Source organism: Rutidosis leptorrhynchoides, chromosome 5 (assembly GCF_046630445.1).
Source record: "Rutidosis leptorrhynchoides isolate AG116_Rl617_1_P2 chromosome 5, CSIRO_AGI_Rlap_v1, whole genome shotgun sequence".
NCBI lineage: Eukaryota > Viridiplantae > Streptophyta > Magnoliopsida > Asterales > Asteraceae > Rutidosis > Rutidosis leptorrhynchoides.
The window spans coordinates 216,112,933-216,257,111 of NC_092337.1; the positions used below are offsets into that span (position 1 = coordinate 216,112,933).

The following is a 144,179-nucleotide window of genomic DNA, read 5'->3' on the forward strand; positions in this document are numbered from 1 at the left end:
CAAGACTAGTTTAGCCACGAAAATAATTGGGAAAAATTAAATAAATTACATCTTTCTAAGATAACATGATATTTTATATATATGTACTTATAATTCAATTTTATATGATTCAGGATCACCCGTAAACAATACGAGAAGATTAATCATAAGATCCCATGATTGTACGCAACACGTCATTTGACAACACCGGTACTTTATGTACGCAACACGTCATTTGACAACACCGGTACCGTGGGTCAAGATTAATCTCGACCAATACATATACGATGGGGTTTTATTTATTTCGTTGGGGGTTTATTAAACACCTAAAAATGAACCATTAAAATTGAATTACTAACAACAAACTGCTAACTACGGACTAAGGAATTATTAAAAGTATTAAAAGTATAACAAGTATATATATGTGACGTTTGTTTAAAAAGAAAAGGTATTGATATATTATATATGGATAGGTTTGTGATATCAACCGGAGACCAAGTCAAAATATATATATCTTCAAGACGAATGTGAGTATATAGTCCCACTTTTAAACTCTAAATATTTCGGGATGAGAATACATGTATTTTATGTTTTACGATATGGACACAAGTAACTGAAAAATATATTCTACGTTGAGTTGTACCACTGGCATACTTCCCTGTAGCTTGGTAACTAATATTTACAGCGGTATTGTAAACGCGAATCCTGTTGATAGATCTATCGGGCCTGACAACCCCAACCGGACTGGACGACCAGTATTCAACGGTTGCACAGTACTTCGTTTCGTGACTACACTTGGTACAGTGTAGTAAGATTTCATATTAAAGGGAATATGCGACGTGATTAATTGTTAAGTATGGTTACCAAGTGCTCAACCACTTAGAATATTTTTATTAAAATGTTTATATATGAAATCTTGTGGTCTATATTTATATCGCTGTCGACATTAAACCTATATCTCACCAACTTTATGTTGACATTTTAAAGCATGTTATTCTCAGGTATGAATTAAGTCTTCCGCTGTGCATTATCTCGTACTAAGGATACTACTTGAGGCCATTAAGGACTTATATCATAAGGCGTTGCATTCGAGTCATTGAAGTTCATAGAGACTATTATTAAGTAAATGGCTGTTTAGGTCATTTGAATATTATGAAATGTCAGGCGAATATGTCAATTATGGATGTAACTATAGATTGCCCTTTAAGAATAAATGCAACGTTTGTAAGATGTATCATATAGAGGGCAAGTACCTCGCAATGTTATCAACTATTGTAATTCGTTTGTAATCAATATGGACAACGTCCGGATGATTAGTTTCGGATCCTTTCAGTTGGTATCAGAGCGTTGGTCTTAGCGAACCAGGCCTTGCATTAGTGTGTCTAACTAGTAGTTGTTAGGATACATTAAGTGAGTCTGGACTTTGACCGTGTCTGCCTGTCAAAAGTTTTGCTTATCAATCCTAGTCGGAAATCATCTGCTTATCATCCTTAGGGAACTGCCTGCTTATCATTCTTAAGTCTAGACACGTCTTACTGCATTTAGTGCATCGATAGTGTATAGACAAAATTCATATCCTAGCGTATCTGTTACTATAGACATTGCCTGACGTATTTCAAAGATTCTCCGTAATTCATGGGATTTTGATATTATATATACATATGTAAATTATGTATTGAAGAGTACCAAACCCAACTCCTATAATCTATTCCAAACCAAAAATTCATTTCTCCGACCATACAAGATGGATTCTTCATCCAGCTCAAATTCCTCCGACTTCGATAGCTTCGCCGATATGGATTTCCATTCGAGCTCCGAGAACAGCGTTACCGGAATGGATCAACCAATTTCCCATCATCTATTCTGGATGAATTGGGGATGGGTTCGTAATATACTAAATTTCTGGAGGCAAGAAGAAGGTGATCCATTCCATCCACCAAATTGTCCTCTTAACGATGAACCTGAAGCACTTACCGGCGAACCTATTCGAAACACCATTTTCTCGCTCATTTCTAGAGTATCTCGTCATGATTACATACTATCCCATATTTCAAATCTTGTTCATTCGCTCGTTCCAACCGTCAATCATCCCGGTATAATAGAAGAAGTCAACGAACTCCGTGCTCGGGTAGCGGTTTTGGAGAATATGGTGCGAAGGTTACAAACACCAACAGCAGCACCAGCAGCATAATCCGTACTACCATCGTCAACGCCGACAGTACCTTTATCACCCCAATCACAACCGCGCCTTAAATCTCAACATCACAATCTGTATCTCGAATATCAACATCACACGACTCAATATCTGTACTTCGAGTATGATCTTCGTTCTATATATCGTTCTACATCGATTATCTTCACTTTACGTATCGTATGACGATTATGTAATTTCTAAAGTCTTAGAGATTATGTAATCTAGAATTAACGATAAATCAAATGAGTTTAATATCTTATTGACTCATTAAATCTATGATTATCTCTGAAGAAAATATATATACAAGTATATTTTCATAAAGATAGTAATTAAAAATTACTTCGTACAAACTATTAATGATGAAAATATTTTAACGGGTGGGTAGTACCCGAGGAATATTTAGAATTCACATTAATAAGTTATATTGTACATTCTTGAATCTGATTCAACGGTTATCTATTATCTTACTTACAACCACCGATATTCGTATCCGCTCACCCCAGAATAACCATTTTCAATCAAATTTCATATTCGGATTTTGACCTACCAGAATCCAACAAGTGGCATAAAGAAGAAAACATTGGACAAAATAAAAAATTGTTAGAAACACGCGATTTAACTAATTAAAAATCTATTAAGGATTCCACGCTAACTGTTCCGGCTAACTCTGGACAATTAAAATGAATTAAAATGTTGATTGTAACATATGAAACTAAACAATTCTTCAAGCTTGCCACTTGATTTTATCTTAAACCTCATTCGTAACTTGACGATTACAATTCACATTCAAATCCTTTCATGATTCCTGAAAACACCTCGACCGAGAAGTTGAACCCGCCGCACCTCGCCTACGGAATGAAGATTTATACATACAGTTATACACCTGAAGAACTCTCGAACCCAAATTCATAATTTAACACATAACGTATTGAATCCTTTGCCATTTATTAGCAAGAACAACCCTACAATTCCTTTTCAAGAAGCTAATTTTGTCACAGCTCCACTTCGACTTTTCAGTGAGATTATTTCTATTATAATCATGATATTTATACCTTGTCCTTTCGCCGTCATTACCGGAAAACCTTTTATATCCCTCGACAACATCAACAGGTGCACCAGCAGATCGTTATCCTTTTGGCGAAATCAACAATCAGTATTTTGAAAATCTCGCGGAACTTCTTCCATCATATCTATAATGTCTATCCCTAAGAATTTCATAATCTGAACGTGAAGTTTCTGAAAAACACCCGGGACTATGAAATAGTTCTTGAAATGCTAACGAAGCAGCACAAACTGTAAACGACTTTAACGGTCAAAAGTTTGATGACAAAGAATAGTAAGGTGGTAAAGCTGAGAAAAAAAAAAAGTTTGGAACTAGAAAACGGATGAAGCAAAGTATGAAAGAGGCTGTGGATAAATCACAGGGACTGAACCTGCTCTCAAAGAATACAAACGATTCCGTACCTGCTGAAACCGTCAGTAAGAACCCTACTCTTTATTCAAAACCTTGCCCGGATGATATTTTTCATCATCATCTTATCTTAGATATTATAAGATATCTTCATATCATTCGTTATACATATTTTTCATATTTCTGGAGATATTTTTACAACTATTCCTATCTGCGATCATTTATCTCTCCGTAACATCTGCGTTACAATATAAAAGAAACTGTGTTAATTTCTAAATTCTGAAACCTCCGAGATTAAAATATAAATGATTTGAAGTAGTGTTGGGAACTGATGCATGAATTAGTATAATATAATGAAACTTGATCAACTTCATTATATTACAGTAAGTCATGTTAAGTTTCTAATGGAATGTGATGATTCACAGTACCGTCATCATGTGCCATGTTACACAGCTCTTACATTCTATCAAGTCTCCAAACATATTAGAACGTATCACCTTGATAGTTCTATTTTTCAGGAATATTCGAGTAATTTAACGAATCAAGATCGTGCCATTACAATTTTATTCTAAAACCAATAGCTAGGTTCATTCCAAATTTCCTACCTACGAATTTCGGACCATTGTTCGCTTGGCTCGAGGACGGGAAGAAGAAACGAAGGGACAAAACCTCAGAATAGAAATAGGAACATAAACCACAGCAAATAAGAGAGAGCATTAACTGTGGATGACAATGATTTTAAGGGACGGGAGTAGGAACATCGAAATATAAGGGAAGGTATAAAACCTAACAACAACCCCGAAACTACAAACCGTGCATATCAATACGTATTGCAACGTAAAGGCACGGGAGAATTAAAAACATTATAATTCCAAGGAAAGGATAAAAGAGAATAGATTCTTCTGGTGATAGATGAAAAAGAAGAATGAAAGATATGAAAGTTAGAAATATAACAAGGATTAGAATGGGATGGAGCATATTAGCGAATGTCTTAAAGTAGGAACTAAAGAGAAAGAATAGAAGATGTGGGAAGAAAGAAAGGGAAGGAGGTAAATTTATAGTGAAATATTCGACAAAGAAATCAAAACAGATTGCCGCGTTAAATCAAAGAAGATCCTGATCGCCGCAAAACTAAATCTTATTACAAAAGATTTTCTTTAAAACCCTTAAATCCCGGAAATCGATCATAATCACGTCATCGGTTACAACAATTCTATATTTACTCATTTCACTCTTTTGTGATAGCTTCGCTCGTGCGTCTCACATAACCGAATCGTTTTATCTAAATCTTTCAATAATGATAAAATTTCATTATTACCTCATATTCGTCATGAAAACATTCCTATTGTTATTTATGACAACCTCTACCAAATTTCGAGGACGAAATTTCTTTAACGGGTGGGTACTGTAACGACCCGGAAATTTCCGACCAAATTTAAACTCTAATCTCTATATGGTTCCGACACGATAAGCAAAAACCCTAAAGTTGACCCGCACTTTTTCGATCGTTCTATACTTATAAGATTAATATTTACATAAATTAAACCTTACCAACTTGATAAGCAATCCAAATTGTTGAGACTTATGTTTTCGAAAAGAGTTTTACACAACGTTTGACCGTCTAGTTTGACCGATGATATCACGAACTATACAATATATGATAATTATACGTTTGTGTATATATATGTATATATACATATTTAACATGATCTAAGAATGTTTTAATATCTCATTTTGTATTAATAACAATAAGTTATAAGTATATTTTGAAACTACTAACTTAAGTTTTCAAAACGATAACCATACGTAACGTTATTTGACTTAAATACTTATGACCTATAATGTTTATACATATATCGTATAAGTAATGTATTTAATCACTTTTAAAGACTTAAATACATAAAACAATATAAGTATATTTACAAAAGATAGCTATATTTGAATCCTCGTTCCGTTTTCTCAAAGATTTCTATACGTATACCTAGGGTATATGTACCCGTATCATACGCAGCTTCTAGATGTATTTACTATTGGTATATACCAATAAAAATCTGCTCCTTAGCAGCCTTAAATGATTAAGAAACATGTGGAACCAACCATTTGTCAAGTAGCATGAATTATTTAGCAAGAAAACAAAGTTAGGTATCTTTTTTTTTTCCTTTATAACCTAAAAACGTTTTTATGCATGCACACCATTTCTTCACCCCATTTTCTCATACTTACACTTCCATTTCTCTCTCAAAATACTCTTAACTTCATACTTGATCATCTCCAAGCATTTTCCCCATCATTTAGCTTCAAAAACAACACTTAAACCTCATAAGAAAACCTTACAAAAACACTTCAAGAAATCCTTCCAAGAACACAAACTTACTTCCAATCTTTCATTCAATTCCATCACCCTTTTGGTTCTAGCTTTTTACTCCTCTTTTACAGCAACCTTGTCCAAGGAACTTGAGGTAGTAACTATGTTCATAACTTTATTCGATTCATATATATATAGCTATCATATTTTGTGGTATACAATTTTAACAACAAGAACATAGTTTGAAAGTTTTCAAACTTGTTTGCAAACTAAATAGATCCTTCTAACTTAACTTTTAAAATACTTCAAGACCTGTAATATAACTTAAATATATGCTAATTTAACAAAGTATAACTTGGTTTTTCAAAGAATACCTTAAAAACTGTTTTTACGACGTCGGAGTGCAACCGGGGACTGTTTTGGGTTGGATAATTAAAAACCATTTTAAACTTTGAATTGGAGGTTTATTTTCTGGAAAAATGATTTTTACTATGAATATGATAACACATAAAAATTTCATGATTTAATTCAAAGTATAAGTATCTTTAGAAAAATAATCATTTAAGTTTGTTTACATAAAGGGAAATGTTTAACTTCATAAGTTTCACTAAAGTTTCACCTATTCCGTGTGATTTTGAATACAAACTAAGGTATTTACAGTTCATAGTCTTAAAGAGGGACTCGATCCAAGGAGATGGCAAGTTGAATCAACGAAAACGGAGTTGTAACGAAGAAACTATGACCGAAACAAAATCGGATATCCAAGACTAGTTTAGCCACGAAAATAATTGGGAAAAATTAAATAAATTACATCTTTCTAAGATAACATGATATTTTATATATATGTACTTATAATTCAATTTTATATGATTCAGGATCACCCGTAAACAATACGAGAAGATTAATCATAAGATCCCATGATTGTACGCAACACGTCATTTGACAACACCGGTACTTTATGTACGCAACACGTCATTTGACAACACCGGTACCGTGGGTCAAGATTAATCTCGACCAATACATATACGATGGGGTTTTATTTATTTCGTTGGGGGTTTATTAAACACCTAAAAATGAACCATTAAAATTGAATTACTAACAACAAACTGCTAACTACGGACTAAGGAATTATTAAAAGTATTAAAAGTATAACAAGTATATATATGTGACGTTTGTTTAAAAAGAAAAGGTATTGATATATTATATATGGATAGGTTTGTGATATCAACCGGAGACCAAGTCAAAATATATATATCTTCAAGACGAATGTGAGTATATAGTCCCACTTTTAAACTCTAAATATTTCGGGATGAGAATACATGTATTTTATGTTTTACGATATGGACACAAGTAACTGAAAAATATATTCTACGTTGAGTTGTACCACTGGCATACTTCCCTGTAGCTTGGTAACTAATATTTACAGCGGTATTGTAAACGCGAATCCTGTTGATAGATCTATCGGGCCTGACAACCCCAACCGGACTGGACGACCAGTATTCAACGGTTGCACAGTACTTCGTTTCGTGACTACACTTGGTACAGTGTAGTAAGATTTCATATTAAAGGGAATATGCGACGTGATTAATTGTTAAGTATGGTTACCAAGTGCTCAACCACTTAGAATATTTTTATTAAAATGTTTATATATGAAATCTTGTGGTCTATATTTATATCGCTGTCGACATTAAACCTATATCTCACCAACTTTATGTTGACATTTTAAAGCATGTTATTCTCAGGTATGAATTAAGTCTTCCGCTGTGCATTATCTCGTACTAAGGATACTACTTGAGGCCATTAAGGACTTATATCATAAGGCGTTGCATTCGAGTCATTGAAGTTCATAGAGACTATTATTAAGTAAATGGCTGTTTAGGTCATTTGAATATTATGAAATGTCAGGCGAATATGTCAATTATGGATGTAACTATAGATTGCCCTTTAAGAATAAATGCAACGTTTGTAAGATGTATCATATAGAGGGCAAGTACCTCGCAATGTTATCAACTATTGTAATTCGTTTGTAATCAATATGGACAACGTCCGGATGATTAGTTTCGGATCCTTTCAGTTCCACTCATCTCCTTTGATTCCATACATGTTTGCCCTTCCTGTGCTATGGGAAAGATTCATAAATCCTCTCACAAATCAAAAACCAAATTCGACACCACAAGTCAATTACATATGCTACATATGGATCTTTGTGGACCAATGCGTGTTTCCAGTCTAGGCGGTCGAAAATACATTCTGGTGATTGTTGATGACTATTCTCGTTACACTTGGGTTAGATTTCTAAAAAGCAAGTCTGAAACTCCCAAAACAATCATTGAATTCCTAAAAAGAATTCAACTCTCCATCAATAAACTGGTTCGAACCCTCAGAACTGATAACAGCATAGAATTTCAAAACTCGGTTCTTAATTCTTTTCTTGACCAGGCCGGTATCACCCATCAATCCTCTGCCACTCGCACTCCGCAACAAAATGGCGTAGTTGAAAGACGAAATCGTACTCTTGTTGAAGCCGCAAGAACAATGCTTGTTTATTCCAAATTACCTCCGTCCCTCTGGGCTGAGGCTATTAACACTGCATGCTTCACCCAAAATCGGTCCATCATTAATCGTCGGTTCGACAAAACTCCATATGAACTTCTTTTCAATCGTCGACCCAACGTGAAGTACTTTCACATATTTGGATGTGTGTTCTATGTTCTAAAAGGACAACCTTGGAGAGTTTGATGTCCGCGGTGATGAAGCAATATTTATTGGCTACTCTCAAGATCGTGTGGCATATCGTGTTTATAATCGTCGAACTCGAATCATTAAAGAAAGCACCAATGTCAAGTTTGATGAGATGTCTGGAATGGTGCTTGGTCATAATGGCTCTCGCCCTGGACTCAATTCTGATCCTCACTTCCGACATGTTCCACTGGCCACCTCTGATGATTTGGATGTGTTGTTTGAACCCATCATCCCTCCAATGTCATCAAACCCCACGGTACCCTCTGAACCGGCTCCCCCCGAATCAATCACAATCGGTTCTTCTACTCCAGCGGTCGTCGGCGAATCACCATCCGACGAAAGTAATTCCTCCGAATTTCTTCTTCCAGATGAACTTGACACTGGAGTGTCTTCCTCAAACAACGCTCCCATTACCAGCTCTCATCCTCCAGCTGTTGAATCGTCTCCTCTCAAATCTAGTGAAGATACTCCTTTAAATGAAACAGATACTAGGTATTTAGACGCTGCAACTGTAGTGACCCGAACTTTTCCGAACCTTTCTATGATTATATGTTTAATGAAAACTATATTTACATGATTAAATGTTTCCAACATGTTAAGCAATCAAACTTGTTAAGACTTGGTTAATTGAAACGGAAATTTTGTAAACGTCTGATTACCCAGTTTGACCAATGATTCACGAACGCTATAAGTTGTATATGACATGATGATACATAAATGAATAAATATATATGTTTAACATGATATAATGATCATCAAGTATCTCATTAAAAATAGTAACAATAAGTTATATACTTAAAAAGGAGACTATTGACGTATGAAACTCGAAACGATACATATAACGATTATCGTTATAACCACGTCTTACTAAATATATATGAAGCATATTAATACATTGTTATATTATATATAACATGATAATATGATAATTAAATATATCATTAAGTGTATTAACAATGAACTACATAAGTAAAAACAAGACTACTAACTTAAGGATTTCGAAACGAGACATATATGTAACGATTATCGTTGTAACGACATTTAAATGTATATATCATATTAATATATAATAATATATCATAATATCATGATAATATAATAATTTAAAATCTCATTTGATATTATAAACATTGGGTTAACAACATTTAACAAGATCGTTAACCTAAAGGTTTCAAAACAACACTTACATGTAACGACTAACGATGACTTAACGACTCAGTTAAAATGTATATACATGCAGTGTTTTAATATGTATTCATACACTTTTGAAATACTTCAAGACACTTATCAAAATACTTCTACTTAACAAAAATGCTTACAATTACATCCTCATTAAGTTTCATCAAAAATTCTACTCGTATGCACCCGTATTCGTACTCGTACAATACACAGCTTTTAGATGTATGTACTATTGGTATATACACTACAATGATCAGCTCTTAGCAGCCCATGTGAGTCACCTAACACATGTGGGAACCATCATTTGGTAACTAGCATGAAATATATCATAAAATTACAAAAATATGAGTAATCATTCATGACTTATTTACATGAAAACAAAATTACATATCCTTTATATCTAATCCATACACCAACAACCAAAAACACCTACAAACACTTTAATTCTTCAATTTTCTTCATCTAATTGATCTCTCTCAAGTTCTATCTTCAAGTTCTAAGTGTTCTTCATAAATTCTACAAGTTCTAGTTTCATAAAATCAAGAATACTTTCAAGTTTGCTAGCTCACTTCCAATCTTGTAAGGTGATCATCCAACCTCAAGAAATCTTTGTTTCTTACAGTAGGTTATCATTCTAATACAAGGTAATAATCATATTGAAACTTTGGTTCAATTTCTATAACTATAATAATCTTATTTCAAGTGATGATCTTACTTGAACTTGTTTTCGTGTCATGATTCTGCTTCAAGAACTTCGAGCCATCCAAGGATCCATTGAAGCTAGATCCATTTTTCTCTTTTCTAGTAGGTTTATCCAAGGAACTTAAGGTAGTAATGATGTTCATAACATCATTCAATTCATACATAAAAAGCTATCATATTCGAAGTGGTAAACTAGTAATCACTAGAACATAGTTTAGTTAATTCTAAACTTGTTTGCAAATAAAGTTAATACTTCTAACTACACTTTTAAAATCAACTATACACATGATCTATATCTATATTATATGCTAACTTAATGATTTAAAAACCAAAAACACGATAAACACCATAAAACTGGATTTACGCCGTCGTAGTTACAACCGGGGGCTGTTTTGGTTTGGATAATTAAAAACTATGAAAAACTTTGATTTAAAAGCTATACTTCTGGGAAAATGATTTTTCTTATGAACATGAAACCATATCCAAAAATCATGGTTAAACTCAAAGTGAAAGTATGTTTTTCAAAACAGTCATCAAGATGTCGTTCTTTCGACGGAAATGACTACCTCTTTAAAAAACAACTTGTAACTTGTATTTTCGACTATAAACCTATATCTTTTCTGTTTAGTTTCATAAAGTCAAGTTCAATATGAAACCGTGGCCGCTTAAATCACTCAAAACGGATTAGAAACGAAGAAATGGCGAGCAAAACAAAATTGGTAAAAACTACTCATTTTAGCTACTTGAAAATTGGTAACAAATCTATTCCAACCATAACTTAATCAACTTGTATTGTATATTATGTAATCTTGAGATATCATAGACACGTATACAATGTTTCGACCTATCATGTCGACACATCTATATATATTTCGGAACAACCATAGACACTCTATATGTGAATGTTGGAGTTAGCTATACAGGGTTGAGGTTGATTCCAAAATATATATAGTTTGAGTTGTGATCAATACTGAGATATGTATACACTGGGTCGTGGATTGATTCAAGATAATATATATCAATTTTTTTTCTGTACATCTAACTTTGGACAACTAGTTGTAGGTTACTAACGAGGACAGCTGACTTAATGAACTTAAAACATCAAAATGTATTAAAAGTGTTGTAAATATATTTTGAACATACTTTGATATATATGTACATATTTGTTATAGGTTTGTGAATCGATCAGTGACCAAGTCTTACTTTCCGACGAAGTAAAAATCTGTGAAAGTGAGTTATAGTCCCACTTTTAAAATCTAATATTTTTGGGATGAGAATACATGCAGGTTTTATAAATGATTTACAAAATAGACACAAGTACGTGAAACTACATTCTATGGTTGAATTATCAAAATCGAATATGCCCCTTTTTATTAAGTCTGGTAATCTAAGAATTAGGGAACAGACACCCTAATTGACGCGAATCCTAAAGATAGATCTATTGGGCCTAACAAACCCCATCCAAAGTACCGGATGCTTTAGTACTTCGAAATTTATATCATATCCGAAGGGTGTCCCGGAATGATGGGGATATTCTTATATATGCATCTTGTTAATGTCGATTACCAGGTGTTCACCATATGAATGAATTTTATCTCTATGTATGGGATGTATATTGAAATATGAAATCTTGTGGTCTATTATTATGATTTGATAATATATAGGTTAAACGTATAACTCACCAACATTTTTGTTGACGTTTTAACCATGTTTATTCTCAGGTGATTATTAAGAGCTTCCGCTGTTGCATACTAAAATAAGGACAAGATTTGGAGTCCATGCTTGTATGATATTATGTAAAAACTGCATTCAAGAAACTTATTTTTGATGTAATATATTCTTATTGTAAACCATTATGTAATGGTCGTGTGTAAACGGTATATTTTAGATTATCATTATTTGATAATCTACGTAATAATTTTTAAACCTTTATAGATAAAATAAAGGTTATGGTTGTTTTAAAAATGAATGCAGTCTTTGAAAAACGTCTCATATAGAGGTCAAAACCTCGCGACGAAATCAATTAATATGGAACGTTTATAATCAATATGAACGGGACATTTCAGTTGGTATCCGAGCGTTGGTCTTAGAGAACCAGAATTTTGCATTAGTGTGTCTTATCGAGTTTGTTAGGATGCATTAGTGAGTCTGGACTTCGACCGTGTTTACTTGAATAATGATTGCTTAACAAATTTTGTTGGAAACTATATATTTTTAACATGTGAATATTATGTGATATATTAATCTCTTAACTCGTTTGATATTATGTGATAGATGTCTACCTCTAGAACAAGTCCTATTGACTCACCTAATAATAATGAAGAGTCAAATGTAAATTGGAATAATTCGTGGACTGATTCACAAGTTCCCGAAGAGGAACCGGAAGAAGAGTCAGAACCGGAAGAAGAATCGAAACCGAAAGAAGAATCGAAACCGGAAGAAGAAATAGAACCAGTGGGGGAAATAATAAAACGGTAAAGTAGAATAAAATCCTCAACCAACCGACCAAAGTTAATTATGGTCAATGGTGTTTCCGCCAAGGAAGCAAAGTATTGGGAGAATTACCAATTCTCCGATGAATCGGATCCCGACAAGGATTCCGATGATGTTATAGAAATTACCCCAACACAATTTAATAAGGCAAAAGAGAACAATAAGGGAAAGGGCAAAAAAATAGAGAAATTCGATTCCAAACCCGATGAACTTTATATGTATCGTCAACACCCGTATTTCTTAAGTTGTGACAATAACCCGAGAACCTCTAAACCACCAGGTTTTTCTAAACCAATGTGGAAAATGACGGCTCGTATTAGGGGAACATCATATATCCCTAGAAACTTGGCAAAACGAACCAAAACCGAAGAAGAAGAAACGAGCGAGTCGGAATAAGATAGTTGTATTCGTGTGGTGTAATATATGTAATATAGTGTGCTTATGCTTTATGATATATGTAAAAATTGCTTGTATTAATAAGTATTTTTTTATGAATCTAACTCTTGTCTATTTTACAGTTTAAAAACACAAAATGGATAGACAACCCAATATTTTAAGAGACCTACCCGGAGACATGATTGATGAATTCTTGTCTAGAGTCGGTCAGAATTCCTCGGCACAACTATTTAAGGCGAGATCAGTTTGTAAGATATTCGAAGAACGTTCCAAGAATGCCTTGGTTTATAAAAGGCTTTCGTTCGAAAGATGGGAGATATCACATTGGGAAATCCATAAGTTACGATGTGTTTACTTTGATGCATATATTGCGGGGAACCCAAATGCTATTTTACGCAACGGGTTAAGAAATTATTTTGACTCAATATATCCGAATATAGGACTTCGTGATTTCGAAAAAGCGGCTAACATGCAACATAAAGAAGCATGTTATGCTTACGGGTTAGTAATGTTCGCTTCTCAACAAAGTGAGAACAAGAACATCAGGCTACAACTATTAAACAAAACGTTTCCACAAGTGACGGAGTCGGTAATTGGGGTAAGAAATGAGGTTTTTAGATTATTACGGGACTGTTGGACATTACGTAACCCTCGTCCATTTGACGACGTTACAACATGCTATCTTATCAACGGCCATAACGGTTATGTTCCACAAGACCAAGGATGGGAAGTAGTCCTAGTAAAACCAGAATGCATGACTTGTTTCTGGACGTATGAATTACGTGTCTTTATTGCCTTTGCTGAACGACTTGTGTACTAGCTAGAATTATCTTCACAACTATCTTGTATCAAAGTTATTGTGTGCTATATTTCATGTTATATGTAAAATAAGCGGTATTATAAGTTTGTAAAATATTGTGAAAAAGTTTGAACGCGAAATATTATTATAATCAGTTTTTCATATAGAATTGTAGTAGTTGAATTGTATATTAGCTACTAAGTATTAACTTAACGGGTAGGTACTACCCGAATTTAAACTTATAAAAAACTAATATGAAGAAAAAGCCTTTATAAATGAGTTCATATTATGCTACGAGATACTATTGACTACTCTTAATATTCTGTATGATTAACTTGTTTCATTTGACTATTTGAAGGAAATGGCACCGACTACTCGACAAACCATGAATATGAGCGAAGAGGAATTTCGTACCTTTCTTGCTGCAAACATAGCCACAGTACAGGCTGCGCTACATACTAACAATAACCTTGGATCTAGCAGTACAGGAAATCGTGTAGGATGCACCTACAAAGAATTCACTGCCTGCAAACCTTTGAAATTTATTGAACCGAAGGACCGATCGGATTGAAACGGTGGACCGAGAAGGTCGAATCGGTGTTTGCCATAAGTAAGTGTACTGAAGAGGACAAAGTGAAGTACACTACGCATACCTTCACAGGTACTGCGTTAACATGGTGGAATACCTATCTAGAGCAAGTGGGACAAGATGATGCTTACGCACTACCGTGGTCAGCATTCAAGCACTTGATGAACGAGAAGTACCATCCCAGAACCGAGGTCAATAAGCTCAAGACAGAACTTAGAGGGTTACGAACCCAAGGATTTGATATTACCACGTATGAAAGACGATTCACAGAATTGTGCATATTGTATCCGGGAGCGTTCGAAGATGAGGAAGAGAAGATCGACGCGTTTGTGAAAGGATTACCGGAAAGAATCCAAGAAGATATAAGTTCACACGAGCCCGCCTCCATATAACAGGCATGTAGAATGGCTCACAAACTAGTGAACCAGATTGAGGAAAGAATTAAAGAACAGGCGGCTGAAGAGGCCAATGTGAAGCAAGTCAAAAGAAAGTGGGAGGAAAACAGTGATAAGAATCACCAATACAACAACAACAGCAATTACAACAATAATCGCAACAACTATCCCAACAATCGCAACATCAATCGCAACTACAACAAACGGCCCAATAACAACAACAACAACAACAACATCAACTATAACAATCATCCAAACAACAATAACAACCGCAACAACAACAATAATTAGAAGCAGCTATGCCAAAGGTGTGAAAAGTATCACTCGGGGTTCTGCACTAAATTTTGCAACAAGTGTAAAAGAAATTGTCATAGTGTGGCAAAGTGTGAGGTCTACGGACCAGGGGTTAACAGAACGAAAGGAACAAATGGTGTCAGAAGGAGTAATGGTGGAGCAAGTAGTGTCGGAGCAAGTTATGCCAATGTAGTTTGTTATAAATGTGGAAAACCGGGCCACATTATTAGAAATTGCCCGAACCAGGAGAACACTAATGGACAAGGCCGCGGAAGAGTTTTCAATATTAATGCGGCAGAGGCACAGGAAGACCCGGAGCTTGTTACGGGTACGTTTCTTATTGACGATAAATCTGCTTATGTTTTATTTGATTCGGGTACGGATAGAAGCTATATGAGTAGAGAATTTTGTGCTAAATTAAGTTGCCCATTGGCGCCTTTGGATAGTAAATTTTTACTCGAATTAGCAAATGGTAAATTAATTGCAGCAGATAATATATGTCGGAATCGAGAAATTAAACTGGTTAGCGAAACATTTAAGGTTGACTTGATACCAGTAGAGTTAGGGAGTTTTGATGTGATAATCGGTATGGACTGGTTGAGAGAAGTGAAAGTAGAGATCGTTTGTTACAAAAATGCAATTCGCATTATACGAGAAAAAGAAAAACCCTTAATGGTGTACGGAGAACGCGAAGTTAAATCTTATTAGTAACCTGAAGGCACAAAAACTAATTAGAAAAGGTTGCTATGCTGTACTAGCGCACGTCGAGAAAGTGAATTCCGAAGAAAAGAACATCAATGATATTCCCGTCGTAAAAGAATTTCTCGATGTATTTCCGAAAGAATTACCGGGACTACCTCCACACCGATCCGTTGAATTTCAAATAAACCTTGTACCGGGAGCTGCACCAATAGCGCGTGCTCCATACAGACTCGCACCTAGCGAAATGAAAGAACTTCAAAGCCAACTGCAAGAACTATTATAACGTGGTTTCATTCGACCAAGCACATCACCATGAGGAGCTCCTGTTCTGTTTGTGAAGAAGAAAGATGGTACATTCAGGTTGTGTATCGACTACCGAGAGTTGAACAAACTTACCATTAAGAACCGCTACCCACTACCGAGAATCGACGACTTATTTGATCAACTACAAGGCTCGTCTGTTTATTCGAAGATCGATTTACGTTCTGGATATCATCAAATGCGGGTGAAGGAGGATGATATTCCAAAGACTGCTTTTAGGAAGCGTTACGGTCATTACGAGTTTATGGTTATGCCGTTTGGATTGACTAACACACCAGCTGTGTTCATGGACCTTATGAACCGAGTGTGTGGGCCATATCTTGACAAGTTTGTCATTGTTTTCATCGATGACATACTTATTTACTCGAAGAATGATCAAGAGCACGAAGAACATTTGAGAAAAGTGCTAGAGTTGCTGAGAAAAGAAAAACTGTACGCTAAGTTTTCAAAGTGTGCATTTTAGTTGGAAGAAGTTCAATTCCTCGGTCACATAGTGAACAAAGAAGGTATTCAGGTGGATCCAGCAAAGATCGAAACCGTTGAAAAGTGGGAAACCTCGAAAACTCCGAAACACATACGCCAATTTTTAGGACTAGCGGGTTACTACAGAAGGTTCATCCAAGACTTTTCCAGAATAGCAAAACCCTTGACTGCATTAACGCATAAAAGGAAGAAATTTGAATGGAAAGATGAACAAGAGAAAGCGTTTCAATTGTTAAAGAAAAAGTTAACTACGCATTACCTGAAGGGAATGATGATTTTGTGATATATTGTGACGCCTCAAAGCAAGGTCTCGGTTGTGTATTAATGCAACGAATGAAAGTAATTGCTTATGCGTCTAGACAATTGAAGATTCACAAACAGAATTATACGACGCATGATTTGGAATTAGGCGCGGTTGTTTTTGCATTAAAGACTTGGAGGCACTACTTATATGGGGTCAAAAGTATTATATATACCGACCACAAAAGTCTTTAACACATATTTAATCAGAAACAACTGAATATGAGGCAGCGTAGGTGGATTGAATTGTTGAATGATTACGACTTTGAGATTCGTTACCACCCGGGGAAGGTAAATGTGGTAGCCGACGCCTTGAGCAGGAAGGACAGAGAACCCATTCGAGTAAAATAGATGAATATTATGATTCACAATAACCTTACTACTCAAATAAAGGAGGCACAACAAGGAGTTTTAAAAGAGGGAAATTTAAAGGATGAAATACCCAAAGGATCGGAGAAGCATCTTAATATTCGGGAAGACGGAACCCGGTATAGGGCTGAAAGGATTTGGTAGCAAAATTTGGAAATATGAGAGAAATGGTAATTAGAGAAGCTCATAAAACCAGATACTCAATACATCCTAGAATGGGGAAGATGTACAAGGATCTTAAGAAACATTTTTGGTGGCCAGGTATGAAAGCCGATATTGCTAAATACGTAGGAGAATGTTTGACGTGTTCTAAGGTCAAAGCTGAGCATCAAAAACCATCAGGTCTACTTCAACAACCCGAAATCCCGGAATGGAAATGGGAAAACATTACCATGGATTTCATCACTAAATTGCCAAGGACTGCAAGTGGTTTTGATACTATTTGGGTAATAGTTGATCATCTCACCAAATCAGCACATTTCCTGCGAATAAGAGAAGATGACAAGATGGAGAAGTTAGCACGACTGTATTTGAAGGAAGTCGTCTCCAAACATGGAATACCAATCTCTATTATCTCTGATAGGGATGGCAGATTTATTTCAAGATTCTGGCAGACATTACAGCAAGCATTAGGAACTCGTCTAGACATGAGTACTGCTTATCATCCACAAACTGATGGGCAGAGTGAAAGGACGATACAAACGCTTGAAGACATGCTACGAGCATGTGTTATTGATTTCGGAAACAGTTGGGATCAACATCTACCGTTAGCAGAATTTTCCTACAACAACAGCTACCATTCAAGCATTGAGACGGCGCCATTTGAAGCACTTTATGGTAGAAAGTGCAGGTCTCCAATTTGTTGGAGTGAAGTGGGGGATAGACAGATTACGGGTCCGGAGATAATACAAGAAACTACTGAGAAGATCATCCAAATTCAACAACGGTTGAAAACCGCCCAAAGTCGACAAAAGAGCTTCGCCGACATTAAAAGAAAAGATATAGAATTTGAAATTGGAGAGATGGTCATGCTTAAGGTTGCACCTTGAAAAGGTTTTGTTCGATTTGGTAAACGAGAGAAATTAAATCCAAGGTATATTGGACCATTCAAGATTATTGATCGTGTCGGACCAGTAGCTTACCGACTTGAGTTACCTCAACAACTCGCGGCTGTACATAACACTTTCTACGTCTCAAATTTGAAGAAATGTTTTGCTAAAGAAGATCTCACTATTCCGTTAGATGAAATCCAAATCAACGAAAAACTTCAATTCATCGAAGAACCCGTCGAAATAATGGATCGTGAGGTTAAAAGACTTAAGCAAAACAAGATACCAATTGTTAAGGTTCGATGGAATGCTCGTAGAGGACCCGAGTTCACCTGGGAACGAGAAGATCAGATGAAGAAGAAATACCCGCATTTATTTCCAGAAGATACGTCAACACCTCCAACTGCTTAAAATTTCGGGACGAAATTTATTTAACGGGTAGGTACTGTAGTGACCCGAACTTTTCTGAACCTTTCTATGATTATATGTTTAATGAAAACTATATTTACATGATTAAATGTTTCCAACATGTTAAGCAATCAAACTTGTTAAGACTTGGTTAATTGAAACGGAAATTTTGTAAACGTCTGATTACCCAGTTTGATCAATGATTCACGAACGCTATAAGTTGTATATGACATGATGATACATAAATGAATAAATATATATGTTTAACATGATATAATGATCATCAAGTATCTCATTAAAAATAGTAACAATAAGTTATATACTTAAAAAGGAGACTATTGACGTATGAAACTCGAAACGATACATATAACGATTATCGTTATAACCACGTCTTACTAAATATATATGAAGCATATTAATACATTGTTATATTATATATAACATGATAATATGATAATTAAATATATCATTAAGTGTATTAACAATGAACTACATAAGTAAAAACAAGACTACTAACTTAAGGATTTCGAAACGAGACATATATGTAACGATTATCGTTGTAACGACATTTAAATGTATATATCATATTAAGATATATTAATATATCATAATATCATGATAATATAATAATTTAAAATCTCATTTAATATTACAAACATTGGGTTAACAACATTTAACAAGATCGTTAACCTAAAGGTTTCAAAACAACACTTACATGTAACGACTAACGATGACTTAACGACTCAGTTAAAATGTATATACATGTAGTGTTTTAATATGTATTTATACACTTTTTAAAGACTTCAATACACTTATCAAAATACTTCTACTTAACAAAAATTCTTACAATTACATCCTCGTTCAGTTTCATCAACAATTCTACTCGTATGCACCCGTATTCGTACTCGTACAATACACAGCTTTTAGATGTATGTACTATTGGTATATACACTCCAATGATCAGCTCTTAGCAGCCCATGTGAGTCACCTAACACATGTGGGAACCATCATTTGGCAACTAGCATGAAATATCTCATAAAATTACAAAAATATGAGTAATCATTCATGACTTATTTACATGAAAACAAAATTACATATCCTTTATATCTAATCCATACACCAACGACCAAAAACACCTAAAAACACTTTCATTCTTCAATTTTATTCATCTAATTGATCTCTCTCAAGTTCTATCTTCAAGTCCTAAGTGTTCTTCATAAATTCTACAAGTTCTAGTTTCATAAAATCAAGAATACTTTCAAGTTTGCTAGCTCACTTCCAATCTTGTAAGGTGATCATCCAACCTCAAGAAATCTTTGTTTCTTACAGTAGGTTATCATTCTAATACAAGGTAATAATCATATTCAAACTTTGGTTCAATTTCTATAACTATAACAATCTTGTTTCAAGTGATGATCTTACTTGAACTTGTTTTCGTGTCATGATTCTGCTTCAAGAACTTCGAGCCATCCAAGGATCCGTTGAAGCTAGATCTATTTTTATCTTTTCCAGTAGGTTTATCCAAGGAACTTAAGGTAGTAATGATATTCATAACATCATTCGATTCATACATAAAAAGCTATCATATTCGAAGTGGTAAACTAGTAATCACTAGAACATAGTTTAGTTAATTCTAAACTTGTTCGCAAATAAAGTTAATCCTTCTAACTACACTTTTAAAATCAACTATACACATGATCTATATCTATATTATATGCTAACTTAATGATTTAAAACCCGGAAACACGATAAACACCATAAAACCGGATTTACGCCGTCGTAGTTACAACCGGGGGCTGTTATGGTTTGGATAATTAAAAACTATGAAAAACTTTGATTTAAAAGCTATACTTCTGGGAAAATGATTTTTCTTATGAACATGAAACCATATCCAAAAATCATGGTAAACTCAAAGTGAAAGTATGTTTTCAAAACAGTCATCAAGATGTCGTTCTTTCGACGGAAATGACTACCTCTTTCAAAAACGACTTGTAACTTGTATTTCCGACTATAAATCTATACCTTTTCTGTTTAGTTTCATAAAGTCAAGTTCAATATGAAACCGTGGTTGCTTAAATCACTCAAAACGGATTAGAAACGAAGAAATGGCGAGCAAAACAAAATTGGTAAAAACTACTCATTTTAGCTACGTGAAAATTGGTAACAAATCTATTCCAACCATAACTTAATCAACTTGTATTGTATATTATGTAATCTTGAGATACCATAGACACGTATACAATGTTTCGACCTATCATGTTGACACATCTATATATATTTCGGAACAATCATAGACACTCTATATGTGAATGTTGGAGTTAGCTATACAGGGTTGAGGTTGATTCCAAAATATATATAGTTTGAGTTATGATCAATACTGAGATATGTATACACTGGGTTGTGGATTGATTCAAGATAATATATATCAATTTTTTTCTGTACATCTAACTTTGGACAACTAGTTGTAGGTTACTAACGAGGACAGCTGACTTAATGAACTTAAAACATCAAAATGTATTAAAAGTGTTGTAAATATATTTTGAACATACTTTGATATATATGTACATATTTGTTATAGGTTCGTGAATCTACCAGTGGCCAAGTCTTACTTTCCGACGAAGTAAAAATCTGTGAAAGTGAGTTATAGTCCCACTTTTAAAATCTAATATTTTTGGGATGAGAATACATGCAGGTTTTATAAATGATTTACAAAATAGACACAAGTACGTGAAACTACATTCTATGGTTGAATTATCAAAATCGAATATGCCCCTTTTTATTAAGTCTGGTAATCTAAGAATTAGGGAACAGACACCCTAATTGACGCGAATCCTAAAGATAGATCTATTGGGCCTAACAAACCCCATCCAAAGTACCGGATGCTTTAGTACTTCGAAATTTATATCATATCCGAAGGGTGTCCCGGTATGATGGGGATATTCTTATATATGCATCTTGTTAATGTCGGTTACCAGGTGTTCACCATATGAATGAATTTTATCTCTATGTATGGGATGTATATTAAAATATGAAATCTTGTGGTCTATTATTATGATTTGATAATATATAGGTTAAACCTATAACTCACCAACATTTTTGTTGACGTTTTAAGCATGTTTATTCTCAGGTGATTATTAAGAGCTTCCGCTGTTGCATACTAAAATAAGGACAAGATTTGGAGTCCATGCTGGTATGATATTATGTAAAAACTGCATTCAAGAAACTTATTTTTGATGTAATATATTCTTATTGTAAACCATTATGTAATGGTCGTGTGTAAACGGTATATTTTAGATTATCATTATTTGATAATCTACGTAATGCTTTTTAAACCTTTATAGATAAAATAAAGGTTATGGTTGTTTTAAAAATGAATGCAGTCTTTGAAAAACGTCTCATATAGAGGTCAAAACCTCGCGACGAAATCAATTAATATGGAACGTTTATAATCAATATGAACGGGACATTTCATCAACTCCCCCCATACTTTCCACTGAACAAATTGCAGATACTCTTGTTCCTCTGTGGGAAGAAAATGCCACCTACCCTACTGACAACACTAAACTTTCTAGATCCTCATCTTCTTCGCATGTCGACACCTCTCTTAATGATGGATCTACTTCACCTCTTCCAAATTCCACAAAATGGACTGCGAATCATCCAATTCATCAAATCATTGGTGATCCAGACTCGCAAGGCTTCCAACAATGAATGCCTCTTTGCTGCCTTTCTGAGCACGATCGAACCTAAAACTGCCTTTGAGGCCCTCCAAGATCCCGACTGGTCTATTGCCATGCAAGAAGAAATTTATCAATTTGATCGGCTTGAAGTATGGGAACTTGTTCCTCGTCCATCTGGAAAAACCATTATTGATACCAAGTGGATCTTCAAAAATAAGAAGGATCCTCACGGCATCATCATTCGTAACAAAGCACGTCTTGTAGCCAAAGGATACAGACAACAAGAGGGAATTGACTACGACGAAGCATTTGCTCCTGTGGCTCGATTAGAAGCCATCCGTTTATTTCTTTCATATGCTGCTCACATGCGATTCACCGTTTATCAAATGGACGTAAAAACTGCTTTTCTGAACGGCATTCTTCAAGAAGAGGTCTATGTCAGTCAACCTGAAGGTTTCATAGACTCCAAATGCCCCAACCACGTGTATCTCCTTTCAAGGATCTTTATGGTCTAAAACAGGCACCCGGGGCGAGGTATGAAACCCTGACCGCATTTCTTCTCAAGAACGGCTTTTCACGTGGAACCATAGACACGACTCTATTCATCCGAAAACAGAAAGAACACATCTTGTTAATTCAAATCTATGTTGATGACATCATCTTTGGCTCCACTTCCCCCGCTCTCTGCTATGAGTTTTCTGAACTCATGAAGAATAAGTTCGAAATGAGCATGCTCGAAGAACTCCATTTCTTTCTAGGATTAGAAGTTAAACAACTTCTAAAGGGAATTTTCATCAGTCAATCAAAATACATTTCTGATATGTTCAAAAAGTTTAACTTTCATGAGATGAAAATCAGCCCCACTCCAATGTCAATCAACATATCTTTACATGCCGATCTGGATTGTCAACCTTTCGATCAAACTCTCTATAGGAGCCTCATTGGCTCATTGATGTATCTCACTGCTAGTAGACCCGACATCATGTTTGCTATATGTCTGTGTGCCCGTTTTCAGGCCAACCCTAGGTATTCTCACTACAAGGCTGTAATGAGAATCTTTAGCTATCACAAAGGCACGCCCAATCTCAGACTCTGGTATCCCTTCGGGACTGGCTTCAACCGTACAGCATTTACGGATGCTGATCATGGTGGTGACCAAGTAAACCGGAAAAGAACCTCTGGTGGTCTCCAATTCCTAGGTCACAAGTTAGTCAGCTGGTCATCTCGCAAGCAAAACTGTATCTCTCTTTCCACTGCTGAATCTGAGTACATTACGGCTGCAATCTATTGCTCCCAAGTACTGTGGATGCAGTCCCAACTACTTGACTATGGATTCAGATTCCACAAAATCCCGATCTACTGCGACTCTCAGAGTGCCATTGCTATCTCTAGCAATCCTATTCACTACTCTCGAACCAAACACATTGACATTCGCTATCACTTTATTAAAGATCATGTTGAAAAAGGGAATGTTGAATTGTATGTTGTATCCACCAAAAGTCAACTTGCTGACTTACTTACCAAGGCCCTAGATGAACCCACATTTAAAAATCTGGTTTGTAAAATTGGCATGGTTGATTTCTTTTCCATTTAGGAACCTGGCAAGTGCCTAGGGGGAGTGATGCACTTGCCTAGGGGGAGTATTGTGTTTTTCAAAATCTGATTCTTCACATTTTAAAGGGGAGATGAGAACGATGGCTTTCACATACATTACAGTGTGAGACCCGGTGTCAATGTGATTTTTAAAATCTAAACTGACTTTTACACAAATAACAATGTAAAACTCGTTCTTTCTAAATTAATTCTCCTAAATCCTGCAACTGTCTAGGGGGAGTTAACATTAAAATGTCAGCAATGACGAAGGATGTGTCCTGGTGACTGCCTCAAGAGGATGTGTCTAAATGACTGGCTCAAAACCACAGTCAACAAATGACGGAGGATGTGTCCTGGTGACTGCCTCAAGAGGATGTGTCTAAATGACTGCCTCAAAACTCACAGTCAATAAATGACGAAGGATGTATCCTTGTGACTGCCTTAAGAGGATGTGTCTATATGACTACCTCATGGTTCCTGGTCTCACTAATTGTTAAAACCTAAGAAAATTAAATTTTGAAAAATAATTAAAGTTTAAACACTAACTTGATTATTTCACAGAATTTCTTAAAATTCTTAAAGGTTATCATGCTGTACCAAAACCCCCTTAAATCCAAATCTGCCTAAAGTTTTCGAGCAAATTCTTATGCTGAAGGTTTTCGAGCAAATTCTTATGCTGAAGGTTTTCAAGCAACTGTGCATAAAGTGTAATTTTTCGTACAAAGCATCAGAACTTATTGTTTCTCGATTAAAACTGATTGAAAATTAATTTTTCAGTCATCATATGTCTATATAAGGATAAAAGTTCACTTTTTAACCCATCACTTTCAAAGCTCACTTTAAAACTACTTTATTCAAGGCCCACTTGCTCTCTAGGAACACCCTCGTCATCATCACTGTTCACCTTCTTCACACTTAAACTAAATCGGTATTTTTTCTTTAAATTCATGTGTTTGTGGTTAAATTTGTTGTCTCGTAGAAGAGTTATAGTCTCTATAATCACTTAAATACACAAAAATGCCATGATTTGCATGCTTATTTGATGAATCTCTGTTTTTGTGTGTACAGGGGTGTCGAACCCTAAGAACTTGAACTGATCAATTGTACCTTTAAAGCAAATCTGTTATGATATATTGACTTAGGGTTCTTGTCTGTGATAAATAGAACATGATTACTTCCTCTAATCCATTGTTAGATGCTTATGTCCTTTCAATTTCGAATAGGGGTCAATTTTAGGGTTCACGACTAAATCTGAGCATATCTGATGTCTAGCCTTAATTCATGCTTTTGATCGAGTTAGGTTTATCATAGATTTCACTCGTTAAAACTATATTTGGCCTAATTTGTTGATTTTTCTGCTAAGTGTTGAATGTGTATTCAAACAGACAGAGTGCTCGAAAACTTCATGTTTTTGAGCGCTCGAAAACCCTTGATGCTCGAAAATGTATTCTGACTGAAAACCTTTACTGTCTGGAAAAATGTTCAATGACTGAAAACTTGCTGCTCGAAATATTTTGTCTGAAAAACACGTATGAAAATTGAGTACTGACTGAAAACTCTCTGCTCGAAATGTTTGTCTGAAAAGTGTGCCTGAAAAATGTGTTTTGCCTGAAAACTCCCGGCTCGAAATGCTCTGTCAGAAAACCTGTCTGAAAATGAGTACGAGTGCATGCTCGAAAACCCCTTGTTGCCTGAAAACATTCCATTGCTCGAAAAGTGTTTCTGCCCAAAATTTTCTAAGTGTTGGAAATGTTTTAAAACTATCTTTGACAAATTTTAATTGAAATAATTAAATCTCTTTGACACAACCTTTTCATACACACCATATGAACTGTGTTTTAACTAACCATGCACATGATACAACAGAAATGTCAAACAATGCCTTTTTCGATGAAGATATCCCCACTCCATGTGACTACTGGATCCCCATATTGCTAAACCACCCAATGCGCAACGTATTCACTGAAATGTCCCGTTCTTATTGATTAAAAACGTTCAATATTAATTGATTTCGTTGCGAGGTTTTGACCTCTATGTGAGACGTTTTTCAAAGACTGCATTCATTTTTAAAACAAACCATAACCTTTATTTCATAAATAAAGGTTTAAAAAGCTTTACGTAGATTATCAAATAATGATAATCTAAAATATCCTGTTTACACACGACCATTACATAATGGTTTACAATACAAATATGTTACATCGAAATCAGTTTCTTGAATGCAGTTTTTACACAATATCATACAAACATGGACTCCAAATCTTGTCCTTATTTTAGTATGCAACAGCGGAAGCTCTTAATATTCACCTGAGAATAAACATGCTTTAAACGTCAACAAAAATGTTGGTGAGTTATAGGTTTAACCTATATATATCAAATCGTAACAATAGACCACAAGATTTCATATTTCAATACACATCCCATACATAGAGATAAAAATCATTCATATGGTGAACACCTGGTAACTGACATTAACAAGATGCATATATAAGAATATCCCCATCATTCCGGGACACCCTTCGGATATGATATAAATTTCGAAGTACTAAAGTATCCGGTACTTTGGATGGGGTTTGTTAGACCCAATAGATCTATCTTTAGGATTCGCGTCAATTAGGGTGTCTGTTCCTTAATTCTTAGATTACCAGACTTAATAAAAAGGGGCATATTCGATTTCGATAATTCAACCATAGAATGTAGTTTCACGTACTTGTGTCTATTTTGTAAACCATTTATAAAACCTGCATGTATTCCCATCCCAAAAATATTAGATTTTAAAAGTGGGACTATAACTCACTTTCACAGATTTTTACTTCGTCGAGAAGTAAGACTTGGCCACTGTTGATTCACGAACCTATAACAATATATACATATATATTAAAGTATGTTCAAAATATATTTACAACACTTTTAATATATTTTGATGTTTTAAGTTTATTAAGTCAGCTGTCCTTGTTAGTAACCTACAACTAGTTGTCCACAGTTAGATGTACAGAAATAAATCGATAAATATTATCTTGAATCAATCCACGACCCAGTGTATACGTATCTCAGTATTGATCACAACTCAAACTATATATATTTTGGAATCAACCTCAACCCTGTATAGCTAACTCCAACATTCACATATAGAGTGTCTATGGTTGTTCCGAAATATATATAGATGTGTCGACATGATAGGTCGAAACATTGTATACGTGTCTATGGTATCTCAAGATTACATAATATACAATACAAGTTGATTAAGTTATGGTTGGAATAGATTTGTTACCAATTTTCACGTAGCTAAAATGAGAAAAATTATCCAATCTTGTTTCATAACTTCTTCATTTTAAATCCGTTTTGAGTGAATCAAATTGCTATGGTTTCATATTGAACTCTATTTTATGAATCTAAACAGAAAAAGTATAGGTTTATAGTCAGAAAAATAAGTTACAAGTCATTTTTGTAAAGGTAGTCATTTCAGTCGAAAGAACGACGTATAGATGACCATTTTAGAAAACATACTTCCACTTTGAGTTTAACCATAATTTTTGGATATAGTTTCATGTTCATAATAAAAATCATTTTCTCAGAATAACAACTTTTAAATCAAAGTTTATCATAGTTTTTAATTAACTAACCCAAAACAGCCCGCGGTGTTACTACGACGACGTAAATCCGGTTTTACGGTGTTTTTCGTGTTTTCAGGTTTTAAATCATTAAGTTAGCATATCATATAGATATAGAACATGTGTTTAGTTAATTTTAAAAGTCAAGTTAGAAGGATTAACTTTTATTTGCGAACAAGTTTAGAATTAACTAAACTATGTTCTAGTGATTACGAGTTTAAACCTTCGAATAAGATAGTTTTATATATATGAATCGAATGATGTTATGAACATCATTAATACCTCAAGTTTAGTAGATAAACCTACTGGAAGTGACAAGAAATGATCTAGCTTCAAAGGATCTTGGATGGCTTGAAAGTTCTTGAAGTAGGATCATGACACAAAAACAAGTTCAAGTAAGATTTTTACTCGAATTAAGATAGTTTATAGTTATAGAAATTGAATCAAAGTTTGAATATGAATATTACCTTGAATAAGAAAAATAACCTACTGTATATAACAAAGGTTTCTTGATCTTAGATGATTACTTGGAATGGATTAGAAAGCTTGGAAGTAAATTAGTAAACTTAAAGGGATTTTTGAAGTGTTCTTGAAGTGTTCTTCCTATGATGATTATAGCTTGATTCTTGAAGTGATTTTTGATGAAGATGATGATTAACTACTGGAAAAATACGTTCATAATATTGTGGGTGTGTTGAGAGAGAATTAGAAAGAGAATTGGAAGTGAAATGGAGTGAATGATGAGTGGTAATTGGTGAGTGGTGAGTGGGGTTAAAAGGAGTTCTAGTTAGTTGACTAGCTCATGGTAGAAGTTAAAATTGATTAGTCATACAAGACATAATCAAGAGTGGAATCCCATGCTAGTTCCTATTGGTATATACCCATAGTAAGTACGTTTTGAAGCTGTGTATAATACGGGTAAGAATACGACTAGAATTCTTGATGAAAGAAAAGAATGGGAAAGTAACTGTAACCATTTTCGTTAAGTATGAGTGTTTTGATATATGTCTTGAAGTCTTCCAAAAGTATTTTAATACATCTAAATACACTACATGTATATACATTTTAGCTGAGTCGTTAAGTCATCGTTAGTCGTTACATGTAAGTGTTGTTTTGAAACCTTTAAGTTAACGATCTCAATTAATGTTGTTAACCCATTGTTTGTTATATCTAATGAGATTTTAAATTATTATATTATCATGATATTATGATATATTAATATATCTTAATATGATATATATACATTTAAATTTCGTTACAACGATAATCGTTACATATATGTCTCGTTTCGAAATCCTTAAGTTAGTAGTCTTGTTTATATGTATATAACTCATTGTTAATATACTTATGGAGATACTTACTTATCATAATCTCATGTTAACCATATGTATATCCATATATATATCGTCATGTCATTTTTACAAGTTTTAACGTTCGTGAATCGCCGGTCAACTTGGGTGGTCAATTGTCTATATGAAACATATTTCAATTAATCAAGTCTTAACAAGTTTGATTGCTTAACATGTTGGAAACATTTAATCATGTAAATATCAATCTCAATTAATATATATAAACATGGAAAAGTTCGGGTCACTGGGTGCGAGTCTGTAAGGAGCACGAGCTATTGGTGCAGCTCCTGGTACAAGATCTATATGAAATTCAACGGATCGATGTGGGGGTAATCCCGGTAATTCTTTCGAAAATACATCGGGAAATTCTTTTGCGACGGGAACATCATTGATGCTCTTTTCTTCAGTTTGTACTTTCTCGACGTGTGCTAGAACAGCATAGCAACCTTTTCTTATTAGTTTTTGTGCCTTCAAATTACTAATAAGATGTAGCTTCATGTTGCCCTTTTCTACGTACACCATTAAGGGTTTTCCTTTTTCTCGTATAATGCGAATTGCATTTTTGTAACAAACGATCTCTGTTTTCACTTCTTTCAACCAGTCCATACCGATTATCACATCAAAACTCCCTAACTCTACTGGTATCAAGTCAATCTTAAATGTTTCGCTAACCAGTTTAATTTCTCGATTCCGACATATATTATCTGCTGAAATTAATTTACCATTTGCTAATTCGAGTAAAAATTTACTATCCAAAGGCGTCAATGGACAACTTAATTTAGCACAAAAATCTCTACTCATATAGCTTCTATCCGCACCCGAATCAAATAAAACGTAAGCAGATTTATTGTCAATAAGAAACGTACCCGTAACAAGCTCCGGGTCTTCCTGTGCCTCTGCCGCATTAATATTGAAAACTCTTTCGCGGCCTTGTCCATTCGTGTTCTCCTGGTTCGGGCAATTTCTAATAATGTGGCCCGGTTTTCCACATTTATAACAAACTACATTGGCATAACTTGCTCCGACACTACTTGCTCCGCCATTACTCGTTCCGACACCATTTGTTCCTTTCGTTCTATTAACCCCTGGTCCGTAGACCTCACACTTCACCGCGCTATGACCATTTCTTTTACACTTGTTGCAAAATTTAGTGCAGAACCCCGAGTGATACTTTTCACACCTTTGGCATAGCTGCTTCTGATTGTTGTTGTTGTTGCGGTTATTATTGTTGTTGGGATGATTGTTGTAGTTGCTGTTGTTCTTGTTGTTGTTGTTGTTGTTGTTGGGCCGTTTATTGTAGTTGCGATTGATGTTGCGATTGTTGGGATAATTGTTGCGATTATTGTTGTAATTGCTGTTGTTGTATTGGTGATTCTTATCACCGTTTTCCTCCCACTTTCTTTTGACTTGCTTCACATTGGCCTCTTCAGCAGTCTGTTCTTTAATTCTTTCTTCAATCTGGTTCACTAGTTTGTGAGCCATTCTACATGCCTGTTGTATGGAGGCGGGCTCGTGTGAACTTATATCTTCTTGGATTCTTTCCGGTAATCCTTTCACAAACGCGTCGATCTTCTCTTCCTCATCTTCGAATGCTCCCGGACACAATAGGCACAATTCTGTGAATCGTCTTTCGTACGTGGTAATATCAAATCCTTGGGTTCGTAACCCTCTAAGTTCTGTCTTGAGCTTATTGACCTCGGTTCTGGGACGGTACTTCTCGTTCATCAAGTGCTTGAATGCTGATCACGGTAGTGCGTACGCATCGTCTTGTCCCACTTGCTCTAGATAGGTATTCCACCATGTTAACGCAGAACCTGTGAAGGTATGCGTAGCGTACTTTACTTTGTCCTCTTCAGTACACTTACTTATGGCAAACACCGATTCGACCTTCTCGGTCCACCGTTTCAATCCGATCGGTCCTTCGGTTCCATCAAATTCCAAAGGTTTGCAGGCAGTGAATTCTTTGTAGGTGCATCCTACACGATTTCTTGTACTGCTAGATCCAAGGTTATTGTTGGTATGTAGCGCAGCCTGTACTACGGCTATGTTTGAAGCTAGAAAAGTACGGAATTCCTCTTCATTCATATTCACGGTGTGTCGAGTAGTCGGTGCCATTTCCTTCAAAATAGTGAAATGGAACAAGTTAATCATACAGAATATTAAGAGTAGTTAATAGTATTTCGTAGCATAATATGAACTCATTTATAAAACCTTTTTCTTCATATTAGCGTTTTATAAGTTTAAATTTGGGTAGTACCTACCCGTTAAGTTCATACTTAGTAGCTAATATACAATTCAACTACTACAATTCTATATGAAAAACTGATTATAATAATATTTCGCGTTCAAAATTTTATACAATATTTTACAAACTTACAATACCGCTTATTTTACATAAAGCATGAAATATAGCACACAATAACTTTGATACAAGATAGTTGTGAAGATAATTCTAGCTAGTACACAAGTCGTTTAGCAAAGGCAATAAAGACACGTAATTCATACGTCCAGAAACAAGTCATGCATTCTGGTTTTACTAGGACTACTTCCCATCCTTGGTCTTGTGGAACATAACCGTTATGGCCGTTGATAAGATAGCGTGTTGTAACGTCGTCAAAGGGACGAGGGTTACGTAATGTCCAACAGTCCCATAACAATCTAAAAACCTCATTTCTTACCCCAATTACCGACTCCGTCACTTGTGGAAACGTTTTGTTTAATAGTTGTAGGCCGATGTTCTTGTTCTCACTTTGGTGAGAAGCGAACATTACTAATCCGTAAGCATAACATGCTTCTTTATGTTGCATATTAGCCGCTTTTTCTAAATCACGAAGTCTAATATTCGGATATATTGAGTCAAAATAATTTCTTAACCCATTGCGTAAAATAGCATTTGGGTTCCCCGCAATATATGCGTCAAAGTAAACACATCGTAACTTATGGATTTCCCAATGTGATATCCCCCATCTTTCGAACGAAAGCCTTTTATAAACCAAGGCATTCTTGGAACGTTCTTCGAATGTCTTACAAACTGATCTCGCCTTAAATAGTTGTGCCGAAGAATTCTGACCGACTCTAGACAAGATTTCATCAATCATGTCTCCGGGTAGGTCTCTTAAAATATTGGGTTGTCTATCCATTTTGTGTTTTTATACTGTAAAATAGACAAGAGTTAGATTCATAAAAAAAAATACTTATTAATACAAGCAATTTTTACATATATCATAAAGCATAAGCACACTATATTACATATATTACACCACACGAATACAACTATCTTATTCCGACTCGCTTGTTTCTTCTTCTTCGGTTTTGGTTCGTTTTGCCAAGTTTCTAGGGATATATGATGTTCCCCTAATACGAGCCGTCATTTTCCACATTGGTTTAGGAAAACCTAGTGGTTTAGAGGTTCCCGGGTCATTGTTACAACTTAAGGACTTCGGGGGTTGACGATACATATAAAGTTCATCGGGGTTGGAATTAGATTTCTCTATTTTTATGCCCTTTCCCTTATTATTTTCTTTTGTCTTTTTAAATTCAGTTGGGGTAATTTCTATAACATCATCGGAATTCTCGTCAGAATCCGATTCATCGGAGAATTGGTAATCCTCCCAATATTTTGCTTCCTTAGCGGAAACACCATTGACCATAATTAACCTTGGTCGGTTGGTTGAGGATTTTCTTTTACTTAACCGTTTTATTATTTCCCCCACCGGTTCTATTTCTTCATCCGGTTTCGATTCTTCTTCCGGTTCCGATTCTTCTTCTGGTTCCGACTCTTCTTCCGGTTCCTCTTCGGGAACTTGTGAATCAGTCCACGAATCATTCCAATTTACATTTGACTCTTCATTATTATTAGGTGAGTTAATGGGACTTGTTCTAGAGGTAGACATCTATCACATAATATCAAACGCGTTAAGAGATTAATATATCACATAATATTCACATGCTAAAAATATATAGTTTCCAACAAAATTTGTTAAGCAATCATTTTTCAAGTAAACACGGTCGAAGTCCAGACTCACTAATGCATCCTAACAAACTCGATAAGACACACTAATGCAAAATTCTGGTTCTCTAAGACCAACGCTCGGATACCAACTGAAATGTCCCGTTCTTATTGATTAAAAACGTTCCATATTAATTGATTTCATTGCGAGGTTTTGACCTCTATATGAGACGTTTTTCAAAGACTGCATTCATTTTTAAAACAAACCATAACCTTTATTTCATAAATAAAGGTTTAAAAAGCTTTACATAGATTATCAAATAATGATAATCTAAAATATCCTGTTTACACACGACCATTACATAATGGTTTACAATATAAATATGTTACATCGAAATCAGTTTCTTGAATGCAGTTTTTACACAATATCATACAAACATGGACTCCAAATATTGTCCTTATTTTAGTATGCAACAGCGGAAGCTCTTAATATTCACCTGAGAATAAACATGCTTTAAACGTCAACAAAAATGTTGGTGAGTTATAGGTTTAACCTATATATATCAAATCGTAACAATAGACCACAAGATTTCATATTTCAATACACATCCCATACATAGAGATAAAAATCATTCATATGGTGAACACCTGGTAACCGACATTAACAAGATGCATATATAAAAATATCCCCATCATTCCGGGACACCCTTCAGATATGATATAAATTTCGAAGTACTAAAGCATCCGGTACTTTGGATGGGGTTTGTTAGGCCCAATAGATCTATCTTTAGGATTTGCGTCAATTAGGGTGTCTGTTCCCTAATTCTTAGATTACCCGACTTAATAAAAAGGGGCATATTCGATTTCGATAATTCAACCATAGAATGTAGTTTCACGTACTTGTGTCTATTTTGTAAACCATTTATAAAACCTGCATGTATTCTCATCCCAAAAATATTAGATTTTAAAAGTGGGACTATAACTCACTTTCACAGATTTTTACTTCGTCGAGAAGTAAGACTTGGCCACTGGTTGATTCACGAACCTATAACAATATATACATATATATTAAAGTATGTTCAAAATATATTTACAACACTTTTTATATATTTTGATATTTTAAGTTTATTAAGTCAGCTGTCCTCGTTAGTAACCTACAACTAGTTGTCCATAGTTAGATGTACAGAAATAAATCGATAAATATTATCTTGAATCAATCCACGACCCAGTGTATACGTATCTCAGTATTGATCACAACTCAAACTATATATATTTTGGAATCAACCTCAACCCTGTATAGCTAACTCCAACATTCACATATAGAGTGTCTATGGTTGTTCCGAAATATATATAGATGTGTCGATATGATAGGTCGAAATATTGTATACGTGTCTATGGTATCTCAAGATTACATAATATACAATACAAGTTGATTAAGTTATGGTTGGAATAGATTTGTTACCAATTTTCACGTAGCTAAAATGAGAAAAATTATCCAATCTTGTTTTACCCATAACTTCTTCATTTTAAATCCGTTTTGAGTGAATCAAATTGCTATAGTTTCATATTGAACTCTATTTTATGAATCTAAACAGAAAAAATATAGGTTTATAGTCAGAAAAATAAGTTACAAGTCGTTTTTGTGAAGGTAGTCATTTCAGTCGAAAGAACGACGTATAGATGACCATTTTAGAAAACATACTTCCACTTTGAGTTTAACCATAATTTTTGGATATAGTTTCATGTTCATAATAAAAATCATTTTCTCAGAATAACAACTTTTAAATCAAAGTTTATCATAGTTTTTAATTAACTAACCCAAAACAGCCCGCGGTGTTACTACGACGTCGTAAATCCGATTTTACGGTGTTTTTCGTGTTTCCAGGTTTTAAATCATTAAGTTAGCATATCATATAGATATAGAACATGTGTTTAGTTAATTTTAAAAGTCAACTTAGAAGGATTAACTTTTGTTTGTGAACAAGTTTAGAATTAACTAAACTATGTTCTAGTGATTACGAGTTTAAACCTTCGAATAAGATAGTTTTATATATATGAATCGAATGATGTTATGAACATCATTAATACCTCAAGTTTAGTAGGTAAACCTACTGGAAGTGACAAGAAATGATCTAGCTTCAAAGGATCTTGGATGGCTTGAAAGTTCTTGAAGTAGGATCATGACACAAAAACAAGTTCAAGTAAGATTTTTACTCGAATTAAGATAGTTTATAGTTATAGAAATTGAATCAAAGTTTGAATATGAATATTACCTTGAATAAGAAAGATAACCTACTGTATATAACAAAGGTTTCTTGATCTTAGATGATTACTTGGAATGGATTAGAAAGCTTGGAAGTAAATTAGTAAACTTGAAGGGATTTTTGAAGTGTTCTTCCTATGATGATTATATCTTGATTCTTGAAGTCATTTTTTATGAAGATGATGATTAACTACTGGAAAAATACGTTCATAATAGTGTGGGTGTGTTGAGAGAGAATTAGAAAGAGAATTGGAAGTGAAATGGAGTGAATGATGAGTGGTAATTGGTGAGTGGTGAGTGGGGTTAAAAGGAGTTCTAGTTAGTTGACTAGCTCATGGTAGAAGTTAAAATTGATTAGTCATACATGACATAATCAAGAGTGGAATCCCATGCTAGTTCCTATTGGTATATACCCATAGTAAGTACGTTTTGAAGCTGTGTATAGTACGGGTAAGAATACGACTAGAATTCTTGATGAAAGAAAAGAATGGGAAAGTAACTGTAACCATTTTCGTTAAGTATGAGTGTTTTGATATATGTCTTGAAGTCTTCCAAAAGTATTTTAATACATCTAAATACACTACATGTATATACATTTTAGCTGAGTCGTTAAGTCATCGTTAGTCGTTACATGTAAGTGTTGTTTTGAAACCTTTAAGTTAACGATCTCAATTAATGTTGTTAACCCATTGTTTATTATATCTAATGAGATGTTAAATTATTATATTATCATGATATTATGATATATTAATATATCTTAATATGATATATATACATTTAAATGTCGTTACAACGATAATCGTTACATATATGTCTCGTTTCGAAATCCTTAAGTTAGTAGTCTTGTTTATATGTATATAACTCATTGTTAATATACTTATGGAGATACTTACTTATCATAATCTCATGTTAACCATATGTATATCCATATATATATCTTCATGTCGTTTTTACAAGTTTTAACGTTCGTGAATCGCCGGTCAACTTGGGTGGTCAATTGTCTATATGAAACATATTTCAATTAATCAAGTCTTAACAAGTTTGATTGCTTAACATGTTGGAAACATTTAATCATGTAAATATCAATCTCAATTAATATATATAAACATGGAAAAGTTCGGGTCACTACATTCACTGAGTTCGAGCATGCTTCTGAGCGGCAGCTTCTCTTAATGCAAGACACCATGACTTACCATCCATCTGTTGATGACACCCCTAACTCCTTTTCCTTTCTAGTCACTCAAATCCCTGATCGGAGAGTCTCATTCACTCTAACTGACATGAGAAGATTCTTAGGCATCCCTGTAAGAGCTGAATATGATGCATTCCCTTCCGAGAATAAGATGTTAGCAGCCGTACAACAACTTGGATATGATGGAGAGGTCACAAAGATAAGAGCGTTCAAAAAACAACGTATGGCACAAGGATGGGCAGTACTGTATACATTTGTTAATCGTTGTTTCAACCCGATGTAGACTGGATCCGACCACATCACCATTTTCTTGTTAAAGATCTTCTACGGAATCGTGTGTCTGCCAACTGCTGATTTTGGCTGAGTTATCTGGGATCGCATGATAGATATACACTCAGCACCTCTCCCATCATACATTCAATGTCAGAGATTCTACGCAAACATTCTCTCAGGCATCATTAATGACAGCATCAGAACTCCAGAACCTATCCCTAGAGATCGAGTTGAACCATTTGTGGAGCAGGAATATATCTCATATATTCAAAAGAAAATAGGGTCTAAGAATGTTCAAGCTCAACTCATACCTGCTCATTTACTAAATCTCAGACCACGAGACGATCCAAGAATAATGAGCTACTTAAGAGAGATAGGAGCTCCTATGGATCCCCTACCACCCGGGGAACCTGCGCAAGGAGCTGATAGGACACCTGGTGAGGGGTCTAGTAAGCGAGGGTCAAAGAAAAGAAAACTTGAGGGGAAAAGAATTGAGGGTGAAAATTGGCCTAAAAGAAAATCAAAACCAAAGCAAGTAACCTCTGAACAACTCCAGAAGGTTCTTCACGATATTGATCGGAGTGATAAGGATGGAAATGAGGGTGGGGTTGAAAAATCAAGAGAGGATGTGCGGACCGAGAGTGAGATGGGGCAAAAAGAAAACGTTAGCCCCCCCAAACATTAGGAAGCCACTCAGATGCACAAACATCTATTTCATATGAGTTAGAATCGGCATCTCTAGATGAGATTCGCCAAAAACAATTTGAAAATGTGTCTAGTGCTTGCAAGGATTTGGTGCAATCCTATACCGAACGTTCAGTGTCTATAGCTCAGACTGCAACAACAAGCGTAGAGCTTAGCAAATCTCCAGAAATTGCTTCTCTAAGATCACTTGGAAGTCCTATTTCAGCAGGCCTCACTGCTCAGCTCTCTAACTCAACAGTGGTGACAACTGAGTTTCGTCAAGAATCTCAGGCTGTTTTCACTAACACTTCTTTGCAGGGCTCCATCACATCCTCACCAATTATCTCCATGGCTCTTTCACTACCATGATTAACATCACCACCACCTGATCTCAATGCTTCCCCACCACCGTTATCACCTCCAATCATGACATCATCTCCTATCACCCAGACTGTCACTCATCAACCAAATCTTACGTACATTCAACAGGAAAACGAATTCCATGCTTATCTTCTCTCATTTAATCTTTCTGAGGGTGACTACATCAGGAAAGCTATCCTTGATCTTCTCAACTCTCTTCAACTCATCCCGAATTATCCACCAGTACTTGAACCAATCCCGTATCGTGTTGATTAACCATCTTCCTCCAGGCGACATGATGACCCCGATTCCGGCGGCCAACATGAGGGGGAGAATATCGGAGGAAGATCCACTGTGCATATCACTCAATCTATCAGTCAAACACAAACTCCACCTAGCTCTTCCAGGAAAGGGAAAGAAATTGTTGATAACTCTGATATGCCTAAAGGAATGGTTGAAGGGATCGATTACACAGTAGAAGAAGATGATGTTGCCCCCGAAGGATATGACGTGATCACAATAAACTCTGATGATGAAGATGATTTCGATGAAGTTATGTTTGTTGATGTCAAAGAAGAAGTTGAAACCGAAATCGAAATGTTCGAAGCAGTGGTTACCTCTGCCGAAACCACCCTTGCTATGGTGGTGTACACAAATCCTGACGTCGAACCCATCACCTCTCAGTCTGAAACAATCATCTCATTCGCTCCACAGCTTATCATCCCAAAATCTGAAGAAGAAGAGGAAGAATTCTTCACAAACTTGAAACACCAACCTACTACGGTCATTGAAGGAGCATTCACTAAAGAAAATTACGTAAACTTAGAAGCTCCGGACGAGGAAGAGCTGAATGAATTTGACCGATTTGTCACTCAGGAATACACCGGTGAACCTGCACCATGGTTTCCCAAACCAACCGCTCCACCACCTCCTGATCAATCCACATCATCCGATCCTCAACATGGAGAATTTAACAAGCACAGATCACTTCCGATCAAACTTGGTGAACCTCAATCTGAAGAAGTATTACAGGGCTGTTGGCTGGAGGAACAAGCTTATAGGATCTTCGTTAGTGAAGATAAACTCAAAAACGTGCCAGTAGCTGAAAGGTTCAAACCAATCGGGTGTTATGATTTCCTCAATGACAAAGAAAAGTTGATAATGTACCGTTACCAAAGGAGGGTTTATAAGAACTGGGATGAGTTTGAAATGGAAGACCAGAAAGAGAATCCGATTATCGTCATAAACAGTGTGTTCTGCAGATCATTATCTAAGAGAGTGTATACTCCATTTTTTAGAGTAATTCGATCAAACGACCATGAATACACGTTCTCGGAGTATGATCTGATTGAACTCAATCCGGTTGACGTATTGTTTCTATACAATTGTTTGAGAAACAAAATAAGAAAGACTTGGATTATCGAAACGACAATCAAAAGGGTGAGAAGGTTCATGAAAGACAGAATTAAACTGGCTTCTCAATATGATCTGCAGCTAGATGTCGAATCAATTCGAAAGAAGATTCTGCTCTCCGCACCTAATCAAACCATCGATACTCTGGATTTGTCTCAATTCAAGATATACTATTGCTTGGACGCCCCTGAAGAAGGATTCATTTTTCGCAACAAAATCAAAAAACCCATATTCATTTGAAAATCCGAGCTGCCCAAATACTCTGATGGAACCCTCAAGCGTGCTTTAAAGTTCTTCGACATTTGCAAACGAACAGAGAACATAGGGAACTATCAAAAGCTGATGACGAATGAGATGGCAAATAATATCAATGAACTTCTTGAATTCAGGTTATACATGAGGCAATTTGATACTTCGTTAGGGATTAACAGGAAAAAGAACTACTTCACGGGTTCTCAATATGTACCACGATTTGAATACAAGATCACCAACCTCAAATAGTTCATCATTCCTAAACACTATGAAAGAAACTACACACCAGGAAGTGATGTGATTAAAGCGATGAAAGCTGAGGAAGAAGCCAAGAGAAAGGCCTCAGAAGGTGCAAGTTAGAGCTGATGATCTGGAGATGATATTTTTTTAAAACCGCACGCCAAGGGGGAGATTGTTGACAAATGTTTATGTAATAGATTAGTGGCGCACGGTTTTATCTTTTGTTAGTAATGTATTTACTGTTTTACCTTGTTAACTATGTTACTTTTGTAACCAGGGAGGTTGTCATATATAAACAACCTCCCCACAACTATTGTATCTAGTTATCCATTTTGCACTAAATCATCTTATCCTTTCTCTCATGTGTTCTTGATAACTAATACTTCCAACCCACTAATCAACTCACAAACCGTCGATCTAGGCTTCATTAGGGATTAATAATGATGTACACTACTGGAGTGCAAAATCAGTCAAATGGTGGGGATCTTTGTATTGCAGATAGTGGTACCACACATACTATACTCAAATCTAAAAAATATTTCACTGATTTTAAAGCAACAGAAGGAACGGTACATACTATATCAGGTCCTGCGGATTTAATAAAAGAAATGGGAAAGGCAAAATTCATGTTACCAAATGGTACAAATTTTCTGATAAAAAATGCCTTATTTTCTCCCATGTCAAAAAGAAATTTGTTAAGCTTCTCTGACATTTACCAAAATGGATATGATTATCAGTCAGTGACTACAGAAAATGATAAATATTTAAGTATCACTGAGAAGAATCATGTGATTGAAAAACTATCAAGACTTAGTTGTGGTTTATATTATACATATAAATGTACCAGAAGCACACATGGTAGTAAATGAAAAGGTATGTGACCCTGTAATGATCAATCTGTGGCATGAAATATTAGGCCACCCAGGATCAACAATGATGAAAAGAATAATTCAAAATACACATGGACATCCATTGATGGATCAAAAGATCCCTCATGATGCACTTATTCCATGTACATCATGCTCACTAGAAAAATTGATAATAAGACCATCACCTCTTAAGGTTGAAAAGGAATCATCAATGTTTCTTGAAAGAATTCAAGGTGATGTATGTGGACCAATTCATCCACCATGTGGACCATTTAGATATTTCATGGTCCTAAAAGACGCATCTAGTAGATGGTTTCATGTTTGTCTATTATCAAGTCGAAATGTTGCATTTGCAAAATTTCTTGCTCAAATTATTAAATTGAGAGCACATTTCCCTGATTATACTATTAAAAGGGTGAGATTGGATAATGCTGGTGAGTTTACATCTCAAGCATTTAATGATTTTTGCATGTCGATTGGGATTGTTGTTGAACATCCTGTTGCCCATGTGCATACACAAAATGGTTTAGCCGAATCACTAATCAAACGATTGCAGTTAATAGCTAGACCATTGATAATGAGAATAAAACTCCCAGTATCTGTACGGGGTCATGAAATTTTACATTCTGCATCATTAATTCGCATTAGACCAAGTGCAAGTCATACATATTCTCCTTTGCAACTTATTTTTGGCCATCAGCAAAATATTTCCCACCTTAGAATATTTGGTTGTGCAGTTTATGTTCCTATCGCACCACCACAATGCACTAAAATGGGTCCTCAAAGAAGGATGAGAATATATGTTGGATATAAAACATCTTCAATCATAAGATATATTGAACCCATGACGGGTGATGTTTTTACAGCACGTTTTGCTGATTGTCACTTTAATGAAACATTGTTCCCTAGATTGGGGGAGAAATAAAAAATAAAGAAAATGATGTTTCATGGTGTGAACCTCAATTAATGTATCTTGATCCTCGTACAAAAGAATGCGAGACCGAAGTTCAAAAAATAATGCATATGCAAGAACTTACGATTAAATTGCCTAATGCATTTACAGATACAAAAAGAGTGACTAAATCATATATACCAGCAGCAAATGCTCCAGCTCGAATTGAAATTCCAAAAGCTGGAAATAATGTCGCTCTTAAGTCTTTGCCACGCTAGAAACGTGGGAGACCAATTGGTTCCAAAGATAAAAATCCTCGAAAAAGAAAATCAGCTGACAATGAGGTAAAAGAAAGTGTTCAAGAAGAACCCCAAATCAATACTCCTTCTGCAGAGGAGATTGATGATGTCAATACGGAATTTTCAATCAATTATGCACATTCAAAAATATTATGGAACCGAAATGAAATGAAAAATCTTGATGAGATATTTTCATATAATGTTGCATATGACATCATGAATGATGATGATAACCCAGAACCAAAATCTGTCATGGAATGTCAAAATAGACATGATTGGGATCATTGGAAAAGAGCAATACGAGCTGAATTTGAATCGATCAATAAATGAAAAGTTTTCGAATCTATCATTCTCACACCAAAAGATGTGAAACCTGTGGGATATAGATGAGTTTTTGTGCGAAAAAGAAATGAGAAAAATAAAGTTACAAGGTATAAAGCTAGAATTGTAGCTCAAGGTTTTTCTCAAAGACCAGGAATTGATTATGAGGAAACTTATTCTCCTGTTATGGATGCAATTACATTTAGATACTTAATCAGTCTGACAGTTTCTAAAATTTAGAAATGCATCTCATGGATGTTGTGACTGCTTATCTATATGGATAACTTGATAGTGATATATATATATGAAGATACCTGAAGGATTTAAGGTATCAGAAGCAACCAATGCAAAATTCAAAGAAATGTACTCAATCAAGTTACAAAGGTCTTTATATGGGCTGAAACAATCAGGTCGCATGTGGTATAAACGATTATGTGATTACTTGATATGCAAAGGGTATACCAATAATCTTATTTGCCCATGTGTATTCATTAAGAAAACAACATCCGGATATGTGATCATAGCCGTTTATGTCGATGATCTTAACATCATAGGTACAAATAAAGAGATCCATGAAACCATTCAACTTCTAAAGAAAGAATTTGAAATGAAAGATCTCGGAAAAACCAAGTATTGCCTTGGTTTGCAGATTGAGCATATGCCTAATGGTTTACTTGTACATCAAACAACTTATACGGAAAAGATTTTAAAACGTTTCAATATGGACAAGGCAAAACCATTAAGTACTCCTATGGTTGTTAGATCACTTAATGTTGACACTGATCTATTTCATCCCTGTGAAGATCATGAAGATATCCTGGGACCTGAAGTACCATATCTTAGTGCAATTGGAGCTCTTATGTATCTTACAAATTGTACAAGACCTGACATTTCTTTTGCAGTTAATTTGTTGGCAAGGTTCAGCTCAGCTCCTACCAAAAGACACTGGAATGGAATCAAGCACATATTTCGGTACCTTCGAGGAACTGCTGATTTGGGATTATTTTATTCTAAAGATTCAAAACAAGATTTAGTTGGTTATGCAGATGCAGGTTATTTATCCGATCCACATAAAACTAAATCTCAAACTGGATATGTATTCTTAAATGGAGGTACCGCAATTTCATGGCGTTCTCAAAAACAAACACTTGTTGCAACATCATCAAATCATGCCGAAGTAATTGCATTACATGAAGCTACTCGGGAATGTTTTTGGTTGAGATCAATGACACAACTCATTACTGATTCTTGTGGACTAGAAAGCGATAAAAGTCCAACAACTATATATGAAGATAATGCATCTTGCATAGCGCGGATGAAAGAAGGGTATATCAAAAGTGACAGAACAAAACACATACCTCCTAGATTCTTCTCATACACTCAAGATCTCATTAAGAACAACCAGATTGAAATGAGATATGTTCAATCCAGCAAAAACTCTGCTGATCTTTTCACCAAAGCACTTCCAACTGCTATTTTCAGAGCGCATGTTCACAATATTGGCATGAGGCATGTTAAAAGGATGTAACAGCTCACTGATGTCTACTTGAGGGGGAGTCAACTCATGCTGCACTCAGCTAAAGTTTTTTCCCACTGGGTTTTCTTTAGGAAGGTTTTTAACGAGGCATTACTAATTGATCTCTAATAAAACAAAAGTTGTCATCCAAGGGGGAGTGTTATAATCATAAAAAGCCAAAACGGATGTTTGACAATTTATATCTCCATCCACAATAATTCAACTTTAGGAGACAAATTTACAATTCATATCTCGTGATTGATTCTATACAGTTATTATTCTTATGTATAAATAGATGATGAATGTAAGAAAGAACACACACCAATTTCTTACAAGAATAAGAAATATATATTCTATTTCTCTCTACTATTAATTCTTCATACTACAAAGAATTATAATACGAACCAAACCACTAAAGGTAGTTATAAGCCTACTGAATTATAACACCCGCAATTTTTTTCAAAACTAATTATATTTTAAAGACATTTTAGTGGTTTCTTTACCTAAAAAAATCATAGATTTTCAAAATATATCGGGTTTTGTCCTTAAATTTAATGTGTCCTGCACAATTTAAATTTAAAATATACATTATATAAAAAAAATTTACACGCCATTAGCGTCGGTCCACACAAGATTCGTTTAAATTTCGTTGGAGACAACGTTTCTTAGGATCGAATTAGGATCGAATTGTGATATGTATGACTGACATGTTTCACCAATGATAATAGTTCATGGGTATTAACCGCTATGCTGCGTGCGAATTTTTTTTTTGGTTGCACGTAGTTATATGTTATCAATTAAAATTGTTTAATGATAATGAGACGAACACAACAAAAAAGACAATAATTCGTTTTAGCCGATCAAAAACACATAATTTAATCACCAGTAATTAAACTAACAAGTTAAGGAGCCCGCACTTCGCAGCGGAACTCCAAAACAGGTTCTATGGAAAACCCAGTGTTAGAAAAAAAGAAAAAACCAACGTGTATAAAAGGTGGACCTAACTATTTAGCGTTTTTTTAAAAATCATCCGTTTTGCGAGTAGTTAGTTGCGTTGTGTTCACAAAATTATTTCGAGTTGAACGGTATTGTTGGAAAAATTTAACTCGCGGCGAGCGAGAAGATATGGCTCGTTGAAAATTTGGGTGGAGTTTATTTAAGATTTTTTGTGAGAATTTTGGTTTGACGTTTTGCCTCCCTGATTGGGGGGCCGATTTGTATTTTGACCAAAGTTGAGGGCAAAATTGCATTTTGATCAAAGTTAAGGGTCATTTTGAAAAATCAGATTTTAGTATTAAAATAATGCTATGAATAGTTAAAACATAGTTTTTATTGAATATATTTATAATAGAGAATACGTTTTCACTATTCACCAAATTATTTTAATACATAAGGGCAACTTCGTACTTTCACAACTCCATTTATTTACCCCTTCCTATCCCATCCTCCCTGGAAGCTTCTGACCATTTCTTGATTTCTTCTTTGATTTTCTATACTTATATTCATTCTCACAAAACCTTACTCTTTGCCCACTTAATCTCTGTACCACTCGCTCCATATTGTAGCCATTCTCGATCTCCACTTCTCCATTTTCTTACGGTTTTAGGCATCTCCGGGCAACCATCCCCGTCACAAACACCATCGTTGTCTCCGCCATCACTATCTCCGGTCAACCATCCCCGTCACAACCACCGGCGTTGTCTCCGCCGTCGTGTTTTTTTTCTTTATGTTCAAGCTGCCAAAATTGATGACGATGTGAAGGTATGTTTTAGTTCCTTATCTATGTAATGTGCTTATAGTATTGATTTTAATAATGTTACAAATATACATATTTGAGCACGATGAGTTCAGTTTTAACTATTAAAATTGGCATCATCTTAGTGTGATGTTCTTTTGTAGTTCCTTCTATATATGCCAAATTATCGAGTGTTAATTTGTTGGAATAGATGGAGATACTTAGTTCGGGTAAAATGGGTTGTTGTCGCCATGTAAAGTTTGTCGAGCTGCCATTTTTAATCAAGAATCTAATTATATTTGTTGACATACTAGCTGATAAACACCCCGGGCTGTGTGTGATTTGGTGTTTTATCAATTCATAAGTTTTAGGTAGAAACTTAATTTAACAATATCTCTCTGTAATTGTTACTCAAATTTTTATGTTTGTATATTCTGGTATACCTATATTTTAACTAAGATTTTACATGTTTTGTTAAATTTTTTATATGTTATGTATTATTCTACTTATCAATTATTTTCTCTAAATCCAAGGCTATTTAATAATCTTTCTTCAGCATAAAAGAGGCACATACTTACTGTTATGGTTCAGGTTTGACTTTAGCACTAGGGGCGAAATATATAAGAGGCAGGGCGGGGCACCCGCCCCAGTTGGATTTAAAAAAAAAATTACACTAAAAATTTTTTTTTTACCAAAAAATAAGATTTTTTTTAGTGTTCGCGAAAAATTTAATAAATTTTTATACCTGCCTCATCTGTGGCCGGGTTCAAATTCTATTACTGTTTAGCACTATAGTCATTGAGTTCGATACTTATATTTTGCATTACAATTTGATACTTATATTTTGCATTATCAATTTGTTACTTCATCCCTGGTATATGATGTATGCAGCATATACCCTCTAGATATTGACACATCGTTAACCAGTTGAATGTTGAAGTTCTTTCTACATTGGATTTAATATGTAGTTGAATGTTGAAGTTCTTTCTACATTGGATTTAATATGTGGTTTGTTTGGATTTTACTTTCAATGTTTTGGCTTTTACCTGCAATGTGGAATGTTCCAACAGATTGTTTATTCAATTTAGGTGAATTAAGCTTCTCTGTGTATATTGATGTACATATATTACAGTATATTGATGTACATATATTGTACCTCTTTACCGTTTTGTTTTTTGTGTATGGGTAGTTTTTTTCCTGAAGTATGCGCGTTGGAAATCTCAAAGATTTGGAAGCGCAAACACCGAGCAAAAAACAAAGCAAGTGATCAATATTGTCAACGTCAAGTATGTTTCCTACATCTAAACTGATTTCACATATATTTGATACAGATTTAGCATTAAATTTGGTGAACATTAATCTGTACTGCTTCCACAGGTTCCCTTTTGTAGTCACATGTATGGTTATATAGCTGATTTTACTCGGCTTGAAGATCTATTTCGAATTCCATTCAACATAATCCAGTATAAATGCTCTTAAAATGCACTAACGACATTGTCTCTCTCATCATGTGGAATGAACAAGCGATAAAATTTCGATGGTACTGGATATGAAGCAAGCGAAAAGCCATCAATCCTCGCTGTCAGTTCATGTTGGTCTCACATATACCTAGGTAAGTGTCATAAAACTTAGTTACATACATAGATAGTACAATCTATTGTACCTACTGTTGTTGCATTCTATTTAAATTGAATGTAGCACTTTGTTAACTGCATCAGCCATAAGTAGTCGTAGCATAAATCTCAAATCACAATGCTATATATCTCGCTTTGCTTACGTAACAGGTACATACTTCCGCCGCAATGCGCGGATGGCCTCATGCTTGTTGTAATAATTAAAAAATAAAAGAGTATACTGGACTTGAACACGTGACCATTTCGGTCAACAACTACCGATCTATACGGCTGAATCATCTTTCAATTCATAATTTATTTGACAAATGTAATATTTAATCCATAAACAAATCTGGAATAAAAAACAAAGTGTGAAAGACAAATTTGGCCAAACTTAATAATAAACCAAACCTGTAGTGCCAATACTAATATATTTTAGTTTGGTGTTTTCACTTTTGATACGAACAAGCGGTTGGCCCTCCACGCGTTGCTGCGGTTTTTTTTTTTAGGAAATAATGAAAAGATACGGGCATATGATAATTTTATAACATAAGTTCACATAAGTTTACTTAGTTTTAGGCATAGGAATACATAAGTTAACAGCTTACATAAGTTTACATAGGAATACATAAGTTTAGACACACGAATACATCAATTTATAGCAGTGCAAAAAGTGAATCAAAACGTGATACAGAAGGTGTAAAAGCTGAGAAGAGAGGTGATTCACAACATATTGCAAAAGGTGCTAAATCAGAGATTGTGGCCTGGTACGTTATTCCTTCTTTCTGTTCTTTTGCGGTTCAGTCACAAATAAACATAATACATAAGGAGATACATACAAACTAATCTCATTCCTAACTAAAATAGTAAAAATTGAGTGAAAACAAAATCTAAACTCTTGTCATTGACATCTTAGTATGCTACTTGTAACTTCGCATCTTATTCTTCACAAAAATGTGACAGTCATCATATAATATCATATCAGATAAATACCTAGAAAAATATGTCATCATTTAAAAAAATTATATAAATAATAATATTCATTAACCAACAGATAACTTAATCAGTCATCAAACATTATAGTAGTATGCTTTTATGTCTAATAACAACATTATCAAGTTAATAATATAACTTTGTCAATACAATAAACACAAATATATACCAGTATTGTAAAGTAAGATAGTTGGAAAAAAGAAAATAAACATACATACCAAGAAATTGCAGTTTCACCTTTTTATCGGCTTATTTGAACATCACCATTTCAAGTTGTTACTGAATGGCACATGAGACAGTTAGGTACTCAAACCTCAACATAACAAACGTACTGAAATGTTATTATCGACGTCTCTACAAAACAAATGTACTAAAACCTCAACATAACAAATGCACCAAATGTACATTTGTCATAACTGAAGCTTTAAGTACATATTAACACAACAAATATAGTAAAACCTAACCATTCCAAGTTATTATCTAACAGCATATGAAACAGATACATACTCTAGAAATTTATGGTAATGAGACAAAATTCATACATGTTTTTAAACCAAAAGGTTGATCCTCCTTTAAAAATGTTATAAATAGCTTCATTTTTTATTGAAGTATTCAAGCAACAATTCCTACAAAGGAAAAACATACACAGTTATAGCTGAACAAAATGTAGAATGACACGTGTAAACTGGACTTTCAAAGTCACACAATTTATATATACAAACTTACCTTTAATTAGATGAATACATAACGTTAGCAAAAAACAATGTGCTTGACTGATACCTACCGATGGAGTCTTCGTTTTCAGCCACACTAACTACATATAATCAAAAATATTATCAGAAGTAAGAAAATAACATCCCAAAACAATGAACATAAATATCTTAAGAGACTCACTATAGGCATCCAATTGTCGAGACCCTTCTGCAGCAGGCGTATAAGAGACCTTTTGTCACAGATTTTGACGTTTTAGCGCACGTCTATTACCTAACTGCTTATCGGAAAGACCAACATTGGTGAACATGAATGAATTGTAAGTTTGTGATAACATATCTATAAAGCCAGAACAAACAATAACATTGGTCACGATATCATTTGAGTTAGAAACATCGCCAACACCTCTACTGTCACGCGATTTACGTCTTTTGCAAGCTGTCCGAAAGATGAAGTATCAAAAATAGCAGATTTTGAAATAGACACATAATTTGTTGCTACATTCTCATCACACATAAACTCGACACCATCAGTTAACGGTCGCCTCTCACCACTTGCCATAACAAAGTCGATATTCAACAAACTTTAGGAAATAAAAACAAATACTGATAAAAATTTGATAGGTCAGATCATGTTGAGATTAGAAGAAAAGACAAGTTAGAATAAGATTCGGTAAAGATGAAGGAGACTCGGTATGAGAGAGAATTAATAAGATTTACATTCCACAGCTTCTAGAACTCATTTACAATGCAATGACTATCTAATTAGGACTATATAACTTCGGAGTCCTAACAATCTCCCCCTTAGTGTTAAGTGTGAACTTTATAATATAATCCTATTTAAAACATCTAAAGGAACTTTGTTCCTCTGAAGTGAACTTTGGATTTGAATCCTTTAAGATTCTCATATCTTCGTATGTTCACTCTTGTTTTGAGACGACTCTTCAATCTCGTGAGAATGTATTTGACAATCTCATTATCTTCAGTTGAATAGCAGTTATTGATCAGTCTCCATCTTAAGTATTTGAAGGCATACATCAACGTTCCGTCTGAGTATCTTCTGAAATCTGAGACTCTGATGAAGACCTTTGTATAGTGAGAATTGACAAATATAAACCCATATGGACAGTCACTTACTTCAAGTAAGGACATATATCTTAGCTCTTCAATCACTTGATTTGGCGGTTTGATTCCGAGCTTTTGTGTCCAGATTCTAACCCCATCTGAAAGTCGTGAACAGACATCCATCTCATGGAGTCAAGAATAAATCTGTAGACTGCCTTCATCGCAGTAGCATGATAAGTTGTTGCAGATTCATTCATGTCAATCAAGTAATTGTAGATGAAAAATAATGTCGTCCATCTTCAGTTTATCAAAATCCGCTTCTGAGAACTGATAATCCTCATCATCCATTCTTGTTACTTGAAACATCGGCATCTTTACTCCATCCTTATTAATCATTAAAACCTTATTAATGCTTTTGATCTCTGAATTTCGCTGTTCTTGAAGTTTATCTTCATTCTTCAATTTGAATTTGTCGCTAACACTCAGATAAGCTTTGAGATATTTCGGATTCTTATGATATTTCCATGCACCCAGAACACTCATTGATGCAGAAAGGACGAGATCAGAATCACCATAAATTCTATAAGCTTGTTGTTCAATGAAATGTGAACGAAGAATCATTTTCTCTTCATCCTCACTCAGTTGGAAATCAGCATTACGCTCAAGAACAATCTCTGCAATTTGAAATAGATCATTCAGATCAGGAGGAGTCGTAGTATCTTCCTTGCCATTAGAGAAAATCTCCTTTTCAAAGTGTATCCCAAATTCATCAGTTGGAGATGTCAAATTGACAAATTGATGTTCATTGAATTCATTGGCGACACTGGACGACCCTTTCAAAATATCTTCAATATTATCAGAATTTTGATTGCTCTCTTGAACTGACTTATTCTCTGATTGATCAGCTGAATCCATAATCATTAGCATCCCTGAGTCACCCTCTCTCTGACCTTCCGATTCATCTAGAAAACTCTCATATTGGATTTCCTCAATTTCATCACTTTCAGAATCAGATATATCAACAACATCGTGATCCTTATGTTGACTAGATGAACCATCTTTATGAGTTGATTTTTGAAAACCACTGGACCGATAACCACCTTGTCTATTCTCCCCCTCATGAAGATTGTAGGGATCGAAATCATCATGATCAGGCATGTGAATTGGTCCAGGTGACTTACATGGAGATAAAGGATATACTACTCTTGCTTTTTCAAGATAAATCATCATAGTCTCGCGAACTTCATCAAGATCAGTTCGTTTAGCAAACTCAGCAAGATATAGTTCCTCCACCTCATTATCAGAGAGATATCTTAATCCATATCTATTCGAAATCCGAGAAGGTGACCCAGTTGGTAAAACAACAGTGTAACCATGAACAACATCAGCACCAACTGTAGAAGGCGATGTTGGTGGAAGTGTTTGATTTGTCGTGAGGGCAGGTAAGGATAAACATGCGGTATTATTCTTATATGTGGGGCTGTACATACTACTAGTTAGATTTGTGATATCCCCTTCTGATGGAGGTTGGGTAACAACCGGAGTTGTCACCGGCGAAGTTTCTTTCGAAGCATCCACCTCCATGACTTTAGTCTCATGGGACTCTGATAAAGTAGTAGAACTACTCGTCAGTTTAGTTCTTGCAGAGATATTACTATCTCCGACTCCTGAAATCATTGATATACCATGAGGTGACACATCTCTTTCAGTTAACGACTCTTCCTCCAGACCCTGAGATTCAGAATCCGGAAGAGAAGTGGTTTGAACCAATGGATCACTTTCATGAACCAAGGGATCAGTCTGCTGGAAGTCTGATAAATATCCCGAAGGATTGTCATGTTGACTCGTTTCCATGGGACGCGGCAGATCTTCCTCATCAAGATAAGCCGGACCTCGAGACCCTGTTGTACGTTGAGGCACATGAGGATTTTCAGCCGATACGCAGGGTGCCTTTTCAAGACTTTTCGGCTCCCCTACGGCCGTTCTGGACTTCAATGATTGAGTTTCCTCAATCGATTGAGTCAACGCAGACTTTACAGTAGAGGAAGACTTTACTTCCTTAGATGCCAAAGCATCTTGCTGTGTAGGATTTATTATTAAGTCCTGTTTAGATTGGATGGGCTTATTGGTCTTTTTACCATCCGTACATTTAGCGCTCTTGCCTACCGAAGCTTGCGCTTCATTTAGTGTAGGGCTTACTGTTATTATTGGATGTGATACGGAAATGGGTGAGGGTGACCTAATAGGCTCTAGGTCTTGGTCCGTATCACCAACGATTGGAGTAACTATTTGGGGGACGATAGGTGTCAAAGTCCTAGATCTAGTTACTCGTTGAGTTGGCGGAGTTTGAATCATCCCATCGGGCATAAATCGAGTTCTCTTAGGAGAATGTTCAGGAGATGATTCAGTTGCTGAAGAATCGTTGTCACTGCTTACTTCGGGTGTTGTGGAAAGGGTTGGTTCAATCCTAGATGATCTAGGTTCCCTGATCCTCACGGGTTGAGCTTGGCGTGCTACTGATGTGTGCGAGGGGTAGTACGAAATAGATTATATTGTTTACTACGAAATACGACGAAATATTACACAAGTATTATTAATTTACGGATGGAATATACCTAAACCTTGCTACAACACTATAGGCAGTGTACCTAATCGTAGAGTAGCGTAGTTTTTAGTAAGTCCGGTTCATTCCACGGGGAGCTAGTGATTACGTACTATATTTTTAACAACTATATTTGTATAAATATATATAATTATATAAGTAGTAATATTATAAAAGGGGGGTTTTACCGTTTAATGACCGGTTTGTCGATTTTAAATAAAGCTCAAAGATAAATGACAATAATTAAAGTGCGTAAAATAAATAATGATAAATAAATGACGATAAATAAAATTACGAATAATAAAATGACAATAATTAAAAGTACGATGAGATATAAAATAACACAATTATGCTTATTAAACTTCCGCAATCATGATGTTTGACGTTTTGATTTTAATTTATTACTCTGGGTTAATTGTACTTTGTTCTGGATTATTTTATGACGACCCGAAAATTTCCGACCAAATTTAAACTTAATCTTTATATGGTTTCGATACGATAAGCAAAGTCTGTAATGTTGAGTCTCGAAAATTTTGAACTGTTTCATATATCTATTTGACCTTCGACTATTTCCGACGATTCACGAACCATTATATATATATATATATATATATATATATATATATATATATATATATATATATATATATATATATATATATATATATAACTTATATGAGTTAGTTTATTTGTGTAAATAAAATAATACATGACATTACTATAAATCTATCTATATATGAAAAGTATATGGAATATATATAATTTAGAATTTATTTAATAAACGCTTGTAGCACTCGTTTACCATCTTGATGATTATTAATCAAGTTAAAAACGAACTTATATGATTTTAAAATAAAAGGTGATTCGAAAATGAGTTATATAAGTTATAGGTTTATTAAAAGTATATTTAGGATCTAATTATTTAATTTTAAGACTTTTTATATTTTACTCATAAATGAGAGGGACGTTTGATGTAATTTTTATTTATCAAATTAATGATTGAATTTTATACCATAATGACCAAGATAAATAATTATAGTTAATTTAAAAATATGGGATTTTTCTGAACACTTTTATCCGCTACTAATTTCGCAAAATACACGGTCCATGAAAACTGTCGGTAGGATATATGGCTTGTTACTATTAGGGTAGTCAATCGCACGTTTCTTAAATTTTAATTTATATTATAATTATAATTTATATTATATCATTATTATTAATTATTAAATTACATGTATTCCTGGTTGCAGTCAGTACCCGTGAATTGATTTAACATAAAGGATTGAATAAGATTGGTGTTTGTTACTTGTTACTATCAATCCACCCACTGTACTTAGCTTACATATTTAATATATATATATATATATATATATATATATATATATATATATATATATATATATATATATATATATATATAAAAGAGCTACATATTCATAGATAGGAAAACACAAAACTAACTCATTTGCTTCACCATCTACGAACACACATCTCCCTCTCTTTTCTATCTTTTACATATCTACACATATATATACATAGTTTATAAACACGATCATGTTTTGTTCCCTGGGAACCCACGACATCACCACCATGTTCAAGACCCAAATTATCACCTTAAACCAATTCACCACCTTTGTTTTCTGTTTTATATCGCAAACGCCACCACCACCTACAACTTCTCACAACTACTGCTTAATATCTTTTCCGTTTTAAACATAAGTCGACCACTTGCATCATATAAACCCACCAGCCTCGAACCCATCATAATACTACTTCACTATCGAACCTCATTTACGTTTTACTATTGGATCATCACTTTCATTATTCCTTAACCATCGATAAAACCCAAACCCATCACCTTTGAGTTTTATTGAACCCACTTGTTCTGTTGTCCGCCTTTTTGTTTACTACTACCTTCACCACCTGCGTACACCATATAATCATCACCACACTAAATCGTTCAAATCATCACCGTAAACATCACCATAACCGCCACAAACAATCAACCAAAAACTACTGCTATTACTCGCATGTTCACCCAAACATAACACATACTAGAAAAATGGAAGTCGCCATCTATACAATACATTATATTTTAAAAAAATTGATGCGTTTTTTTTAGTTTGTGGCCGACAAATCATGAACATATAACCCCACTAGAGTTGTTAAAGATATTTTATGATAATAAACTTAGGTGGATTGACATATTACGTTTCCTGTATAATCCAAAATTATTAATTAACTTTGGTTAGTGGATTTTATTTCTAAATTGGATCGAGTAGGCTGGACCGTGCGAGTATAGTGGATCTTTACAGCTCACTACACATTCATTTCAAGACCACACAATCAATATTATATAATGCATGATAAAATATTAGTGGGATGATAGTGATTATTGTGGGGACACTAGAGAATAACGAATCCTAAGAGGAAGGATTAACGAGCCAGCAATTTTCCCCATGATTTGAGCCGTATAATTTTGTTTAGGTAGCGGCTTTTGGTGTTACTTGTCAGGCCATCAACTTAAATAATCGAGCATGCCTTTTTTTTAGCACTTGGGCTTGTTGTTGGACTAGCTCCATGATTAGGCTTGAAACCTAAATGTAGTTAGATGAAATATAAAGAATATGATCATGATAATTATGATTCTATGATGTAAGATCGTGTTAAGGATGACTAATTCACAGGTGTTGATGATTCGGATAGGATAAATGGGATGATGATTCATGATGAAATAGATGATAAGATTGGTGAAGATAATGGGGATGGTGATAGGGATGATATGATGATGAAATTATTTAAGTACATGCGTTTTGTTTTTTGGTTCTCTGCAATTCGGTTACACCCTGGCAAACGAAATAATACAACCATGAAATCCTAAAGTCTAAAAGGGCTCAGTAATTAATATTGGGCTGTTGTTGGGCCGTGTCCCATTTTGTGTTATTGGACCGAAATGAAAATAAATGGTAAATAGTTTTAGCTGGGAGGATAGACAGCAAAGTAGCAACAGCGGAGTGGTTAGTGGTGTTTTCGGGTTCACGGAACGTCGCGGGTTCAAACCCGGACTTGGGCATATTTTTTTTAGCGCTACTTCTATTGAGGTAGTATTTTCATTAATATTATTAGTATTATTAGTTATATTTATTATTATTATTATTATTATTATTATTATTATTATTATTATTATTATTATTATTATTATTATTATTATTACTATTATTATTATTATTATTATTATTATGAACATAAGTATTATTATTATTAAAAATTATTATCATTATTACTATTATCATTATTTTATTACCAGTATTATTATAATTATTATTTTTACAACAAATAAATATTATGTATATAAAATTATACTTATAATAATATTACATATTATAAACATATTTTTTTTTATAAATATTCATATATAATAAATGATGTATTTTTAATCATATATAAATATTAATATAACTAATTAAACATTTATCATTTTAAAGATACATACAAATTAAATATATATATTATATAATTTAAGATATAATAAATTTGTTCGATTACAAATATATGTGTTAATATATATAAATGATATAGGTTCGTGAATCCGAAGCCAACCTTGCACTTGTCCAATGACGTCATATGTATTTTTACTACAAAATACAGTATAGTGAGTTTCATTTGCTCCCTTTTACTCTTTACGTTTTTGGGCTGAGAATACATGCAAATGCTTTATTAACTATTTTACAATATTTGTATGCGTGAGTTTCATTTGCTCCTTTTTACTCTTTACATTTTTGGGACTGAGAATACATGCAAATGCTTTATTAACTGTTTTACAATAATTATATGCGTGAGTTTCATTTGCTCCCTTTTACTCTTTACGTTTTTGGGCTGAGAATACATGCAAATGCTTTATTAACTATTTTACAATATTTGTATGCGTGAGTTTCATTTGCTCCCTTTTACTCTTTACATTTTTGGGACTGAGAATACATGCAAATGCTTTATTAACTGTTTTACAATAATTATATGCGTGAGTTTCATTTGCTCCCTTTTACTCTTTACGTTTTTGGGCTGAGAATAAATGCAAATGCTTTATTAACTATTTTACAATATTTGTATGCGTGAGTTTCATTTGCTCCCTTTTACTCTTTACATTTTTGGGACTGAGAATACATGCAAATGCTTTATTAACTGTTTTACAATAATTATATGCGTGAGTTTCATTCCCTTTTTACTCATTACATTTTTGGGCTGAGAATATATGCGCAATTTTTATAAATGTTTTTACGAAATAGACACAAGTAATCAAAACTACATTATATGGTTGAATGATCGAAATCGAATATGCCCCTTTTTATTAAGTCTGGTAATCTAAGAATTAGGGAACAGACACCCTAATTGACGCGAACTCTAAAGATAGATCTATCGGGCCCAACAAGCCCCATCCAAAGTACCGGATGCTTTAGTACTTCGAAATTTATATCATGTCCGAAGGAGGATCCCGGAATGATGGGGATATTCTTATATGCATCTTGTTAATGTCGGTTACCAGGTGTTCAATCCATATGAATGATTTTTATCTCTATGTATGAGATGTGTATTGAAATATGAAATCTTGTGGTCTATTAAAATGATGGAAATTATTATTTATGTTAAACTAATGAACTCACCAACCTTTTGGTTGACACTTGAAAGCATGTTTATTCTCAGGTATGAAAGAAATCTTCCGCTGTGCATTTGCTCATATTAGAGATATTACTTGGAGTCATTCATGACATATTTCAAAAGACGTTGCATTCGAGTCGTTGAGTTCATCAAGAATATTATTAAGTCAATTATATTTGGATATATTATGAAATGATATGCATGTCTGTCAACTGTCGTTGTAACAAAAGTTTGTCTTTTAAAAACGAATGCAATGTTTGTAAAAATGTATCATATAGAGGTCAAATACCTCGCGATGTAATCAACTGTTGTGAATCGTTTGTAATCGATATGGACTTCGTACGGATGGATTAGGACGGGTCTTCACAGTTGGTATCAGAGCGGTGGTCTTAGCGAACCAGGTCTGCATTAGTGTGTCTAATTGATAAGTCGAAAGGATGCATTAGTGAGTCTGGACTTCGACCGTGTCTGCATGTCAAAAGTTTTGCTTATCATTCCGTGTCAAAAATTATTGCTTATCATCCTTAAAGTGTAGACACGTCTTACTGCCTCTATTGCATAGACAGTGTATAGATAAATTCATATCTTAGCATATCTGTTACTGTAGACTTTGTCTGACAACTTTCGTAGATTCCTCCGTAAATTATGGAATTTTAGTATTATATATGCATAAGTAAATTATGTATTGTAGGGTACTAATCTACATCCTATAATCTATTTCCTATAAAAAAAAATCCTTCATCTGATTGTATGAGATGAATCCCTCAACCAGTTCGAGTCCCTCAGATTTCGATAGCTATTCCGCTAGTTATTCCGACAGCTATTCTGACATGGATTTTCACTCGAGCTCTGAAAGCAGTGTAACCAGAATGAGTCAACCAATTAGCCATCATTTATTCTAGATGAATTGGAGATGGGTTCGTAGTCGACTTAATCAATGGAGACGCGAAGAAGGCGATCCTTTTCACCAACCGAATTTATGTCTTGGCGATGAACCTGAAGCACTTATCAGCGAACCAGTCCGAAACGCCATATTTACCCTCAATTCCAGGATATCTCGCAATGATTGTATGATATCCCAAAATTCCCAACCTTATTCATCCGCTTGTTTCAACCGACAATCATCCCGGTGTAATAGAAGAAGTCAACGAGCTTCGCGCTTGAGTAATCAATCTAGAAAATATGGTGCAAAACGTACCAGCTTCAGCAACGTCACCGGCACCAACAGTACCACCAACATCAATACCAGTACCATCAACAATCCATGCCTTAACATCTCATTCCGTACCTCGAGTATAATCATCGTTCTACGTATCGTTCTACATCAATTATCTTCGTTCTTCATGACGATTAAGTAATCTCTAATGTTTTAAAAATTATGTACTCTAATTCTAACTGAAAAGCAAATGAGCTTAATGTCATATTAACTCATTTAAATCTATGAATACATCTGAAGAAAATATATATGTAAATATGTTTTCATAAAGATTGTAATTAAAAATTCTCTTGTACAAAATGTTAATGGTGAAAATATTTTAACGGGTAGGTAATACCCGAGGAATATTTAAATTTCACATTAATAAGTTACATTGTACGTTCTTCGAATCTATTTCAACAGTCATATACTATCCTACTTACATCCACCTATATACAAATCCGTTCACCACAGAATAACCATATTCATCTGATTTCATATTTGGATTTTGATTTATCATAATCCAACAAGTGGCATAATGAAGAAAACATTGGACAAAATAAAATTTGTTAGAAACAAACAAATTAACTATGAGAAATTTTGTTAAGAATCCACGCTAACTGTTTCCAGCTAACTGTTCCTAGATAACTGATTACATTTTATTTATCGCAGTTTATTTATCGCAATTTAATTATCGCAATTTTATTTATCGTCATTTAATTTCTGTTATTTACTTTACGCACTTTATTTATCGTCATTTAAATTCTGTTATTTATTTTTACGCACATTAAATGTAGGGACACGTATACAAGGTTTTGACATATCATATCGACCCATCTATATATATTATTTGGAATAATCATAGACACTCTATATGCAGTAATGCGGGAGTTAGCTATACAGGGTTGAGGTTGATTCTACAATAATATATATAGTTTGAGTTGTGATCGAGTCTGAGACATGTACACGGGTCACGATACGTATTAATTAATTCGAATATTATATAGTAAACTATATATGAATTATTATTTGTACACTGCTAACTGTGGACTATCAACTGAAGACTATCAATATTGGACAATTAAAATGAATTAAAATATTGACTATAACATAGGAAACTAAACAATTCTTCAAGTTGCCACTTGATTTCATCTTAAACCTCATTTGTATCTTGATGATTACGATCTGCATTCAAACCTATCATAATTCCTGAAAACACCTCAAACGAGAGGATGAACCAACCGAACTTCATCTACGGAAGGAAAAATTTACGCATATGGTTATGCACCTGAGAAACTCTCGGCAACTGAGTAAAAGTTTAACACGTAGCCGCGTCAGATCCTTTGGCATTTATTAGCAAAAATAACTTTGCGATCACCTTTCAAGGTAGCCAATTTTGTCACAGCTCCAACAAGTCAACTTCGACTTTTCATTCGAAGTAGCCTTACTATAAATCCTGATATATACGATTACCCTTTTGTTACTGGAGAATTCTTTTATATTCCACCATATTACCAGCAGACGTACCAGCAACCTCGTTGCTTCTTGGCTTAAATCTCTCTGATAAATCATTATATTTATTCATTGAAATCCTATCATATACTCGTCCGCATCTTGTAACGAGAACTGCCATACCAATTACCGGGAATCAGCAATCTGTACTTTGAAAACTCACAGCATATCTACATCAACAGTTATATGTATGACATTTATCTCTTAGAATTATGATCCTTCATTCTGAAATTCTGAAAAGTACCCAGCCTACGAATCAATACATTGAACTATGAAAAAGCTGAATGAAGCAACAGAAACTGTAGGCAACCGTAAACGACCTTAAATCATCGGAAGTTTGATGATAAAGAATAATATGTTGAAAAAGCTCAGGAATGTTGGAACTGGAAAACGGATAGAGTTAACCATGAAGGAGACCAAGGACAAATACAAGGACCATACCCTATATTCAAAGAATCCAGATAATTCTGGATCCGTTGAAATCTTTAGAGAATATCTTGCTCCGAAGTCATGTTAAAATTTTACGGAAAATCTTTCTCTATCAACCATCGAACTTAGAAATTCCAAAATATCATCATCAATATCTTCGATATTTCTGAGGATATTTTCATAAATATTCTCGTCCGAAATTATATACCTCATCGTGCTTTCTGTGTATCATTATATTGGAAACATTCAATAGAAAATCTAGTACCGAAAAGCGGATTATGCGAAACTATGAAAGAAGCCGTGGACAAATCACAAAGAATAAGTTTGACTTCAAAGAATATAAATGATTCTGTTTCTGATGAAATCTTTAGCGAATATCTTGCTTCCGAATCTAAACCCTTACGGATAAATCTTCTTCATCATACTTCGATATTAGAAATTTCAAGATATCATCGTATCTTTCATTATAAATATTCTCCATATTTCTGAAGATATTTTTATAATTACTCTTATCTGAAATCATTAATCTTTTCGTGCTATCAGTGTTACATCATATAGAAACTGTTAGTTTCTATATTCTGTAAACTTTCGAGCATAAAATATGAATGTTTTTGAAGTAGTGTTGGGAACTGATGCATGAGTTAGCATAATATAATGACACTTGATCACCGTGATTATATTACAGTAAGTCATGCTGAGTTTCTAATGAGACGTGATGATTCACAGATCATAACGTCATCACGTGCCATGTGACATAACTCTTTCATTCTGCGTAATTTCTGAACATATCAAAAATATATATTCTTGATAGTTCTATACTCAGTGATTCTGATAATTTGACAAATAAAATCGTGCTAATACCTTCTTTCTTATTTAGAACATGATGTTTATCCGAAATTTCATACTTACGAATTCTGGGCCATTATTCGCTTGATTTAGAATCGGGAAGAGAAAACAAAAGCATGAAGCTCTGAAATAGGAATGGGGTATAAATCGCAGCAAATAAGAGAGAAAGTATAGGAATGGTGAGAATATGGAACGGAAGAAGTTTAATTTATAATGGAAATATCAGACAAAGTAATCGAGGCAGGTCATCGTATTTAATTATAGAGATCTTAATTTCCTTACTCGCCGAGGAATCAAATCTTTTAGAATTCGAAGATTTTCTTTAAATTCCTTGAATTCCAGAATTCAACCCTGACCCTGTCAAAAGTTAAGACGAATCTTTACTTTTCCTATTTCAATCTTTTGCGATAGCTTCACTCATACGCTTCAAGTAACCGAATCGTTTTATCTATATTAATCAATAATGATAAAACTCTATTTATCAACTCATATTCGTTATGAAAACCTTTTTATTGTTAGCCATGACCACCTCACTCAAATTTCGGGACGAAATTTCTTTAACGGGTAGGTACTGTGACGACCCGGAAATTTCCGACCAAATTTAAACTTAATCTTTATATGGTTTCGATACGATAAGCAAAGTCTGTAATGTTGAGTCTCGAAAATTTTGAACTGTTTCATATATCTATTTGACCTTCGACTATTTCCGACGATTCACGAACCACTATCTGTGTGTATATATATATATATATATATATATATATATATATATATATATATATATATATATATATATAACTTATATGAGTTAGTTTATTTGTGTAAATAAAATAATACATGACATTACTATAAATCTATCTATATATGAAAAGTATATGGAATATATATAATTTAGAATTTATTTAATAAACGCTTGTAGCACTCGTTTACCATCTTGATGATTATTAATCAAGTTAAAAACGAACTTATATGATTTTAAAATAAAAGGTGATTCGAAAATGAGTTATATAAGTTATAGGTTTATTAAAAGTATATTTAGGATCTAATTATTTAATTTTAAGACTTTTTATATTTTACTCATAAATGAGAGGGACGTTTGATGTAATTTTTATTTATCAAATTAATGATTGAATTTTATACCATAATGATCAAGATAAATAATTATAGTTAATTTAGAAATATGGGATTTTTCTGAACACTTTTATCCGCTACTAATTTCGCAAAATACACGGTCCATGAAAACTGTCGGTAGGATATATGGCTTGTTACTATTAGGGTAGTCAATCGCACGTTTCTTAAATTTTAATTTATATTATAATTTATATTATATCATTATTATTAATTATTAAATTACATGTATTCCTGGTTGCAGTCAGTACCCGTGAATTGATTTAACATAAAGGATTGAATAAGATTGGTGTTTGTTACTTGTTACTATCAATCCACCCACTGTACTTAGCTTACATATTTAAAATATATATATATATATATATATATATATATATATATATATATATATATATATATATATATATATATATATATATATATATATATAAGAGCTACATATTCATAGATAGGAAAACACAAAACTAACTCATTTGCTTCACCATCCACGAACACACATCTCCCTCTCTTTTCTATCTTTTACATATCTACACATATATATACATAGTTTATAAACACGATCATGTTTTGTTCCCTGGGAACCCACGACATCACCACCATGTTCAAGACCCAAATTATCACCTTAAACCAATTCACCACCTTTGTTTTCTGTTTTATATCGCAAACGCCACCACCACCTACAACTTCTCACAACTACTGCTTAATATCTTTTCCGTTTTAAACATAAGTCGACCACTTGCATCATATAAACCCACCAGCCTCGAACCCATCATAATACTACTTCACTATCGAACCACATTTACGTTTTACTATTGGATCATCACTTTCATTATTCCTTAACCATCGATAAAACCCAAACCCATCACCTTTGAGTTTTATTGAACCCACTTGTTCTGTTGTCCGCCTTTTTGTTTACTACTACCTTCACCACCTGCGTACACCATATAATCATCACCACACTAAATCGTTCAAATCATCACCGTAAACATCACCATAACCGCCACAAACAATCAACCAAAAACTACTGCTATTACTCGCATGTTCACCCAAACATAACACATACTAGAAAAATGGAAGTCGCCATCTATACAATACATTATATTTTAAAAAAATTGATGATGCGTTTTTTTTTAGTTTGTGGCCGACAAATCATGAACATATAACCCCACTAGAGTTGTTAAAGATATTTTATGATAATAAACTTAGGTGGATTGACATATTACGTTTCCTGTATAATCCAAAATTATTAATTAACTTTGGTTAGTGGATTTTATTTCTAAATTGGATCGAGTAGGCTGGACCGTGCGAGTATAGTGGATCTTTACAGCTCACTACACATTCATTTCAAGACCACACAATCAATATTATATAATGCATGATAAAATATTAGTGGGATGATAGTGATTATTGTGGGGACACTAGAGAATAACGAATCCTAAGAGGAAGGATTAACGAGCCAGCAATTTTCCCCATGATTTGAGCCGTATAATTTTGTTTAGGTAGCGGCTTTTGGTGTTACTTGTCAGGCCATCAACTTAAATAATCGAGCATGCCTTTTTTTTAGCACTTGGGCTTGTTGTTGGACTAGCTCCATGATTAGGCTTGAAACCTAAATGTAGTTAGATGAAATATAAAGAATATGATCATGATAATTATGATTCTATGATGTAAGATCGTGTTAAGGATGACTAATTCACAGGTGTTGATGATTCGGATAGGATAAATGGGATGATGATTCATGATGAAATAGATGATAAGATTGGTGAAGATAATGGGGATGGTGATAGGGATGATATGATGATGAAATTATTTAAGTACATGCGTTTTGTTTTTTGGTTCTCTGCAATTCGGTTACACCCTGGCAAACGAAATAATACAACCATGAAATCCTAAAGTCTAAAAGGGCTCAGTAATTAATATTGGGCTGTTGTTGGGCCGTGTCCCATTTTGTGTTATTGGACCGAAATGAAAATAAATGGTAAATAGTTTTAGCTGGGAGGATAGACAGCAAAGTAGCAACAGCGGAGTGGTTAGTGGTGTTTTCGGGTTCACGGGACGTCGCGGGTTCAAACCCGGACTTGGGCATATTTTTTTTAGCGCTACTTCTATTGAGGTAGTATTTTCATTAATATTATTAGTATTATTAATTATATTTATTATTATTATTATTATTATTATTATTATTATTATTATTATTATTATTATTATTATTATTATTATTATGAACATAAGTATTATTATTATTAAAAATTATTATCATTATTACTATTATCATTATTTTATTACCAGTATTATTATAATTATTATTTTTACAACAAATAAATATTATGTATATAAAATTATACTTATAATAATATTACATATTATAAACATATTTTTTTTATAAATATTCATATATAATAAATGATGTATTTTTAATCATATATAAATATTAATATAACTAATTAAACATTTGTCATTTTAAAGATACATACAAATTAAATATATATATATATATTATATAATTTAAGATATAATAAATTTGTTCGATTACAAATATATGTGTTAATATATATAAATGATATAGGTTCGTGAATCCGAAGCCAACCTTGCACTTGTCCAATGACGTCATATGTATTTTTACTACAAAATACAGTATAGTGAGTTTCATTTGCTCCCTTTTACTCTTTACGTTTTTGGGCTGAGAATACATGCAAATGCTTTATTAACTATTTTACAATATTTGTATGCGTGAGTTTCATTTGCTCCTTTTTACTCTTTACATTTTTGGGACTGAGAATACATGCAAATGCTTTATTAACTGTTTTACAATAATTATATGCGTGAGTTTCATTTGCTCCCTTTTACTCTTTACGTTTTTGGGCTGAGAATATATGCAAATGCTTTATTAACTATTTTACAATATTTGTATGCGTGAGTTTCATTTGCTCCCTTTTACTCTTTACATTTTTGGGACTGAGAATACATGCAAATGCTTTATTAACTGTTTTACAATAATTATATGCGTGAGTTTCATTTGCTCCCTTTTACTCTTTACGTTTTTGGGCTGAGAATACATGCAAATGCTTTATTAACTATTTTACAATATTTGTATGCGTGAGTTTCATTTGTTCCCTTTTACTCTTTACATTTTTGGGACTGAGAATACATGCAAATGCTTTATTAACTGTTTTACAATAATTATATGCGTGAGTTTCATTCCCTTTTTACTCATTACATTTTTGGGCTGAGAATACATGCGCAATTTTTATAAATATTTTTACGAAATAGACACAAGTAATCAAAACTACATTATATGGTTGAATGATCGAAATCGAATATGCCCCTTTTTATTAAGTCTGGTAATCTAAGAATTAGGGAACAGACACCCTAATTGACGCGAACTCTAAAGATAGATCTATCGGGCCCAACAAGCCCCATCCAAAGTACCGGATGCTTTAGTACTTCGAAATTTATATCATGTCCGAAGGAGGATCCCGGAATGATGGGGATATTCTTATATGCATCTTGTTAATGTCGGTTACCAGGTGTTCAATCCATATGAATGATTTTTATCTCTATGTATGGGATGTGTATTGAAATATGAAATCTTGTGGTCTATTAAAATGATGAAAATGATTATTTATGTTAAACTAATGAACTCACCAACCTTTTGGTTGACACTTGAAAGCATGTTTATTCTCAGGTACGAAAGAAATCTTCCGCTGTGCATTTGCTCATATTAGAGATATTACTTGGAGTCATTCATGACATATTTCAAAAGACGTTGCATTCGAGTCGTTGAGTTCATCAAGAATATTATTAAGTCAATTATATTTAGATATATTATGAAATGATATGCATGTCTGTCAACTGTCGTTGTAACAAAAGTTTGTCTTTTAAAAACGAATGCAATGTTTGTAAAAATGTATCATATAGAGGTCAAATATCTCGCGATGTAATCAACTGTTGTGAATCGTTTGTAATCGATATGGACTTCGTCCGGATGGATTAGGACGGGTCTTCACATATTTGAAATCTATCTGGTTTTTTTTCATAATAGTTCATCGGTCATAATTATAAAATGCTCGTCAAATTAACCTTATTTCCGAAGTCAAATATTCCAACTAATTAGGGATTCGAACTGTAATAAGGTTTTAATATTTTGTTTAATGATTACACCAGGTTATCGACTGCGTATAATTCAAGTTTTTAATACTTTGTTAACAATTACACCAATTACCTTTGTATGTAATCCACCCCTGTTATAATTAGTCCTTAATACATTAATTTATTCACTTGGCCATAATGAATAATAAATTACCCAATCCAATTGATTAAATTAAATGACTTGGAAAAGATGTCGTATAAACGTCACTAAATATGACATGCATAATCATTTAATAATTATCAGATTAGCTAATTTGAAGATAGGTTCGACAAATTCCAATGAGTTTTCATTCAATTAGACAATACGCCCCATCTATTAATAGTCCATAGTCCAATGTTCACAAGTGTCGGTCTTTTGTCCAAACCCAAATTATGGTACAAAATCCAATAACTCCATTTTAATATTCAGTCCAACATCACGATTATTTCGGCTCAAATAAGCATAATAATAACTTAGTTACGAGACATTAATTTAAAAAGGAAGAACATAGCTTAAAGTGGTGATTAATCGCGTAGCGTTACACGGACAGAGTTTCGATTTAAAACCCGTAAAACATTTCTTACAATAACCTTATTATTATTAACTTAAATTAAAATTAAAATTATAATATAAATATAAATTATAAATATAGAAAGAAAGAAAATATTGAATTAATCAATCTGGTGTACGTTGATCGAGCAGAATTCGTTGGCTTTTATAGGCATTTTGGGACCAGGCAGCTCCGCGATTGCGATGATTTATAGGCTAAGTGCTCCGCGATTGCGGAGGTCAGGAATCCAGCTCATTCATTGAATTTCAAACGTGGGCTGCTGTGAATATTATAATATATATAATATATATATAATTATTTATATACTATATTATATTCTTGTGCATAGTTAACTTGTAATTTTAGCTTCGTTGAGTCGTACGTTGATAGTTGGTTCATGTCTCGGTTCCGAATTTCCGAACGCCTTTTCGTATGATTTAATATCTTGTACTTTACGTTCCGCATCTTGCACTTTTGTCAATTTTTAGACGTTATTCTTTGATAAATTAAACCACTTGGAGTGTAACTTGTACGTTTGAGTATTTTGGACATTTTCGTCTTTCAAGTCTTCGTTTTCGTCTTTAAATCTTCATTTTCGAGCGGTTTGCGTCTTTCGTTTTCGCACTTATTTATTTAAACGATTACAACTTAAAAATAGAATAATTACAACTAAAAACTTTACATATTGGGATGATATTGCGACTAAATATATGTTCATTTAGAGCACTATCAAATATCCCCACACTTGAGCGTTGCTTGTCCTCAAGCAATACAGAACTTGAAATTATATCACACTTCACTCGAATAACTTTTTTTATTCTCACACTTTATACATCAGTGATTTTGATACGGCGGTATAAACAATGATAGTAACGATGTGTTTACAGTCCCACATGACTATAAAAATTTAGATCCTTTAAGGAAATTGGATCTTTATGAAAACATTTGATCTTTTGAAAATTCATTCTAGCTTTTACCCTAGACGAGTTTTTCGGAAGAACCCTTCACCGGTGTTTGCAAAATGTTTTTGTGGGTTGCGTGAGTTTCAGATTTTAAAATTTTAGCTCAAAACTTGCGGTTTTGTGTCACCCACTTGCTAACCTTGTATTAGGAAAGCACACGTTCAGTTTACTTGCTCCGTATATTACCTTTCTGTAAACTACCGTCCGGTTGTAAAGGAAAGCGATGCACAAGCAACTGTTAAGGCAATGTCTAATGACATGCAGATGTTCATGGTCCACAACGTGTCGGATGCAATTACTATCCTTTGTAGGAGCAATAGCAAAGATCACCCTATAGTTTTTTCGGTCTGGCACAAGGTCTTGTCTTCGACCATGCTATGCAACCACCGTTTTTACGGTTGACACCCAATTTGGTTCAGGTGACCTAATGAATTCCAGGTGAATTCCTAGGATTTTACTTTCAATGGTAATGAACGCATTGAAAATAGGTTTTCAGAAAACAAATCGGTTTTAATTTGATCAAAATATTTTCTCGTTCAAGCTCGAGTTTAGATATCATTTAATTCCATGAGTTTGTAATTCTCAATCTTTAAGGTCAATCTCAAGGATTGAGTAATATCAGGCTCAAAAGTTGATTTTTAATCTTTAAGGAGATTATCCTTTTCTGGGGGTCTGATTCATCAGTCTTATCAAGCTAATTTGCACGTCGCCCTCCCCATTTTACGAGACAGATCCTCTCATGGTTAGGATAAGTCTGACCACTTGGCGACCCTGTTTAATGCTGAGGTCCGTGGATTTCCTGCTGATTTTAGAGATGACTTTTCTAGATTTTTCGTCAACCTACAGCTGGTCTGGACGACAACTTCCTGACCTAAATCAAGAAGCGCGTATCTTTTTCAGAAGAATTTACTTCCTTTTAATGATGGAACTGATTCATCGTGTAGATCCATCTTTCTTTCAAATATATTACAGTAAATCGGGTAAAACTGATTAGTTTAGTCCAAAGCAAAAGTACCTGCAATAATCTGTACCAAATATGTGATATGTGTTTTAAAGAACTTGGAAAATTCTTTTCACACTTAGCTTTTATTTATTCTTTTCTTTGCCTTTTTATTCTCTTCTATTCAATTTTAAATGAATTCAAGCGTTTTGGGTTGTTTCTTAATTTATGTTCTCTCCGAGGTAACAATAATTTCGGTATTATCACCTAATTTTATCGTTCATAAATATGTATAAACATGATTTTGAGTTCATTTAGTTGAAAATTTTTCAAATTTTCACCAAATTTGGCAATTAAACTAAGTGTAAATTCGAGAGAATTTATAATCCTTCCCCACACTAGAGATCATGCAATGCCCTCATTTGCATGAAATCATACTATAATTATAAATTCGTGAAGGTGATTAGTGTAGAAAAGTGATTAAAAATACCGAGTTTGAAAACATATTGTATTATATCACATTTGATATTTTACGTCTAGTCGTTAAAATTAGTAACTTTTGCTGAACTTAATGCCAGTCTTTGAAAGTGCGTTGTTTTACCCTGTTTTGCATATAACATAAAATACAAACATATATATACATATTTTTGAAGTTTGGTATATAACCCCACGTTCATATAATATTTTTGGCATACTTTAGATCAATAAAATTAAAATAATGATAACAAAATTTTTTCGCCCCGTCCTTGGGTAAAGCAATTTCGGTTCTATGACCTAGTGTTTAACTCACGACGAATTTTAGAAATCATTTTTTTAAACTTAATGAAGTTAAGTAAATTTTATTTTTAAATTCACACAAAACTTAAATTTAAAAATGCATATTAATTTCATATAAAACCTACAAAACAAAAAAAATTCAGAATGGGGAGAGAAAACTAGTTCTTTAGTGTCTGCTAGTGGAAAAGACCAATCAGATTCCATTCTCGGAACTACACGAGAACATAACAACTAACTCTAGACAGCGTTTTCTTTTTAGAACATTTGAATCTCCTCACACTTAGGTAGCTGTGGTGTCAAAATTGTGATTAACTTCATTGTCAATTTCTCTTGGACCATAATCAACTTGCATATCTGTGACTTTTGCTTTAAGCTATTGGTCGGATTCCTGTGTAATATTGACAAATTCAACTAGTTTCGCCTTTTCTTTAGGCGATAGATTGGATACTAACCGGTTACACAACTTAAAGTTCCCCTTGGTTCTAGCATCGCGAATTCGTTTAATAAGTTTCTTCATTGAACTATTAATAATGGTGTCATTTAATTTCGTATCAACAACGGGGTTCTTTGTTATCAGGTCATCATTAGGTGTTACTTCATTTTCCCCACACTTAGGCGTTTTATTATTTTTAAGCACTACCGTTGGAGTTGGTAAAATAACATGGTTCTTACCAATCGTTTTTGTTGGTTCAACGGTTTTGGTTGGTGGAGATTTAGACTTTTGACTCACAAAGGTGATCGATTTTTCATCATTACTAAGTGTCATTCTACCCTTTCTTACATCAAATAACACCCCGATGGACGCTAAGAATGGTCAACTTAAAATTAGAGGAATGTTTGAGTCCTCTTTCATGTCAATGACAATAAATTCGACTAGAAAGGTTAAATTACCTACTTGAACGGGTAGGTTGTCAGCAATTCCAACTGGGTGCCTAATGGTTTGATCAAAGAGTCGAACACTCATTTCCGTTGGACTTAACTCACCTACTCTCAATCTCTTATATAATAAAAGAGGCATAACACTCACACTCGAACCTAAATCTGCTAGTGCATCATACATGACACAATCACTAAGTAGAAAAGGAACAATAAATTCACTGGATCACCCACCCTGGGTGGAAGTTTTGGTGGAACTGTCTTCACCGGATTTATTTTTACGGTTTTTGTTTCTTGCACTTTCTTATTCTTCTTCTTCTTTTCAGAGGTATCACAAACTTTATTACCTATCACTTGCTCATACTCAACTCCTTTTATTGGAAACATGATGGGTGGTCTGTATGGTGCCACCACTGTCTTTACATACTCGGGTGGTGGTGGTGTTGTAACTTTTTCATTGTTACTCACATCTAAAACCTTCCCATCTTCTGGTGCTGGTTTTTCAAAATTTGTTAACACCATATTAACATTCTCATTTCGAAGATTTACTTCAGTATTACTCGGTAACTTTCCTTGTTCCCTCTCACTCATCATGCTAGCAAGAGTACCTACATGTTTTTCTAGATTCAAAATGGAAGCTTGTTGAGTTCTTAATGACTGATCAAACCTCTCATTCATTTGGGTTTGAGATGTAATAAATTGTGTTTGAGATTCCATTAGCTTTTGTACTATTTCTTTCAGATTTGACTTTTTCTCTTCGGTTTGTTGTGGTGGTTTATACAAGCTAGGTCTTTGTTGATTGAAAGTGTTGTTTTGAGTTGGTTGGTTATTCGGACCTTGTTGGTTATACGAGTTATTGTTAGGCCCATTTGGATTGTAAAGAATGTTTTGATTTCGATTGAAGTTTGGCCTTGGCGGTTGATAATTATTTTGATAATTATTTCCCGGCCTTTGGTTCATGTAGGAAACTTTCTCTCGTTGTTCCATCGTTTGCTCGATGTGACAATCTTTCGTTAAGTGTGGTCCACCGCATTGCTCACAACTGATTCGTATTGCGTGAATATCTTTAGTTATCTTTTCCATTCGTCTCTCGAAAGCATCTATTTTTGCGGAAACGGAATCAAAGTCATGGCTAGAATCGGCTCTAGCCGCTTTAGATGAACGAAAAATATATTTTTCTTGGTGCCACTCATGTGAGTGGGAGGCGGTGTTATCAATAATTTTGTGAGCTTCGGTTGCGGTTTTCTTCATAATGGAACCACCAGCAGCTGTGTCGATGTCTTTTCGTGTAGCGACGTCGACACTAAAATGCCCCGTTCATATCGATTATAAACGATTCATAATAGTTGATTACATTGCGAGGTTCTTGACCTCTATATGATACATTTTACAAACATTTCATTCGTTTTTAAAAGACAAATTTTCATTTCATCGAAAGTTGACGGTATGCATACCATTTCATACTATATCCAACTATAATTGACTCAATAATAATCTTGATGAACTCGACGACTCGAATGCAACGTCTTTTGAAATATGTCATGAATGACTCCAACTAATATCTTTAATATGAGCAAATGCACAACGGAAGATTTCTTTCATACCTGAGAATAAACATGCTTTAAAGTGTCAACCAAAAGGTTGGTGAGTTCATAAGTTTATCATAAAATAATAAAATTCATTATTTTGATAGACCACAAGATTTAAATGCTGCATGGTACAAATGAGCCCGAATCCTATACCCACTTGTAATGTACATGCGATATCTTTTAAATAAAGTACACCTTCTCGTGTACGAAATCCTTTTTCATAAATCTTAGTAACCGTACACATATCTCGTGTACAAAAATATCATACACATAATCTGTGTATAAAATCATTCTCTCGATACATAACATTCACTTTTCATTCATAGCTTGGCTTGGTAACCGACCTTAACATATAATGCACATAATAATATCCCCAAAACAGAACATCTCGTCTGTATAATAATCATATAAACTTCGAAGTACTAAACACCACGCCCACTAGCCCTTCCGTCTAGTGAACATTCTGGGTGGGGGTGTTAAACCCGGTAGCTACCTTTAGGATTCACGTCAATTAGGCGTGCACTAATTCTCAAAATTAGTGATGTTCCCTAATTCTTAGGTTACCAAGCAATAATAATTAGGGGAAAAATATTCATATCAATTGTGGCAATTATCACGTCCACATAATTCAATGGTGGCAATTATCACGTCCACATAATTCATTCGAGGAATGTTTTGCTTGTGTCTATCTCGTCAAACAATTATAAAATACATTTCATGTATTCGCAGTTCAAAATGTATTTCAAAAGCATTTAATAAAGCAGTTGTAAAAGTAGCGCATGTATTCTCAGTCCCAAAAATGTAAAGAGTAAAAGGGAGCAAATGAACTCACCATACTGTATTTTATAGTAAAAATACATATGACATCATTTAACAAGTATAGGGTTGGTCTCGGATTCAAGAACCTATATTATTCATATATATATATATATTAAAGCATATTCTTGAATCGAACCAATTTATATATATTGTAATTGCTATATTTAATGTTTTATAAGTTTCATTATTAGTTTCATATATATAAATATTGATATAGTTAAGTTATGCTTATTAAGTATACTTATATACAAATTTCATTTATTTGTTAAATTAATGATAATACCAAAATAGTAAATAATTAGATTTAATAATGATGCTGAAAATATTAATATTTGATAATAACATTTGTCACTTTATTTGTAGTAAAATATGATAGTGATAATGATAATATTTAAAGTAATAATAAAAATAAAAATGTAAATTTTAAGTAAAAGATATTCTTAATAATCATGATAAAAATAATACTTTTAATAGTAATGATGATAAAATAATGTATATGAAAAATCGTGTCGATGATAATAATACTTCTAGTACTAATAATTATACTAACTATAAAATAAACATTTTACTCCAATCAATAATCATTTTAATAATAATGATAATAATATTAATTATAATACTTATGTCTTTAATAATAATAATAATGATAATAATAATAATAACAATACATCTATTGATAATAATAACAACGACAATAATTGTAATACTAGTAATAATAACAATAATAATAATACTAGTAATAATAATATTAATAATGATAATACGAATAAGTCTTAATTGTTATTACTTATAATAAATGATATTCATAATACTTAATAATAATAATAATAATAATAATAATAATAATAATAATAATAATAATAATAATAATATCATCAAGTATAACACCAATACTTAATGATAATAATACTAATAACAATAATAATAACAATAATAAAAATAATAATAATGATTTAAAAATACAACCTTTGAAGAAATCAAGTTCCAAAAAAATACGCCATTGCCCGGGCTCGAACACGAGACCTCTCGCTTAAACCCAACACTCCTAACCATTGCGCCACTCTTGTTATTCTGATTTTAAACCAAACGATCCATTTATAAACCGTAAAATGAAATAATGGCCTGCGGCCCAACATCCATTTTCATTTAGTCCGCTAATATTAAAATGAAAAAGCCCACTTGAAGCCCGATCCAACTCAGTTAATGACCCAAGTAATTTACAAAAACCCAAAACATGTTTTAAATAATTGATCGATGGGTTAGTTGATGTGGGGATACGGCAGGAACAAAATAACAAACGCATCATGTGATGCCCCGTACTAAATCAACATGTACAGACCATCAACAACAGGATCATTACAAGGTCAAACACTATATGTTGTTTCAAAAGGAGTTTGCATTCATAATAAAAGTGATGTCTTAACCAACACCAAATGTTTTACAATAAAAGTATGCTTCAATGAACAGAAGCAAATAGTAATAGTACGTTACCCTAAGATCGTTACAAATCATTGTTCAAGAGTAATAAAGTTTGAATGCAAGATAAAATGTTTCATGCGGTGACATCTCTAGTATGCATAGCGGAAGTCTACAAGGCATGACTAGTACAACAGCGGAAGCAAGCAAACCTTAAGCACCTGAGAAAAACATGCTTAAAAACGTCAACACAAAGGTTGGTGAGCTATAGTTTAAGTATAACAGTAATGTAAGGTAGGCTACGAGATTTCAGTTCTTCAACAAGCGTTTCAAAACAGTATGAAAAGTATATGTTTAACCGTGGGCACTTGGTAACTAACTTAACGTTTATAACCCCCTAAAAGTACACTTGGCAAGTGCGTATGTATACGAAGTATTAAACACTCGTTAAATGCTAGCGCGACTAGCCCGAGTGGGGATGTCAAACCCTATGAATCCATATCTAAGATTCGCGTTCACCGGTTCAAAAACCAATGACTAAACGTTACCGAGCTAAAGGAAAAGTTTATGCCGTTGTATAACCCACACATATATAAAGTTTAAGTACTCGTGCCTAGTATGTAAAACATATAAAGCGCATGCATTCTCAGTTCCCAAAATAGTTAAAGTAAAAAAAAGGGAATGCTATAACTCACAGTGATAAGTAGTAGTAAAGTTGACACGGGAAAAGTAAGCAAGTATGGTTGTCCGAAAAGGTTCTCAACCTAAGTCAAAAGTTACTAAGTCAGTAAATCATCCCAATAGGTTTATAAGTATGTAAATTAGGTCTTAAGTATCATCATCATTCATCATCAAACAAAAAGTATAAAATAAGCTTCATTTTAGAAGAGTTTAAAACAAAGGCTGACTTCGATCAGTCGCCACGGCCTCTATACAAACTGAATTGAGGTGGGACCAGTGGCCATGGCTCCGTATATGAGTCCTTTAGTTGCTGTAAAAATTCCAGAACCAAAATCGTCTTTGTTTGACCGTGGCGACGGTTTAAGTGCGAGTATGTCAGAATTTTTAGCACAACGTTAAAAGGACATAGTGACGTTCGGAGGGCCATAGATCCTAAACCGTAACTCGGATTAAGACGAGTCTTAAACGAAAAATTATATACACGAACAGATCTAACTGAAAACAAAACTTTATAGTAGCCCAGGTATTCTGATCAGACACAAAAAATAGTATGTTTAGTGTTCCGGTGGGTTCTTGGTGCTCGATGCTCATCACGGTTCTCATCCTTGATGCATATAGCTTCAAGTGTACAACTCGTTGATGTGTTTGCATCATCTTTACCAAGTTTTGACCATCATAACACAAGTGTAAGTCTAAGATAAGTAGCACAACTCAATTAAGTGTTGCAAGTAGTTTGATGAACCAAAGTTACACCAAGATCTTAGATCCGACACATACATGAACTCTAAAAGTAATATTGAACTACAAACTTGATAGTAAACTAAATAATCAAGATCTTAAGTTGTAGAACATAGTTCTTAGTTAGATCTTGAAGATCCAAGACCCAAAAGTCTAGATCTAAAGTTACTAAGTTAAATCCTAAGTCATAACACTTGAATCTTTACTTTAATGAAACCATAAGTTATGAAACTTAGATTCTCATCTTTTAAAGTGTATGTAAGCTCATAAGCCCTTGTTTACAACAAAATTAGAAGACCATAAGCTATAGAAACTTAGATCTTTCATAAGTATATGAAGTTATAACTAGAAAGTTATACTTCCATGTTCTTGAACTTACAAAGTTAACTTTAGTTCAAGAAAAATGAGATCAAGATTAACTAGTAATTCTTGACCATTAACAACAAGAATCACCAATTTAAAGATACATAATATGAAGAAATAAACTAAATTTACAAGTAATAAGTTCATGGTTGTTCATACTTTTAAAGATTCAAGCCAAGGCTTTGATCTTTAAGAAAGTAAACCTTAAGTTTACAACATGAACTCAAGTATGATTATAACTCATGAACTTTAAATCTTTTAAATCATTAAGTGTAGAACCATAACTAGAAAGTTTAGGTTCTTGTATGTTCTTGTATGAACAAGATGATATGAAGAACAAACTAGAAAGTTTGATTCTTAACAACAATAAACAACTACAAGTAATTAAACAACAAACAAGATCAAGTATTTTGATGATGAAGGTGGCGGTTTACATGGAAGAAAAAGAGAGAAAATTAAAGCTTGATACTTACAAGTTAGAGAGAAAATGAGAGAAAAGAAGTTGTAAGTATTATGTGTGTGTAAAAAGTGAAGTAATACTTGAGAATATGTAACACAAAAATTGAAACAAAACCCCTCTTTACCCACCTAAAGTGGACGGCTCCAAGGGGTGACAAAAGAGGAAAATGTCCACTAGTTTCTTTCATTTATCTAGCTCAAAAATGGTAAGAAAGAAAATTGGTATGGGAAAGTGGCGTAAGGATACTTGTAACTAGTCTTTCACTCACTAATTAATCTAGTTTAAGTTCTTAACATGTCATTAACATAATGTTGGGCTAATTAGTCCATTAAGATAAGTAAGGTGGGCTTCTAAGTCCATTAACACAAGCCCAAGTTCAAATAAGCAATAATCTAAATAAAAGCCCAAGTAATTAACTAGTAACCTTAGTTAATTAAAAATGATCAATATTAGTTAATCATGAATGTAAATAATATTTCAAAATATTATTCGTGAAAAGTACGTGTGTCACAAAGACGATTCGGGCCATGTAAAGACAAGTACGGTAGCAAGTAAATGTAATAAAATACATTCATTAACATGCAAGCATTAACAATAAATATTATTAATTAAACATTGGAAAATTCAGGGTCGTTACATTACCCACTTGTTAAAGAAAATTTCGTCCCAAAATTTTAATCTGAGGTAGATGGAGGAGTCGGGAAAAGGTGAGGATACTTCTGCATCATTTGATCCTCTCGCTCCCAGGTAAACTCAGGTCCTCGTTTGGCATTCCATCGTACTCGGATGATCAGAATCTTTTTGCGTTTCAAAGTTTTGACCTCACGGTCCATAATTTCAACAGGTTCCTCCACGAAGTGGAGTTTGTCATCAATTGTAAGTTCTTCAAGTGGTATGACAAGTTCTGGTGCAGCAAGACACTTCTTCAAATTCGACACGTGAAAGGTGGGATGAACTGAGCTCAATTGAGTTGGAAGATCCAAACGGTAAGCAACAGGTCCAACATGCTCCAAGATTTCAAAAGGACCAATGTATCGTGGGTTTAACTTCCCACGTTTTTCAAAACGGATGACACCTTTCCAAGGTGCAACCTTCAACATTACACGGTCACCCACGTTGAGTTCAAAGTCTTTACGTTTGAGGTCGGCATAACTCTTTTGACGATCACGGGCCGTCTTAAGTCTCGCTTGAATCTGTGCAATCTTCTCCGTTGTTTCATGGACTACCTCGGGTCCAGTGATTTGCTTTTCGCTTACTTCGGCCCAACAAATAGGAGATCGGCACTTGCGGCCATACAACGCTTCAAAAGGTGCGGCATTAATACTCGAGTGATAACTGTTGTTGTAAGAAAATTCGGCGAGTGTCAAATGCCTTTTCCAGGCCTTTCCGAAATCGATAACACATGCATGCAACATGTCCTCCAAAGTCTGAATCGTGTGTTCACTTTGCCCGTCGGTCTGTGGGTGATATGCAGTACTCATGTCGAGACGGGTTCCCATGGCTTCTTGTAAAGAACGCTAAAATCTGGAAGCAAAACGGGGATCGCGATCTGAGATGATCGATAAAGATACACCATGATGAGATACAACCTCCTTGATGTATAATTGAGCAAGTCTCTCCATCGTATCCGTCTCCTTCATGGCTAAGAAGTGTGCAGATTTAGTGAGACGGTCAACGATAACCCAGATGGTATCGTATCCGCCCACCGTCCTTGGTAGCTTAGTAATGAAGTCCATCGTTATCCTCTCCCACTTCCATTGCGGGATTTTCGGTTGTTGAAGTAATCCAAAAGGCCTTTGATGTTCGTCCTTAACTTTCGAGCAAGTCAAACACTTACCAACATAAGTTGCAACGTCCTTCTTAAGATTCGTCCACCAATACCGTTCCTTAAGATCGTGGTACATTTTGCCCACTCCGGGATGAATCGAATATCTAGACTTGTAGTTTCGTAGATCTCCATAACAAGGTACCCAAATTCTTCCGGCGAAGTACCGAAGTCCTGTCTCCTTAACCTCGAATCAAGAGACGAGAATGTTCAGGTGTTCATGAGATATATTCTCCTCCTTGAGAGCCTCATCTTGGGCTGCTCGGATCTGGGTATTGAGATTTGAATGAATGGTGATGTTGAGTGCCCGAACACGAAGAGGTGCCATCCTCTCCTTTCGGCTCAAAGCATTAGCTACAACATTGGCCTTGCCAGGGTGATAACGAAGTTCACAATCATAGTCGTTTAGTGTCTCGATCCATACGCTGTCTCATATTCAGTTGCTTCTGATCAAAGATGTGCTGGAGGCTTTTATGATCGGTGAAAATAGTGCTCTTAGTTCCATAAAGATAGTGTCTCCACAATTTGAGCGCAAAGACAACGGCTCCAAGCTCGAGATCGTGAGTAGTGTAATTTCGTTCGTGAATCTTCAGTTGACGGGAGGCGTAGGCGATAACCTTTGTGCGTTGCATCAGTACACAACCAAAACCACTTTTCGAAGCATCATAATAAACGACGAAATCGTCACTGCCTTCAGGAAGTGATAAGATAGGTGCGGTGGTTAACTTCTTCTTCAAGGATTGAAATGCTGATTCCTGTTCAGGTTCCCAAATGAACTTCTTCCCTTTGTGAGTCAGCGCGGTGAAAGGACGCGCAATCAGAGAGAATCCTTCAATAAATCTTCGGTAGTAACTGGCGAGACCTAAAAATTGGCGAATATGCGTCGGAGTAGTGGGGGTTTCCCACTTGCTGATAGCTTCGATCTTTGCGGGATCAACCTTGATACCCTGGTCGCTCACAACATGACCCAGAAATTGGACTTCCTTCAACCAAAATTCACACTTGGAGAATTTGGCGTAAAGTTGCTCTTGTCTCAAGAGTTCCAACACTAGACGAAGATGTTGTTCATGTTCTTCTTCGCTCTTGGAGTAGATGAGGATATCATCTATGAAGACGATAACAAACTTATCCAGGTATGGCTTGCAGACACGATTCATGAGATCCATAAACACTACAGGTGTGTTGGTTAATCTGAATGGCATTACGAGAAACTCATAATGACCATAACGGGTTCTGAACGCAGTCTTCATCACATCACTCTCCTTCACCCTCAACTGGTGATAACCGGATCGCAAATTGATCTTAGAGTAAACGCTTGATCCTTGTAGTTGATCAAAAAGATCGTCAATTCTGGGAAGAGGATACCGATTCTTGATCGTCAATTTGTTGAGTTCACGGTAGTCGATACACATGCGGAATGATCCGTCCTTCTTCACAAATAAAACAGGTGCGCCCCAAGGCGAGAAACTTGGTTGGATAATTTCACGGTCTAGCAGTTCTTGTAGTTGGCTCTGCAACTCTTGCATTTCTGAAGGTGCGAGTCGATAAGGTGCGCGAGCTACAGGTGCAGCTCCTGGCACTAAATCAATCTGAAACTCTACTTCTCTCGGTGGCGGTAATCTAGGCAATTCCTCTGGAAAGACATCGGAAAATTCGTTCGCAATTCGTACGTCATCCACGCTCTTCACATCAGTTTCTAAGGTTTTCACATGTGCTAGAACAGTAAGACGCCCTTTCTTCATGATCTTTTGCGCTTTCATGCAACTAATGAGATTCAGTTTCGAGCTACATCTCTCTCCATAAATAATCAGTGGCTCACCGTCTCCGTGTGGTATACGAAGAGCTTTATCTCCACAGATAATGTCAGCCCTTATCTTGGTCAACCAGTCCATACCGACAATAACATCAAAGCTTCCTAACTTAATGGGTATCAAGTCAATCTCGAAATCCACACCAGCTATATTAATAATAGCTCCTCGGCTAATTTGGTCAACTTTCTCAAGTTTCCCATTGGCTACCTCTACAAGCATACTCTCATTTAAAGGAACTAACGACCAATTTATCTTATCGCAAAAGTGTCTACATACATAACTTCTATCGGCACCAATATCAAATAGAACAGAAGCTAATAGATTATTGATAGTGAATATACCTGTCACCAAGTCGGGGTTCTCACGAGCATCCCTTGCATTTACATTGAAAGCTCGTCCACGCGGTGGTCCGCCGTCCTTTCGCTTGTTGGGACACTCATTTCTGAAGTGGCCCGTCTGTCCGCATTCATAACACTTTCTCGGTCCATTGGGGTTCGGCTTCCCAGTCATGGTGGTGATCTTGCAGTCCCTGCCAATATGTCCGGTCTTTTTGCATTTTTCACAAACAACGTTACAGTACCCGGTATGGTGCTTGTAGCACCTCTTGCACTATGGCAGACTGCCCTTGTAGTTGGGGTTCGAGTTGGTATTCGGATTGGGATTCCCACTGTTGTTGTTTCCCTTGAAACCCTCATGTCGCTTCGCCGTGTTTTGATCATAGGCTCTACCCTTATTGTTATCCTACTTACGCTTATCACTACTACCCGCTTCGGATTTTGCCTTTTTCGGTTCATCGATGATGATTTGGTTCATCAAGGTATGCACTATGCGCATTGCTTCCTGGACATTGGGTGGCTTAGACTAGGTGACATTTCCCTTAATGGACTTAGGAAGTCCCCACAAGTACCTTTTCATGCGCTTAAACTCCGGGGTAACCATGGTAAGACACATCAGGGCTAATTCCAGATATCTACGATTGTAACCATCGAGATCGTTTCCCACAACCTTCAACTGCATAAACTCAATCTCCATCTTCTGGATCTCTGTCCTAGGGCAATATTTCTCAATTAGGGCCCCTTTGAATTCCTCCCATGGGGTAGCAAACGCCTCATCAATACCCTTTTCTTGAGCCAATGTGTTCCACCAAGTTAGTGCGCCGTCAGACAGCGTACATGAGGCATACTTGGTTTTGTTCGCCTCTGAGCAGTTACTAACTCGAAACACAGATTCTAATTTCTCAAACCATCTAGTGAGACCAACCGGTCCCTCAGTTCCACTAAAGTTGTGGGGCTTGCAGCTTTGAAACTCTTTGTATGTGAACCCATTACGAATGGGCTGGATAACCGGTGGCGGTGGAGCTTGGGGGTTCATTTCCGTTAAAGCTGCTGCGACTCATTCATTGATCATTTCCTCGATTTGGGCTGCGGTGGGTGTTGATCTTCCGTTGGCCACGATGTTCTAAACAAAAATTTTGACTCAAGTCAAAATCCATCATTCAAATAGTAATAATACAGTATATGGTAACCAGCATGGAATCAACACAACACATGCTAATTAAGTAACGCAAAAAAATTCAGATACCACAAAGTCATCATACAGTAACGTAAATAGAACACTGTGCAAGAATTAAACAACACAAAGTTCCATTCATTAATAATAAGTTGCATACATCCGCATAGCTTCGTACAATACATAAGTAGAACATAAAAACTACAAATGAGATTACATAATGAAATCTACTACAAAAACCCTAAGGTGATGGTGGGTGTAGGATGTCCAATACGTGGGACATCTGGTCCTCGAGCTCAGTTACCCGAGCACGGAGGATCTCCACCTCCCTCATCAGTTCCTCGACAGAGGGAGATGGTGGGGCAGGCGGTGCAGTCGGTACGGGTGGTGCTGGTGGAGCTGGTGGTGCAGACGGTCCGGCTCCAGAAGTAGAGGTTGCAAAGCGGTAAGGCTTATGGATGAAAGGATCAGCAGGATACAGCACAAGCCACTTTCGGGAGGTAACCCTACGACGCCGACAATGAGCGTCAACGAATGGTCGACCTCCATTAATCCCTGGAATGATGGTATCATCAAAACGGTACCGCTTCTTCGGCGGGGTGGAGGGTGGCTGTACAGGTACATCATCAGGGTCCTCATCTGAATCCTCGTCACTAGAGTCGTTAGAGGATGAGTCGTCGGATGAAGAATCGGCGGATGATGGGTCGTCTAAATCGGCTGGGGGTGGCTGCACGGGTGGCTCTCCTCGGGCAGCCATCATCTGTCAGTATCTGCCGGGTCCGATCGGCACGAGACGTCCATCAGGAAGGCGTCGGCACCAATGGTTATGCTCATTACGGACCGGACCTTTCCCAAGTTCTGCGAAAATCACAGCACCACCGGGATGGTGCTGTGGCTCCGGAGGTCCTGGGGCAAGTGGAGCTGGAATCTCCAGTGGGTCCACGTGTCCATCTGAGGTAACCACTGGGTCGGGCGTATGGCTACTGGCTCCAGAGGATGAAGCGCCTGAGTCACTGGAAGGTGTCGACGACGGCATCTGAGAATCTGCAACAATGGTCGGTGAGGTGGCTGATGAGTCTGTGTCGCTGTCCAAAATGATGACAGGTGGAATATCCGACATCTGAACAAGGAAAAATAACTTTTTCTATGTCAGTAAGTCATAAAGCAAGCACGTATTAGACAAAGTAACTACGACAGTCTAAATCATGTATAGCAGTGAATAGCATGGCAATAATAACAAATCGTACATAAGTAGCATACGATTAAAAGCAGATAATAGCATACAGTAATGAAATCATATAGTAGCATACGTCATATAGCAGTAAAAGTAAGCAGCAGCATGCATTAAGTTTCGTGGAAACAAGCAAACTAGCAAGTTGTAGATTAGTCCTATTAGTGAATTCTACTCGGTTGGGTCTTGACTCACTAATGCAACCTAATTCCCTACAACCAATGCTCTGATACCAAATGTGATGCCCCGTACTAAATCAACATGTACGGACCATCAATAACAGGATCATTACAAGATCAAACACTATATGTTGTTTCAAAAGGAGTTTGCATTCATAATAAAAGTGATGTCTTAACCAACACCAAATGTTTTACAACAAAAGTATGCTTCAATGAACAGAAGCAAATAGTAATAGTACGTGACCCTAAGATCGTTACAAATCATTGTTCAAGAGTAATAAAGTTTGAATGCAAGATAAAATGTTTCATGCGGTGACATCTCAAGTAAGCACAGCGGAAGTCTACAAGGCATGACTAGTACAACAGCGGAAGCAAGCAAACCTTAAGCACCTGAGAAAAACATGCTTAAAAACGTCAACACAAAGGTTGGTGAGCTATAATTTAAGTATAACAGTAATGTAAGGTAGGCCACGAGATTTCAGTGCTTCAACAAGCTTTTCAAAACAGTATGAAAAGTATATGTTTAACCGTGGGCACTTGGTAACTAACTTAACGTTTATAACCCCCTAAAAGTACACTTGGCAAGTGCGTATGTATACGAAGTATTAAACACTCGTTAAATGCTAGCGCGACTAGCCCGAGTGGGGATGTCAAACCATATGGATCCATATCTAAGATTCACGTTCACCGGTTCAAAAACCAATGACTAAACGTTACCGAGCTAAAGGGAAAGTTTATGCCGTTGTATAACCCACACATATATAAAGTTTAAGTACTCGTGCCTAGTATGTAAAACATATAAAGCGCATGCATTCTCAGTTACCAAAATAGTTAAAGTAAAAAAAAGGGAATGCTATAACTCACAGTGATAAGTAGTAGTAAAGTTGACACGGGAAAAGTAAGCAAGTATGGTTGTCCGAAATGGTCCTCAACCTAAGTCAAAAGTTACTAAGTCAGTAAATCGTCCCAATAGGTTTATAAGTATGTAAATTAGGTCTTAAGTATCATCATCATTCATCATCAAACAAAAAGTATAAAGTAAGCTTCATTCTAGAAAATAGTTTAAAACAAAGGCTGACTTCGATCAATCGCCACGGCCTCTATACAAACTGAATTTAGGTGCGACCAGTGGCCATGGATCCGTATATGAGTCCTTTAGTTTCTATAAAATTCCAGAACCAAACTCGTCTTTGTTTGACCGTGGCGACGGTTTAAGTGCGAGTAGGTCAGAATTTTCAGCACAACGTTAAAAGGACATAGTGACGTTCGGAGGGCCATAGATCCTAAACCGTAACTCGGATTAAGACGAGTCTTAAACGAAAAATTATCTACTCGAACAGAGATAACTGAAAATCAACTTTACAGTAGCCCAGGTATTCTGATCAGACCCAAAAAACAGTAGGTTTAGTGTTCCGGTGGGTTCTTGGTGCTCGATGCTCATCACGGTTCTCATCCTTGATGCATATAGCTTCAAGTGTACAACTCGTTGATGTGTTTGCATCATCTTTACCAAGTTTTGACCATCATAACACAAGTGTAAGTCTAAGATAAGTAGCACAACTCAATTAAGTGTTGCAAGTAGTTTGATGAATCAAAGTTACACCACGATCTTAGATCCGACACATACATGAACTCTAAAAGTAATATTGAACTACAAACTTGATAGTAAACTAAATAATCAAGATCTTAAGTTGTAGAACATAGTTCTTAGTTAGATCTTGAAGATACAAGACCCAAAAGTCTAGATCTAAAGTTACTAAGTTAAATCCTAAGTCATAACACTTGAATCTTTAGTTTAATGAAACCATAAGTTATGAAACTTAGATTCTCATCTTGTAAAGTGTATGTAAGCTCATAAGCCCTTGTTTACAACAAAATTAGAAGACCATAAGCTATAGAAACTTAGAACTTTCTTAAGTATATGAAGTTATAACTAGAAAGTTATACTTCCATGTTCTTGAACTTACAAAGTTAACTTTAGTTCAAGAAAAATGAGATCAAGATTAACTAGTAATTCTTGACCATTAACAACAAGAATCATGAATTTAAAGATACATAATATGAAGAAATAAACTAAATTTACAAGTAATAAGTTCATGGTTGTTCATACTTTTAAAGATTCAAGCCAAGGCTTTGATCTTTAAGAAAGTAAACCTTAAGTTTACAACATGAACTCAAGTATGATTATAACTCATGAACTTTAAATCTTTTAAATCATTAAGTGTAGAACCATAGCTAGAAATTTTAGATTTTTGTATGTTCTTGTATGAACAAGATGATATGAAGAACAAACTAGAAAGTTTGATTCTTAAAAACAATAAACAACTACAAGTAATTAAACAACAAACAAGATCAAGTATTTTGATGATGAAGGTGGCGGTTTACGTGGAAGAAAAAGAGAGAAAATTAAAGCTTGATACTTACAAGTTAGAGAGAAAATGAGAGAAAAGAAGTTGCAAGTATTATGTGTATGTAAAAAGTGAAGTAATACTTGATAATATGTAACACAAAAATTGAAACAAAACCCCTCTTTACCCACCTAAAGTGGACGGCTCCAAGGGGTGACAAAAGAGGAAAATGTCCACTAGTTTCTTTCATGTATCTAGCTCAAAAATGGTAAGAAAGCAAATTGGTATGGGAAAGTGGTGTAAGGGTACTTGTAACTAGTCTTTCACTCACTAATTAATCTAGTTTAAGTCCTTAACATGTCATTAACATAATGTTGGGCTAATTAGTCCATTAAGATAAGTAGGGTGGGCTTCTAAGTCCATTAACACAAGCCCAAGTCCAAATAAGCAATAATCTAAATAAAAGCCCAAGTAATTAACTAGTAACCTTAGTTAATTAAAAATGATCAATATTAATTAATCATGAATGTAAATAATATTCCAAAATATTATTCGTGAAAAGTACGTGTGTCACAAAGACGATTCAGGCCATGTAAAGACAAGTACGGTAGCAAGTAAATGTAATAAAATACATTCATTAACACGCAATCATTAATAATAAATATTATTAATTAAACGTTGAAAAATCCAGGGTCGTTACACATCATCATCGAATCCCTTAAGCATCATCATCTCTTATCATGTGATCATGTGCCATATAAATATCATCATCTATGTTATCGATCTTATTCATCACCTTTCATCAATAATTCTCGATGTATTACACAGAACAAACGCAGCAACAACAGTAAAGCTTGTTGGCGGTAATGGGTAAATAATAAAAAAAAATAGATGTGTAGCAATAGTAATCGGATGTTTGTTGTGGTGTACTGAACCGGAACATAAACAGCGATAGGATGATGGTTTGAGGTTGTTACGAACAGTGGAACATTAGGTATATAGTAACTCATCAACCATATTCAACGAACATAATGGATGGTTGGTTTGTGGTGATCGAAAAAGAAAAAGATATGGTAGCAGTTGTAAACGAAAATCAAAATAGAAATCAATAGTTGCAGTAACACATAAATGGCACCAAAATGTGGTTGTTTACAGTAGTGAACTAGGAGTTGCAGGTGACGGTTTTTGGACTGGAATATGGGAAAGAAAAAGAAAACGTTACAGCAGCAATAGCATGGTTTTGTGGGTTATGTTGTGTGGTTTTCGAATAATAAAAGATTAAGACAGGAACATTATAACAGCGTAGCAGTGAGTTGTAGTTTTAATCATCTTCTTCACTACACGAAAAAGAAAGGGAAGAGTGAGAGAGAGAGAGAAAGAAAAATGGTGGAAGATGGTGATAGTTGTCATGGTTTTTACAAGGGTGATGGTGGTGCAGGGTTCACGGATGGTGGTGGATATGGTTAATGGCGTACGGTGGTGAGTTATTATGGTTCGAGGTGGTGATCGATTGTAGGTGGTGTTTGGTGATAGAAACTTGTAAGGATGGTGAGGATGGTGTCGTGTGGAGGATGGCCGATGGTGGTGAATGATAATTGGTGGTGAAGTGTAATCGTGGAGTTGATGGTGGTTGGATGATGACGAAATGGTAGTCACTCGAGGAGCATGGTCACGATTGAGTTCATATCTCAATTCTCAAATGGGTTTGCTATATTCTCAGTATGTGTAAAGATATATAATATATATAAACAATCATAAAGTAAAGTAATAATAATAATAATATACTAATAATAAGTAAATCATAAAATTCAAAAAGAAACATGTTTAAATAGTATAGCGGCCACAATTTCTAAATTTATCTGCCGACACTTTTCCCCGGATGGCTATATCGTGTCCATTGCTAAACAGTTAACGTATAAAAGTGTCCCTAAAAATCCCAAATTTTTAGATTAAATATATTTAATTATTTCACTCGTTAACTGTTTGAAACCTGATCAAAAAGGTTCGATAATTATTTATTTTCTGTTCCAATTTATATGTACGGAGTACTAATATTTAAACTTAAAAAGTTAAAAATATTTTTAACAAATCTAACATCTTCGTAATCGATTTACAGTTCAACTTTTATTTTAGTCCTTCATGAACATGTAATATATCTATATTAAAACTAACGAAACGTCAACCGAGTGTTACTGACGTTTACTAATTAGGCTCGAAATCATTCATTTTCAATATACACATTATATATATATATATATATATATATATATATATATATATATATATATATATATATATATATATATATATATATATATATATATATATATATATATATATATATATATATCAAATCTTAATTAACAAGTTTAAGTAAATAAATATATTAATTATATTCTTTTAAACAACTAAATATAATATTATATATTTACAAGTAATATTTATATATATATTTTTATATATATTATATATTATATATATATATATATATATATATATATATATATACATATACTAATAGTTGTTCGTGAATCGTCGGGAATGGTCGAAGGTCAATTGAATATATGAAATAGTTCAAAATTTTTGAGATCCAACCTAACAGACTTTGCTTATCGTGTTGAAAATACAATATCGTATCGAGAGTTTTGATTTAAAATTAGTCGAAATTTTTCGGGTCACTACAGTACCTACCCGTTAAAGAAATTTCGTCCCGAAATTTGAGTGAGGTCGTCATGGCTAACAATAAAATGTTTTCATAACGAATATGAGTTAGAGTTTTATCATTATTGATTAACATAGATAAAACGATTCGATCATGAGAAGCGTACGAGTAAAGCTATTACAAAAGAGTGAAAATTTTCGTCTGAACTTTTGACGTAGTCATGGCGGATTTCCGGAATTCAAGGAATTTAAGAAAATCTTCTAATCAGAAAGAAAATGTAATATCATGATTAATTAGCAAACTACTGGAATCACGGTAAGGATAGAACTATCAAGAAAATAATCTCTTGATATGTTTAGAGGTTAAGTAGAATGAAAGAGTTATGTATCATGACACATGATGAGAGCAAGATCTGTGAACCATCATCACATTCCATTAGAAATTCAGCATGACTTACTGTAATATAACCACGTTGGCCTGACGTCATTATATTATACTAACTCATGCTTCAATTCCCAACACTTCTCCAGAAACCATTCATAATTCTAACTCGAATTTTAAAGAAATTTAGAAACTAAGATAGTTTCCTTTATGACGTAACACGGATAGCACGAAGAGATAGATAATTTCGAATAAAGATATTTATGAAGGTATCTTCAGAAATATCTAAGATATTTATAACAAAAGATACGATGATACCTTTAGAATTTAAAATATTTAAGATCAGAAGGTGATGAAGAAATTCGTCCGTAAGGATTTAGATTAAGGAGCAAGGTATTCGCTAAAGATTTCATTAGCTTTTTCAAAACTCAGAAAACTGATTCATAGACTAAAGCGCTTTTCAGAAATTCAGAATTGAAGTTTTGTAAATCCAGGAGATAGAATATATATATATATATACTTATATATATAATTGTTGTCGTAGAATCGCCGAGGAATTCGAGATTATCGATTGATGCCTCCCGATATTTGGTATGGTAATTATCATTACAAGATGCTGATGAGTTCATGATAAGACTTCAATAGATAAATATAGTGATTTGTCAGAGAGATTTAAACCAAGGAGCAACGAGGTTGCTTGTACATCTGCTGGTAATATGGGGGAATATAAAAGGTTCTCCGGTAACAATAAAAGAGCACACATATATATCAAGGATATAATAAGATTGTTTTGAACGAAAAGTCGAAGTTGACTTGCTGGAGCTGTAACAAAACTGACTATTGTGAAAAAGAATTGCAATGTTATTTTCTGTAATAACAATGCCACAGGAGCTATTACAGATACGTATTGAACGTTTACTCAGGTTCCGATTATTTTCAGGTGCATAACTATATGCATAAATCTTTCTCCTCGTAGATGAAGTGCGGTTGGTTCATCCTCTCGATTGAGGTGTTTTCAAGAATCATGAAAAGTTTGAACGCAGATTGTAATCGTCAAGATACAAATGAGGTTTAAGATGAGATCAAGTGGCAATCTTGAAGAAATGTTTAGTTTCATATGTTATAATCAATATTTTAATTCATTTTAATTATCCAGTATTATTAGTCCACAGTCGATAGTCCACAGTTAACAGTCCAATAATTCATATATATAGTTTAATATATAATATTCGAATTAATTAATACGTATTGTGACCCGTGTACATGTCTCAAACTCGATCACAACTCAAAGTATATATATTATTATAGAATCAACCTCAACCCTGTATATCTAACTCTCGCATTACTGCATATAGAGTGTCTATGGTTATTCCAAATAATATATATAGATGCATCGATATGATATGTCAAAACCTTGTATACGTGTCCCGATATTTAAAGTGCGTAAAATAAATAACAGAAATTAAATGACGATAAATAAAATTGCGAGAATATAAATTGCGATAAATAAATTGCGATAAATAAATGTAATAAGGAATTAACAGTTAGCTTGGAACAGTTAGTTAGGATTTTGTTAGCGTGGATTCTTAACAAAATTTTCTCATGGTCACTTGTTGGATTCTGATATATCAAAATCCAAATATGAAATTGAATGAAAAGGGTTATTCTGCGATGAACGGATACGTATATCGGTGGATGTAAGTAGGATAGTAAATGACCGTTGAATCAGATTCGAATAATGTACAGTGTAACTTATTAATGTGAAATCTTAAATATTCCTCAGGTATTACCTACCCCTTAAAATATTTTCATCATTAACAGTTTGTACAAAAGAATTTTTAATTACAATCTTTATGAAAACATATATACATATATATTTTCTTCAGATGTAATCATGGATTTAATGAGTTAATATAATATTAATCTCATTTGATTTATCGTTAGAACAAGAGTATATAATCTCTAAAATATTAGAGATTACATAATCACCATGTCGAACGAAGATAAATGATGTAGAACGTCATGTAGAATGAAGATAATCGATGTAGGATATCATGTAGTATGATGATTATGCTGGAGGTACAGTCTGTGAGTGTGAGGCGTGTAGTGTTGAGGCTTGTGCTGCGGGTGTTGTTGTTGGTGGTACTGGTGTTGCCGGTGCTGTTGCTGAAGCTGGTAGTTTTGCACCGCATTCTCCAAATTGATTACTCGAGCGCGAAGTTCGCTAACTTCTTCTATTATTCCGGGATTATTGTAGGTTGAAACGAGCGGATGAATAAGGTTTAGAATTGTGAATAGAATATAATCGTGTCGAACTACTCTGGAAATGAGGCTGAAAATGGTGTTTCGGATAGATTCGCCGGTAAGTGCTTCAGGTTCTTCACCAAGAGGGCAATTTGGTTGGTGGAAAGGATCGCCGTCTTCGCGTCTCCATTGATTAAGTCGACTACGAACCCATTAGATGAATTGGGGATGACTGATTGATTGATTCATTATGGTGACACCGCTTTCGGAGCTTAGGTGAATATCCATGTCGGAATAGTTGTCGGAATAACTATCGGAATAGCTATCGAAATCTAAGGGACTCGAACTGGTTGAGGGATTCATCTCGTACGATCAGATGAAGTATTTTCGATAAGAAATAGGTTATAGGATGTAGATTAGTACCCTGCAATATATAAATTACATATGCATATATAATACTAAAATCCCATAAGTTACGGAGGAATCTACGGAAACTGTCAGGTAAAGGTAACAATAATAGATACGCTAAGATATGAATTTATCTATACACTATCTATACAATAGAGGAAGTAAGACGTGTCTAGACTTTAAGGATGATAAGCAGATGATTTTCGACTAGAAACGATAAGCAAAACTTTTGACATGCAGACACGGTCGAAGTCCAGACTCATTAATGCATCTAAACAACTATCAGTTAGACACACTAATGCAAGACCTGGTTCGCTAAGACCACCGCTCTGATACAAACTGAAATACAGTTGGGGATAACCACCGTCCCACCCAATACCTTCTCAGCTAACCGCCTGGTGACCACTGAGTGTACCTCAGATACTGATTTTAGGGCCTGCCTCTCGGCTACTGCCAACCCTCGTAGAGGGATCGCAAGGAGTAAGAGCCAATGCTTCGTCACAGGTAACACTGTGAGAACCACCTTTACGACTAACCCGCCACACATGGACGGCGTTATACCAGCTCTGATGTCAACTGAAATGCCCCGTTCATATCGATTATAAACGATTCATAATAGTTGATTACATTGCGAGGTTCTTGACCTCTATATGATACATTTTACAAACATTGCATTCGTTTTTAAAAGACAAATTTTCATTTCATCGAAAGTTGACGGTATGCATACCATTTCATACTATATCCAACTATAATTGACTCAATAATAATCTTGATGAACTCGATGACTCGAATGCAACGTCTTTTGAAATATCTCATGAATGACTCCAAATAATATCTCTAATATGAGCAAATGCATAGCGGAAGATTTCTTTCATACCTGAGAATAAACATGCTTTAAAGTGTCAACCAAAAGGTTGGTGAGTTCATAAGTTTATCATAAAACAATAAAATTCATCATTTTGATAGACTACAAGATTTAAATGCTGCATGGTACAAATGGGCCCGAATTCTATACCCACCTGTAATGTACTTGCGATATCTTTTAAATACAATACACCTTTCTCGTGTACGAAATCCTTTTTCATAAATCTTAGTAACCGTACACATATCTCGTGTACAAAAATATCATACACATAACCTGTGTATAAAATCATTCTCTCGATACATAACATTCACTTTTCATTCATAGCTTGGCTTGGTAACCGACCTTAACATATAATGCGCATAATAATTGTAGAGACCCGTCCTAATCCATCCGGACGAAGTCCATATCGATTATAAACGCTTCACAACAGTTGATTACATCGCGAGGTACTTGACCTCTATATGATACATTTTACAAACATTGCATTCGTTTTTGAAAAGACAATCTTTCATTACATCGAAATTTGATGGCATGCAATACCATTTTATAATATATCTAACTATAATTGACTTAATAATAATCTTAATGAACTCACCGACTCGAATGCAATGTCTTTTGAAATATGTCATGAATGACTCCAAGTAATATCTTTAAAATGAGCAATTGCACAGCGGAAGACTTCTTTCATACCTGAGAATAAACATGCTTTAAAGTGTCAACCAAAAGGTTGGTGAGTTCATTAGTTTAACATAAATAATTATTTCCATCATTTTAATAGACCACAAGATTTTCATTTTCAGTTCTCATAAATAAACGTCCCATGCATAGAGACAAAAATATCATTCATATGGATTGAACACCTGGTAACCGACATTAACAAGATGCATATAAGAATATCCCCTATCATTCCGAGAAATCCTTCGGACATGATATAAAACAACATCGAAGTACTAAAGCATCCGGTACTTTGGATGGAGTTCGTCGGGCCCATAGATCTATCTTTAGGATTCGCGTCAATTAGTAGACCGGTTTACTAATTCTTAGGTTACCAAGCAAAAAGGGGCATATTCGGCTTCGATCATTCAACCATATAATGTAGTTTCGATTACTTGTGTCTATTTCGTAAAACATTTATAAAAATTGCGCATGTATTCTCAGTCCAAAAATATAAAGGGTAAAAAGGCAATTGAAACTCAAAATACTGTATTTTGTAGTAAAAATACATTGGACGCCATCGAACAAAGCAGGGTTGGCCTCGGATTCACGAACTTATATTATTTGTATATTCATTAATACTGAAAGGACCCGTTCATATACATTATAAACGATTCACAATATTGATTACATTGCGAGGTATTTGATCTCTATATGATACATTTTACAAACATTGCATTCGTTTTTAAAAGACAATCTTTCTTTACATCGAAAATTGACAGGCATGCATACCATTTCATAATATCCACTATCCAACTATAAATTGATTTAATAATAATCTTTGATGAACTCAATGACTCGAATGCAATGTTCTTCGAAATATGCTATGAAAGACTCCAAGTAATATCTTTAAAATGAGCAAATGCACATCGGAAGATTTCTTTAACACCTGAGAATAAACATGCTTTAAAGTGTCAACCAAAAGGTTGGTGAGTTCATTAGTTTATCATAATCATTTATTTCCATCATTTTAATAGACCACAAGAATTTCATTTTCAGTTCTCATAAATATATGTCCCATGCATAGAGACAAAAATAATCATTCATATGGTGAACACCTGGTAACCGACATTAACTAGATACATATAAGAATATCCCCTATCATTCCGGGATCCTCCTTCGGACATGATATAAATTTCGAAGTACTAAAGCATCCGGTACTTTGGATGGGTTTGTTAGGCCCAATAGATCTATCTTTAGGATTCGCGTCAATTAGGGTGTCTGTTCCCTAATTCTTAGATTACCAGACTTTAATAAAAAGGGGCATATTCGATTTCGATAATTCAACCATAGAATGTAGTTTCAATTACTTGTGTCTATTTCGTCAAACATTTATAAAAGCGCATGTATTCTCAGTCCCAAAAATATAAAGGGTAAAAAGGCAAATGAAACTCACCATACTGTATTTCGTAGTAAAAATACATATAACGTCATTGAACAAGTGCAAGGTTGGCCTCGGATTCACGAACCTAAATTAATTATATATATTTATGTGTTGGTCAATATTTGTCTAACAAATTAGGTTAAGTCATAGTGTACCACAATCTTAATGCTCGATACTAATATGCAAAAGTCAACAAAAGTAAATTTGACTCAAAATAATTTCCAAAAATCTATACATGATTAATATATAGTTTAAATATCGTCATTTTATATTTTTAAATATTTTTAAAAGATTTATTAGAGTAAATAATATAATTTATTTATTAATAAATAAAATTTTATATTAAATTTATATAATAAAATATACTTTTATATATATTAAGTAATAAAATTTATAGGGTTCATTTAATATCATAAAGATAATATGATAGTTATTATTAAAGTAAGTTATTACACGTAGTAAAATATGTTTGTATCACATATTTATTTGATAAAATAATATCTATAATGATAGTAAGTAAAAGTTGTATTATTTTGTAATAATAATAATTATTATAAAAATATCAATATTTATAATTACTAAGATGACATTATGATAAAACGATAATTCTAATTATGATAACTTTAATATTTACGATAATTTTTAATATTATCTTTAAAATAATAATTCTATTTAAAATAATAATAATAATGATATTTTATAGTAACAATGACATTTCTATTAAAATGATAATTTTTGTTAAAATGATAGTTTTAATACTAACGATACTTTTAATAATAATAGTAATGATAAAAATAATAAGAACGATAATTTTATCTAAATCAATATCTTATAATATTTTAATTTCATCATGATACTCTTACTCATTATTTCCTAATCGTTTCATTTAATAGCTTTTAATCGTCTTTTATATCGTGTTCATAATAATGATAATAATAGTAATCAAAATAATTAGGTGTTACAAATATTTGTTTTAAATACACTAATATTAATAATGATAGTTACTATAACATTATTAACGATAATACTAATAATTATCTTAATGATAATATAGTAATAATAATAATAATAACAATAACAATAACCATTTTTAAATAATGATATATATTAATAACGATAATAATAATAATAATACTAATAATAATAATTGGATAATAATAATAATATTAATTATAACTTTAACGATAATAACGATAGTAATAATAAAAAAAATAACAATTTTTAATGATAAATCCCTTTTATTGATAAAGATAATAATAATCATAATAATAAGATAAAACTAGAACGACGATAAAAACGACGATAATAATAATCATTTTTAATAAAAATATTGAAAATTCAATTGATTATAACTTCTAATCCGTTCATCGAAACCATTCGATATCTAAAGGAAAAGTTCTTAATTTTTCGCTAGCTTTCCAAGGACATGCATATCTTATACCTTATCTCAACCGTAAGTGTAACTAATTCAACATTCAACCTAACTTGTCTAAGGGCAATATTAAAAGTACAAGCATGCATAATCCTAAATACTCGAGCACTAGTCAGGGATACACTATTAGTATGTAAAAGTTAAATTATGAGTACTCACGTATCAATATTGAGATTCAATATTGCAGGAAAGGTACGTAGACGCAACGGAAATGATAAACACTATATTGACCTCACGAGCATACCCATGAACCATACTTAATCACCTCCATAGCTATAACCCATAATTTCCTTAATCCTATCCCACTCGAAAAACAATTTCGAAATCACTCGGACAGCACTCCGTCGTAATATTTTATGTATACTAATAATATCTTGAAATAATACGGAGTAAATATATATATGTAAATCGATTGAGAGAGTTTAGAGAAAAATATTTTCAAGTTTCTATGAAATAATGAAACCTATTGAATTCTATTTATAATAGATTTTTGAATTATTAAAGTGAATTATTAAAGTATGAATTATTAAAGTGAATTATTAAAGTATGAATTATTAAAGTGAATTATTAAAGTATGAATTATTAAAGTGAATTATTAAAGTATGAATTATTAAAGTGAATTATTAAAGTATGAATTATTAAAGTGAATTATTAAAGTTAAAGTAAAGTAAAAATAAAGTAAAGGTAAAGCTTAAGTATAGTAAAAGTATAAAACTATGTACGTATAATACGCGTATAAATATATATAATATTAATTTAAATCGTTATATATATAAAATAAAATATAAATATCGTTATCTTTATCATAGTAGTTAAGTAATGAGTTGTCAAAAGTGGTTCTAGATATTTATAAAAGTTATATACGTTTTAATAATAAAATTCTTTTTAAACTGAAAACGTTTTTGTACGTTTAAAACTAAATAGATCAATCGAGTCTTTATGAGATTCAATCTTCCACTATCCTTTGTCTAGTTCTCAATGATTGACAATTTGTTCTTATTTATAAATCACTTTACCATTTTCCGAATATTGTTAAAATGGAAAGATTTCTCAAATCAACGTGGGCCTTTCAACAGAGACTTGTAATCATAATTCAATATATTTGATAATTCAATCATTTGATCTTATCTTCTAATTCCATTGATAAACATTTTGAAACAGATACAATCATATAAAGTATTTAATCTAATATTTTGTTTATGTTTCAAGTTATAATATATATACACATATACAAATATAATCATATTCGTTTAATGGTTCGTGAATCTTTGGAACTTGGTCGAGGTTGAATGAATGTATGAACATAGTTTAAAATTCTTGAAATTTAACTTAACAAATATTGCTTATCGTGTCGGAAACATATAAAGATTAAAGTTTAAATTTGGTTGGAAATTTCCGGGTTGTCACAAATACATATAATCGTAATCGAACCATTTCATATATTATAACTTTATTTATTATTTAGTTAATTTGTATATATATTTGAAAATGATTATTAATTATATAGTTATATAAATATATATATGTTAAAAATATCTAATTTGTTTTATATGAATATTTATATAAAAATTGTTAATATAATATATTCATACTTATATGTAATATTACTTATATGTATCTTTTTATATACTTAATAATATAGTAGATAAAAGTTGTATTTGTTTATAATGATAATGATAATATTAATAATAACATTACTTATAATAATAATTATAATAAGAATCATAGTAATAATAATGGTGATATTAATAATAATACTTGTAGCAATATTGATTTTACTGTTAATGGTAGTCATGATACTGGTTTTAGTACTTACATAATAATAAAACTACTGATAACAATAAAAATAATAGCAGTGTTAATAATAATAATCAGATTTATCATAAATTTCATGTTTAGTTTCTAAACTTATATCTATAATTCCTATAATTTAAAATTATAACCATATTCATAATTATTGCCGTGTCTACTTTTATTATAAATTTTGTAATATAAAGGTTATTAATATGTTCAAAATTCTGTTAATAATAATATCAATAATAATACTATAATGATAGTGTTACTAATGATAATACTACTAGTTTTAAAAATGATAATATTAGTACTAATAGTAATACTAATAATAATAGTAATTATAATACTAGCAATAATAATAACAATAACAATAACATAACAATAACAATAATAATACTAGTTATAATAATAATTAACATAATACTAATAATAATAATAACAATAAAAATAATAATAATAAAATTTTAATGAAAAGAACTACCTCAAAAACTTTTTCTAAAAAGAATTGTCACGAGGAGGGATTGAACCCGCGACCTCTCGCTAACCCGTAACACACCCAAACCACTCGCCTGCCTTCTGTTTTTCTGATATCTATCCTAACTAAATATATATAATCCGATTCTCTGTTTCCTCTTCCTTCTTCTTCCTCACACTAAACCCAATCGACTAACCACCCTTTTAATCTTATAAATAATTGATAAATCGAATTTTGGACTTAATGACTAACATATAAACAATTATATATGATTAAATAGATTTAAAAAAAAAAATTAAAAGGATACAGCAGGTATGCTGCTGTCGCAATTTTTTTTATATAAAAAAAATTGATTTCAATTTTAAGAATGTATTAGACAAAGCTTAAAACACGAAATATATTTTAAATCAATCCTAGAAACAATTGGAATCGTTAGTTTAAATTAATTCATCACAGAAAATGCGAATTTGATAGATGAACATTTGTTGACTTTTAAAACTTTAAACTTTGACCTCAAAATTCGATGTCATTAAGAAGAATTGGAACCAGAAAACTTACAGGAATTTTATTTGGACGATTCCTAACTCAACTGTAATTTTAGATTTTGATAAATGATCCAAGATTGAGTTTTTGATTAAATGGGTCGTAGCAGGGAAAAAAGAATAAAGAAAGAAAAGAAAAAAAAAATGTATCTGCTCCTTATCAATTAGCAGGAATGGGTGATATAAGGCTGTTTGAAGAATTGATACCACAAATATGATCGATCAAAGTCTTGTGGTAGGGCTGTTGGAAGTCGACAGCTTCATTCACAAGTGTAACAGCAAATACAAATAAGAAAGAAAAGAAAAAGGAACCGAATCAGATATAAAAAAAATATAATACGCGAGCAAATAATTGAAGTTATATATGTATATAATTGTATTTATATATGTATTTTTTATATATATCTGAAATTCTGTAATTGTATATGTATTTATATATATCAGTATAAATATAACCTTGTATTGTTTATATCTATATCTGTATTTTAGATATATAAAGAAAATATAATAAGATTAATTTTATAATATTAATATTTAATATCAATTTTAATAATAATAATGGAACTAATAATAATAATGATTTTTAATGATGATAATTTTATTCATAATAATACTGTATCAATTTATATATATCAAGTTTCACTTTTGTATGTTATATTGATAATAATTTTGATATTACTATTGAAATTGCTATAACATTTATTTCTAACTTGTAATTACATTTAACATGTTATTATTACAATTTATTAACTTTATCACATTTACTAGCTATCTAATGTATTACATAATTAATATATAGATATTTTATGTATTTTACAATATACATGTAATATTATAGAAGTCATATATATATTTATTTTACTAACAACTTCATTGTTTTATATACTACTTTACATATTCAACTCAATTGATTAATTTGTATTTTATTTTACATACCTAATTCTAATGTTTCAGTTGTATTTTACTATTTCCCATTATTATATATACTTTCGTTATATTATATTATATGTACCCTTTTATTTACATACAATTGTTCGTGAATCGTCGAGCACAGTCTAAAGGTAAAATGTATACATGAAACAGTTCAAACTTTCTGAGACTCATCACTACAGACTTTGCTTATCGTGTCGGAAACATATTAAGATTAAGTTTAAATTTGGTCGAAAATTACCGGGTCGTCACAGTACCTACCCGTTAAAGAAATTTCGTCCCGAAATTTGATAGAGATCGTCATGGCTGACAATAAGAATGTTTTCACGAGGAATATGAGTTGATAAATAGAGTTTTATTACTGTTGGGTAATATGGATAGGATAAATCGGTTACTCGATGCGTACGAGTGAAGTTATCACAAAAGATTCAGATAGAGATTTAACTTTTGACGTAGTCAGGGTTGAATTTAGAAAAATAAGGTTCGTCTTAACTTTTGACGTTGTCTCGGTTGAATTCCGGAATTCAAGGGATTTAAAAGAAAATCTTTGAAATCTGAGTGAGATCTGATTCTTCGGGGAATAAGGAGATTAAGATCTCTTCAATTAAATGCGATGAACTGCCTCTATTGCATAGAAAATGTATAGATAAATTCATATCTTAGCGTATCTGTTATTGTTACCTTTTCCTGACAGCTTCCGTAGATTCCTCCGTAACTTATGGGATTTTAGTATTATTTATGCATATGTAAATTATGTATTGCAGGGTACTAATCTACACCCTATAACCTAATTCATATCGAAAATCCTCCATCTGATCGTACGAGATGGATCTCTCAACCAGTTCGAATTTCTCGGATTCCAACTGATATTCCGACATGAATGTTCACCTAAGCTCCGAAAGCAGCATCACCAGAATGAATCAACCAATCAGCCATCCCCAATTCATCTGATGGGTTCGTAGTCGACTTAATCAATGGAGACGTGAAAAAGGCGATCCCTTCCACCAACCGATTTCATCTCTTGGCGAAGAACCTGAAACACTTACAGGCGAACCTGTTCGTAATACTATTTTCTCCCTCATTACCCAAATATCTCGCCATGATTATATACTATCTCAAATTCAAAACCTTGCTCATCCGCTCGTTCTGACCGACAATTATCCCAGAATAATAGAAGAAGTCAACGAACATCGCGCTCGAGTAATCAATTTGGAGAATATGGTGCAAAACTTATCAGCTTCAGCAACATCACCGGCACCAACAGTACCACCAACAACCTAAGTTTCAACATCACACGCCTTAACATCTCATTATGCACCTCGAGCATAATCATCGTTCTACATGACGTTCTACATCATTTATTTTCGCTCGACATGATGGTTATGTAACCTCTAATGTTTTAGAGATTATGTACTCTAGTTCTAACCGTAAACCAAATGAGTTTAATATCATATTAACTCATTAAATCCATGATTACATCTGAAGAAAATATACATGTACATATGTTTTCATAAAGATTGTAATTAAAATTTCTTTTGTACAAACTGTTAATGGTGAAAATATTTTAACGGGTAGGTAATACCAGAGGAATATTTTGATTTCACATTAATAAGTTACACTGTACATTCTTCGAATCTGATTCAACAGTCATTTACAATCCTATTTACATCCACAGATATACACAGAAACCTGTGGCCCATTATGAGGCAACTACTTGATGGCCAAGTAAAAAATAAATAAATAAATAATACTCCGTAACTGATCCAGTTTCTGAGTGGGGTTTGTTTGGCTTTTTGGAACTTCGACACAAACAAAAGGATGAGTTGGGAGTGTCGGCCATAATGCAATCCCTATTAATTTTAACCAGTAATCATCATGTTGTCACCGTTACACAATATCATTCAATTTCATCATCAACTTATCATCTTTTCGATTTTATAATAAAAGAATCATGAATAATTGCATATATGGTGATGGTTTGTGGAGGTTCACGGTTTAAATGGGAAGGAAAACAGAATAACTAGCAGGTTGAATGATATGGTGGTGGTGGCGTTTGTAAACCGGAAACAAAAGTAACGGTTAATTGGTGACGGTTCAAGGTAGACCTCAACGGAAGTAGCAAGAATAAGTATATGGTGTCGGTCGATTAAAACAGAAAAATAATACCATAGCATAGCAATTGCAGCGATGGTTAATGGTGGATTATGTTTGATAAAAGAAGAGATAGAGACGTTAGAGAGAGAGAAGGAGAGATGGAAGTTTTCTTGGTTTTCATGGTGGCGGTTTAAAGAACTTAAGACAGAAAATTTGATGGTTATGGGTTTGAGGATGGTAGAAGTGGGTGTGGGTACCCGGTGGTCCAACAGAGATAATGGTGGTTTGTGGTGGTTCTGAAAAGAGAGAGAGAAAAAATGAAAGAGAGAAGGATGGGTTATGGTGATTCACGGTGGTGTTCATGGTACACGATGGTGAGGTTAATCATGGTTGTTCTTGGTGTGCTTGATGGTGTTCATGAGTGGTCATTGGTTGTGGTGGTGTAATTGAGGGCTATGATCAATGATGGATTGATGGTTGAAAAACAAACTGCAATAGTAGAAGCTGTAACTTGAATAGTCTTCTTCGACATAAATAGATGTAATGGTAGATGTAAAGTGGCAGTTGCAGTAGCACTTTATGGTGATGATTGAAGTAGAGGTTGAAAGTGGTGAAGGATGTGTCTCTTGAATATGAATCGAAACACCGGAAGATATATGGTTTCATGCTAGTATATATGTATATATGTGAATGTGAATGTTAGTGGATATGAATGTAATACAATAAAGAAAAGTAAACATGCAGTATGTGTATATAGTTCTATAATGTAAAAGCTAATTAAAGATAATCATTGATTGATTATGACGAATAACAAAATGGTGGACAAATGGTGGATAAGTAACAATTTGTACTCAATCACAGACTGTAATCAATCAATAACAGCGTTTATATAATAATATCATAAAATATTAATTTCACATGAATCTCTAAGCGCACATTCATTAACAGTTCACAGTCTCTACCGACAGTTTTTCACGGATGAAAATATCGTACTCCGTTGTTAAATCAGTGGCGGATAAAAAGTACTCAGATAAATTCCAAATTTTTAAATTAAGTTCCTTTATTTATTTCAGTCATTATGGTATAAAATTTAGGCATTAATTTAATAAATAAAAATTACATCAACTGTCCCTCTCATTTATGGGTAAAATATAAAAAGTGTTAAAATTAAATATTTAGATCCTAAATATACTTTTAATAAGCCTATAACTTATATAACTCATTTTTGGATCACTCTTTATTTTAAAATCATATAAGTTCGTTTTTAACTTGATTAATAACTATCAAGATGACAAACGAGTGCTACGAGCGTTTACAGAATGAATTCGAAACCAAATATATATTTTCAATATACTTTATATATATTTTTTTTAATAATAAATTTATTATTACTTATATCATTTTATTTTACAAAATTAATTCTAATAACTACATAATATAATATTTCAAATTATATTAAAATATACATATACACATTTTTAAATATATATGTATCTATTTACAAATAGTTATTCGTGAATCGTCGGAACTAATCGAAAGTCAAATGAATATATGAAACAGTTCAAACTTTTTCGAGACGCATATTACAGACTTTGCTTAACGTGTCGGAAAAATATAAAGATTAAGTTTGAATTTGGTCGGAAATTTCCGGGTCGTCACAGTACCTACCCGTTAAAGAAATTTCGTCTCGAAATTTGAGTGTGGTTATCATGGCTAACAATAAAAATGTTTTCATGACAATTGTGAGCTGATAGATAGAGCTTTATCATTATTGATTAATATATAAAACGATTCGATTATGTGAAGAATACGAGTGAAGCTATCATAGAAGAGTGAAATGAGAAAATAAAATTTCGTCATATCTTTTGACGTAGTCAGAATGAAATTTAGAAAATTAGGTGCGTCTTAACTTTTGATGTTGTCTTGATTGAATTCCGGAATTCAAGGGATTTAAAAGAAAATCTTCGAAATCTAAAAGAATTGATTCTTCGGCGAATAAGGAAATTAAGATTTCTATAATTAAATACGGGGATCTGCCTCGATTTCTGATATTTCCATTATAAATTAAGCTCTCCCGTTCCATTATTCTCACCATTCCTATACTTTCTTTCTTAGTTCATACTTCCAAAAGATTGTGAAAATGCTTAATCCCGTTCTAATCCTTGATATTTTTTCTAATTATCATTTCTGTCATCCTTTTTTTTTTCAATCTTCCTCCAGAAAAATCTGTTTACTTCTACTATTACCTTGGGGTGATACTATTCTTAATTATACCGTATCTTTATATTGCTATTCGTATTTATGTACACGGTTTGTGATTTCTGTGTTGTTGTCGGGTTTTATATCTTCCCTTATGTTTCGGAGCTCTTTGCCTTTTTATTCTCTTCTCGATCTCTAGTAAAGCGAGTAACGGTCCAGAATTCGTAAGTATGGAGTTTCGAATGAATTTAATGTTCTAATCAAGAAAGAACGTAATAGCACGATTTGATTTGTCAAATTACCAGAATCACTGAGAATAAAACTATCAAGAATATATTTTCTTGATATGTTCAGAGGTTAATTTGAATGAAAGAGTTATGTAACATGGCACATGATAATGGTATGATCTACTGTGAACCATTATCACGTTTCATTAGAAACTCAGCATGACTTACTGTAATATAATCACGTTGGCCAAACGTCATTATATTATACTAACCCATGCTCCAATTCCCAACACTTCTCCACAATTCATTCATAATTTATACTTAGATTTTACAGAAGTTTCCAATATAATGGAATACAGAAAACACGAAGAGGTAGATAATTTCGGACAAGATTATTTATGAAAATATCCTCAGAAATATCGAAGATATTTATGATGATATTTTGGAGTTTCTAAGTTCGAAAGTTGATGAAGGAAAATTTTCTGCAAGAATTTAACATGACTTCGGAGCAAGATATTCACTAAAGATTTCATCGGATATAGAATTATCTGGATTCTTTGAATATAGGGTTTGGTCCTTGTATTTGTCCTTGGTCTCCTTCATGGTTAGCTCAATCCGTTTTTCAGTACCAAATTTTCTATCAAGCGTTCCCAACACTCCATTCTTTATCATCAAACTCTTGGCCATTTAGGCATAATTTTAATGTTTCCTTTGCATTTAATGCAGCCATATCTGAATCGTCGAGATGGTTTCAGGAGAATTGAGTTTTTAGATGATTAAACGCTGAGGGTAATATGGTGGAATATAAAAGGTTCCCCGGTAACAATAAAAGAGCACACATATAAATCAAGGTTATAATAAGGTTGTTTAGAATGAAAAGTCGAAATTGTCTTGCTGGAGCTGTGACAAAATTTGCTACTTTGAAAGGAATTATTAAGTTATTTTGGGTAATAATAACACTAAGGAATTAGCACAGCTACGTGTTAAACGTTTACTCAGTTTCCGAGAGTTTTTCAGGTGCATAACTATATGCATAAATCTTTTCTTTCGTAGATGAAGTGCGGTTGGTTCATCCTCTCGATTGGGGTGTTTTCAAGAATCATGAAAGTTTGAACGCAGATTGGAATCGTCAAGATACAAATGAGGTTTAAGATGAAATCAAGTGGCAAACTTGAAGAATTATTTAATTTCATATGTTATAATCAGTATTTTAATTCCTTTTAATTGTCCAATATTATTCGTCCACAGTCGATAGTCCACAGTTAACAGTCCAATAATTTATATATAGTTTAACATATAATATTCGAATTGATTAATACGTATCGTGACCCGTGTACATGTCTCAGACTCGATCACAACTCAAAGTATATATATTATTATAGAATCAACCTCAACCCTGTATAGCGAACTCGATCATTACAGCATATAGAGTGTCTATGGTTATTCCAATATATATATATATATATATATATATATATATATATATATATATATATATATATATATATATATATATATATATATATATATATATATATATATATATATATATATATGCGTCGATATGATATGTCAAAACCTTGTATACGTGTCCCGATATTTAAAATGCGTAAAAATAAATAACAGAAATTAAATGACGATAAATAAATTGCGTAAAGTAAATAACAGAAATTAAATGATGATAAATAAAATTGCTAGAATGTAAATTGCGATAATTAAATTGCGATAAATAAAATGTAATCAGTTAGCTAGGAACAATTAGCTAGGAACAGTTAGCGTAGATTCTTAATAAAATTTCTCATAATTAATTTGTTTATTTCTAACAAATTTTATTTTGTCAAATGTTTTCTTCATTATGCCACTTGTTGGATTCTGATAAATCAAAATCCCAATATGAAATTGGATGAATATGGTTATTCTGTGGTGAACGGATTTGTATATCGGTGGATGTAAGTAGGATAGTAAACGACTGTTGAATCAGCTTCGAAGAATGTACAGTGTAACTTATTAATGTGAAATCTGAATATTCCTCGGGTATTACCTACCCGTTAAAATATTTTCACAATTAATACTTTTTACCAAAGAATTTTTAATTACAATCTTTATGAAAACATATATACATATATATTTTCTTCAGATGTAATCACGGATTCATTGAGTTAATATGATATTAAACTCCTTTGGTTTACCGTTAGAACTAGAATACGTAATCTCTAAAACATTTAGAGATTACTTAATTGCCATGAAGAACGAAGATAATTGATGTAGAACGATACGTAGAACGATGATTATACTCGAGGTACAGAATCAGATGTTGAGGCATGGACGGTTGATGGTACTGGTGCTGTTACTGATGGTACTGTTGGTGCCGGTGATGTTGCTGAAGCTGGTAAATTTTGCACCATATTTTCCAAGGATACAACTCGGGCGCGAAGCCCGTTGACTTCTTCCATTATTCCGAAATGATTGTCGGTCGGAATGAGCGGCTGAGTAAGGTTTAGAATTGTGGATAGAATATAATCGTGACGAGCTACCGTGGAAATGAGGCTGAAAATGGTGTTTCGGATAGGTTCGCCAGTAAGTGCTTCATGTTCATCGCCAAGAGGTAAGTTCGGCTGGTGGAAGGGGTCGCCTTCTTCGCGTCTCCATTGATTAAGTCGATCATAAATCCATCAGATGAATTGGGGATGGCTGATTGGTTGATCCATTTCGGTCACACTGCTTTCGGAGTTCTAGTGGAAATCCATATCGGAATAGCTGTCGGAATAACTATCAGAATAGCTATCGGAATCTAAGGGACTCGAACTGGTTGAGGGATTCATCTCATACGATCAGATGATGGATTTTCGATAAGAAATAGATTATAGGATGTAGATTAGTAACCTGCAATACAAAATTTACATATGCATATATAATACTAAAATCCCATAAGTTACGGAGAAATCTACGAAAACAGTCAGGCAAAGGTAACAATAATAGATACGCTAAGATATGAATTTATCTATACACTGTCTATGCAATAGAGGCAGTAAGACTTGTCTAGACTTTAAGGATGATAAGCAAATAATTTTCGACCCTAAATGATAAGCAAAACTTTTGACATGCAGACACGGTCGAAGTCCAGACTCACTAATGCATCTAAACAACTACTAGTTAGACACACTAATGCAAGACCTGGTTCGCTAAGACCACCGCTCTGATACCAACTGTAAAGGCCCGTCCTAATCCATCTAGACGAAGTCTTCATCAGATGGTCTCATTGCGAGATTCTGCCCTCTATATGCCATGAACGCCTCCATGTAATATCTTTAAAATGAGCAAATGCACAGCGGAAGATTTCTTTCGTACCTGAGAATAAACATGCTTTCAAGTGTCAACTAAAAGGTTGGTGAGTTCATAAGTTTATCGTAAACAATAAAATTCATTATTTTGATAGACCACAAGATTTAAATCCTGCATGATACAAATGGGCCCGAATCCTATACCCACATGTAATGTACATGCAATATCTTTTAAATACAGTACACATTTCTCGTGTACGAAATCATCTTTCATAAATCTTAGTAACCGTACACATATCTTGTGCACAAAAATAACATACACATAACCTGTGTATAAAATCATTCTCTCGATACATAACATTCACTTTTCATTGCTTTCATAGCTTGGCTTGGTAACCGACCTTAACATATAATGCGCATAATAATATCCCCAAAATAGAACATCTCATCTGTATAATAATCATATAAACTTCGAAGTACTAAACACCACACCCACTTGCTCTTCCGTCTAGTGATCATTCTGGGTGGGGGTGTTAAACCCGGTAGCTACCTTTAGGATTCGCGTGAATTATGGCCATACCCGATTCTAATTCTTAGGTTACCAAGCAATAATAATCAGAGGAAAAATATTCATATCAATTGTGGCAATTATCGCGTCCACATAATTCAATGGTGGCAATTATCACGTCCACATAATTCATTCGAGGAATGTTTTTCTTATGTCTATCTCGTCAAACATTTATAAAAGCATTTCATGTATTCGCAGTTCAAAATGTATTTCAAAAGCATTTAATAAAGCAGTTGTAAAAGTAGCGCATGTATTCTCAGTCCCAAAAATGTAAAGAGTAAAAGGGAATCAAATGAACTCACCTAATGTATTTTGTAGTAAAAATACATATGACGACATTGAACAATTATAGGGTTGGCCTCGGAATTCACGAACCTATATCATGTATATATATGTTAACACATATCTCAATTAATCAACTAAGTTTACTTATATTTTGTAATTTATTAAAATTTTGTATTTTTCAAATACAATTATACTTATAATAATTATATGATATATAATTTAATTAGAGTTTTATTAACATAAATGGTAATATATTAGTTAAAAAATATATATTAATATGTAATATTAGTTGACTTGTAGTATAATTTTATATAGATAACATTTTTTCGTTAAAAATATTAATAGTAATGATAATAATAAAAATAATAATACTTTTAATAATAAAGATAATACTAATAATAAAATGATAAAAATGTTATATGTTAATAATGATAATTATAATAATAAAAGTGATAAAGATAATAGTAATAATAATAGTAATAATATCAATATAATAATAATAATAATAATAATAATAATAATAATAATAATAATAATAATAATAATAAAAATAATTATCAAAAATAATAATAATAAAAAAATGATAAAAAGACTACCTTCATGTATCAAGTCTTAGAAAGAAAAAAAATATAAACACCTTTGCCCAGGCTCGAACTCATGACCTCTCGTTTCCCGACATCACCCTCTAACCATTAATCCGTTTCTATTTTTCTGAAATAACTACCCTCCTAAACTTATTTAACTCGCAATCGTACAACATCATTAATCACTAATCATTATCATCATCTATCTCTTCTATCTCGCCATTAAAATCATGAAATCACGATCAACCTCTTCATCCTTAACCTCCACCGTTGTCATAATCATCAATCGTTATCCATCATCATGATCATGATCATCTTCGTTAATCATAATCATAATCATAATCATACCCAATTCTACGGCCCAACATCATGAAGTGAATTGGCCCAACAATATGTATATGTATATAACCCACGGCTTCAAAGAGGAAAAGAGAAACATGTGGCCCATTATGAAGCAACTACTCAATGGCCAAGTAAAAAATAAATAAATAAATAATACTCCGTAACTGATCCAGTTTCTGAGTGGGGATTATTTGGCTTTTTGGAACTTCGACAGAAACAAAAGGATGAGTTGGGAGTGTCGACCATAATGCAATCCCTATTAATTTTAACCACTAATCATCATGTTGTCACCGTTACACGATATCATTCAAGTTCATCATCAACTTATCATCTTTTCGATTTTATAATAAAAGAATCATGAATAATTGCGTATATGATGATGGTTTGTGAAGGTTCACGGTTTAAATGCTAAGGAAAACAGAATAACTAGCAGGTTGAATGATATGGTGGTGGTGGCGTTTGTAAACCGGAAACAAAAGTAACGGTTAATTGGTGACGGTTCAAGGTAGACCACAACAGCAGTAGCAAGAATAAGTATATGGTGTCGGTCGATTAAAAGTGAAAAATAATACCATAGCATAGCAATTGCAGCGATGGTTGATGGCAGATTACGTTTGATAAAAGAAGAGAGAGACATTAGAGAGAGAAAAGGAGAGATGGAAGTTTTCTTGGTTTTCATGGTGGCGGTTTAAAGAACTTAAGACAGAAAATTTGATGGTTATGGGTTTGAGGATGGTGGAAGTGGGTGTGGGAACCCGGTGGTCCAACGGAGATAATGGTAGTTTGTGGTGGTTCTCAAAAGAGAGAGAGAAAATGAGAGAGAAAAGGACGGGTTATGGTGATTCATGGTGGTGTTCATGGTACACGATGGTGAGGTTAATCATGGTTGTTCTTGGTGTGCTCGATGGTGTTCATGAGTGGTCATCGGTTGTGGTGGTGTAATTGAGGGTTATGATCAATGATGGATTGATGGTTGAAAAACAAACTGCAATAGTAGAAGCTGTAACTTGAATCAGTCGACAAGAAACGAAACAGTACTATGTGTCTTCTTGGACATAAATAGATGTAATGGTAGCTGTAAAGTGGCAGTTGCAATATATATATATATATATATATATATATATATATATATATATATATATATATATATATATATATATATATATATATATATAAGGTTGAAAGTGGTGAAGGATGTGTCTCTTGAATATGAATCAAAACACCGGAAGATATATGGTTTCTTGCTAGTATATATGTATATATGTGAATGTGAATGTTAATGGATATGAATGTAATACAATAAAGAAAAGTAAACATGCAGTATGTGTATATAGTTCTATAATGTAAAAGCTAATTAAAAATAATCATTGATTGATTATGACGAATAACAAAATGGTGGACAAATGGTGGATAAGTAACAATTTGTACTCAATCACAGACTGTAATCAATCAATAACAGTGTTTATATAATAATATCATAAAATATTAATTTCACATGAATCTCTAAGCGAACATTCATTAACAGTTCACAGTCTCTACCGACAGTTTTTCACGAATGAAAATACCGTACTCCGTTGTTAAATCAGTGGCGGATAAAAAGTACTCAGATAAATTCCAAAATTTTAAATTAAGTTCCTTTATTTATTTCAGTCATTATGGTATAAAATTTAGGCATTAATTTAATAAATAAAAATTACATCAACTGTCCCTCTCATTTATGGGTAAAATATAAAAAGTGTTAAAATTAAATATTTAGATCCTAAATATACTTTTAATAAGCCTATAACTTATATAACTCATTTTCGGATCACTCTTTATTTTAAAATCATATAAGTTCGTTTTTAACTTGATTAATAACTATCAAGATGACAAACGAGTGCTACGGGCATTTACAGAATGAATTCGAAACCAAATATATATTTTCAATATACTTTATATATATTTATTTTAATAATAAATTTATTATTACTTATATCATTTTATTTTACAAAACTAATTCTAATAACTACATAATATAATATTTCAAATTATATTAAAATATACATATATACATTTTTAAATATATATGTATCTATTTACAAATAGTTATTCATGAATCGTCAGAACTAGTCGAAAGTCAAATGAATATATTCGTCATATTCGTTTTATTTCTCATTTCATTTTTTTTGTGTGATAGCTTCACTCGTACTCTTTAAGTAACCGAATCGTTTTATCCATATTACTCAATGGTGATAAAACTCTATTTACCAACTCATATTCGTCATGAAAACATTCTTATTGTCAATCATGACCATTCTAATCAAATTTCGGGATGAAATTTTCTTTAACGGGTAGGTACTGTGACGACCCGGAAATTTCCAACCAAATTTAAACTTAATCTTTACATAATTAATGTTCTCCAACATGATAAGCAAAGTCTATAATGTTGAGTCTCAAAATTTTTGAAACTATATCCATACAATCAAGTACCCTTTGACTGCGCTCGACGATTCACGAACATTTATCTGTATATAGATATAGTATCTTTATCAATAGATAATATATAAATATAAAAATTGATACATATAAATTGATATATTATTATTGAAATTAGTATTATTGTTATTAATAATATTGATGTTATACAATTTATAATAATTATCATCATTATCATTTACAATAATATTATTATATTTGTGTTACTCTTATTATAATATTAAGAGTATTATTATATTTAATAATATGGTTAATTATAATTTATAAGTATAAATATATAAATATGGGGATATACAATTATCATATATATACAGATACTTGAATACTGTTAGATACAAGATTTAATCAAATGCATATACATATACAAAATACGAATATACAGAAATAAATACATATACAGTTGCATATGTATATACAAACATATAAATGCGACTAAATACATATGCATAAATACAAAATCTGTTTAAAATCGCTTTCCACTCTATTAAATCTGTCTGCTTGATTGAATCTTTAAACAAATTACCAAGAGTATCAGACAAAATCCGTTGAACGTCCTAATCCACTTTTGATTTATTTATTTTTTCATTCGTCCTTCTTGATTTATTCATCTCTGTTTCTGATGGAACCAGCTGTCGAGTTTCTTGCTTTATAATAATTCAATTACTCGTTATTATACATAAACCCGAGTACTTTGCAGCTGCACTTTAGTTTTGCTATTATTACTCGTTAACAACATCAACCACCTTGAAATACATATCACCAAACCAAACACCCTACGACCGTTTCTTTTAACAACCATCAAACACCAACACCTTACAAAATCAGTGCACCATCGTTACCATAAATAAAACCCACTTTAAGATTTAAGACCACTATTATTTTTGCTTTGGTTATTTTGTTCAAGGATGTGCACCCGACATGCCACCACCTTTGGTATCTTCTTTTTCTTTCTTTTTCTTTTCTTCTCCTCATTCCCGTGCAATTTAAAAAAAAAAAACTATCAACCAAACTACAATTTGGGCTGCGAACGTTTTCTATTTCAGCTGTCCTTTTACTCGACTGAACCACAGGAAATCAACCACAATCCACCACCATTTCTACCACCCTTTCACTCTTGCTCTATATATTTCTCTATATAGATAGGTACATACAAAATACATATTAGATATAAACATACCTCCCTGTTTGCTTCTTGATGAACGACATCACCACCGAGAAACAACACATATTATCACCACCTTCACTCATTGTTGCTACCACTTCTTGTTCAGAATAGCGTCACCAAACCCAACCCATTTACTCATGAAGCTGCGTATATTTTTCTTCGTCCAAACGATCACAATAAATTACTAAATAATAGAAGGCCGACCATGTGCATTTACAAGTTAAATTTTGGCCAACTTATTTATAGAGTACTAACAAATGGCATTTCTTAAATAATCAAGTGGAAGCCAACCTCATGTTGTGATCAACCAAGTGGATACAGCATTTTTTTTTATATTACATGATGAAAAGAAAATTGTGGGACTATGAGTGACTTTTGGCCAACCAACTACTCCACTCATAATGAAGTGGTCATTTATATTGATATCAATGATATGGACATTTATGATTAAAGCTTCTATCCCACTTGCAAATTTCCAATTGGTATTATTATGTTTATGTGACCAAGACTTTAATAAATACTTTGACAGGTTTATGCAGTAAAGATAAAAGGGACGTACACCTTGAATTGTGGTTGGATTGGTGTGTCAATTTGGGCCGTAAACTTTAAAGAAAGTGAGGTACCTATATATTTTTTTAGCAGATTGAATAGAGGGTTGTTAGGGATAAGTGTTATTATTTTCATCATATTATACGATGGTGTTAATGGTGATCATAGTATGGATGACTTGATAAGTTAAGGTGATGATGTATATGATGATAAGAGGTGGCGAGAATGATGAAGATGATAAGAAATGATAACAGTACGATAAGTATGATGATAGACGAGGATGAGAATGGTGATCATCGACTTAGTTTAGTGAAGGGAAGAAAAGGGAAATAGATAGTTATAGATTAAATAAAATGATTGTGTGAATATAATTAGAAAAACGGAATGGTTCAACGGGTTGATTGTGTGTTTGTTAAACAAGAGGTCTTGGTTCGAGCGCAAGATCTAGCATTTTTTTTCTTGAAAAAGAAGAAAAAGGGGAAAGAGTATTGTACTGGTTAATTGGTTTTGGTTAGCAAATTACAACAGAAAAACATGGAATGATTCATTGGTTTAGAATGTTATCGGGTTAGCGGGACGTTGCGGGTTCAACCCCGCACTTGGGCATTTTTTTATGGCTACTTCAATGAGGTAGTTATCTATTACTCAATAGTATTATTATTATTTATTATTATTAGGTTATTACAAATATTAAAAATATAAGTATTAGTATTATTAGTAATACTATTATTATTAAAAGTAACATTATTTTCAAACCTGTCATTTTTGTTAAAACTAATAGTATCATTAAGAGTAACATCTTTACTATTATTATTATTATTATTATTATTATTATTATTATTATTATTATTATTATTATTATTATTATTATTATTATTATTATTATTATTATTATTATTATTATTATTATTATTATTATTATTATTATTATTATTATTATTATTATTATTATTATTATTATTATTATTATTATTATTATTATAAAAATAAAGTTTTTTTTAAAGATATTGTTAAGGTTATAAGTATATAATTAAAGATTATATATACAAAAATATATTTAAAATACAGAACTTAACTATATTAACATTATTATGTACAAAATGAAAATATATAAATAATGAAACTTATAAATTAATAAATAAAACAATTACATCACTAATAATAATATATATTTATTCGAGTACAAGAATATGTTTTAATACATATATGAATGATATAGGTTCGTGAATCCAAAGCCAACCTTATACTTGTTCAATGTCGTTATATGTATTTTTACTACAAAATACAGTATGGTGAGTTTCATTTGCCTTTTTTACCCTTTTATATTTTTGAGCTGAGAATACATGCGCAATTTTTATAAATATTTTACGAAATAGACACAAGTAAATGAAACTACATTATATGGTTGAATGATCGAAGCCGAATATGCCCCTTTTGCTTGGTAGCCTAAGAATTAGTAAACCAGTCTACTAATTGACGCGAATCCTAAAGATAGATCTATTGGGCCTAACGAACCCCATCCAAAGTACCGTATGCTTTAGTACTTCGATGTTGTTTATATCATGTCCGAAGGATTTCCCGGAATGATAGGGGATATTCTTATATGCATCTTGTTAATGTCGGTTACCAGGTGTTCACCATCTGAATGATTTTTGTCTCTATGCATGGGACGTATATTTATGAGAACTGGAAATGAAATTCTTGTGGTCTATTAAAATGATGAAAATGAATGATTATGATAAACTAATGAACTCACCAAACTTTTGGTTGACACTTTAAAGCATGTTTATTCTCAGGTATGAAAGAAATCTTCCGCTGTGCATTTGCTCATATTAGAGATCTTACTTGGAGTCATTCATGACATATTTCAAAAGACGTTGCATTCGAGTCATCGAGTTCATCAAGATTATTATTAAGTCGATTATAGTTGGATATATTATGAAATGGTATGCATGTCGTCAACTTTCGATGTATTGAAAGTTTATCTTTTAAAAACGAATGCAATGTTTGTAAAATGTATCATATAGAGGTCAAGTACCTCGCGATGTAACCAAATGTAATGTATTCGTCCAGATGGATTAGGACGGGTTGTTAGAGTTAACAGTTGATTACATCGCGAGGTACTTGACCTCTATATGATACATTTTACAAACATTGCATTCGTTTTTGAAAAGACAATCTTTCATTGCATCGAAAGTTGACGGCATGCAATACCATTTTATAATATATCTAACTATAATTGACTTAATAATAATCTTGATGAACTCAACGACTCGAATGCAACGTCTTTTGAAATATGTCATGAATGACTCCAAGTAATATCTTTAAAATGAGTAATTGCACAGCGGAAGACTTCTTTCATACCTGAGAATAAACATGCTTTAAAGTGTCAACCAAAAGGTTGGTGAGTTCATTAGTTTAACATAAATAATCATTTCCATCATTTTAATAGACCACAAGATTTTCATTTTCAGTTCTCATAAAAAAACGTCCCATGCATAGAGACAAAAATATCATTCATATGGATTGAACACCTGGTAACCGACATTAACAAGATGCATATAAGAATATCCCCTATCATTCCGGGAAATCCTTCGGACATGATATAAAACAACATCGAAGTACTAAAGCATCCAGTACTTTGGATGGGGTTCATCGGGCCCATAGATCTATCTTTAGGATTCACGTCAATTAGTAGATCGGTTTACTAATTCTTAGGTTACCAAGCAAAAAGGGGCATATTCGGCTTCGATCATTCAACCATATAATGTAGTTTCGATTACTTGTATCTATTTCGTAAAACATTTATAAAAATTGCGCATGTATTCTCAGCCCAAAAATATAAAGGGTAAAAAGGCAAATGAAACTCACAATACTGTATTTTGTAGTAAAAATAAATATGGACGACATCGAACAAAGCAGGGTTGGCCTCGAATTCAAGAACCTATATTATTTGTATATTCATTAATACATATAATCGTAATCGAACCATTTCATATATTATAACTTTATTTATTATTTAGTTAATTTGTATATATATTTGAAAATGATTATTAATTATATAGTTATATAAATATATATATATATATATATATATATGTTAAAAATATCTAATTTGTTTTATATGAATATTTATATAAAAATTGTTAATATAATATATTCATACTTATATGTAATATTACTTATATGTATCTTTTTATATACTTAATAATATAGTAGATAAAAGTTGTATTTGTTTATAATGATAATATTAATAATAACATTACTTATAATAATAATTATAATAAGAATCATAGTAATAATAATGGTGATATTAATAATAATACTTGTAGCAATATTGATTTTACTGTTAATGGTAGTCATGATACTGGTTTTAGTACTTACATAATAATAAAACTACTGATAATAATAAAAATAATAGCAGTGTTAATAATAATAATCAGATTTATCATAAATTTCATGTTTAGTTTCTAAACTTATATCTATAATTCCTATAATTTAAAATTATAACCATATTCATAATTTTTGCCGTGTCTACTTTTATTATAAATTTTGTAATATAAAGGTTATTAATATGTTCAAAATTCTGTTAATAATAATATCAATAATAATACTATAATGATAATGTTACTAATGATAATACTACTAGTTTAAAAATGATAATATTAGTACTAATAGTAAAGTAATACTAATAATAATAGTTATTATAATACTAGCAATAATAATAACAATAACAATAACATAACAATAACAATAATAATACTAGTTATAATAATAATTAACATAATACTAATAATAATAATTACTATAAAAATAATAATAATAAAATTTTAATGAAAAGAACTACCTCAAAAACTTTTTCTAAAAAGAATTGTCACGAGGAGGGATTGAACCCGCGACCTCTCGCTACCCCGTAACACACCCAAACCACTCGCCTGCCTTCTATTTTTCTGATATCTATCCTAACTAAATATATATAATCTGATTCTCTGTTTCCTTTTCCTTCTTCTTCCTCACACTAAACCCAATCGAGTAACCACCCTTTTAATCTTATAAATAATTGATAAATCGAATTTAGGACTTAATGACTAACATATAAACAATTATATGTGATTAAATAGATTTGAAAAAAAAAAAAATTTAAAAGGATACAGCAGGTATGCTGCTGTCGCAGTTTTTTTTATAAAAAAAATTGATTTCAATTCTAAGAATGTATTAGACAAAGCTTAAAACACGAAATATATTTCAACTCAATCCTAGAAACAATTGGAATCGTTAGTTTAAATTAATTCATCACAGAAAATGCGAATTTGATCGATGAACATTTGTTGACTTTTAAAAGTTTAAACTTTGACCTCAAAATTCGATGTCATTAAGAAGAATTGGAACCAGAAAACTTACAGGAATTTTATTTGGATGATTCCTAACTCAACTGTAATTTTAGATTTTGATAAATGATCCAAGATTGAGTTTTTGATTAAATGGGTCGTAGCAGGGAAAAAAGAATAAAGAAAGAAAAGAAAAAAAATGTATCTGCTCCTTATCAATTAGCAGGAATGGGTGATATAAGGCTGTTTGAAGAATTGATACCATAAATATGATCGATCAAAGTCTTGTGGTAGGGCTGTTGGAAGTCGACAGCTTCATTCACAAGTGTAACAGCAAATACAAATAAGAAAGAAAAGAAAAAGGAACCGAATCAGATATAAAAAAAATAATACGCGAGAAAATAATTGAAGTTATATATGTATATAATTGTATTTATATATGTATTTTTTATATATATCTGAAATTCTGTAATTGTATATGTATTTATATATATCAGTATAAATATAACCTTGTATTGTTTATATCTATATCTGTATTTTAGATATATAAAGAAAATATAATAAGATTAATTTTATAATATTAATATTTAATATCAATTTTAATAATAATAATGGAACTAATAATAATAATGATTTTTAATGATGATAATTTTATTCATAATAATACTGTATCAATTTATATATATCAAGTTTCACTTTTGTATGTTATATTGATAATAATTTTGATATTACTATTGAAATTACTATAACATTTATTTATAACTTGTAATTACATTTAACATGCTATTATTACAATTTATTAACTTTATCACATTTACTAGCTATCTAATGTATTACATAATTAATATATAGATATTTTATGTATTTTACAATATACATGTAATATTATAGAAGTCATATATATATATATATATATATATATATATATATATATATATATATATATATATATATATATAACTAACAACTTCATTGTTTTATATACTACTTTACATATTCAACTCAATTGATTAATTTGTATTTTATTTTACATACCTAATTCTAATGTTTCAGTTGTATTTTACTATTTCCCATTATTATATATACTTTCGTTATATTATGTTATATGTACCCTTTTATTTACATACAATTGTTCGTGAATCGTCGAGCACAGTCTAAAGGTAAAATGTATACATGAAACAGTTCAAACTTTCTGAGACTCATTACTACAGACTTTGCTTATCGTGTCGGAAACATATTAAGATTAAGTTTAAATTTGGTCAAAAATTGCCGGGTCGTCACAATAATATCCCCAAAACAGAACATCTCGTCTGTATAATAATCATATAAACTTCGAAGTACTAAACACCACTCCCACTAGCCCTTCCATCTAGTGAACATTCTGGGTGGGTGTGTTAAACCCGGTAGCTACCTTTAGGATTCGCGTCAATCAGGCGTGCACTAATTCTCAAAATTAGTGATGTTCCCTAATTCTTAGGTTACCAAGTAATAATAATCAGGGGAAAAATATTCATATCAATTGTGGCAATTATCACGTACACATAATTCAATGGTGGCAATTATCACGTCCACATAATTCATTCGAGGAATGTTTTGCTTGTGTCTATCTTGTTAAACAATTATAAAAAAAATTTCATGTATTCGTAGTTCAAAATGTATTTCAAAAGCATTTAATAAAGCAGTTATAAAAGTAGCGCATGTATTCTCAGTCCCAAAAATGTAAAGAGTAAAAGGGAGCAAATGAACTCACCATACAGTATTTTGTAGTAAAAATACATATGACTTCATTTAACAAGTATATGGTTGGCCTCGGATTCACGAACCTATATTATTCATATATATTTTAAAACATATCCTTGAATCGAACCAATTTATATATATTGTAATTGCTATATTTAATGTTTTATAAGCTTCATTATTGGTTTCATATATATAAATATTGATATAGTTTTGTTATGCTTATTAAGTATACTTATATACAAATTTCATCTATTTGTTAAATTAATGATAATACCAAAATAGTAAATAATTAGATTTAATAATGATGCTGAAAATATTAATTTTTGATAATAACATTTGTCACTTTATTTATAGTAAAATATGATAGTGATAATGATAATATTTAAAGTAATAATAAAAATAAAAATGTAAATTTTAAGTAAAAGATAATCTTAATAATCATGATAAAAATAATACTTTTAATAGTAATGATGATAAAATAATGTATATGAAAAATCGTGTCGATGATAATAATACTTCTAGTACTAATAATAATACTAACTATAAAATAAATATTTTACTCCAATCGATAATAGGTTTAATGATAATTATACTAATAATCATTTTAATAATAATGATAATAATATTAATTATAATACTTATGTCTTTAATAATAATGATAATAATAATAATAGCAATACATCTATTGATAATAATAACAATGACAATAATTGTGATACTAGTAATAATAACAATAAAAATAATACTAGTAATAATAATATTAATAATGATAATACGAATAAGTCATAATTGTTATTACTTATAATAAATGATATTCATAATACTTAATAATAATAATAATAATAATATCAAGTATAACACTAATACTTAATGATAATAATACAAATAACATAACAATAATAATAATAATAATAACAATAATAATAATGATATAAAAATACAACTTTTGAAGAAATCAAGTTCCAAAAAAAAATACGCCATTGCCCGGGCTCGAACCCGAGACCTCTCGCTTAAACCCAACACTCCTAACCATTGCGCCACTCTTGTTATTCTGATTTTAAACCAAACGATCCATTTATAAACCGTAAAATGAAATAATGGCCTGCGGCCCAACATCCATTTTCATTTAGTCCACTAATATTAAAATGAAAAAGCCCACTTGAAGCCCGATCCAACTCAGTTAATGACCCAAGTAATTTACAAAAACCCAAAACATGTTTTAAATAATTGATCGATGGGTTAGTTGATGTGGAGATACGGCAGGAACAAAATAACAAACGCATCGTCATCATCGAATCCCTTAAGCATCATCATCTCTTATCATGTGATCATGTGCCATATAAATATCATCATCTATGTTATTGATCTTATTCATCACCTTTCATCAATAATTCTCGATGGATTACACAGAACAAACGCAGCAATAACAGTAAAGCTTGTTGGCGGTATTGGGTAAATAAAAATAAAAATAAAACAGATGTGTAGCAGTAGTAAATCGGATGTTTGTTGTGGTGTACTGAACCGGAACATAAATAGCGATAGGATGATGGTTTGAGGTTTTTACGAACAGTGGAACATTAGGTATATAGTAACTCATCAACGATATTCAACGAACATAATGGATGGTTGGTTTGTGGTGATTGAAAAAGAAAAAGATATGGCAGCAGTTGTAAACGAAAATCAAAATAGAAATCAATAGTTGCAGTAACACGTAAATGGCACCAAAATGTGGTTGTTTACAGTAGTGAACTAGGAGTTGCAGGTGACGGTTTTTGGACTGGAATATGGGAAAGAAAAAGAAAACGTTACAGCAGCAATAGCATAGTTTTGTGGGTTATGTTGTGTGGTTTTCGAATAATAAAAGATTAAGACAGGAACATTATAACAGCGTAGCAGTGAGTTGCAGTTTTAATCATCTTCTTCGCTACACGAAAAAGAAAGGGAAGAGTGAGAGAGATGGAGAAAGAAAAATGGTGGAAGATGGTGATAGTTGTCATGGTTTTTACAAGGGTGATGGTGGTGCAGGGTTCACGGATGGTGGTGGTTATGGTTAATGGTGTACGGTGGTGAGTTATTATGGGTCGAGGTGGTGATCGATTGTAGGTGGTGTTTGGTGATATAAACTTGAAAGGATGGTGAGGATGGTGTCGTGTGGAGGATGGCCGATGGTGGTGAATGATAATAGGTGGTGAAGTGTAATCGTGGAGTTGATGGTGGTTGGATGATGATGAAATGGTAGTCACTCGAGGAGCATGGTCACGATTGAGTTCATATCTCAATTCTCAAATGGGTTTGCTATATTCTCAATGTAACACCCTGATTTCTGTTTCAGCTATGTGGGACGCCGTCCAAGAAGTGGGACGTCGTCCAGTATTAAAGAGTGGGACTCCGTCCAGATTTTGGGACGCCGTCCAAAATGCCTGACGGGCCATCTGTTTTAATTGGTTTTAAAAAGGGGTATTTTGATAAATTCACTTGGGTGTCGGTTTGGAGCCCTCAAAGCTGATCCATTTGGTCATTGTGGATCACATTTAATCCTCACAAACACTCTCATCCACATCTAGAGAGAGAGGAGAGTTTTAGAGAGAGAGGTGGATTTGGAGAAGAAGGAGTCAGATTCTCACCAAAGCTCGGGTTTTAAAGTTGTTCATCTCGCTCCTAGCTATGTTGTGGTGGTATTGGTAAGCTCAAACTCCGAATTTCATTTGTTAGATTTGATATTCAAGTTAGGGTTTTGAGCTAGTTTGTTATAAAACCCTTTTAGATGATGAAGTGGGTTCATGGTGACTAGTTAGTCTTGTCACTTGGCGGGTTTTGGGTTGGTTGACGATTTGGCCTTGATTAGGCTTTGAAAATGAGTTTAATCACTAGGGTTAGTGATTATGGAAGTGTTGGAACACTTTTGGGTGTGTGTGGTTACCTAATGTTGAAATGGGTCGAATTAGGGTTTTGGTGTCAAAATGGGCAAGACGGGTGTTTAACACTTGTGTTTGGGTGTATTTGGCGTATTAGGACCATTGTCACTATTGTTAGTGATTATTGGTTAGTTTGGGCGTGTTTTGTGCTTGAAAGTGCATTTGGGTCGAATTTGCACTAAGTGTCAAATGGGTTGGTTTGTAAGTCAACCCTAATTGTGTTGTGTGTTTTGTGATAATGGAATTGGTACTTTCCATTAACGGGTTGCGGATTATTTCGGTGGCATTCATCAAGGCGATAAGGTGAGTGTTAATATCCTATGTACATGTGTATGTGTAGGATGGGTGCGGGTCGGGTGAAGTGGTTCTCGGTTATAGAGCTCACTTCACATATAGGTGGATTTGATGGACTTGCGTTTAGGTCCAATTGGCATGGTTGTGCGTTTTGGTTGATCACCTTTGGCGAGGTACACGTTTTGTGTGTACGTTATCACACGTGTTTGTGATGTGGAGTATATAACCCCAATGGCGAAGGGTTGATATTGTTGTGATGTGGATAACCCCGATGTGGTGGATTTTATAATCCCGTGACCGTGGGTTTTGAATTGTGAAAGTGGATCTCGTGTAGTTCGGATTCACGATGATGCGTGTAGTTCGGTCATCTTATTGGAAGTGAGTCTCGTGTAGTTCGGATTCACGATGACGCGTGTAGTTTGGTCATCTTATTGAGGTAGTGATCTCGTGTAGTTCGGATTACTAAGGCTCGTGTAGTTCGGCCAACCTCGATGTTGTCTTGTTGAAGATATTAATCTCGTGTGGTTTCGGATTACTAAGGCTCGTGTAGTTCGGCCAATCTTCATTGTGGTGTTTGGTATTCGATAATGGGTTAAGGGGTTAACCTTATTCGTTTATATATATTGTTATATATATATATATATATATATATATATATATATATATATATATATATATATATATATATATATATATATATATATATATTGATGCATTGTTGTGATGTAGCTAACCCTCCGGGTGTAGCTTATTGGCGTTGTTCACCTCGTCGTTGGTGAACTTATATTTTGTTGATGTATCTTTAGCTCGTTACTTAGTGATTGTACGGTATGCTTAGACTAGCTTGCCTTTATGCTTGGATGCTCCAGTATGCGGTATTTGATTATTTGTGTGGCGTGTCCATTTTATGCATATATATGTATGTAGTATATTTTCACTCACTAATCGTTAGCTTACCCTCTCGTTGTTTACATTTTTATAGATTGCATGGATGTGGTGGCTGTAGAGACCCGTCCTAATCCATTCGGACAAAGTCCGTATCGATTATAAACGATTCACAATAGTTGATTACATCGCGAGGTACTTGACCTCTATATGATACATTTTACAAACATTGCATTCGTTTTTGAAAAGACAATATTTCATTACATCGAAAGTTGACGGCATGCATACCATTTCATAATATATCTAACTATAATTGACTTAATATTAATCTTGATGAACTCAACGACTCGAATGCAACGTCTTTTGAAATATGTCATGAATGACTCCAAGTAATATCCCTAAAATGAGCAAATGCACAGCGGAAGATTTTTTTCGTACCTGAGAATAAACATGCTTTAAAGTGTCAACCAAAAGGTTGGTGAGTTCATTAGTTTAACATAAATAATCATTTCCATCATTTTAATAGACCACCAGATTTTCATTTCTCATAACTATACGTCCCATGCATAGAGAAAAAAATAATCATTCATATGGATTGAACACCTGGTAACCGACATTAACAAGATGCATATAAGAATATCTCCTATCATTCCGGGACACCCTTCGGATATGATATAAATTTCGAAGTACTAAAGAATCCGGTACTTTGGATGGGGTTTGTTAAGCCCAATAGATCTATCTTTAGGATTCGCGTCAATTAGGGTGTCTGTTCCCTAATTCTTAGATTACCAGACTTAATAAAAAGGGGCATATTCGATTTCGATAATTCAACCATATAATGTAGTTTCAATTACTTGTGTCTATTTCATAAAACAGTTATAAAAGCAGCGTATGTATTCTCAGTCCCAAAAATATATATTGCAAAAGCATTTAAAAGGGGAGCAAATGAAACTCACCTAATGTATTTTGTAGTAAAAATATATATGACTATATTGAATAACTGAACAATGCAGGGTTGGCCTCGGATTCACGACCCTATATCATTTATATATATATATTAACATACGTAATTATAATCGAACAAATATATGTAATCTTAATTTATATATTATCTATTTAGCTTATGTTTATATTCAAAATGGTTATTATTTATATAATTATATTAATATATCATACTTGTTTAAATGTTATATTTAAAAATTGATAGTTTGCTATTTGTAAGTATTTATAAAAAATAATAATATTAATGTATATAGTTATGTGAAATTTTTAATATAATTATAGTACGTATAATAAGTATGTTTTTATGTACAAATTATTTATCTGCTTAAAAAGGTAGTTTTTGAGATTAATAAAGATATTATTAATAATCATATTATTTAATAATAATACCTATTTTGATAATATTAATAATAATAATAATAATAATAATAATAATAATAATAATGATAATAATAATTGTAACTAGGGTTATGATATTGATAATAATTGTTGGTGATTACTACTTATATTAGTGGTAATAACAATAATAACCATTATTAATAATACTTATTAATAATAAATCAAATACTTAATAATAATAATAATAATAATAATAATGATATCCTAATCATAATAATGATAACTAATACTTATTTTAGCATTAATATTAATAACAATGATAACATATGTGATAATAATAATAACTAATGATAATAATATAATTAATAATAATAACAATAATAATTAATAATAATAATAATAACATAATAATTAAAATATTTGAAGAACTACCTTAATGGAATAAGCCTCCAAAAAAATTAAACACATCCCTGATGTGTCTCGAACCCTTGACCTCTCGAAAACCCGACAACCCCAATAACCATTCCTCTGCTGTTACATATCTGTTTTAAACTCCACCCTAATTCATTTAACCCAGTTTATAAATGTTCTTCCCCTTCAACACTCGATTGACCAGAGAATCCCCAACTCACGAACAAATTAGTAAATTTAAACTAAAAAAAATTTATTTGTAACTTATCTGTAATATATTCTGTATTGTATATATCGACTTAATTAAAAAAAATTAAAGAAGACCTGCTATAACATCTTCTGAATACCACGACTGCCATATACTTGATTTTGATTTTTCGATCGTTTTGGAAAATCTTTATAACATGAATTATGTTTCAAAACATCCCTAAAACCTTTTCAAATAATCAATTTAACAGAATACATCGAAATCGATTCGAATTTTGCTATGAACAACTTCTTTGACTTTTTGAATAAAAGTTTGACTCGTAAAATTCGAACACGATATAACGAATTGAGGTTTGAGGTTTTGCAGATGGTTTAGTTGATTGAATCCTAACCAAACGGCATTATTACAATTTGAAATTAAATTAAAAATCGAGCTTTGAGTAAAAAGATTCACGTACAGAGATAAACGAGAGAAAAAGAAAGAAAAATATATATATATATATATATATATATATATATATATATATATATATATATATATATATATATATATATATATATATATATATATATATATATATATATATATCTGTTTTGTTTTAATTCTGATGCATCGAACTGGTAACTTGTTAATACAAGTACACAAAGGATTTAACAGTGAGGTTGATCTTTATTGATTGTGTGATATCGACATTTAACAACTTGGTGGACAAGAAGTACGATTTAGTTTCTATCAGAAGAATAAAATCAATAAAAACAGGTAATTATCTTTAACTGTGTTTGGATATTTCTGTGATGGAATTCGATTTTTAAACAGGATTAGATACAGAGAACAATGGGTGATCGTGATGTGCAGCAGGTTTAGATTCCTATACTTATAATACGTATTTTCCTTTATATATAACTATATATTTATCAATATTTATATATACATATGTATAAGTATACTTATATATATATATATATATATATATATATATATATATATATATATATATATATATATATATATATATATATATATATATATATCTATTTATATATATCTGAATTTATATATAACTCATATATCAGCACATATATATATATATATATATATATATATATATATATATATATATATATATATATATATATATATATATATATATATATATATATATATATATATATATATATTATATATCAAATTCTTACTTTTTGATAATGACAATTTTAGATATATTAATACTACTAATAATTAATAATACTAATAATAATATTATTGATAAAGATAATAATATGATAATATTTACAATAATGATAATTTAAATAGATTAAATTTGATAATAATAATCTTATTAATGATACTAAAATAATATTAGTTATAATGATATTAATGATAATAATAATAATAACATGATAACTTCTACTTTTCTATAACAATATTAATAATACATTTATTAATATTAACATTTATAATGAAAGTAAGGTTATTAGATATTGAATATTTATATAATTTTTACAATATAATACCAATCATTAATAGGAATCTTATATATATATATATATATATATATATATATATATATATATATATATATATATATATATATATATATATATATATATATATATATATATATATATATACATATATCTTTATAATAATAACACATACATGTTAATATATATTCATTTTAATTGTACTTAATTATTCTGTTTATAAGTTTTACATTTTTATATATACACACATATTTATGTTTATATTTATATTTATATATATATATATATGCACACACATTTTCTTACAAACAATGGTTCGTGAATCATCGGGAATAGTCAAAGGTTAACGGAATTAATATAAACAGTTCCAAAATTTTGAGACTCAACTTATCAGACTTTGCTTATTATGTCGAAACCTTATAAAGATTAAGTTTAAATTTGGTCAGAAATTCCCGGGTCATCACAGTACCTACCCGTTAAAGAAATTTCGTCCCGAAATTTGAGTGAGGTGGTCATGGCTAACAATAAAAATATTTTCATGACAAATATGAGTTGATAAATTGAGTTTTATCATCATTGGGTAATATGGATAAAAATAATTTGATTACTCGAAGAGTATGAAATGAAGCTATCTCTAAATAGTGAAATGAGATAGACAAGTTTCACCATAACTTTTCACTAGTCATAGTTGAATTCTGGATTTTAAGGGATTTCAAAGAAAATCTTCGTTATCTGTAAGATCTGATTCTTCAGAATTTAAGGAAATTAGGATCCTCTTCGATTAAATGCGATAATCTGTTTCGATTGCCCTGTCAGATATTTTACTATAAATTAAACTCCCCCGTTCCATTATTCTCATCATTCCTATACTTTCTTTCCTAGTTCATACATCTAATAGATTGTGAAAATGCTTAATCCCGTTCTAATCCTTGATATTTTCCTAATTATCATTTCTGTCATTCTTCTTTTCAATCTTCCACCAGAAGAATCTGTTCACTTCTATTATTACATTGGGGTTATACTATTCTTAATTATACCGTGTCTTTATATTGCTATTCGTATTAATATTCACAGTTTGTAACCTCTGCGTTGTTGTTGGGTTTTATATCTTCCCTTATATTTAGGAGTCCCTGCTTTCGTCTTCTTAAATCATTGTCATTCACAGTTAATGCTCTCTCTTATTTGCTGCAATTTATACCCCCTTTCTATTTTGGAGCTTCATGCTTTTGTTTACTTTTTGCAAGTAATGGTCCGGAATTCATAGGTATGGAGTTTTGAATGAACTTAATGTTCTAAACAATAAGAACGTAATAGCACGATTTGATTTGTCAAATTACCAGAATATTCGGAAAAATTGAACTACCAAGAAGATATGTTATTAATGTGTTTGGAGATGAGGTAGAATGTAAGAGTCGTGTAACATGGCACATGATAACGTTAGGTTCTGTGAATCATCATATTCCATTAGAAACTCATCATGACTTACTGTAATATAATCACGTTGATCAAGTGTCATTATATTATACTAACTCATGCATCAGTTCCCAACACTACTTCAAAAACATTCATACCTTAATTTCAAATTTTAAAGAAATCTAGAAATTAAAATGGTTTCCTTTATGATGTAATATAGATAGTAGGAAGAGATAAATAATTTTGGACAAGAATATTTATGAAAATATCCTCAGAAATATCGAAGATATTTATGATGATATTTTGAAATTTCTAAGTTCGATGGTTGATGGAGAAAGATTTTCCGCAAGATTTTAACATAAGTACGGAGCAAGATATTCGTTGAAGGTTTCATCGGATTCAGAATTACTTGGATTCTTTGAATATATGATATGTTACTTGTATTTGGCCTTGGTCTCTTTCATGGCTTGCTCAATCTGATTTTCAGTACTAAATTTTCTATCGAATGTTCCTAACACTCCCTTCTTTATCATCAAACTTTTGGCCGTTTAGACCATCTACAATTTTTTTTTTCTATTTCCTCTGCATTTAATGCTACGATATCTGAATCATCGGTTATCAATCCGAGGTGGTTTTAGGAGAATTGTGTTTTTAGATGATTAAACGCTGATGGTAATATGGTGGAATATAAAAGGTTCCCCAGTAACAATAAAAGTGCACGCATATAAATCAAGGTTATAATAAGGTTGTTTCGAATGAAAAGTCGAAGTTGACTTGCTGAAGCTGTGACAAAATTGACTAATTTGGAAAGAGATTGCAAAGTTATTTTCGGTAATAATAACGCTAAAGGAATTAGCACAGCTACGTGTTAAATATTTACTCAGTTTCCTAGAGTTTTCAGGTGCATAACTATACGCATCAATCTTTCTTTCTGTAGATGAAGTGTGGTTGATTCATCCTCTCGATTGAGGTGTTTTCAAGAATCATGAAAGGTTTGAACGCATATTGTAATCGTCGAGATACAATTGAGGTTTAAGATGAAATTAAGTGGTAAACTTAAAGAATTGTTTAGTTTCATATGTTATAGTCAATATTTTAATTCATTTTAATTGTCCAATGTTGGTAGTCCACAGTTGATAGTCTACAGTTAGCAATTCAATAATTCATATATAATTTAATATATAATATTCGAATTAATTAATACGTATCGTGACCCGTGTACATGTCTCAGACTCGATCACAACTCAAAGTATATATATTATTATAGAATAAACCTCAACCCTGTATAGAGAACTCGATCATTACTGCATATAGAGTGTCTATGGTTATTCTAAATAATATATATAGATGCGTCGATATGATATGTCAAAACCTTGTATACGTGTCCCGATATTTAAAGTGCGTAAAAAAAATAAATAACAAAAACTAAATGACGATAAATAAAATTGGGAGAATTAAAATTGCAATAAATAAAATGTAATCAGTTAGCTAGGAACAATTAGAGTGGATTCTTAACAAAATTTTCCATAGTTAATTTGTTTGTTTCTAATAAATTTTATTTTGTCCAATGTTTTCTTCATTATGCCGCTTGTTGGATTCTGATAGGTCAAAATCCAAATATGAAATTGAATGAAAATGGTTATTCTGCGGTGAACGGATACGTATATCGGTGGTTGTAAATAGGATAGTAAATGACCGTTGAATTAGATTTGAAAGAATGTATAGTGTACTTATTAATGTGAAATCTAAATATTCCGCGGGTATTACCTACCCGTTAAAATATTTTCACAATTAACACTTTGTACGAAGGAATCTTTAATTATAATCTTTATGAAAATATACTTACATATATATTTTCTTCAGATATAATCACGGATTTAATGAGTCAATATAATATTAATATCATTTGATTTACCGTTAGAACTAGGATACATAGTCTCTAAAACACTAGAGATTACATAATCGCTATGTCGAACGAAGATAAATGAGATAGAATGATACGTAGAACGATGATTATGCGTAAGGTATAGATTACGAGGTTGAGGCGTGTGATGATGTTGTTATTGGTACTGGTTATGCTGCTGGTGCTGCTGATGGTGGTACTGTTGCTGTCGGTGCTACAAGTGTTGTTGGTGCTGAGGTTGGTGATGATGTTGGTATAGTAAGTATAGCTTGTAGATCACGCACCAACCTTGTCAGGTTTTCTATCCTACCCTCTATCATTTCTATCCATCCACTCATCTGATTCGATAGATCTTGATTATCAATTCGAAGTTCCCTAACTTCTTCTAATATTCCCCTTCTATTGGTATTCAGAAGTAGAGGTTGAATATTTTCTGAGATTGCAGTAATGCGATCTTCGAGGTGGAAAAATTTAGCAAGAAGGGTGAATACAGTGTTGCGCGTAGGTTCACCGGTGAGTACAACGTTTTCTCCGATGTTAGGAGGTAAGTTTGGTTCGCAGTAGGGCTCACCTTCTTCATTTCTCCATCGAGTGAGTAAGTCTCGGACCCACCCCCATCTCCTCCAGAAAGAAAAATAACTAAATGGTTGAGCCACTTCTGTTTCATTGACTTCGGAGTCTGCTTCAATATACATCTCGAAATCGCTTTCGGAACTAATGGAATCCAAGCTAGGTGTAGGATCCATCTCTCACGATCAGTTAAAGGGTTTTGATATGAAATGATTTTTGAATATCGAATGTTATTCTAATTATATATAGAATATCTATACATACTTCCAAAGATCCCGTGAATTACGGAGAAAATTAAAGAAACGTGTCAGATAAGGTCTACAGTGACAGATACGCTAAGATATGGATTTTGTCTATACACTATTCATGCAATCATTGCAGTAAGATGTGTCTAGACTAAGAATGATAAGCAGGTAATTTCCTAAGGATGATAAACTGATGATTTCTGACAAAGATGATAAGCAAAATTTTTGACATGCAGACACGGTCGAAGTCCAGACTCACTAATGCATCCTAACGACTTATCAGTTATACACACTAATGCAGACCTGGTTCGCTAAGACCACCGCTCTGATACCAACTGTAGGGACCCGTCCTAATCCATCCGGACGAAGTCCGTATCGATTATAAACGATTCACAATAGTTGATTACATCGCGAGGTACTTGACCTCTATATGATACATTTTACAAACATTGCATTCGTTTTTGAAAAGACAATATTTCATTACATCAAAAGTTGACGGCATGCATACTATTTCATAATATATCTAACTATAATTGACTTAATATTAATCTTGATGAACTCAACGACTCGAATGCAACGTCTTTTGAAATATGTCATGAATGACTCCAAGTAATATTCCTAAAATGAGCAAATGCACAGCGAAAGATTTCTTTCATACCTGAGAATAAACATGCTTTAAAGTGTCAACCAAAAGGTTGGTGAGTTCATTAGTTTAACATAAATAATCATTTCCATTATTTTAATAGACCACAAGATTTTCATTTCTCATAACTATACGTCCCATGCATTGAGACAAAAATAATCATTCATATGGATTGAACACCTGGTAACTGACATTAACAAGATGCATATAAGAATATCCCCTATCATTCCGGGACATCCTTCGGATATGATATAAATTTCAAAGTACTAAAGCATCCGGTACTTTGGATGGGGTTTGTTAGGCCCAATAGATATATCTTTAGGATTCACGTCAATTAGGGTGTCTGTTCCCTAATTCTTAGATTACCAGACTTAATAAAAAGGGGCATATTCAATTTCGATAATTCAACCATATAATGTAGTTTCAATTACTTGTGTCTATTTCGTAAAATAGTTATAAAAGCAGCGCATGTATTCTCAGTCCCAAAAATATATATTGCAAAAGCATTTAAAAGGGGAGCAAATGAAACTCACCTAATGTATTTTGTAATAAAAATACATATGACTATATTGAACAACTGAACAATGCAGGGCTGGCCTCGGATTCATGACCCTATATCATTTGTATATATATATATTAACATACGTAATTATAATCGAACAAATATATGTAATCTTAATTTATATATTATCTATTTAGTTTATGTTTATATTCAAAATGGTTATTATTTATATAATTATATTAATATATCATACTTGTTTAAATGTTATATTTAAAAATCGATAGTTTGCTATTTGTAAGTATTTATAAAAAAAATAATATTAATATATATATAGTTATGTGAAATTTTTAATATAATTATAGTACGTATAATAAGTATGTTTTATGTACAAATTATTTATCTGCTTAAAAAGGTAGTTTTTGAGATTAATAAAGATATTATTAATAATTATATTATTTAATAATAATACCTATTTTGATAATAATATTAATAATTATAATTATAATTATTATTATAATTGTAACTAGGGTTATGATATCGATAATAATTGTTGGTGATTACTACTTATATTAGTGGTAATAACAATAATAACCATTATTAATAATACTTATTAATAATAAATCAAATACTTAATAATAATAATAATGATATCCTAATCATAATAATGATAACTAATACTTATTTTAGCATTAATATTAATAACAATGATAATATATGTGATAATAATAATAACTAATGATAATAATATAATTAACAATAATAAGAATAATAATTAATAATAATAATAATAATAATAATAATAATAATAATAATAATAATAATAACAACAATTACATAATAATTAAAATATTTGAAGAACTACCTTAATGGAATAAGCCTAAAAAAATTAAACACATCCCTGCTGTGTCTCGAACCCTTGACCTCTCGAAAACCCGACAACCCCTATAACCATTCCTCTGCTGTTACATATCTGTTTTAAACTCCACCCTAATTCATTTAACCCAGTTTATAAATGTTCTTCCCCTTCAACACTCGATTGACCAGAGAATCCCCAACTCACGAACAAATTAGTAAATTTAAACTAAAAAAAATTTATTTGTAACTTATCTGTAATATATTCTGTATTGTATATATCGACTTAATTAAAAAAAATTAAAGAAGACCTGCTATAACATCTTCTGAATACCACGACTGCCATATACTTGATTTTGATTTTTCGATCGTTTTGGAAAATCTTTATAACATGAATTATGTTTCAAAACATCCCTAAAAACTTTTCAAATAATCAATTTAACAGAATACATCGAAATCGATTCGAATTTTGCTATGAACAACTTCTTTGACTTTTTGAATAAAAGTTTGACTAGTAAAATTCGAACACGATATAACGAATTGAGGTTTGAGGTTTTGCAGATGGTTTAGTTGATTGAATCCTAACCAAACGGCATTATTACAATTTGAAATTAAATTAAAAATCGAGCTTTGAGTAAAAAGATTCACGTACAGAGATAAACGAGAGAAAAAGAAAGAAAAATATATATATATATCTGTTTTGTTTTAATTCTGATGCATCGAACTGGTAACTTGTTAATACAAGTACACAAAGGATTTAACAGCGAGGTTGATCTTTATTGATTGTGTGATATCGACATTTAACAACTTGGTGGACAAGAAGTACGATTTAGTTTCTATCAGAAGAATAAAATCAATAAAAACAGATAATTACCTTTAACTGTGTTTGGATATTTTTGTGATGGAATTCGATTTTTAAACAGGATTAGATACAGAGAACAATGGGTGATCGTGATGTGCAGCAGGTTTAGATTCCTATTCTTATAATACGTATTTCCCTTTATATATAATTATATATTTATCAGTATTTATATATACATATGTATAACTATACTTTATATATATATATATATATATATATATATATATATATATATATATATATATATATATATATATATATATATATATATATATATATATATATATATATATATATATATATATATATATATGTATGTATATATATATATATATATAACTCATATATCAGCATATATATATTTATATATCAAATTCTTACTTTTTGATAATGACAATTTTAGATATATTAATACTACTAATAATTAATAATACTAATAATAATATTATTGATAAAGATAATGATATGATAATATTTACAATAATGATAATTTAAATAGAATAAATTTGATAATAATAATTTTATTAATGATACTAAAATAATATTAGTTATAATGATATTAATGATAATAATAATAATAACATGATAACTTCTACTTTTCTATAACAATATTAATAATACAATTATTAATATTAACATTTATAATGAATGTAAGGTTATTAGATATTGAATATTTATATAATTTTTACAATATAATACCAATCATTAATAGGAATCTTATATATATGCATATATCTTTATAATAATAACACATACATGTTCATATATATTTATTTTAATTGTACTTAATTATTCTGTTTATAAGTTTTACATTTTTATATATACACACATATTTATGTTTATATATACATAAATATATATATATATATATACACATATATATATATATATACATATATATACATATATATATATATATTTATGTTTATATATACATATATATATATATATATATATACATATATATATATATATATATATATACATATATATATATATACACACACATATATATATATATATATATATATATATATATATATATATATATATATATATATATATATATACATATATATATATATGCACACACATTTTCTTACAAAAAATGGTTCGTGAATCGTCGGGAATAGTCAAAGGTTAACTGAATTAATATAAACAGTTCCAAATTTTTGAGACTCAACTTATCAGACTTTGCTTATCGTGTCGAAACCTTATAAAGATTAAGTTTAGATTTGGTCGGAAATTCCCGGCTCATCACAGTAGCTCGGGTAAGTGTGGGGACTAGTGAGCTTGCGTAGTTTGCTTTAGAAGACTTGCTTTTAGTTCGATTAGGATTGGGTAGCGTATCCCCAATCCCATGCTCGGTCTATGTTTTGTATAAACTAAATTGGATCAAAATGGTCACTTTGTGGTAAATTGGGTCGATGTGGGCCCGGTGTTGTAAAACTCAGTTTTATTATGGAAAACTCTTAGTTTTAATTAGTATAACATATTGTGAAAGTGTTTTGGTTTAAAAGTGTCGGGAAGCGAGTTTTTCGCCCGCGTGTATAAGAAAAACTGATCAGAACTTTTTAGTATTACTGGACGCCGTACAGATAAACTGTCCCATAATTTTTTTTTTATGGGCACGTTTTTGGATGGATAACGGGTTGGGTCGTTACACCCAGTATGTGTAAAGATATATAATATCTATATAAACAATCATAAAGTAAATTAATAATAATAATAATATACTAATAATAAGTAAATCATAAAATTCAAAAAGAAATGTGTTTAAATAGTATAGCTGCCACAATTTCTAAATTTATCTGCCGACACTTTTCCCCGGATGGCTATATCGTGTCCATTACTAAACAGTTAATGTATAAAAGTGTCCCTAAAAATTCTAAATTTTTAGATTAAATATATTTAATTATTTAACTCATTAACTGTTTGAAACCTGATAAAAAAGGTTCGATAATTATTTATTTTCTGTTCCAATTTATATGTACGGAGTACTAATATTTAAACTTAAAAAGATAAAAATATTTTTAACAAATCTAACATCTTCGTAATCGATTTACAGTTCAACTTTTATTTTAGTCCATCATGAACATGTAATATATCTATATTAAAACTAACGAAACGTCAACCGAGTGTTACTGACGTTTACTAATTAGGCTCGAAAACATTCATTTTCAATATACACATTCTATATATATATATATATATATATATATATATCAAATCTTAATTAACAAGTTTAAGTAAATAAATATATTAATTATATTCTTTTAAACAACTAAATATAATATTATATATTTACAAGTAATATTTATATATATATTTTTATATATATATTTATATATATATATATATATTTATATATATATTTTTATATATATATTTATATATATATATATATATATATATATACTAATAGTTGTTCGTGAATCGTCGGGAATGGTCGAAGGCCAATTGAATATATGAAATAGTTCAAAATTTTTGAGATCCAACCTAACAGACTTTGCTTATCGTGTTGAAAATACAATATCGTATCGAGAGTTTTGATTTAAAATTAGTCAAAATTTTCCGGGTCACTACAGACACCTTTGTAAAATATTTGCACTATTTGATAAGTATCTAGACCGTGTTGAGGACATCCTCTCAACATTTTTCCGAATCTTGTCCATGCCTCTTATAACGTTTCATTTGGCTTTTGCATGAACGTATTTCTCCTTGAAGTCTCACGGCTTTAGATGCCGGAAAGAATCTTTTAAGAAACTTCTCAACTAAAACATCCCATGTGTCAATCGCTCCTTTAGGTAACAATTCCAACCAATCTTTGGCTTCTCCTTTTAAAGTCCAGGGAAACAACATGAGATAGATCTGTTCATCCTCAATTTCTCTGATTTTAAATAGAGTACAGATCCTATTAAAGGTTCAAAGATGTTCGTTTGGATCTTCTTTTGGCATACCACTAAATTGGCACTGATTAGTTACCATGTGTAGGATTTGTCCTTTGATTTCATAATCTGGCGCATTAACATCTGGCTTAATAATGGCGTGACCTTGGCTCGTGCGTGTGGCTCTAATTCGGTGTTCCATACTTTGAGGTTCCGTTTCTGCCATATCTGAATTTGTTGAATCCGAATCACTAGAGGATTCTGATTTAACAGTTTCTTCTTCGATAATCTCCGGATGAATAATTTGTGGTTCAGGAGGAATGACTAGTGGATCAGGATCTCTAAATTGTCCTTGAATATCCTCCGGATTTTCAATTGTGAAGTTGGGTTCAAAAAATGGATTATCGGAATTTTGAATTGGAAAACTTGTTCGACTAGATGATGATTCTAAAGAAAAATCAACGACGATTATATTGGCTAGATGTCTTGATCGGGTTACAGGTTGTGAACGTATGAAAGGTGGTGAACGTTTTGCTCGGTGCATTCACTGAATATCCTATTAGTTATAAAGATAAAAATTATATAATTTATCAAATTAATAGACTTTTCTGATTTTGCCCACGTTTCGAATAGCCAATAGATGCAGCATGTAGCCAGGACCCTTTAAATCGGAAGCCCACAACTCGCCACTAACAAATCCAACTATTACTACGAACCAGAAAATTTTGAATGTCTATCAATTTAACCGCTTAAAATAATTTTTCCGTCGAAGTTTAAAGAAAATAAAGAAAATTCTATGTCCTAAAAACTAGAGCGTAGAAATGAGAAAGAAAAAGCGGTCGAAAAACGTTGAAAAATAAAAATAAGAAAGAAAAACGTAGAAACTTAAAAGTCTAAAAACTAAATCTAAAAAGTTGCGCCTAAAGGTATTAAAGCTTAAAAGGAACTCTATATTAAAAACGGCAATAACTTAAAAGGCACTAAAATCTTAGAACGGCTTTGCAAAATTCTAAAGCACCGAAATCTTAATCTAAAGAAAAAGCACTTAAGGGATTTTACGGCAAAGCCTAAAAATCTAGGAAAACTACGGCAAAAACTAAGTTTAAAACTAATTACGAGCGACAAATATTACGAAATAAACGATAAAAATACAAATTATAACTAAAATGATAAAAATAAAAATTTTATAAAAATATTTTTTTTTATTATCATTATATAAAAATATTATTTTATATAATTAATACAAATAATTAAACTTAAAAATACAAATTAAATAATAAAACTAGACTTAAATATATCAACTAAAAACCCTAATTAGGATTTATAATAACTAATTATAAATTAAAAACCTTAATTCTGCATTAAATACGTACTAGGTTTTAGTGTCAGAACAGACTACGAGATCGCGTAGCTGTCTACTTGCTTTACTCCGCGGTCGCGGAGGTCAACAATACTGGAATCAATTGTTGGGCTAAAACAGTACGACCCAATCTTAAATTATAATTATTTTGGGCTACGAATAAGCTTTTGACCCAGTTCGATTTTTATATATATATATATATTTATTTAGATTTTAAATTTTATAAAATAAAAAATAGCCGAATTTTATAAAATAAAAATAAACTTATATAAAAATAATTTTATAAACAAAATCTTAAAAATATAACTCTTTTTTTCATTATTTAAAAAAAAACAAAATCTTAAAAATATATATAAATTTTTTATTTTTTTATATTAAAAATATAACGTTTTACCGTTCCCCGGCAGCGGCACCAAAAACTTGATGTGTGCGAGGGGTAGTACGAAATAGATTATATTGTTTACTAAGAAATACGACGAAATATTACACAAGTTTTATTAATTTACGGATGGAATATACCTAAACCTTGCTACAACACTATAGGCAGTGTACCTAATCGTAGAATAGTGTAGTTTTTAATAAGTCCGGTTCGTTCCACAGGGAGCTAGTGATTACGTACTATATTTTTAACAACTATATTTGTATAAATATATATAATTATATAAGTAGTAATATTATAAAAGGGGGGTTTTACCGTTTAATGACCGGTTTGTCGATTTTTAATAAAGCGCAAAGATAAATGACAATAATTAAAGTGCGTAAAATAAATAACGATAAATAAATGACGATAAATAAAATTGTAAATAATAAAATGACAATAATTAAAAGTACGATGAGATATAAAATAACACAATTATGCTTATTAAACTTCCGCAATCATGATGTTTGACGTTTTGATTTTAATTTATTACTCTGGGTTAATTGTCCTTTGTCCTGGATTATTTGAAACCTATCTGGTTTTTGTCCATAATAGTTCATCGGTCATAATTATAAAATGCTCGTCAAATTAACCTTATTCCCGAAGTCAAATATTCCAACTAATTAGGGATTCAAACTGTAACAATGTTTTAATACTTTGTTTAATGATTACACCAGGTTATCGACTGCGTATAATCCAAGGTTTTAATACTTTGTTAACAATTACACCAATTACCCATGTATGTAATCCACCCCTATTATAATTAGTCCATGATACATTAATTTATTCACGTGGCCATAATGAATAATAAATTACCCAATCCAATTGATTAAATTAAATGACTTGTAAAAGATGTCGTATAAACGTCACTAAATATGACATGCATAATCATTTAATAATTATTAGATTAACTAATTTGAAGATAGGTTCGACAGATTCCAATGAGTTTTCATTCAATTAGACAATACCCCCCATCTATTAATAGTCCATAGTCCAATGTTCACAAGTGTCGGTCTTTTGTCCAAACCCAAATTATGGTACAAAATCCAATAACCCCATTTTAATATTTAGTCCAACATCACGATTATTTCGGCTCAAATAAGCATAATAATAACTTAGTTGCGAGACATTAATTTAAAAAGGAAGAACATAGCTTACAGTGGTGATTAATCGCGTAGCGTTACACGGACAGAGTTTCGACTTTAAAACCCGTAAAACATTTCTTACAATAACCTTATTATTATTAACTTAAATTAAAATTAAAATTATAATATAAATTAAAATTATAAATATAGAAAGAAAGAAAATATTGAATTAATCAATCTGGTGTACGTTGATCGAGCAGAATTCGTTGGCTTTTATAGGCATTTTGGGACCAGGCAGCTCCGCGATTGCGATGATTTATAGGCTAAGTGCTCCGCGATTGCGGAGGTCAGGAATCCAGCTCATTCATTGAATTTTAAACGTGGGCTGCTGTGAATATTATAATATATAATATATATATATATATATATATATATATATATATATATATATATATATATAATTATTTATATATTATATTATATTCTTGTGCATAGTTGACTTGTAATTTTAGCTCCGTTGAGTCGTACGTTGATAGTTGGTTCATGTCTCAGTTCTGGATTTTCAAACGCCTTTTCGTATGATTTAATATCTTGTACTTTACGTTCCGCGTCTTGCACTTTTGTCAATTTTTAGACGTTATTCTTTGATAAATTAAACCACTTGGAGTGTAACTTGTACGTTTGAGTATTTTGGATATTTTCATCTTTCAAGTCTTCGTTTTCGTCTTTAAATCTTCATTTTCGAGCGGTTTGCATCTTTTGTTTTCGCACTTATTTATTTAAACGATTACAACTTAAAAATAGAATAATTACAACTAAAAACTTTACATATTGGGATGATATTGCGACTAAATATATGTTCATTTGGAGCACTATCAGCTACCCTAGAACGTTTTAGGTTTACCCTTAGTGGAGGATTAGCTGGCCCGGGTGGTTGTACTACAGGTTCCTCTACAACCTCTGGTGCTGGAACCGCGGCGAGTTCAACTTGTTCTTTGTAACATCCCTCATTTTTCCGTTAAATTATTTTAACGCCCATCTTTTTTGTTTTAGATAATATCTTCCGTTATCTAAATTCGTACTTTTCGTTGATTAACGTTCTAAATATTTCCATTATTTGGTTATAACATCTCCCGGTTACTCTAGCGTTTTTAAAATATTCGTTCGGTTAATTCACGCACCCGCTTTCAAACTTGAGGGACCGAAGTTGCCAAGAGTCCAAACTAGTTGACTAGGTCAATTAGTCAACCCCATCTCATCCATTCATTCATACTTCCACCTTCCTCCTTCTTTTTCCTCCCTAGCTCAAGAACCCATTTTTAACATCTTCAAAGAATCATCACCTAAATCAATTCAAGCAAGCAAACATCAAAACAACTTACATATTCGTGATCCTCTAATCATCCTCTACATTTTAGTACCAATTTCATCTTGTTTGGGTAACATTTCTAAAACTCTAGATTTCTCTAATTCATATTTTTGACTTGAAATGGTGTTAATTAGTGTCTATGGCTCGTGTCTAGCATGAATATATGATTTAATTGCTCGATCTTGTTGTTTTGCATAAACTAGCATGAACTTGAAATGAGTTTGTTTAATCTTGAATTTTGGATGATTAAATGTTGTTTAAATGCTAAAGTTCATGTATTAAATGTGTTACTAGCATCATTAGCTTCAATTTGATGTGTAGGTTGATTTGGAAAACATCACTAACATGATTATCGATTTTGTGATTCTTGGTTAGGGTTTGATAGCTTTTAAAATGAACTTTTGATTCTTTGAATGCCATGAAATGTTATTAGTAAGTGTTTAGTTGTATTGTATGTTTAATTACCTTCGAAACGGCCTATCGTATGTGTAGATTGGATTCCCGAGTCAAGAAATGCATATTATGAACTTGAAACTTTGATTTTGAACATTTAACGATCATTCGACGAGGTTTTTGTTTTTGTAATTGATGTTTTTGTTTGATGAAATATGTTTAGTTGTATTCCTCATCAAAAAAACCTTTCCAACGATATAAGATACGTGTTTTGAATATTTACGGTTCATAAGTTATGGTTGTTTGAAGTTGGATTCGTTTAAGTGTTAAACTGCCCCAGAATTGCTGAACCAGACACAGATGCGGCGCATCTGCCTTGGATGCAGCGTATCTGAGGCAGACTGCCCAAAAATGTCCGTTTTCGTTTAATTCTAGCTATGCTTCGCACCCCCGATTGACATGAAACTTGACCAACATGCTCATATATGATTTCTAAGCTTAGAAAAATAGTTCGGGACCCGACCCGAACGTATTGACTTTTTCGTTGACTTTGACTTTGACCAAGTTTGACTTTTAGTCAAACTTAACCAAACGATTAGGCAATCGTTCTAACATGCTTTTATACTCGTTTCTTGCATGAAACTTGACAACGTGATTCACATGCTATATATTCGAGTCGTAACGAGCCATAGGACTAATTGAACACATTTCGCCCGACCTTGTGTCGTAACCGGTTAATTGATACAACTTACTTGTTTAGGTAAAGGCTAAGCAACTTTCATGCACACGTTTACTTTGTGAAGTACATTTATACTCGTGCACTTGAGGTGAGATCATAGTCCCATCTTTCAACAACTTTTATACTTTTAAATCATGGGATGAGAAACATATACAGTTTTATACTACATGCTTTTATACTTTGAACACAAGTACGGAAACAAACATTCCACAGCGAGTTAGAACAAAAAGCCTCAATTCGATTATCATTAGTTACACTTGCAGGGTGTAAGCGATAACTTATATTATGTGTTCACATGGGCTTGACGAGCCTCATTCGGAAGGTTCGCTACCGTTAGCGGATGAAATATATTTTCGGGTTTAGTGTATGTTCTAACACTACGCAACAGAGTGCAAAATAGTTAAGTCTTGATAATTGGGTACTCGCGAACATACTTTTGAAATACAAACGATTTAGATAATCAACGTTATGGAAATACTAAATCTTGTGGTTCAAAACAACGTTTACAAATACACCTATGATTTCACCAACGTTTTTCGTTGACAGTTTTCTATTCTCAGGTTCATGAATGGCTATTTGATACATGCTTCCGCATACACTTATACTTGCTTGGGGTCAAGTATACATGCATACACTCAGATTACTTGCTTGGAGTCAAGCATACATCCATACTTACGCTATTTATAGCAACCGTGATTTTAAACTAATTATGTCGCGAGTTATTTCATTTATACTCTACAACTTTTGTAAACTTTAAACTTGTTGTCGAACCATTTGGTAACCTAAACTTTGTAAGTCTTGTACATTTCAAATGAATGCGACATAATTTTGGTCAAACGCGTCTCTTATAGGGACTATGACCATGCAACGGGACATAAGTTAACGGCGCCGCCAATTGCGATTTTGTCGGGTCGCTACATATGGTATCAGAGTGACCTGACAAAATCGCCATTGGCGGCGCCTTTAACTTAGGTCCCATTGCGTGGTCATAGTCCCTATATGAGACGCGTTTGACAAAAATTATGTCGCATTCATTTCATTTATACTTTACAACTTTTGTAAACTTTAAACTTGTTGTCGAACCGTTTGGTAAACTAAACTTTGTAAGTCTTGTACATTTCAAATGAATGCAACATAATTTTGGTCAAACGCGTCTCATATAGGGACTATGACCATGCAATGTGTAACACCCCGTTTTCCCGTACGTATTGAAAGGTACATACTTAATCATTTATACGTTTGTAACTCACTAGATTATGCGTAATTGTATAGATATATGTGTATATATATATATATATATATATATATATATATATATATATATATATATATATATATGTATATACTTGATAATGTGTGCGCCTATAAGTTTATGCATGGGCTTTGATAGCGTTAAGTCTTATGAGACTATTGTTGAAGTTTAGGCGAATGTAGGAAGTGGGATTTAAGTGAACAAATTAAATAAAATCGAAAAGTGTTTAAGTTGGTCGAGCTGTCCAGTTCTAGTCTTAGGCCGCGCCGCGACATTTGGGTCCGCGCCGCGGCATAACAAGCAAATTTAGATCAGAAGTTAGTTTAAGAAGGGTCTAATTTCCCTTTATGTGTCGCGCCGCGACGAGTAAGGTCGCGCCGCGACAGGTCTGCTGAACTGGTGTCGGATTTAGCTCATTTTAAGGGTTTTAAGGGGCAAAATGGGAAATTGACATGTGAATCTGATGGGAGCTTTAACTCTCCACCACATACTCATTTATTTCATTTCCTTTTCCTTTTTCTTTCCTATTTCTCTCCCAAAATACAAAACCTACTTAGTTTAATCTTGAGATTTGGAGTTGGAGAATTGTGAATCAAACCTAGGAGCGAGATTTAAAGTTGTTCCTTGTGTCTCTAGCTACGCGTGGATAGTCTTGGTAAGTTCTAACTCTAAGTTTTGAGTTTTAATTGGTTAATGACTAGGGTTTTGGGTACTAGAGATTTGTAAGACCCATTTGGTGGTAAAATGGGTGAGTTTGGGTTATGTTGTTGTAATGAAACCCTAATAGCCACAATCTAGGGTTTTGGCCTTGTGATTTGAGGTTGTAAGTGTCAATTGGTGTTGTTAGTCACTAATGCACTTTAATATTTATGAAAGAAGGGTTAATGGGTAAGTTTGACTTGATTGTGAGTTTAAGTGAGATAAAATGG

The 144,179-nt window shown here is 32.6% G+C and overlaps 1 long non-coding RNA gene across 2 annotated transcripts; it reads left to right on the forward strand.

Moving 5' to 3' along the window:
• The first annotated feature begins 45,385 nt into the window (after nucleotides 1-45,385).
• On the forward strand, nucleotides 45,386-114,444 carry LOC139847719 (uncharacterized). 2 transcript variants are annotated; one of them, XR_011759633.1, is made up of 6 exons: nucleotides 45,386-45,627; nucleotides 46,791-46,887; nucleotides 46,979-47,213; nucleotides 47,909-47,981; nucleotides 113,131-113,780; nucleotides 114,370-114,444. It is a non-coding gene; the product is annotated as an uncharacterized lncRNA (long non-coding RNA). The 2 variants fall into 2 exon arrangements; XR_011759634.1 differs by having other exon boundaries at nucleotides 47,912-47,981.
• Nucleotides 114,445-144,179: the final 29,735 nt, after the last annotated feature.